This window comes from Borostomias antarcticus, assembly GCF_949987555.1.
Source record: "Borostomias antarcticus genome assembly, chromosome: 20".
NCBI classification, from domain to species: Eukaryota; Metazoa; Chordata; class Actinopteri; order Stomiiformes; family Stomiidae; genus Borostomias; species Borostomias antarcticus.
This window is the reverse complement of record NC_140253.1, coordinates 5084370-5228548: the sequence shown is the minus strand read 5'-3', so window position 1 is coordinate 5228548 and position 144179 is coordinate 5084370. Positions and strand designations below refer to the sequence as shown.

Sequence of the window (144179 nt, the reverse complement as noted above, 5' to 3'; positions counted from 1 at the left end):
GTGTGGGTGGGTGGGTGGGTGGGTGGGTGGGTGGGGGTGGTCTAGCAGTGTCATCAAGGTCAGAAACAGCCAACCATGGGGTCCGGTGTTGCCTGTGTGAAATCACTCCGCGAAACAGAACAAGGGTGTCCCCCTCACACCCTTTCATAGAACCAGATGAAACCCAATACCGTCAGGCCGCATGGAACCACTTAAGACAAAAGACGGCCCGTCTCGTATAATGAGGACTTGGCACCGTGCTGTGAAGGCCTGGATTAATTCCGGAATCCCTTAAGATGACGGCGGTAATATCTGACCGACCTTTCGGCCAAAGAGGATTTATGTCCCCTCTTGTTCAGTGAGATTGAAACCGGCCTCCTTACGGTCAGTGGGTTTGGCTAGGAGCCATGAAAGTACCGTCCCAAACTCCGAAGCAGTCCGTTACTAACTATACAGTACTTGCAGGTATTTACAAAAGCCTGCGTGGACCAGCGGTTAGTTGGGTACCCATCATATTTCAACTTCCAGACGTTCAACTAAATGTCAATGGACACTTTGCCCGCTGGGGGTAGGTGGTCAATTATTAGAATGCTGTAACAGTTGTTATGACGGCCATGTTTTCCCATCTTGTTATGCAACACAACACCTTGTTATGGTGCTTCGTGTCCTAATCAAAGAGGTGCTCTCTCCTCTGTGCTCTCCAACAGGCTACGGCACCAGGCACACAAGGAGCTGTACGCATACAAACAAGTAAGCTGCGCACGCACAACCCCCCCCCCACCCACCCACCCACACACACACGCACATTCAAAACCAATAGATCAAGGGAGTAGTCTAGACAGGGGGGGGGGGGTCGTCAACAGTCTCTTTCCCATGCCACTTGTTTCTGGCTGTTGTCTTACTTAATGTAAGGATGGTGCATGTGTGGCCTCATTTAGCATGGTTAATCCTTGCCCCCTGCCTTATATACTGTATTACAACTCCCAGTTACTGGTCTGTGTGTCCACAGTATTATCTTTCTTTTAGTATGTTCTTTCTTCTAGTAGAATGTTTCCCACTCGTAAGAGCACTTAAGAACTATCCTGCTCTGGATGCAGCCGGATTGTAGTCAACTGTTCCTTTTTGCTTTAGCACGGTGAGCGTTCAGTTCGGGTGTTTAGTCTGGGTGTCGGTTCTAATTCACACTTGTTCCTATTCCTCCGCAGGTCATACAAAAGGAGAAAGTGAAAGAGCTAAACCTGCATGAGGTAAGCCGAGCAGGATCGTTGCTCTCCTTCAGAGTCTCCTGTTGCTGCCGTCACACGATTACCGAGGAGTTTAAAAGTCATCCGTCCGACTGACGAGACTAGTATTGTCTTTAGACGCCCACGAGCTGTTCTGTGTCGCTCCAAGTGTGACCGGCTAGACCTGTCGTATGCCGTGTAATGCGTGACCCAGACGTGTAGAAAACACTACATACAGTAATTTAGAGACACCCCTCAACCACGTTAATACATCCAATGAAAAAAATATAGTCTCCTCATCTTTCAACCAATCCAGGGTGAGCTGGAGCGTAGCCAATCGCGTAAGCTCATCTGAGGAAGAAGGGCGAGGAAGACGAGAGGTGAGGATGGAAGGGAACTAGAATCAGGAAGAGCAGGAACACTCGCGCTATTTGCACACACAAGAGAGCGGTGTGGTCAGGAGAGGGCGTCGGCCGTCACACGCTTGAACCAGATGCGCGGCCGAGTCCCAAAAGGACTGCGACCGGACGGGAATTAGCCGTACAATTAGAATGCAGGGTGAGAGGTGGAGGCACGCATTGCGCTCTCTCTTTCTCTCTCTTTCTCTCGCTTTCGACTGAGGAGGAACTCGTACATCATCTCTCTCCCTCTCCCTCTCTCTCTCTCTCCCTCTCGTACATCCTCTAAGAGGAGCCCGGTTTTACTTGATGCTCAAGTTTCGGACTCTCAGAGACGGGTCACTTTCTCTCTCTCTCTCTCTCTCTCTCTCTCTCTCTCTCTCTCCCTCTCTCTCTCTCTTTCTCTTTCTCTTTCTCTTTCTCTTTCTCTTTCTCTTTCTCTTTCTCTTTCTCTTTCTCTTTCTCTTTCTCTTTCTCTCTCTCTTTCTCTTTCTCTTTCTCTCTCTCTCTCTCTCTCTCTCTTTCTCTCTCTCTCTTCTCTCTCTCTCTCTCTCTCTCTCTCTCTCTCTGCTGCAGAATAGTCCAATTACAAATGCGTGGACTAAGATGCGTTCTCATTGTCTTCAGGCTTTGACTCAGGTGGAGTGATGTAGCCCCCTCAGAAAAGTGTTAAGTAAGCTAGTCGGGGCTAGTAACGTCATACTCGCAGTATATGAAATGTATCTAGCCATAATCCTGAAATGCCACCACACACACACACACACATACACACACGTGCACTTCAGTACCGTCAGTACTCCTTTCTAACGGTACTGTGGTTCCCCCGTGACACTCCTCCTCGGACTGTTGAGTAAGGATGTTGTCGACACACCCCGCCCTTGTGACATGGATCATGGCGCCAGCGTGGTGGTACCGCGTCCATCTGAATGCCAGCTTGCACCCATACGATTGCCAGAGACATGCTGTAAATGCCAAGAGCCTCCCGTTACGCAATGCCCGACTGGAACAGAGTCCGAGAGATGTCCTTGCTCTCGGCCCGGTTAGCCGTCCGGCTGCTGGCGTCACGTCGAGGGTGTCAGGACATGGGCACATTTTTGTGTGTGTGTGTAAGCGTTCTGTTATGAAGCGTTACACTCGACGCTTAATTATTATTATTATTATTATTATTATTATTAACCATCTGATGTGCATCCTTGCGTGGCCTATTATTAGTCTCTTTAGACCTCTTTAATCTAGTTTCCATTGCTGGGACTAGGCCTGGATTAAGAAGCTAGGCACACTGTGTGCTGTGTCACAGGGCCTACGCCATCTTCCCCAGCCTCTTTCCCGTCCCCCACCTCCTCCTCCACCACCACCTTTCTCTTGTTGTTCTACTCGTCCTGCACTCGTTCGTCCCTTTCACGTTCTGTACCATGAAAGCTAACACCTCCAGCTAAAGTTAGCGCCCCCCCCTCCCCTCCCCACCTCGCCCTCGCCGAACCGTCCCGCCGTCAGGGAGCAAGTCGGCACAGTTCAACCCCCCCCCCCCCCCCCGCCTATGTCCCCCTTTAGCGCCACCGTGCTAATGAAAAGTCGCGGCCGCTAGAGCCTGCGTGCTAGGAGGGCCCGACAGGCTAGCGGAGCAGCTCGCCGACGGGGCGAGGAATTTGACGACGCACCTCCGTACCACCACCCCCCCCCCCCCCCCCCCCCCACACGTTGTCAAACATGGGAGGGGCCTGCGGAATGTGCCCTGCGAGCGCGGCGGCGCAGAGAGGCCGAGCGAGCAGCGCGGAGGTGAAAACCAGAGCCCACACTCCTGAATGCTGCCCTCGGGGCATGACCCATTTCTTTGTGTGGGGGGAACTTTGGACCGGTCCAAAAAGAACATCGGTGCTTTAATTATGACTTGAGCCCCACGCGGCCAATTCACACCTCTGTCATTAACCCGGTTCGTCTGTAGGAGGTTCAAATGACAGTCGGCCGCTGAAAATAGATAGTATAATATTTGACATGCAAGAGCATAAAACACAGTGCAATGACATGTCAGATAATTGTATAGAAATGCACTATAAGTACAGTATCATCAGTTTCCTGCTGAAACAATTGCATCTGTGTGCCTTTAATGGTCCTATTGCAATACTCCAGCTGTTGCTTTTTCCCAGCATGTTTGCCGGTCTGTGTCGGTTAAATCTATGTCCCTGTGTGTGTGTGTGTGTGGGTGTGCGCGTGCGTGTGTGGGTGTGTGTGTGCGTGTCTGCGTGTGTGCGTGTGTGTTCCGCTGTGATTCGCTCTGCACCGCTGCCCAGGTGACTTGACAGGTCGTCATCAGCGCACCTCACAAACAGAACAAAGCGCCTCAGCGCCTCCGACCGTCACCACGGCACCCGCTCAAACGGCGGAACCGCAAACGGGTCCTCGAAATGCGCGTGGGCGACTCGGGGCCGCATGGCGAAGGGAGCGCCATGTCACGGAGCACAACGTCTCACTGCGACCCTCTCCAGAGCGCGGTGCCCATCTCGTGTGACCGACCTCCCGCCCCTGTTCCCCTGTGGGACGAGTGGGAGTCAAATGGCCCATGGGCTGTGAGGAACCGGGGGGTTTGGGGGTGCGGGGGGGCTTGACACATTTCAACCAGCCACACGCTCCCAGTCACCGCTGCTGCGCCGCAGGCCTCTCCTCGTAGCCGAGAGGACAACACGGCACTCTTCAAGCCCAGGATTAATATAGCACATCCAGCTGCCAGTCTCTCTCCCTCTCTCTCTATCGCTCTCGCTCTCTCTCTCTATCGCTCTCTCTCTTTCTTTCTCTCTCCCTCCCTCTCTCTTTCTCTCCCTCTCTCTGTCTCCCTCCCTCTCTCTCTCTCTCCCCCTCTCTCTCTCTTTCTCCCTCTCTCTCCCTCTCCCCCCCCCTCTCTCTCTCTCTTCTCTCTTTCTCTCTCTCCCTCTCTCTCTCTCCCTCTGTCTCTCTCTCTCCCTCTATCCCTCTCTCTCTCTCTATCATCTGGTCCTCATCTCTGAGTGAACCGATCATGCAGTGTTATTTAGGGCTCGCTGCTAGTTAAAGTGGTCGAGGGTGTTTCTCATGCGGCCATTGAAGAAAGTCTTTATATAGCTGGAGGACAAAATCAAAACACAGTCCTGCTTTCCAGACCCTGCAGCCTTCAGGAGAGAGAGAGAGAGGAGAGGCAGAAGAGCAATGGAGAGGGAGAGGAGAGAGAGAGAGAGGGAGCCATGCCTGGAATATGTAGGGGTCGTGGGTCGTATGCCCACCTCCCTTGTTCCTCCTCTCTTGCTCTGTAAAGCGCATTGTGTTGCCTCTGTGTATGAAATGTGCTATCCAAATAAAGCTTTGATTGATCGATTGATTGATAAAATAACCGTTAACAGAGAGAATTGAGTGACGTATGAATGAACCTATGACAGGCTCTTCCAATGTCCCTCTGTAGATCTGATATTGTAACACGGTACTTATCACAGCCTTCCAGAGGCACCAGAGCCCCTTGCCTCTCCCACTGCCCTCTAGACACAGTGGTCAGACAGGCGTAGGCGATGGCCTACCTCTCTGCATGTTCTCCCGTATGGAAGGCAGATGTGTCCAGGTCTCTCCCAGGTGGCCTCATGCCTTACTTGAAAAGTTCCGAAGTTCTGGAAAAAGATTAGACTAGGAGCCAATATACTGTAGCCAAGGAGCTCTCTCTCTCTCTCTCTCTCTCTCTCTCTCTCTACTGTAGCCAAGGAGCTCTCTCTCTCTCTCTTCCTCTCTCTCTCTATCTCTCTCTCCTCTCTCTCTCTCCCCCTCCCTCCCTCCCGCCCAGCGAGTATGGGCCAAAGCTTTTGAACAAAGGCATCAATCTCCCTGTGGAGTCAGATCGAGGGCACGGCGGTATCGAAGCGGAGGGCCTCCGGGGAGAAGGGAGGGAGGGACTCCGGGGAGAAGGGAGGGAGGGACTCCGGGGAGAAGCCGCGGTGCCCCGGCAGGCCTCGTTTCACCCCGCCGTCCCCAGCTGCCAGCGCGCGTCTTCAAGGTCGGGGACCGTACAGTTGGTCGCGCGCAAAAAGACAAACAGAAGGGATCCATCTAGAAATGGTAAATGGACTGCACTTTAGCTATAAAATATAGCGCTTTTCCACCTTAGTGGCACTCAAAGCTTTACAATGGCCTCTCATTCACCCATTCACACACACTCACGCACCAATGGCGGCAGCTGCCATGCAAGGTGCTAACCTGCTCATTGGGAGCAATTTGGGGTTAGGTGTCTTGCTCAAGGACACTTCGACATGTGGACAGTGAGCTACAGCCGCCCCTTGCAACGCGTTACGCTGTGTGTAGTTCAGTTATGCCTATAGCAGAAAGCTATGATTGTGTTAAAAGGTCACACACACACTCATACGGGCGCAAACGTGCATTGCCGGTCAGGTGTGTCAGTAAATGAGCCGTGTCCAGTCTGCTGGGCTCCATCTGCCACCGGTGGTCTTGTCACTACCTTCTCCATTGTGTCCGCAGACAGACGGCAGTGATCGCACACACACACACACACACACACACACACACACACTGTCTCCCAGCCCACACAGTGTGCCCTGTTGTGACACAGTGGATTTCCTGCCTCATCACTGTCAAGGACACTCAGTCTCTCTCTCTCTCTCTCTCTCTCTCTCTCTCTCACTCTCGATCTCTCTCTCTCTCTCTCACACACACACACACACACACACACACACACACAGCCTCAGTCTCCACCTCCTGGGCATGGTCAGCATCCAACCACAGTTAGCCAAAGGGCGCTATTCAATCAACGCTTCAGCGGGGCGTTTGCACAGCGGCATTGAAACAGATCTGGCAGGACGTGATGTCATAGGACACTGACCGGAGTCCTTGTCCCCCAGACTCACCGTTGTGCTCTGTCCAGCCCGGCCCTCAGCCTTAGCTTCAAGCGTGTGACGCCCCCCCCCCCAACTCTCCGTATCTCCAGGTAGCGAGAGGACAGAGAGCAAGTAACTGAGCTAGCTCGCTTTCTCTCTCGCTCCACAGAACCGGCGCTACAGGGAGGGAGTCTCTCTCTCTCTCTCTCGACTCAGAAAGAACTCGTACATCATCTCTCTCTCTCTCTCTCTCTCTCTCTCTCTCGACTGAGGAAGAGCTTGTACATCTCTCTCTCTCTCTCTCGACTGAGGAAGAACTTGTACATCTCTCTCTCTCTCTCTCGACTGAGGAAGAACTCGTACATCATATCTCTCTTTCTCTCTTTCGACTGAGGAGGAACTCGTACATCATCTCTCTCTCTCTCTCTCTCGTACATCCTCCAGGAGGAGCCCGGTTTTACTCGATGCTCAAGTTTCGGACTCTCAGAGACGGGTCCCTACGTCTCGTGGAAAAAGCTGGATGCTTGTTGTATTTCAGGGGCTGTGTGTCGTTCCGTGCAGCTACTCTGTAGTACGATGTGACGGTCTAGTAGCCCGGCCACTCCCCCCCCCCCCCCCCCCCCCCACTCACACACACACACACACGAGAGTTTAGCCAATCAGTGAATGATCTACCTGGGAGGGGCTGTTGTTTTCCAGGAGCAGGTCAGGTGACCTTGAGCCAATACAGAACAGCTTTTTTTTTTTTTTTTTTCTGTTTTTTTGGCATCTATCAGGTGGGCGTGGCTAAATCTGTGTCCCCTGTCCGACCAGTCTCTACAGTTATTATTGCAGCGACTAAATCGCTCAACTCTTCTGCTACATTAGGACTTTTGCGTCAACCTGCCACATTAATAACCCCGTTTCCTCTCTCTCTCCCCCTCTCTCTCTCTCTCTCTCTCTCTCTCTCTCTCTCTCTCTCTCAGATATGTGCAGTGTGCTTGGAGGAGTTCAAACAGAAAGATGAGCTGGGGATTTGCCCGTGCAAACACGCCTTTCACAGGAAGTAAGTACTCCCATCAACAACACTGGCTGGGCAGTGGGCACACACACACACACACGCACACAGACCTCCAACACAGTGGCTTTGGGTCACACATATCAGTATGTTTGACTCTCGCCAACACACACACACACACACACACCGGCCCATCAGCACAGTCAAGGTTGGCTGCGCCTCACATTCCTTTCTGTTGATTATTTAGAGCAGAGTTGAGCCTGAATTGCGGACAGCGGGACAGCTGAATCACAACAACAGAATAGTAGTGTCCCTGCCCCTCAGCTGCCTCTCCAGGGGGGAAAGGTTTGCTGTAGAATCGGTTTTTAGAGAAATAAAATGAGAGAGGGAGAGAGAGAGAGAGAGAGAGAGAGAGAGAGAGAGTGAGAGAGTGAGTGAGAGTGTGAGAGGGGGCAGAGAGGGAAATGGTGACTGAGGACAAAAAGAGGGAGGGGGCAGTAGTGTGTGTGTGTGTGTGTGTGTGTGTGTGTGTGTGTGTGTGTGTGTGTGTGTGTGTGAGGACAACATTGGATGACTTGATGGATTGGGGGGCTCTTGTAGTGAGAGGCTAACTTCGCCCTCCTCCTCCTCTATAAGCGTTTCCACTAGGTGCTGTGTGTGTGTGTGAGTGTGTGAGTGTGTGAGTGTGTGAGTGTGTGAGTGAGAGAGAGAGAGAGAGATAGATCCCCGCCCGCCCGGGCCTACTTTCGCCACAGCCCCACATGTCACCGCGTGGGCGGGTCACCGCTTGCCTGGTCACCACACACACACACACACTCATGTTAAACACACTCCTCTTATCGGCTGTGTTTACTGTACCTCTGCTGGTGCACGTACCCCCCCCCCCCCACCCCCCCATCTTGTGTCAGAAATAGCTCGGTACCGGCCGTGAATAATTCACCGCCACTGACGCAGCCAATCGGTCCCGCGCCGCACGCCATCAGCTAACGCAGCGGGGCGCGCGCACACACACACACACACACCTCTCCGTCTGCTATGGGGCCGCCACGCTTGCAGGCCAGTAGCTTTGAGGGATAGGCTTCATCGAACCGTGGAATTGATCATGACAAAAACATGGTGTGTTGTGTTTCTAAACCATCTTTTCATCTCTCCCTCCATTTTTTACTTTCCAATTTACCTCTCTCTGTCACCCTGCCTCTCTCCCTCTCTCTCTCTGTCACCCTGCCTCTCTCTCTCTCTGTCACCTTGTCTCTCTCTCTCTCTCTCTCTCTGTCACCCTGCCTCTCTCTCTCTCTGTCACCTTGTCTCTCTCTCTCTCTCTCTCTCTCTCTCTCTCTCTCTGTCACCCTGCCTCTCTCTCTCTCTCTGTCACCTTCTCTCTCTCTCTCTCTCTCTCTCTCTCTCTCTCTCTCTGTCACCCTGCCTCTCTCTCTCTCTCTGTCACCTTGTCTCTCTCTCTCTCTCTCACCCTGCCTCTCTCTCTCTCTCTGTCACCCTTCCTCTCTCTCTCCCTCCCTCCCTCCGTCCCTCCCTCTCTCTCTCTCTCTCTCTGTCATCCTGCCTTTCTCTCTCACTCTCTCACTGTCACCCTGCCTCTCTCTACCCCCCTCTCTCTCTCCCTCCCAGGTGCCTCATTAAGTGGTTGGAGGTGAGGAAGGTGTGCCCGCTGTGCAACATGCCCGTGCTGCAGCTCGCCCAGCAGGCGGGCGCCTCGGACGCAGCCGTACCCATCCAGCAGCCGCTGCCCGGCGTGGAGAACTTGGTTTAGCGCACACACACACACACACACACTCACTCACTCACTCGCCTGTACAGGTACACATGTATATGAACAAGGACGGCCAGGAGAGCCTGGTCACTGCGTAGAGACGCATGACATTGTGACATCCGCTACCCCGTCTCCTCCATCCTAACCATTGCCTCTGTGGAATCACAGAAAGGATTTCTAATAACCATTCTTACTGATTTTTTTTTGTGGGGTGTTTGGGGTGGGGTGGGTCAATGAAGGAGAGTTATCCCAGTTATCTTCTCAGCCAAGCTGAGGTCACTCTTGACTGTTTCACAACCAAAGCACTTTTCTGGGGACACCAGCGCGAGGCGGAAGAAAGACAAAAACATAACTGCTACACGTTGGAATTGGAAATGGCTGCATTTTTAAAATTTTTGTTTTTACATAACTTTTGTTGTTTTTAACAAGCACTTTACGAGAACTCAACTTTAACTGCTTGTGAGAAGGGTAGTAGCAAGGTCATATTTTATATTTTATTATAACGATTAACTATTATTTCTTTTTTTATGTGTACAGGGCTACATGGGTTTTCATTTTTAGTTGAGTGGACTTTGATTTTCTTAAACGAAGAAATATCTTAAAGGGACAATAGCTTCAAAATGAATGGATGTCAAGAAACACATGGGACACTTAACAAACGGCAACATTTTGAAGCCAGATGCTCTTTCTCACTCTCACACACAAGACGAGTCCAGCGTTTACTGAAGGTTTATGTGTGTGTGTGTGTGTGTGTGTGTGTGTCTGTGTGTGTACGTGCATGTCCTTGGGAAGAGAGCACAGCCACTGCAACCTCAGAACTTGGTGTCCACCTAAATGTGAATCAACAGAGGAGCAGGTCAGAAGTGTTGTGCCCTCGAAAGTGACCAACCCTCTCGTATGAAGGCTGTACAGAACGTTACTCTCCTCGCTCCTCAGTGTGTGCGTCTTTGTTACAATGTGGCCACAATAGTCGTTGCTAAAGAGCCAGCCCGCTCCTTTGGGATGATGTGAATGAATCTGGCAAAACGCAACAGTGCCGAAGTAACCTTCTCAATACAATTGATAAGGTAAATCAACTGTATCTACACAAGTCTTTCTCAATGCTCTGTATAAAGCAGTGAACAGTGATACACTTGTTTGCGGGATATAACTATCACCGGTGTGTGTGTGTGTGTGTGTGCGTTGGACTGAGACACACCCGTCAGTCAACACATTCTGGGAGCGTCCTGGCTCAACTCACTTCCTGTGTTTAAGGAGAACAGGAAGCAGAGAAACCAGACACCCTGGGCCCACGGCGACCCTCAGCCCTACAGCCAATCAGGTGTCTCGCTTCTAGTTACATAATTGTGTGTGTGGGGGGGGGGGGGGGCATGCTACCCCCTTCTCCCAACCACAACATGCCTGAGTTATTAGTCATGATTTTGGCAACCGCTGGATGTCAAAGCCCCCAGTTGGAGGTGGCTTCTAGTTTTTATATGATTTGGAGCACATCCCAAATTCAGTCTTTGTGGATTCAACTTTGGATGCAGTAGAATAGAAATCTTATAGTGAGCAAACTATAAAACATAAATGTATGCAAGTACATTACCAAGGATTAAATCTGATCAGGTGTGAAACCTTTAAAAGTCATATTGATTCTGTTAATTTCTTTCTAACATTTTTGAAGAACAAACACTAGTGTGCTGAGGCATTGTTGCGTTTTGATACACATACATAAACAATGTTCCCCAAATTTGGACATTTTCTTTTCTTTCATCTGATTATTTTATTATTATATTTTTGACACATAATTTTGGTAGTGACACGTTCCAGGAGCCCGGGCGCCAGACTTGCCCGGCTGCGTCATTCTCTCAAGCCCTGACATTATGCACAGCAACAAATTATCTCTCATGTTTGTTTGACTGTAGTATCACATATCTTGCTGGGGGGGGCGGGGGTGGGGGCGGGGGTGTAATGTGACTCGGCACCGTCAAAGGCCAGAACAGACCGGGCTTTCACTTTATATTCAACCCAAGAAAGGTGCTAAAAAATAATCATTGCACAGCTAGGCTTTATCTCAGTGGCACGGTACCATGGCCATGGTCAACAGGTTACAGTGAGGCAGCATTTTTTATTCACTCTTCCCACACAAAGTATCTAGCTGTTTTTGAGCTGCCTTATTCTGGCTCTTTCCCCCAGCCCCCCCCCCCAAACACCCCCCTCTCTCTCTACACACTACTGTGGTTTTGTTCACCACAACACAGACCACTCTGAAACAGGCCCTTTGTGCAAGCGCCCCACTCTCTCTCTCTCTCTCTCTCTCTCTCTCTCTCTCTCTCTCACACACACACAGCATCACATGGTGAAAGTGCTGTGTGATGAGTTTGGATGAGGGAGGTGTGTCACAGGGGTCAGGTGCGGTAACTGTGAGAAAGGTCACACACGACAGGACAGCTGAAAGGTTACGGCAAAGTCCATGGTCATGTTGCACAGTCCTAAAAGACAATCGCAACCGAAAAGCCAAATATCAGAATTTGAATAAAGGTTGAATGCAAAGAAAGCCCGGTCGGCCAAAAAGGGGGGGTTTGTTGGTTCCTCCCACCGTGGGCTGAGTCTTTCACAACCCGGCTCCTACAGTGCTGAGACACCCAGACATGTGGGAGAGGGGGGGGGGGGGGTACAAAAAGGTGTTTTTGGACACCATTGGCCAAACTGATTAGGGTTCCGCATGTGATAGCTCAAACTGCCAGACGTGATTGCAGATCTAACTCATCTCACAAACTTGACAAACTGTTGTTGTTCTGTCCCCACTTGCTTTGATTGGAACAAATTATAACATGGGGACTAGCTAGCGATAAAACATTTCATAAAGCCTTATGTTGCCAATATGAGAACGTGGATTTCTCCGCAGTATCTGTTGCAGTTTGAGGAGTGAAGGGGTAAAGTTTGTGATTTTTTTTTTTCCCACTTGTGCTTTACTTGTGTGTCTGTTACATGTTCATGTCTGTGAAAAGACACTACTGTGGTCGAATGAGGAAAAAAATAATTTGAAGTCGCTCAATGTTTGTACGTGGGAGCTGCTTTTAGGTACCTGTTAGGTAAGTTCTGTATCTCTTGCACAATATCAAAGGAGTTTATCATATGCCTCCTTATTTTTCCACTAGTATATTCACATCTCACCAAACAAAGAGAAAAAATGACTTCAGTTCCAATATTTATTTAAATTCCCTTCCCCACCTGTTTAAAAATGTCTTGGGACTAGCAGCCCTGCCACAACCCCCAACCAGGACACAGCAAATCCTAAAGATTTGTCCTCAACTAGTGGTTTAGTTTTTGAATGTAGGGTTCAAGAGAGACTGATAGAAAGTATGTTGGGAAGAGATTGATAATGTGAACACGTCCAATTTAGATGGCTACAGTTGTGTTTGTAAATAGAAAGTAGTGTTGCTAGTAGAATATTGGTAGAGTGCACATAGAGGGGATGCACCGGACTGTGAATGACTGCTCTTTTGCATAAAATACACTGCATCAGAGCACTTTTAAACAATGAGGTTGGGAGTTAATTATATATTTTTTCAACCTGAAGAATCCAAATCATACTTGTGTACCCCCTTAATCCTTCCTCCCCCAATCGTCTCAGAGCAGACATGGTTCCACATGCCTCCCCAACCCTAAAAAAAGCATGTAGTCACACAATATTAGTTTTAACAGCAACAGATGATTTGTCTGTGAGAGAGTGAGAGAGGTTTGTCATATCCCTCCCTTTAAGACAGCCATGGAGATCAAGATATGAAATCAACTATTTTCTGTGCATAACGCCAGCTGTTATACCTGAACAAGGTACAAAGGCCAAATACATCAGAAAAGACATGGGTGGTGGTGATGAATTCAGTGGTGAGAGAGATCCCCTATTGTGATGACATCACTGTTCTTTCAGTAGGTTGCTGAAAAAAAGCGGCATCTTTGTGAGTCAACGTCTCTGCGTCACATCACAACTAACTGGTCCGCTGGGGACGCGGCTTCCTGGCGGCACCAACCAAATTACCAAATGCTCGCTAATTCTGTCCGCTTTCAATCGGACGCATTTCATGAAGCGTTTTAAGTAGAGTAGATCCTCAGGGGTCCAGAGTTGATGAAAACCACGAGGACAAGAGGGAAACGTATTGTCATTGACCGTCATGTGGCATTGTAAGACTCTGGATTGAGCACGCCACCCAGTGGGGAAAGGGTTGGCTTCTCTCTCCCTCATTTTAAAATGCCAGATTTTCCTCACGTCTGTATCACCGCCTCGCTGAACTGATTTAGTGGGATGTGTTATTCATATTCTGTCTTGCTCCAAGTACCCCACCCTCTGAATTGTCTGTCACTACCATACAGTACCATGTGACCCCAACACACAAACACACCATTTAAACCCACCTCTTAACTAATGTCTACCCCCAACCTCTACCTGCTCCTCTCCTCACTCCTATCTCCCCACACCCTGACACCCATGTTAACACTGATGACGTTTGTGGACACCCACAAACATGTTTGTAAAACTAAGAATTCTGCAGCAGAATATTTTTGGAGACATTGCTGTACAGTATTTGTAAGCTCTATTTTTGTATATTTAATTGCTATTTTGGAGGAAATTTACAAAAAAAAAAGGGGTAAAAAGCATTTTGGGGCAAATTTTGTGTTTATTCATTTTAAAAGAAATTGTTGCATGTGACTGACTTGAACTGTAAATAAAATTACCAAGTTTTGAAAATAATAGTTTGTGTGGACCATTTTGCTTTGATAGGAAATATGATTTTGTAGTATTGTTACAAAAAGTAGTCTTACCAGTGTACTTTGTCCTACCATCAGTATGAGCTGGGTATCATATGATACTGAAATACCTTTGCGATGATAACATTTCTTGGTAGAAACTCAAATTACAGACCATGTGCCTGTCTCATGATTAAAGTTATACAGTATCTCACATGTGGATTGTAGACACACCCACCAGCTCTATTGCATAAGAGACAGACTATTATTAGCTTGTTTTGGCTGAACTGATAGACTTGATGAGGGGGAGGTGTGAACCTAGTATGCCAGTGTGCAGGTGTTGTGTCACTCATAACGAGTGTCGGAACCGGTACCCCGCAGCTTAATGGCACCTTTGCATCAAGTGCAATGTGTCCTAGAACACGGCAACCCGCACAACCTCACACCACAGCTACACTACCAAAAAAAAAGGCATCGTCAACCAATCAGGGCGCCTATAGAGATCCCTCCTCCTCTTGGTGATGGGTGATGTTGAGGACGGTAGGTCTAACCTGACTTTTCACTTTGGGAGAACAGGGCAAGTTGTGCCAGTTTTTACCTGAGGCGTCTTTAAAGTGAGGGCATGACAGTTATGTCTCCAGCTAAAATATGAACATTTATTTCAGGATGTGGCGCATTCCTGGGAATAATAAGCCTGGAAGCCAGACATCCTCGCAAAAACTGTTAACTTCAAATAACCAATTTTCTTCAACAGGGCCTAGCTTACAGTAGCCTATACAGGACTTCTACAGGTGAATATAGTAGAGCTTGACTCAGGGTTAGAACTCCAGGGAATTTCACAAGCATAGCCTATGTCTCCACGTGAGTTCATTTGCAAAAACGTCCATTTTGATAGATTTGGATGAATAATCTTTTCAATCAAATATCAATCCAATTGTAGTTGGGTTGTTTTGATTGAGTCAATTACTTAAAACATCCTAAATGCAATTCGATTGATATTTGATATTGATATTTGATTGAAAAAAATATTTATCAAAACAGACATATCTGTTTTTGCAAATGAGCTCTTCATATGTAGAGTTGTGCACATACTTGATTGGCACGCCCGGTTCTCTCTATTCTCTGTGCATTGCTTTTTTGTCATCTTGCAGAGATCTCCATGTCCCTCACCACCTGACGTATGGACGTGACATTCTGCCCCTCTCCCACTGCTCAAGACCAAGCCCCAGGAACAGCTCTGGGCACTGAAGACATTTGGTAAAGTGGCCAAGCTTGTAGTCAAGACTCAAGATCTGTTTATTGCCATGTATATGGTTCACACATACTAGGAGTTTGACTAGGGTTAAGGCATACGCTGTTGTAGGGGGGGGGGGGGTGTTCCTAAAGTATACAATCATCTCCACTGTCTTGACAGCGTTGAGCTCCAGATTGTTTTGGCCGCACCAGGACAGCAGCTGGTCGATCTCGAACCTGTCAGCGAACTCCTCGCCCTCGGAGATGAGACCAATGAGGGTGGTGTCGCTTGACAGACTGGTGGCAGGAGGCGCAGTTGTTCGTATACAGGGAGTAGAGGTGAGAGTCAAGTGATGCCATGGTGGCCAAGAAGACTTTTTTTCATAGAAATACAGTACATGGGGGAAAAAACGGCACAACTTAACCACCCCCCCCCCCCAGGCATAAATCACCCCGCCATCCCCTACTCCTGGTTTCCCTTTTATTTAAGCCAATTTACCCTTCTTTGTTGAGCTGCAACCAAGGCAAACAAAAAACAACCAATCCCACAATCATAACTTCTGCGCATATTTGTGTGAATGAATTAATGAATATTTATTTTCGTGTCATGTCCGAGGACCCATCCCTTACGGGATTATAAGACACCATAAACAATAAACAATAATTAACTATATCACATACACTTCTCACGGTTTGTAAGCTATGCAATGTATACCAAACAATAACAGAAAATAAATAAATAAAAATAACAGTCTTTCGTCAAAATCCTAAATAAATGCATCACATATAAGTTATCTTTGTTCGTTTGTCCCAAGCTTTCTCTAAATATTCTGCAAGTGCAAATACCCTATGATCAAACATCCATTTTAGTCTCTCTGCATCGCTCAACCACATCAAATCAATATTTTGTGTGTGTGTGTGTGTGTGTGTGTGTGTGTGTGTGTGTGTTCAACACACTTCTCTGTGGCTTCTTACAGAAGCTCTGGTGAAGTGGTCTCAGGGCGTGCCACTCCTGCCAGTGATACATGTGTTTCCGAGCAGGACGGCTAATGAGAAACCCACCGGGTCGCTAGTTTGACAAGGAGATGGCGAGCCATCCGTCCGCCGCGACTGTGGAAAGAGTGCAGCGCTGCGAGTGCACAACGCCAAACAGGTGAGAGAGGGGGGGGGGGGGGGGGGCGGGTGATGTTGACCTCTGTGCACCAGGCTACCTACCCACTGGGCCGTCAGACCTGCAAGCCTCTCTCTCTCTCTCGATCAATCAATCAATCAATCAAAGCTTTATTTGTATAGCGCATTTCATACCCAGAGGCAACACAATGCGCTTTCTCTCTCTCTTACACACACACACACTCCTCTCTTTCATCTCTCTCTCTCTCCACCCACCCACCATCCGGCCAGGGTTGTGTTGTGTCCGTCTCTCCTGCTTGTTGCTGCCTCCTCTGGCCAGCAGGGGGCACAGGGGAGCTATAAAAAGTCCTCAATCTAGGCTTGAGGGGAGGAGAGAGAGACTGAGGGAGAGAGTTCAAAAGGGTCCCCGTGTTAACAGTCTAGTGAGCTACTGTAGACCGTGGTCCTGTCCCTGAGGAGAGATGGGCCCTGAGAGGGTGGGCAGTAGGGGGCGACACAGACTGAACACAGACTGAACACAGACTGAACACAGGACAGGATGAACCTTGTAGGAGCTACAGGGGCCCTTCCAGAGAGCAGAGACCAAGCAGCCAGCCAGCTAACAAGCTCCCACGACCAGGAGGGTGGCAGTCAGAACAGGCTGGAAAGTCTTAACACTGCTTATAGTGCTCAATAAAGAAAGAAATAGATATTTACACTTCAATATTGACACTGCGCCTGACTCTCCTAACATGAGTCGGAAGACTGCTTCAGAGAAACGGGGACTTATCTGAACAACATGTATGATGGCAGATTAGCTTCACAGGAAATAGAAGAGACTTAGAAGATAGGAGTGATGTAGCCGTCAGTGTCCTCAGTCCTCTCACTGCCCAGTCAGAAGGCTAATAGAAGTATCCATAGACCATATAGTACAAGTTCGTTATAAAAAATAACACTTAAAGATTCTGAATAGTCAAAAATAACATCCAGAATACACTACTGGAACAACTCACGTTATGAAATGCATAGGAGCGCATTAGTTATCAGCTCATTCCCGTCCATGTATTTCATATGACTGACTGTTATTTCTGACTATTTCGAATCTTGAAGTGTTATTTTTATAACAAACTTGTACTATTAGACTATGGATACTTCTGCATTCTCCCACCCTGAGCGTGACATAAGAGAGAAATGGCCGCCGTGTGAATAAGGTCAATACTGATATATGAATGAATGAATGAATGAATGAATGAATGAATGAATGAATGAATGAATGAATGCATTTTTTATTTAAGTGTCGTGCCTACTGTCGGCCCATCCCATATGGGATTATAAGACACCTTTACGACTTCTGTACATACGTCATCTATTTACATGCAAAATATGTTTCCAGTGTCGCTGGTCAAGCTCAAATGAACAAAAAAAGAGATGAATAAATAAATTATACGATATATAGATACATAAATACAGACAGTTAACCCTGAATCTCTATTGGTACAATGCTCTCTTCCTTGCGTTCCATGCCTTATCTAGATATTTTGCTAACTTAAATGTTTCATTCTCAAACAGCCAGTTCAGTCTCTTGGAGTCATCCATATTCAGCAGATCAACCTCTGTTTTATGCAACTAAACAACCCATCACGTATCTCCCCATAGAAAGGACAATAAAAAACAAAATGATATTCATTTTCAACCACCTCAAGGTCACACACTGGGCAAGTTCGATCTTCCTCTCCCAGCCCTACATACCTTCCTGTTTCAATGTGGAGTGGCAGTATACCTCCTCTGATCTGGGCACAGAGTGATCTCTTTTTCTTTCTCAGATTGAATAAAACATAATTTTCTGAAAAGTAATCATACTTTATCTCACAATAGGTGCGTAGCTTTGGTTGACTCCATATCTCCGTTGCCCATTTGTGTTTGGCATTTTTTGGATATACAGTATCTGTGTTAGTGCATAATTATACAGTAGGGCTGTTATGCTGATATATAGTGCATATAGGGCTGTTATGTTGATATATACTTGTATTAGTGCATATAGGGCTGTTGTGCTGATATATACCTGTGCTAGTGCATATAGGGCTGTTGTGCTGATATATACCTGTGCTAGTGCATATACAGTAGTGTTGTGTTACACTTATGTCTGTGTTGGTGCACATAGGCCTACTGTAGGGCTCTCTTGTCTTCATTCCACCTCTACATGTATGTTCATCGCCTAAATTAGATCTGAATGTAAAGTACCATGTAGTCACAGGAAACCTCTAAAGCACAGCTGCTTCCACTGATCACCTGCTAACCAGGACATTTGCTGAATCAGTCAGGAGAACAGGTGTAGTCATCAGGTGTGCTTGGCTTTGGTTTGGTTCAAGTGAAAATGGACTTGATGTAAAAGGAACACACTGTATCACCAGCCTGTACTCCAAAGCTTGGCAGGAGAATAGAACTTTATTTCTAGAAAATATTACACAAAACACATGAGCAATCACGATGCACTTTACTTTAAAATAAAAATACAATGTTTATGTTTTTTCTAAAAATGTGTTCAATCATTCACTACAGATGTCAAACAAAACAAGCTCTTGTCAACAATATCTCATAAAATATCAAACATTTGCATTAAAAGAACAATAAACAAAAAAAAAATGAAACAAAAGTTACAAGCAATAGAAATCAGTTAAATCTAAATAGCTAAATCTCTTACAAAAAGATTGATCAACTTCTCAACATCTCAAGTTATATCTGGGCCTTCAGAGATAATCCCAACTATGGTTGACCGTACTTGAATAAAAAAAAAATCTGGTTGCAACAGCATTCAACAGTATTATTAAAATAAATGTGTATTCATACAATCATTCAACAACTTTGTTTCATACGAACATTATTTTTACACACTGTCAACAAGTATAAAATACATCAGTAAAACAAAGTTCATAGATGATCTTGTAAGTACACTATAAAAAGGCAATTAATTCAATCTAAAAAGCTAAAAGAAGAAAAAAGTTAATGATAAAAATTGACTCTGGGTTGAACTTGTCAAAATATCCAGGATCAGACCACCTTCCCCCAATGCTGTCAGTCACCATTGGCAGGCACACCACATGACTGACCTAAGATCAGCCTCTAGGAGCGGCTTGTTCCTGCTCCACCCTCTGGGCTGCTCCCTCCTCTCCTGGCCCCGAGTCTCTGCTGGACAAGAGTCAGGAACAGAGCAGAGACAGAAATGAGCAGCAAGTTCATTATCACAGGCCTCCACGAACAGACCAAAGACCATTAACAAAACTAGAGCAACTTTATTAGCAAGCAGACACGTAGGTAAACTTGATAGTTAAGCAAAGACTTGACCTCTGTGCCACAGCTATCATCACCCTGACTGACTGAGGAAAAAAACAATGTACCTTATAGTACAGGTACTGGGCCGTGTTGGATATCACCAGGGTCAGCAACACCACCACCACTCTGATGAGGAAAGCTATCAGAGGAGAGGCTGGAACACAAACACAGAAGATGAGGAGACTGATAATCATCAGATAAGATTAAGCTGTGAACTGAAATATATCTATATATAACAGACAATATGTAACTTGCACCCATGTCCAGTCAAAAGTGCTGCTAATTTGTGAACTGTGGAGAGAGGCAGCCACCTAATACTGACATACACATGAGAACTATGTGGTCACCTACCGCCAGATCACCACAGGAATCAAATGACTCAGTGACAGTTAGATTTGTTCAAGACCAACCACAAACAGTTTACAAAAGAGTGTCATGGCAACCCTGTTGATTGAGTGTAAAAGGTACAGATTGCGGTTTTAAAACCTCATCCTCACTTACTGTACCTGCAACAGTGAGTCCTGAGAGGAGCCCACTCTCAGAAGTGAAGTGATGAGAGAAAATGTAGACCTCATAAACACAACTGTAGTTTCCTTGGTGGGCGTAGTCTGCAGCAGGAAAGAGGAAGTTGGCAGAGTGATTGACAGCTGGGTGGGTGTGTCTCAGGGTTGTGTTGGAGCCGGTGAAGTTGAGGTGGAAGGAGCCTCCTGGGTACTGTGGCTGGATGGAGCAGGTGATGTCGAAGCTGTGGTCTTTGTACACCAGCCCCTGCTGCTGGCCCTCGGAGACCCCTCCCATGGAGGAAGACAGGGAGATAATATGCTGGAATTGATCTGCAAAGACAGAGAAGAGGGGAGAGAAAACAACCTCTCTGATTCAGCTGTGATGATGAGATCTGCTGTTCTCCTCCCTCACAGGGCAGCATGGGGTACTTTAGTGACTGAGACACCAGGATACAATAGCATCACGTGATCATAATATTATTAACATATCTGAGCAGATCACTGTCAGGACCCCATTAGTACTAGTCTCTTTAAACCCTGGTCTACACTCCCTCAGAACCAGCACATTTAGATTTTAACAACCATGCAGTACGCCGTTCATATAAGCTCTATCAGCGAAATGACAACTGTGTATATGTCTAATAATGTCAAAGAATACAATAATATAAAGAATGTAGCCGTTTCATACAATGAAAATCCCTTCAACAGATAACATCACCATGCAGCAGAAATCTAAAATACAACAGAGAACTGAGATAGAGAAGCCTGTAATATTGTAAGAGTGTAACTGAGTAGTCTATTGTGAAGCTCTCACAGCTACTGTGACAGGTGCAGATTCGGAAATGTGTGACTGTCGTGATCATTAGTGGCATAATGACATGATGTGTGTATTACCTGAGCAGATCACCTCCAGGACAACAGTAGAATTTAACCCCGCAACCACTGTTCCACACTCCCTCAGTGCAGACTCAGACCCAGCACAGCGAGATATAAACAGCCATACAGGACGGGGTTCATCACCACTATCCCATCTTGTTGAATGAGCAGAGCCACAGCCAAGCTGTCTACACACTACAGCTGCAACACCCAGGTTCCAGCCAGACACACTGTCCAGACGTCTCCACTCTCCCTGGTGGTTCAGCTCCACTCTACCAGCACAGCGGCTGCCTCCTCCCACCAACCTCACATCATCATGCCCTGGAGAAAGACAGGAGACAGTCAGGCCCTCTGACTCTATGTATCCTAACAAAACACAGCCATAATCTTTCTCATTACGTCACTCCAGGTGAGAATCAGGTTACGAGACAAAATGATTCTTACAGTACCTGAGCAGGTGAGTCCAACAGCATTGCCAGGTGAGCTGGTGTTTCTAGCTGAGCCTGTGGTGTCACAGTCCAGGAGATGGGACTCGTTGCCTTCACACCGGAACTCTTTAGCCCAGATTGAACCCTTCTCTTCTCCATAGAGCGCCCCCTGGAGGACTGAAGGAGCCCCACAGCCAAGCTCCCGACAGACCACCTCTGCATCCTGCCAATCAAAGTCAACTTCACACACTGAGGCCCACGACTGATCAGACCTCACCTCCACTCTGCCAGAGCACAGACCAGCTCCATTCACAAGCCTCACAGACTCTGAAGGAAGAGAGACAGATGGTCAGTATGAACATTATAGTTATTAATAACAATATATTTCAGCAAATAAAGAACCGTGAAAATATCTAATAATGTTTAAAACAATAGATACCTGATATAAAGAAGTCTTTAATACTGTAACAGTGTCACCGAGTAGTCGTTAAGTGACAGGTGCAGACTAGGAAATGTGTGACTGTCAAGATCATCAGCTTAATATAATGACATGATGTGTGTATTACCTGAGCAGTTCACCTCCACGACATCAGTAGAACTATCCTCCCTATACACTCTTCCACACTCCCTCAGTGCAGACTCAGACCCAGCACAGCGAGATATAAACCACCATACAGGACGGCGTTCATCACCACTATCCTCTCTTGTTGAAAGAGCAGGGCCACAGCCCAGCTGTCTACACACTACAGCTGCATCACCCAGGGTCCAGTCAGACCAACCGTCCAGACGTCTCCACTCTCCCTGGTGGTTCAGCTCCACTCTACCAGCACAGCTGCTGCCTCCTCCCACCAACCTCACAACATCAGGCTCTGGAGAAAGACAGGAGACAGTCAGGCCCTGTCCAGAAACAAACACTAACCTCTGCATGCCAGAAACCCAGTAGTCTTTGTCTAGACTAGATTGATACACACATGCATGCATGCATGCATATGCGCACGCACACACACACACACACACACACACATTTGAATTCTTTACTCAGGTCCGCATTTTCAAAATACATTGCAGGGCCCCAAACATAATTCCATTGCTGTTGTGTTGTTTGGTTGTTTAACCTTTGTTACATTTCAAGCTTCTAGCATGTACACAATACTTACATGCACATACATAACATACATATATGCTGGTGGTATAATATATATATATAATACTTATGTGCAGTAAGCATACAGAAAATATGGAACACATACAATTGTGTCTGACTCACTATCACCAGTGGAGTTATGGGTACAGAAAACATCTCCAAATACAGCAGCAACACACGCGCACGCATGTACGCACACACACACACACACACACAAACACCCACACAGACACACACACACAGCCACACACACACACACTTCACATGCTTTTGTTATTATAAACCGGCAGTAGTGCTTTTAACAGTCTGTTGGATGTTATGGCTGCAGATTCACATTCTACCAACCTGGAGACTGAGAAATGACTTTAGCCTGAAGACCTGAGGAGACGAGACGGACAGGGAAGAAATTAGCATCAACAAGACTCCCTCTCTCTCTCTCTCTCTCTCTCCCAGCCTGCTATAGCCGTGCCCGTCAGGCAGCCCCGTGAGCCCTGTCTGGCAAGTCCCCGCCCCTTTGACGGGACTTTCTCTCAGTGTCGGGGTTTCATCATGCAGTGTGAGTTTATCTTTCTTCACCAACCAAGTCAATATTCCACTCCTGCTGCCCGTGTGGCATTCACGTCAGGGCCTGAGTGAGAGCATAAAAGACGAGCTCGTGAGGGACAAGCCTGGCACCCTTGACGACCTGGTGGCCCTGGCCATCGATGTGGACGAGTGCATCCGGGAGCGCAGGCGAGAGAGAGCGCACACCCAGCCCAACTTGCCTCCTTCTCGCGCCGTCGCATCTGGAACACCCTCACCCGACCCTAACGAGGCCTTCAGCAAAGAGCGGGCCCGGACGCTGCCCCCCCACCGGCCCTATGACTGCGCCATTGAACTCCGCCCTGGCGCCCGACTTCCAGCCAGCCGCCTGTACAATCTCTCCCTCCCAGAGAAGGAGGCCATGGACAGGTACCTCAATAATAGAGTCAACAAATGGTACTCAACAAAGCCATACATGTTTTTCCTCTGTTCATAGGGCGTGCATCTGTGCGGGTGACCGAAGCAACGCGACCATAACTCAGACAGGAGGCAGGGTCACAGCAGGTGAGGTCGAATAATAATGACTTTGATTTATGTTGTGAGATTCAATATTGTTACAAATGTTAGGCTGACGATATGACTATGGTTCATCAATGAGTTTGAAATGAGAGCTTTGAATGAGCGCATGCTGTCTCACTGTTTATATGGCGCGTGCATTGAAAAACGCACCCAAAAAGATTTGCACCGCGCTTTGCGCGCATTCTCAAACCCCGCTGTCTCTGATGTCCCCACCAATGTCAGAAACAAACCTACGGTTTACAGCACATCTCAGAGAACTTTTGTGAGAATAATAAAATTCAAGAGATACAAACACCCGTACACAGTAAGAAAAATATAAAAGCCAAAACATCCCTGGAAACACCCCTAGAAAGTAGGCCCCATCTCTATCATCTAAAACTACTTAATTCGTGGAGTCCAGGGCCCCCAATAGCCTCCTCAGCTAAATTTAAAACATGAACTCCAGGACCCTGAAGCGGGCCAGGAAGATTGCGGCCAAACCCTCCCACCCCGGCCATAATCTCTTTGTGCCACTCCCCTCAGGCAGGAGGTACGGTCCATCAGGACCACGTCTGCACGCCACAGAGGCAGCTTCATCCCCACGGCCATCAGCCTCTTCAGCAGGGCTTGTGTCCCCTTCTGACTTCCCCCCGCCCCCCACAACAGACCCCGCCACCGTTGAGAGACACTGTCCACAGACACTTGCACATAACCTGAATGTGTGTATAGGACGCACCGCACTCACACATCACGCTGCATACACATGTACACATACGCACCCTCACATTACACTATGCATATACTCACTGTATATACACTGACTGCACTACTTTTTGTATATTGTATCTTTTTCTAGCATTTTGTACTCTGTCCTTGCTGTCCTGTCTTTGCACTGTCCTGCCCAATGTTGTCTCAATGTTATGCACCACGACTGAAAGCAAATTCCTAGCACGTTGCAAACCTGCATGGCAATAAACTGATTCTGAAAGTATAGTCGTTTACTAAACATAATACTAACATGTGTCAACTTTTGATTTTCTTGCAATGAAAACAACAAAAACAACTAATAATAAAAACTCACTTAAATCTTAAGCTTGAATGAAGAAAAATGCCGGCCTGACCCAATAAATGAAGTAAACATTTTTTTATGGCCCCTAAATGTTGAATCAACAATCATTTCCCCATATAATCTAATTTTGGTGGTCTTAGCTTCCTGTACATCACAGTAACCCTGAGATAAACAGACACGTCAGATGACATGTCTACAGACAATTTCAATAAAAGTCATATCTGCATCGTCAGACTAGAGGTTTCTCATTCTCAGGTGAGCTTTGAGGAACATTCAAGCTACCTTGATCAAGCTACTGGACCAGGGTTTACTCACAGTAGAGTGCAGCCAGAGCAACACAGAGCCACAGCCGGTCCATCTTGAAGTCTGACGCTGATTGGCAGAGACGCAGGTCTTTGACGCACGTTTCCTTTATGATGGGTGCACACCCTTAAAGGACATGCGTGCAGTGATTGGTTAACTGTGATGGAACATTTTCAGCTCAGGGGCTTTTTGTTGTGTGAACCGAAGAGGTTTGTTCAACATTGAGGTGAACAGCAAAACAAGTATGAAGGGGAAATGTGCTGTGAGGTGATCACCACTGATAGTAACATCCATACGACCATGTTTGAACATCATCCTCAAACCCACCCAATATTCACCAGACAAAACAAGCAACTCACTTCAGGCCACTCTATAAGCAACTCACTCTAGGCCTCCCCAAACTGGGACACACACGTAGCTGCTATTCCCAAACCCAGTGGTTTGTAGTGCTGCATAGTGCGGTGTTGAATACAATACCCACAATGCACTTTGTCCTGTGTCATCTAGCCTTTTGCTGGTCTATTGTATGAATACTTTTTTTTTAAGTAGGATTGAACTTTGGACACACACAGAAGATGTACTTTTGCTATAGTCGTTTATAGGTGACAGTGTAAGAGGGAGATGAGTGAGAATCCCCAGGCCAGAGCTCCCCACCAGCATAGCATCACCAGCATAGCAACAACATACACAGCAACAGGAAGTCACTGTGGGTTTCCTGTTCACTGAGTGAGTTCTGTGTAACTGGTAATAGTTTTGATCACAGTTCCATTCTTGTTTTGAAGCTTTTATAAATGATGGCATCAGACTTTTTAATAAGTTAGTGACAAGCAGAGATTAGCACGTGTGTTTGGATGTGTACACTAATGTACAGTACAAGGATGTGTGTGTGTGTGTGTATGAGGAAATGCATAATATGTAAGTGTGCGTGCCATTGGTTGTGATGTAAGGTGTGTTTGTACCTAGATGCGTGCATGAACAAACCACAAGGTTTTCCGTCAACTCGTCACATGCCTGCTATGATTAGACAACCACCATGTGTGTGTGTGTGTGTGCGTGTGTGTGTGTGTGTGTGTGTGTGTGGGTGTGTGTGTGTGGGAGTGTGTTTGTGTGTGTGTGTGTGTGTGTGTGTGTGTGTGTGTGTAATTTATGAATAAAGAAATAAATAAGTAATAAATTAAGGCATCAGACTGTTTGATATATTCGTGACACAAGCAGAGATTAGCATGTGTCTGGATGTGTGTTTAAAAGGATGTGTGTGTGTGTGTGTGTGTGGGAGTGTGTTTGTGTGTGTGTGTGTGTGTGTGTGTGATTTATGAATAAATAAATAAATAAGTAGTAAATGTACAGCTGTACAGCTTGTACAGCTTTGTGTGTGTACACACACACACACACACACACACACACAGCTGTACAAGCACATGCACACATAAAAATGTTGTCTGTCTGATCATAGCAGACCCGTGATGAGTTGATGGAAACCTTTTGTGCAGACCCCACACCCTCCCTTCCTAGCAGAGCAGTACTGAGCTGAACCACAGAGCTGAGCTCACTCAGGACTACATGTACTCATCTACTAGATAAAAACACACCTACAGTAACATCGTATGCACGCACACACACACACACACACACACACACACACACACACACACACACACACACAGCCACACACACACACACATCCTTTTAAACACACATCCAGACACATGCTAATCTCCGCTTGTGTCACGAATATATCAAACAGTCTTCCTTAATTTACTACTTATTTATTTATTTATTCATAAATGACACACACAAACACCCCCCCCCCCCCCACACACACACACACACACATGGTGGTTGTCTAATCATAGCAGGCATGTGATGAGTTGACGGAAAACCTTGTGGTTTGTTTATGTACGCATCTAGGTACAAACACACGTTACATCACAACCAATGGCACACACACTTACATATATGCATTTCCTCATACACACACACACACACACACACATCCTTGTACTGTACATAGTGTACACATCCAAACACACGTGCTAATCTCTGCTTGTCACTAACTTATTAAAAAGTCTGATGCCATCATTTATAAAAGCTTCAAAACAAGAATGGAACTGTGATCAAAACTATTACCAGTTACACAGAACTCACTCAGTGAACAGGAAACCCACAGTGACTTCCTGTTGCTGTGTATGTTGTTGCTATGCTGGTGATGCTATGCTGGTGGGGAGCTCTGGCCTGGGGATTCTCACTCATCTCCCTCTTACACTGTCACCTATAAACGACTATAGCAAAAGTACATCTTCTGTGTGTGCCCAAAGTTCAGTCCTAATTAGAATGTTTTATTCATACAATAGACCAGCAAAAGGCTAGAAGACACAGGACAAAGTGCATTGTGGGTATTGTATTCAACACAGCACTATGAAGCACTACAAATCCCTTGGTTTGGGAATAGCAGCTACGTGTGTGTCCCAGTTTGGGGAGGCCTAGAGTGAGTTGCTTATAGAGTGGCCTGAAGTGAGTTGCTTGTTTTGTCTGGTGAATATTGGGTGGGTTTGAGGAAGATGTTCAAACATGGTCGTATGGATGTTACTATCAGTGGTGATCACCTCACAGCACATTTCCCCTTCATACTTATTTTGCTGTTCACCTCAATGTTGAACAAACCTCTTCGTGTCACACAAAAAGCCCCCGAGCTGAAAATGTTCCATCACAGTTAACCAATCGCTGCACGCATGTCCTTTAAGGGTGTGCACCCATCATAAAGGAAACGTGCGTCAAAGACCTGCGTCTCTGCCAATCAGCATCAGACTTCAAGATGGACCGGCTGTGGCTCTGTGTTGCTCTGGCTGCACTGTACTGTGAGTAAACCCTGGTCCAGTAGCTTGATCAAGGTAGCTTGAATGTTGCTCAAAGCTCACCTCAGAATGAGAAACCTCTAGTCTGACGATGCAAAATAGGACTTTTATTGAAATTGTCTGTAGACATGTCATCTGACGTGTCTGTTTATCTCAGGGTTACTGTGATGTACAGGAAGCTAAGACCACCAAAATTAGATTATATGGGGAAATGATTGTTGATTCAACATTTAGGGGCCTTAAACAAATGTTTACTTTATTTATTGGGTCAGGCCGGCATTTTTCTTCATTCAAGCTTAAGATTTAAGTGAGTTTTTATTATTAGTTGTTTTTGTTGTTTTCATTGCAAGAAAATAAAAAGTTGACATGTTAGTATTATGTTTAGTAAACGACTATACTTTCAGAATCAGTTTATTGCCATACAGTTTTGCAACGTGCTAGGAATTTGCTTTCAGTCGTGGTGCAAAACATTGAGACAACATTGGGCAGGACAGTGCAAAGACAGGACAGCAAGGACAGAGTACAAAATGCTAGTGCAAAAAAAAGATACGCTACGAAAAATAACAATATACAAAAAGTAGTGCAGTCAGTGTATATACAGTGAGTATATGCATAGTGTAATGTGAGGGTGCGTATGTGTACATGTGTATGCAGCGTGATGTGTGAGTGCGGTGCGTCCTATACACACATTCAGGTTATGTGCAAGTGTCTGTGGACAGTGTCTCTCAACGGTGGCGGGGTCTGTTGTGGGGGGCGGGGGGAAGTCAGAAGGGGACACAAGCCCTGCTGAAGAGGCTGATGGCCGTGGGGAAGAAGCTGCCTCTGTGGCGTGCAGACGTGGTCCTGATGGACCGTACCTCCTGCCTGAGAGGAGTGGCACGAAGAGATTATGGCCGGGGTGGGAGGGTTTGGCCGCAATCTTCCTGGCCCGCTTCAGGGTCCTGGAGTTCATGTTTTAAATTTAGCCGAGGAGGCTATTGGGGGCCCTGGACTCCACGAATTAAGTAGTTTTAGTTTTAGATGATAGAGGTATGGGGCCTACTTTCTAGGGGTGTTTCCAGGGATGTTTTGGCTTTTATCTTTTTCTTACTGTGTACCGGCATCTTCCCGGACATATTTCTTAACAGCTTCATCATAAAAGAAATGAACCTGGAGGGTCAGGCAAGTCCAAAACAGGCCTCAAAGAAATGGGAGGATTTAAAGAAGTACACAGTAGGCTAAAGGTGTTCTTGTAGGCAGCAGAGGAGGGTGATCAGTGGTGGCAGGTGTGCAGCGACCCGGCCGTAAGCTCGTTCACTCATCAGCTCAACTGATTTCACCTGTGCGACGAAGCGCACGTTGTGCGCGAGCAGAGGTGCTGGGTGTGGGCTCATCAGGGACGTGCGCGGCAGGCGGGACGGGGAGAGACCGTGGAGGCGCAGCCGTAACAGAAATGAGCATAAAATCTGGACAAACAAAATCAGGCCTGCTTTGTTTTGATGCAACAAAGAATACACTATTCCAAATAATCGTGCTGAAGCAGCTGCGGTGGAAAAATGTCAATTATAATGATGTATATAACTGACATGAAATGAAAATGACACAAAGAGAGGAGAAAGAGAAGGGAGAGAGACGGAGAGGGGAAAAAGAGGGAGAAAGAGACAGTGTGAGTGAGAGAGTCCGTGTGTGTGTGTGTGTGTGTGTGTGTGTGTGTGTGTGTGTGTGTGTGTGTGTGTGTGTGTGTGTGTGTGTGTGTGTGTGTGTGTGTGTGTGTGTGTGTGTGAGAGAGAGAGAGAGAGCATGTGTGTGTGATCACCTTTCATAAACATCACTTTAGCCAGCTACGCCACTGAAAAGCTGCCGTCTCGAAAACAGGAGTGAATTTCCAATTCAACTCAGTTACATCAGAAATGAAGAGAGAGAGAGAGAGAGACTTGTTGATGTTAATTTCTTCCCTGTCTGTCTCGTCTCCTCAGGTCTTCAGGCTAAAGTCATTTTTCCGCCTCCAGGTTGGTAGAATGTGAATCTGCAGCCATAACATCCAACAGACTGTTAAAAGCACTACTGCCGGTTTATAATAATAAAAGCGTGTGTGTGTGTGTGTGTGTGTCGGTGTGTGTGTGTGTGCGTACATGCGTGCGCGTGTGTTGCTGCTGTATTTGGAGATGTTTTCTGTACCCATAACTCCACTGGTGATAGTGAGTCAGACACAATTGTATGTGTTCCATATTTTCTGTATGCTTACTGCACATAAGTATTATATATATATATATTATACCACCAGCATATATGTATGTTATGTATGTGCATGTAAGTATTGTGTACATGCTAGAAGCTTGAAATGTAACAAAGGTTAAACAACCAAACAACACAACAGCAATGGAATTATGTTTGGGGCCCAGCAATGTATTTTGAAAATGCGGCCCTGAGTAAAGAATTCAAATGTGTGTGTGTGTGTGTGCGTGTGCGTGCGCATATGCATGCATGCATGCATGCATGTGTGTATCAATCTAGTCTAGACAAAGACTACTGGGTTTCTGGCATGCAGAGGTTAGTGTTTGTTTCTGGACAGGGCCTGACTGTCTCCTGTCTTTCTCCAGAGCCTGATGTTGTGAGGTTGGTGGGAGGAGGCAGCCGCTGTGCTGGTAGAGTGGAGCTGAACCACCAGGGAGAGTGGAGACGTCTGGACGGTTGGTCTGACTGGACCCTGGGTGATGCAGCTGTAGTGTGTAGACAGCTGGGCTGTGGCTCTGCTGTTTCAACAAGAGAGGATAGTGGTGGTGAACAGCGTCCTATATGGTGGTTTATATCTCGCTGTGCTGGGAATGAGTCTGCACTGAGGGAGTGTGGAACAGTGGATGGGGGTGTTAGTTCTACTGCTGTCCTGGAGGTGATCTGCTCAGGTAATACACACATCATATCATTATATTCAGCTGATGATCTTGACAGTCACACATTTCCTAATCTGCACCTGTCACAGTAGCTGTGAGAGCTTCACAATAAACTACTCAGTTACACTCTTACAATATTACAGGCTTCTCTGTCTCAGGTATCTGTTGTATTTTAGATTTCTGACGTAATGAGAAAGTATGGCTGTGTTTTGTTAGGACACATAGAGTCAGAGGGCCTGACTGTCTCCTGTCTTTCTCCAGGGCATGATGATGTGAGGTTGGTGGGAGGAGGCAGCCGCTGTGCTGGTAGAGTGGAGCTGAACCACCAGGGAGTGTGGAGACGTCTGGACAGTGTGTCTGGCTGGAACCTGGGTGTTGCAGCTGTAGTGTGTAGACAGCTTGGCTGTGGCTCTGCTGTTTCAACAAGAGAGGATAGTGGTGATGAACCCCGTCCTGTATGGCTGTTTATATCTCGCTGTGCTGGGTCTGAGTCTGCACTGAGGGAGTGTGGAACAGTGTATATGGAGGGTAGTTCTACTGATGTCCTGGAGGTGATCTGCTCAGGTAATACACACATCATGTCATTATTCCACTAATGATCACGACAGTCACACATTTCCTAATCTGCACCTGTCACAGTAGCTGTGAGAGCTTTACAATAGACTTACAATATTACAGGCTTCTCTATCTCAGTTCTCTGTTGTATTTTAGATTTCTGCTGCATGGTGATGTTATCTGTTGAAGGGATTTACATTGTATGAAATGGCTACATTCTTTATATTAGTGTATTATTTGACATTGTTAGATACACACTTGTCATTTCACTGAAAGAGCTTATATGAACGGCGTACTGCATGGTTGTTCAAATCTAAATATGCTGGTTCTGAGGGAGTGTAGACCAGGGTTTAAAGAGACTAGTACTAATGGGGTCCTGACAGTGATCTGCTCAGATATGTTAATAATATTATGATCGCGTGATGCTATTGTATCCTGGTGTCTCAGTCACTAAAGTACCCCATGCTGCCCTGTGAGGGAGGAGAACAGCAGATCTCATCATCACAGCTGAATCAGAGAGGTTGTTTTCTCTCCCCTCTTCTCTGTCTTTGCAGATCAATTCCAGCATATTATCTCCCTGTCTTGCTCCATCCAGCCACAGTACCCAGGAGGCTCCTTCCACCTCAACTTCACCGGCTCCAACACAACCCTGAGACACACCCACCCAGCTGTCAATCACTCTGCCAACTTCCCCTTTCCTGCTGCAGACTACGCCCACCAAGGAAACTACAGTTGTGTTTATGAGGTCTACATTTTCTCTCATCACTTCACTTCTGAGAGTGAGCTCCTCTCTGTCACTGTTGCAGGTACAGTAAGTGAGGATGAGGTTTTAAAACCGCAATCTGTACCTTTTACACTCAATCAACAGGGTTGCCATGACACTCTTTTGTAAACTGTTTGTGGTTGGTCTTGAACAAATCTAACTGTCACTGAGTCATTTGATTCCTGTGGTGATCTGGCGGTAGGTGACCACATAGTTCTCATGTGTATGTCAGTATTAGGTGGCTGCCTCTCTCCACAGTTCACAAATTAGCAGCACTTTTGACTGGACATGGGTGCAAGTTACATATTGTCTGTTATATATAGATATATTTCAGTTCACAGCTTAATCTTATCTGATGATTATCAGTCTCCTCATCTTCTGTGTTTGTGTTCCAGCCTCTCCTCTGATAGCTTTCGTCATCAGAGTGGTGGTGGTGTTGCTGACCCTGGTGATATCCAACACGGCCCAGTACCTGTACTATAAGGTACATTGTTTTTTTCCTCAGTCAGTCAGGGTGATGATAGCTGTGGCACAAAGTCTTTGCTTAACTACCAAGTTTACCTACGTGTCTGCTTGCTAATAAAGTTGCTCTAGTTTTGTTAATGGTCTTTGGTCTGTTCGTGGAGGCCTGTGATAATGAACTTGCTGCTCATTTCTGTCTCTGCTCTGTTCCTGACTCTTGGCCAGCAGAGACTCGGGGCCAGGAGAGGAGGGAGCAGCCCAGAGGGTGGAGCAGGAACAAGCCGCTCCTAGAGGCTGATCTTAGGTCAGTCATGTGGTGTCCCTGCCAATGGTGCCTGACAGCATTGGGGGAAGGTGGTCTGATCCTGGATATTTTGACAAGTTCAACCCAGAGTCAATTTTTATCAATAACTTTTTTCTTCTTTTTTTATTTTAGCTTTTTTAGATTGAATTAATTGCCTTTTTTATACTGTACTTGCAAGATCATCTATGAACTTTGTTTTACTGATGTATTTTAGATTTGTTGACAGTGTGTAAAAATAATTTTCGTATGAAACAAAGTTGTTGAATGATTGTATGAATACACATTTATTTTAATAATACTGTTGAATGCGGTTGCAAACCAGATTTTTTTTATTCAAGGACGGTCAACCATAGTTGGGATTATCTTTGAAGGCCCAGATATAACTTGAGATATTGAGAAGTTGATCAATCTTTTTGTAAGAGATTTAGCTGTTTAGATTTAAGTGATTTCTATTGCTTGTAACTTTTGTTTCATAATTTTTTCTTTATTCCTCTATTGTTTATTCTTTTAATGCAAATGTTTGATATTTTATGAGATATTGTTGACAAGAGCTTGTTTTGTTTGACATCTGTAGTGAATGATTGAACACATTTTTAGAAAAAAACATAAACATTGTATTTTTATTTTAAAGTAAAGTGCATCGTGATTGCTCATGTGTTTTGTGTAATATTTTCTAGAAATAAAGTTCTATTCTCCTGCCAAGCTTTGGAGTACAGGCTGGTGATACAGTGTGTTCCTTTTACATCAAGTCCATTTTCACTTGAACCAAACCAAAGCCAAGCACACCTGATGACTACACCTGTTCTCCTGACTGATTCAGCACATGTCCTGGTTAGCAGGTGATCAGTGGAAGCAGCTGTGCTTTAGAGGTTTCCTGTGACTACATGGTACTTTACATTCAGATCTCATTTAGGCGATGAACATGCATGTAGAGGTGGAATGATGTTATAAAATAATAAACCAACAGTGACGTGTGAGCCCACAGATAGCTACAGTAACAGGGTAAGAGCACTTCTCTGTACTGGGAACAGACATGGCTTCAAATATTGGTTTGTCAGTCAATATTGTGTGACATTGTAACTGTAAAACCCTGGAAAGCAGTTTGAATGTGATGAGTGAGCTTCCTGTCACAGAGCTGTACTAGTAGCTCTCTAGTTAGTACATGTTCCTAATCTGACACATCCCACACTACATACTGTAGGCTTGAACCGTCTCATCATATTCAAACACTACTCCAGATCAGCATACCAGTAGATACAGTATAATGATAAACACTTAACAGGGCCAGGTTGGTACATACTAATCTAGCTAGTTATGATTGTGATGTAAATGGAGCTTGTCAAAGGGCTTGTATTTCATCATTTTTCAAACATCATTCCAGACTATCAACATAGGCATATTGATTAAAATGTATCTGAGATGAAACAGTATTTGAACCCTGTTTGACTGAGCACCAGACCGCTATGCCCTCTGCCAAACAGACACCAAATCTGATTGTCAGTACAGCATGAGACTCTTTTTGTCAGTCTGAGGTTCCAGACCCATGTTGGGTGCAGCTACATGCTCCACTGTGAATGGTGCTGTATCAAATACATACGACATACATTCAAATTTTACAGTGTTTTTGTTTGTATTTTCATACCAAAAAATCTCTGCCGTCTAGATCTGCAAACAAGGATGGGAATCAGCATTAGAACAACCAAAGACCCAGCAGCACAGGTGAGACGCTCTGATCAAAAAATCTACTGTCTTACTTGCAGTAGAAACATGATATAATAAGAGATGTGCCAGACTGAATGGAATTATAATCTGGTATTATCACGCCAGCACAACATGAAAGGGCATTAGATGATCAGGATGGTGGAGTTCCTCTCTGCCTATTTGCCAAATGTAGATTGGTTCTAATGCAACTAGAACCCACAAATCCTCATGTTCTTGAAGGTTTCAGTCTCACACCAGAGACTACTGTACTGTTACAGTAGCACACTTGATTCCCAGTGCCACTGATCCAGCCATTTTACAGTGCCATCCTGGTACTGTAAGATGGCCAGAAGCAGAATCAGAGCTACTTTAGGGTTGGCTGTGACAATGGTTCATGATCATGTTCTATGATGCAAAAATTTTGACTTGGGTTCAAATCTCAATCTGGCCATGTGAATTCTCTCATTCCATATTTGATAGAATGGGATGAAGAAATTTGCCGTGTCCTAAAGTGACCTCATACAGTTTGAAGTGCATCGTTCATTGTCATTGGATATTCAAATCTCCCTCAGCCATATGGTTGCTGTCAGAACAACGGTGTAGAATGATATATTGAACATGACGAACAAGAAGTTGTTGTGAGCCTATTGATAGCTTAAAGGATGACAACACTGTACTCTATACCAGCATGGGTCCAAAATGGTAAAAAGTAAAACATGTATTTGTGCATCTGTCATTTTGTAGCCAAAATAAACAAGTAATTCAATGCCATTAAGACATTTTATTGATGACGAATAATGAGCAAAATTGATTAAGATGACAAGTGAACAGTTTTCTCCTACTGTTGTGATGCATGGTCTTAGGATCCAAACACTATTCTTGAGATGAGACGGTTCTCCTCAACAGACAGCAACATGAAGGAAGTTCAATACAGTTCATGAATGAGCATCAGTGCACTTAGTTGCCCAGGTAAGTGTTGAGGTAATGCGTACAAAATACTGTTCAGACGAATGGGCAGAGAGTACAATCATTCATACGGGCCGTGTTCCGTGAGTGAGAGGTGCATTATGAACACCTTGAGAGAGACAAACAGACAAAGTGCAGAAACTAAAGGCCAGTTGGTACAAAGCTAGTCTCAGGAAAATGCAATACATCGGATACGCTGAAAAGCATCTCACAGTAGAGGAGCACAATTTTACAGACGGAGGAATCGCTCCAGACAGAACCCCGGGCTCCAGCAGTAAAACACTCAAAGACATACAGTAATGGCAAATAAGCTCTTCCAAACAACTGCATTATAAGCAGGCCTGTGTTGAAATGCTTTTCATCTGTGTCGGGTTGATGTGGCTCAATGAAACCAGTGGGCTGTTGTAGTAATTCAACCCAGGTCTCATTATAAGAGATCAAATCAATACAATACATACAAAACAAAGGCTTTTGATTGAAGAAAGACGATATTTGGAGTGACAAGCGCCAAGGACAGCTCACTCTGCCACTGACCAGACACTGAAGCATAACCATCTAAGGAAGGTGGAGTTTACTGCAGAACCATCTAAGGAAGGTGGAGTTTACTGCAGAGTGTTTGTGTCCCACTGATTCCCACTGTGGAGGCTTTGAAAAAACAAACGCGACAGCGCCCAACAGAATGGTGAACCTGAAAAGCACTTGGATGCTGTGGAATCAGGTGGACCCGGTTTCTACCAGAACCGTTCCAACAACCAAACCAGAGGCATGGGAGGGACGGGAGGCAAAGACTGGGCCAATAGAACGCACAAGAGCTCTTCATGGCCAAAGGCCATTGGTCATAAACATGGTTTACATCTCACACCCTCAGTGGCAACCACTGAGAATCACTGGAATTTATATTTTTGTCACATGAGGATGTAAGTGATGGCACATAAGCAACACGAGGCTTGGCATAACTGAGGAAACCATGGAAACCGAGGCATCACATTGACTGACAGGAAAGTGTGATTTATTGTTTTAATAGAACCGATGAGTGTTGACGTCTAAAAGCGCTCTAGAAAAAAGTGCATCGTATCATGTCAAATACTGAGAAAGAGCTGAACATTAAAAACCAGCACTCTAATATCAAACATCTGGATTATCATTTATTTCCCACTAGTGCAACGACAGACTTAATCAAATAAAGAACAGCATAAACCTTTGCGAGCAAATTTAAGCTTTTAAACATCTAATAATTTTCTATAGCCACTCTAGCAGAACAGGTAAGAAGGCAACGTGATGATTGAATGATGCTTGAACACAAACATGCCAATATTATAGACATCTCTTTTTTATAGAAATAAATAGCTCAATTGATAATCTTTATCCTCTTATTAAATAATTTTCCATCTCTATATGACTCTGATGCACATTAAATATAAAGGACCTTTAGTACACAACTGTAAATTCAACACTACTGTAATACATTATATCATATTTTTCTGTGGTGATCTTTCACTCACCTTTGGAGAAAAAAAGGTACAGAATCAACAGCTGTAGCCTCCTTGGTCTTCTTTGTCATTCTGAAGATCCACATACTTATGACCTTAATGTTAAGAACACCAAATACACCCCCCACACACACAATATAAACATCAGTATGTACAGAAGACAAGATTGTCTGGAACTAGAGGGGTGGACAGCTGACCACAGACCCAGAAGCTCATTCCTAACTTGTGTGACTCCAAGCGGTGACTCTTGTCTGGTGGCTCAGTCTGGTCAAGCAGAAGGACAAGGCGTTTCAGTCGGTCAACCAGCCCCTGGTGAAAAACACACGAGGCCTTTATGTCAGACACCTGGTTAGAGTTGGTGTCTGTCTGAGAGAATCCAACTGATGAACATGTACTTATGGTTCATCCACAGCTAGCTGACTGTGTGTTAAGTAGAACGGTGTTGGCAGGAGTTACTAGAGGGAAATCTTGGTGTGACTCTACCCCCCCCCCCCCCTTTGAAATCTCTACAATTGCCACCTCTCTTCCTTCCCTCCTTACCTCTGATCTAACACGATTGGATGGGTGAAAACATGTTTTTCTCGACAGAGCTGTCACCAATCCAGTCTCAGTAAATCAATGATTTCTCTCAGGAAGTGTAGTGTTGTCCTGCTAGTGTGTGTGAGAGTTCTTCATTACCGGACAGGACCACAGAACCCACGCAGACCTGGAGCTGAACGCTGTCAGACAGATAGACTAGATGAGCTCGGAACACTGCACTACAACACATGATGTCCAGAAGACACAGAAACACAAAACTGCACGGTCAACCAGATGACTCCACTCTGCACCCTCAATTCCAGCCATGCAGTTATGAGGCTCGCCCACCAGAGGGCGACAAAGCGAATGAGCTGCTTGATGACCCCAGATAGAGGGCTGCAAAGGGCAGAGAAGAAAAAAGCCCTTCCTTTAGTAGTAGTAGTGCATGTCTGTTGACTGGAAATGATCACATGAGCGTTGGCAACACCATGTCTCTTTACGAGTGTGGTTCGCTCTGAGTTTCAGTTCGTCGTTTGTCGTTTCAGTAGATACGCATCTGTCTGACGTTACATGGCTCCTCACTTCACTTTAATGGCACGTTGGAGGAGAAAAAAAGACGTGCAAAACCACACCAACAGCAAATGGCCCCGGGTTCTGAAACAAAGGCATTGTGAACGAACGTAAAGACACCGGGAATGGAACTGAGGCGCCAAAGTCGTGACCAAATTGGCTGGACATGTAGCAGTCCGCAGACAGAGCTAATCGAGAGCCGAGTTCACGGATACGGGCGCAAGGAGGGTTTTATCGCACTGTTCCCATGACAACCCCACGGCGTGCAGCGAATACAAGGCTGGGAGGACAGAGAGGGTCAGTGTGGTCTGTTGTATCAGAAAGGTTCTCCAAAGGTGAAACGTTGTTCTTACACCGTTGAGTGTTCTCTTCGGTACGGAGGTCTGGAGCTGTTAAGGTTCTGTTCAGGAGAGAGACGGTGCTCTTCTCAAAGTGGCTGAGGACCATGGTGCAGTCCAACCCCCGCAAGACAGGACGATGTTCTGACCTTTGACCTTGGGCGATCTGGCTGAGACCCATGTCAGAAACAGTGTTTAGAGAGAGAGAGAGAAGGAGGGAGGAAGGGAGAGAGGGAGAGAGAAGGAGAGATAGAGGAGCTCCCTAATGATGTCACCCTCCAGCTTACAGCTCTCTCCCTGTGCTGTGATGAAACAAAATGGCCCCCAAGAAGTCCGGCTGCGTTGTGGCCGTTTGTGTCCGTTTGGTCGGCCTAGGGACTAGGGGTCCTCAAATATTTTGACTCAGGCACCCTGGCACGTTTCCTGGCAGCCTTCCATTCTGACGATGGTAGGGTGGAGTTTCTATATGGAGGAGGGGGGACTGTTGTGGTCAGACCCCCAATGAGAATCTCCATTGGTTTCAGCCCCAGGGATTGGCTAGATATTTCTTTGTCGAGTCTCAAGAGTGCGTGTGGACTGATCCTGTTCCGTTTTGCCCGTTAGCCGCGACCAAACCAAACCGTGGTCCAAAATGGCGGCCTACGGGCGCCTGTGTGTCGGTTTGCCACACTGAGGGTTTTGAAATGACTGGACCTTTTTGAGTTACTGGATCCGGAATGGCCGACCTCCTCTGGTGGCCTTGTGTCCAGTGGAGGGGGTTAGCAGAGGCTGTCGGCTTTGACGTGCAGGATTTTGGAGAAGCCAGGTCTTTTCTTCAAGGCCTGGGAGGGAGGGAGGGAGGGAGGGAGGGAGAGAGAGAGAGAGAGAGAAAGAGAGAGAGAGAGAGAGAACGGAAAAAAATAAAAATGAAAGCGCCGGACTCATTCGTCAGAGAAAAGTAAGACTATCCCCCTTTCCGTTAGTGGACCATGGTGAAGTGCACCACAAAAATTAATAATAGCTGTGCCAGGTGGGAACAGGTGTGTTCTTGCAGTGGAGGATGTCTGAGGCTTGCTCACCTGCAGCTTGTTCACCATCTCGTCAAAGAGCTTCCTGGCCTCCGGGCTGCTGGGGTCCTCAAAGTAGTCCTCTATCCCGATCTGCACCACGATGGACTTCAGGTTACGACACACACCTGGAGGAGGAGGCAGGAGGAAGAGGCCTCAGGGAGCAGCTACACAGAAAAACAGCCCTCTCTCCTCCTCCTCCTCTCTCTCTTCTTCTCTCTCTCTCTCTCTCTCTCCCTCCCTCTCTCATACTTTTTTCTCTCTCCTTCTCCCTCTCTCCATCCTTCTCACTCTCTCTCTCTGCACATGGACAAGGCTTGTTGTATGTACTAACATCTTCAGTAGACAGATAGATGGATACAGTAGGTGCTTGGCAGTGCAGTGTGTAGTATGTACAGTATAATGCTTGGGGTAGTATATAGGGGTGTGGTGTAGTATACTTGGGGTAGTATATAGCGGTGTCCTGTAGTATGTACTGTTGTATATAGGGCTGTGGTGTAATACGTAGTATAGTTGGGGTAGTATATAGGGGTGTGGTGTAGTATGTAGTATACTTGGGGAAGTATATAGGTGTGGTGTAGTATGTAGTATACTTGGAGTAGTATACAGGGCTGTGGTGTAGTATGTAGCATACTTGGGGTACAATATTGTGTCGTGGTGTAGTATGTAGTATATTTGGGGTTGTATACAGGGCTGTGGTGTAGTATGTAGTACACTTGAGGTGGTTTATAGTTGTGGTGTAGAATGTAGTATAATTGGGAATAGAGGGCTGTGGTGTAGTATGTAGTTTACTTGGGGTAGTTCATAGTTGTGGTGTAATATGTAGTATACTTGGGGTAGTTTATAGTTGTGGTGTAGTATGTAGTATATTGGGGAATAGAGGGCTGTGGTGTAGTATGTAGTATACTTGTTGTGGTATATAGGGGTGTGGTGTAGTATGTAGTATAATTGGGGTATTATAGAGGGCTGTGGTGTAGTATGTAGTATACTTGGGGTAGTTTATAGTTGTGGTGTAGTATGTAGTCTATTTGGGAATAGAGGGCTGTGGTGTAGTATGTAGTATACTTGGGGTAGTATATAGGTGTGGTGTAGTGTGCGTACTCACTGTTGAAGTGCAGCAGGGCCTTGGGGGTGACGGGGGTGGAGGTGAGCACCAGCATCTCCAGACCCTTCAGGCCCTCCCTGCACACCTCTGCTGCCACCTCCTGGTTGATCTCACTCACGTGATCCAGCTCCAGCACCTGCAGACGCATGCAGTTCCTCGCTGGGACACACACACACACACACACACACACACATACATACATACACACACATACATACACACATACACACACAGATGTCAATCAATACGTCATTTGAGTTTTGCATTCTCTCCCGGTTAGGAATTGTAAAACCGCAGGTTTTCAAGACGCAGTATATTAATACATGGAACCATGGTCACACTCCCACTTATGGAAAATAGCAAATGGACTGCACTAATATTACGCTTTGATCCAAGTGCTTTACAATGGCCTCTCATTCACCCATTCACACACACATTCACACACCAATGCAAGGTACTAGCCTGCTCATTGGGAGCAATTTGAGGTTCAGTGTCTTCCCCGAGGACACTACGACAGGCAAACAGGAGGAGCCGGGATTCGAACCGCAGACCCTACTGTTACTCACCCAACGAGGCCAGCCCCTGTATGCCACACCCGGCCCCGCCCACTCCCAGGGCGCGGAGGTGTGGCCAGCATCGGCCAATGGTCTGCAAGCATCTGTTGCTGAAGCGAGCCGGCTGTTGACTGTAAAAAATAAAAAACGACAGAGAGGGGAGCTGATTGGACGGTAGCTATCGCTTCAGCGGTCATCTGATTGGCTAGTGTCGGAGGGCGTGATGTCTCTCCGCAGCCTCTCAGACAGATCCCATCCGGATGGTCTTTTTTTTAAAGCACGTCCTTCAGGGTTCTGATGGCAGAGTTCGTAGTGACAAGATAAAGTGTAGCAGTGGCGGCCACGACCGCTCTCTCACCATGGATGCAGTGGCGCCACCTGGAGGGAGATGATGTCCCTGCAGCCGGCCCCCAGGGCCCAGATCACCTCCTGACCCACCGGGTCCGTGGCGCTCCTGGGACGATCACGACGAAAACAACGACACTTTCAGACAACACGGAGGACAGTGGCACCTCAAAAATACATCATCCTCGGACGGTGGTTCTTTTGTGAAGTGCGTATTCAGACGGCCGTGGCGTACCTGTAGGTGACGGCCTGCAGGGCGCGGCAGTAGCAGCTGGCCAGCCAGAGGGAGCGGTCGGTCAGCAGGTTGGGACAGTGGGACACCTTGAGGATGAGCAGGTTGCTGCCGGTGGCCTTCAGCAGAGACTCCAGCCCCTCCTCCAGACACCCACTGGCAGAGAGAGAGATGGGGGGGAGTTGTATGTGTGTGTATTTATACCTGTGTGTGTACTGTACATATATTTTTACGTGTGTGTGTGTGTCTCACCGCGTGCTCTTGAGGTACTCCTCCTTGGTCTCCTTCTTGCCTCTCTGTCGTGGTTTGAGGTTCTGCAGGATGAGCGAGTGCGTCTGGACGCACCACTGAGCCAGCGTGCTCAGGAACTGCAACGAGGAAGCACTTCATCTCAGCCATCTCCTCTGATATCAACCTCAGACGACCTTGACCTCGATCGATTCATCGAAATTGGGCTGTAAGTGTGGGATCTGCGTGTGCTTGTGTGTGTGTCTCACCCACCTTGGAGGAGATGCGGGCGTTCTCCAGCAGCACGCGGGTCCAGACGGCCGGGTGGCGGGCCACGAACCTCCAGTCGCGGCAGACCTCGGCCGCCCTCAGCAGGGTCTTGGTGTCCAAGTAGGTGAAGACGCAGAAGAGCGCGGCTCGCATCTTCAGCACCTCCGGGCTGATGACCTCGTTGGAGCGGGACGGGCTCCTCTCGTGGCGGCAGGGCTTGCTGTGGCGTCCCTCAGACCGCCCTGGAGGAACAGCGGGCAAAGCATTCGTATAAAATGTCGGACATTTGGAATCAGTAAAAACACCATTTAACGTTATCTGTGAGCACATGAGATGGATTTCACAGCCGACGCACCCACCCGTTCCTGAAACAGAGGTGAAGAAACATTTGGAACCTTTAAATTCTCACAAAACTTCCTGCAGCTCAATGACACCAAGAGTGAAATCCTTCTGATCGGCAACTCCACCTCGATCAGTCAGATCAGAAAAAATCTAGGACATTTGTCCACCCTTGAAAAATCCCACGACAGAAACCTTGGGGTCATATTTGACACAGACCTCAAGTTTGACAAGCAAGTGAGATCTGTGGTGCAATCCTGTTTTTTCCAACTGCGCACAGTATCCAAAATCAAGTCCTTCCTCTCCTCCAGCAACCTACGGAGGGTCGTACTAATGCTCATCTTCTCCAGACTGGACTATTGTAATGCCCTCTATGCCGGGGTCACCGGCAAGACCATCCACAGCATGCAGCTAGTCCAAAATGCCGCTGCCAGGCTGGTGACAGGCACTAAGATGAGGGAACACATTTCTCCTGTCCTCTCCTCCCTTCACTGGCTCCCAGTGAAGCGCAGAGTGAAATTCAAGATCCTCACGTATGTCTTCAAAGCCCTCAATGGTCTCGACCCAGCTTACATCAAAGATCTCCTGGACCTTCAGGCCTGGTCGCCGGCTCAGATCTGACAACCAGATGACCCTGAAGGTCCCACGGTCAAAACTTGTCACAAAGGGAGACCGTGCATTCTCTGTGATGGCACCTGGGCTATGGAACAAGCTTCCTCTGAACATCAAGTCCGCCACCACCCTGGACTCTTTAGAGCACAGCTTAAAACTCCCCTCTTTGTCGCAGACGATCTATAATTTATGTCCTTGTCTTGTGTCTTAAATGTAGTTTCATTTTGTGTCTCTGCAGTCCTTTGTTTTTGTTTGTCTCTTTTTGTACCCGGGCTGCGCCCCCGGCTGATGTAACAGTTGGTTGGGGGGGCGCATTATAAATAAAAATAACATAACATAACATAACAAATTGATCTGTGAAGAGTTCCCCCCAGGAGAGAACACCAGTACTGGCCCCTGGAGATGCCTGGTCAATGAGAGCAGACCTCGACAGGCAGCTCCGGTTCCCCACCGACATCACCATCACCACACTGAGGCCCGACATCGTCCTGTTGTCGGCGGCTGAGAAACATGTGCTGCTGCTCGGGTTAACAGTTCCATGGGAAAAGGGCTTCCAGGAAGCGTATGAAAGGAAGAAGCTGCGGTGCGCTGACATCGTGGCAGAATGCCAGGAGAAAGGCTGAAGAGCAACAACGTACCCAGTAGAAGTCGGCTGCCGTGGCTTCGTAAGCCTCTCAAACCAAACGCTTCCTGAGGGACGTTGGCTTCACGGCAGGGAAGATCGAGAACATCCTGCAAGATCTCACTGAAGAAGCAGAAAAGGGAAGCTTCTGGCTCTGGTTGCGACGAACGGACAAGAACTGGGGAAACCGAGAAGCCGCCTAGTACAGACCTGACGATCGAGTGCCAGCTGCAGGGAGTGGTAGGGAGACGGCCCTGACCGCTGCCCCACCATCCTGAGATGTTCTGGTGATAAAAGGGGTGAAACCTCAGAGAAGGATGGCTCCCAGCTGAGGATCCTGAAGCTGGTACTCAGGCACTGGCTGAAGAGGGTCCGACAGAAGTGGCGCACAGGCCGACATCTGCCTGAAAACGTCCAGGTTTTAACATCTACCTGGACGTTTGGTATGCGGTCAGGTGAAAGCCTGGCTCAGGGAGAAGGACGCCCCTGCCATGCAGAGTCCACGGCCACTTTCTGGCGAGCAAAGGGGAATGAACACCAGCGGAGGACAACTCCAGCCAAATACCCTGCACTCGGCTCCTAGGCACCGGCGGTTGTGCGACAGGCAGAGATGCCTTGCAGGTAACAACACCAATCCTGTCAAAAACTATGGGAGCTGAGGTTATTACAGCAAAGTTCCAACTTTGTCCACACGATGGCGCCAACGGTCAACTTGTCACAATGAGAAATGGCTAGAGAATTTTAGAGAAATCACTACTGTGGATCCAGGCCGTAATGGAAAATATTGGCTGTTTACTACAGTGCACGTATTGGCCGGTGCCACATGACGGCTCCGACTCCGCCAGCCTGTGGTGAGTCATGTGTGGCGTCTTGGCCTCGGGAGAAAGGCGTTTTGCGCGGCAACAGGCCCCGGGAAGCATCGCCCACGCTCGGGACAGACCACATGCGCTCGCAGCCATGCTGTGAGTCGATGCATTTTCCGTTTCACCTGGCTAGCGCCCCGAGAGTCCGATATGGCGGTAGACGTCAGAGCCTGACGTCACGCGGCGTCCAGGCGACGGCTCTCCACAGGAGGCGAAGGCGTGTTATCTTCGCCGCGTCCTCCATGACTCTCGTTTTTGCCTTCGGTCCACCTTCGTCCACCTGGCTTCACAGACTTCACAGACTAATAAAACAGGCTTGTAGCCGGGCATGCTGGGATGTTGGCGACGACGGGCCTTAAGAGTAGATCGACGCTATCTGGAGTGTGTTCAGTTATGACCTGGCTTTCTAATAAAATCTCTCTGTGACGTATGTGTGGAGGGAGGTTCAAAATATAATACAGTTGGTAGGAGGTACTGTGCTATCGTACACTCCAAGGCACACACACACACACACTGTACAGTAAGTTGAGCAGTCCCTTGCCGACGATGCAGAGTAGCAGAGTGTGTGAGTAGGCCCAACGCGGTCATTACTACTCCCCCTGTGACCGTAACCTCTTGGCTGTTCTGGGCTTTCTGGAGCGGTCTACTACCCATGAATCATCCTGAGGTGACACAGCCCCCCATGGCTGTTCCCTGGTCAGTCTAGCCCCGCCCCTGGAGTAGCCACGACTCACGTGCGTCTGTGTGCTGGGTCTTATGTGCACCTGCATGCGCTTGCATGTGTCAGTGTGTGCGTGAGAGAGAGTGTGAGTGAGAGAGATAGAGAGAGGGGCAGACCAAGAGACACAGAGAGGGAGGGAAGGAGGGAGGCAGAGAGAGATGAGAGGTGCGATCCCCCTACCAGTTCCCAGGCGGTAGCCTCCTCCGGTTCCTGGGTGGGGGGCCCCGGACTGCTGCACCTCGGCCGTGGCCCTCCGTTCCTGCTCCCACACCTCCGCCTCCGACTCGGTGGTCCGGGACCCCACGTCCGACACGTCGCCCTCCTCCCCCTCCTCCGTGCTGTTGCGGTAGGGCCGGCGCTGCCAGTTCTGAATGGCCTGCTTACGGAGACCCCAGCTCCGGGAGCAGCCGCCCCCGCCTCCTCCGCCGCCGCCGGGCGGGGGGCGATCGTAGCCCCCCTCGCCCAGCCGGCACTGCACGTGGTAGTACTGGGCCTCGGGGCAGTCCTCCATGGGGTGCATCTCCACGCTGTCGCTGTCGTACCCCCCGGAACCCTGGGAGATGGACTTGACCCGCCCCGACGCCCTGGAGGCCGGGAAGAGAGAGAAGATGACTTGATGACAATCGTCCAGGAATACCACTTGAACTTGGAAGAATCAATTTGAGATGAGTAAGGATTATTCTTCCTGTATTTTCATGTGATAAGGGACCAATTAGATTTGATGGCGACTTGCACGTCCGCCAATGGGAAAGCTGTGTGTCCACCTGGGAGTTCTCAGTAATGTGTGCAAGATGTGCAAAAACAATCAACGGTATACATTTTTCTAACTGTTGGCGAAGGGAACCGTGGATTCGTTTGGTTTGTTCGACCTGCCAAGAAATGAACTGGAATTGGCTTTGAGAAACCATGGCAACCCACTTTTTGGCTGTTGCATTCGGGGTCTCGGAGAGGAAGCGACAACGAGCCTTGTCCAGCCAGTCCGGCTCAGCTCAGTCCTTTGCTGCTGCCTACTTTACTGACCTTTACCGCTCAGCAGAGAGCCTGGACCCCTGGTTTAAACTTCTGAACATCTTTCTGTGATGTGGTCCGCATTCATTTGATGTACAGTAATCATGTGATTCTGAATATTATTAGTATTTACATACAACCCAATCTGAGTACAGTAGTATCAATACCATACTATAACGTTTCACACTAAACATCATCGTCTACAACTATTTTTTTCTATAAACGTCCCGTTCGCTCTTCACGTAATACAGTATGAAAACAGACTAGTGCCAGCCACACACTAAACAAACAAAACAGTAAAACAGTATTTTAAAATGTACCTTAAACCATCAGTGGACAAACTACACCATCGTAAAAAGGCTTTTGAGGCCTAGCCGTTAAATATGAGTCGGCACTTCAGTTTAGATGGGTGGGGGGAGGAGAACTCTCCAGCCACTGACTCCTGGAGAAGAGCAGAGTTCTGTCCCGTGTAAATGCTTTTAAACCCCCGACCGTAGAGAGAGTTCCATCTAAACTCCGATGAGACGGTCTTCCTGCAAATGGCCGCCACCTGACTACTATCCCCGGGGATGAATGAAGTCTAGGCTAGGCCCTACAGTAGACTAGAAACCCTTTCACTAGAGAAACTCCCATGACAAATCTTTCGGTTGTGATTGGGCGGGGCCGTGCAAAGGTTTGGGCAACACCACACGCTGTCCCTTCCATGCGCGCCCTCCAGCCAATCAGGATGGAGCCTTCGACCTTCGTCATAGCCAGCTACTGATTGCACCCTTTCGCCAAAGTGTCTCCCATTTTGTTTACATCCCTATGCAGCTGGCGTTATGTCACCAGGTCGGCGTGGATTTACATCATGACACGGACGGCGTGACCCCCGGGGTGACCTTCGTGACCTCTGCGGCCGTTCCGTCGATGAGGTCTCGGAGAAGAAGACTTGTTGTGACTGTGGCCACCTGCTCACTTAACCTCAACAGAACCGCTGACAGGTTAGATCAATGCAGCTGGATCAATGGGAGGAGCTAGCTAATTAGGCGGGAGGTCAATATATACGGTAGATGTCGAACCAGGAAGTGGAGGCGGCTTCCTGATGGCCGGCGTGCGGCGTGGCCGACTGAAACACTCCGCTGCCAAACTGAGTCGATCATGGCGTGTAGCAGCATCGAGAAATAAGACACTTGTTTAAACCGTGATGCCCACAGCAGCATATCAATTCGTGAACCGCTCTATGGTATCTGAAGTCGTAGCATTTGGTGAGGAATAAGAAAGTCAATCCTCATCAGCAGATGAATTACAGCATTGCTAGAAATATAAGTATACTAAATAGATTCTAAATGAGCCGTGGGTATTTATATCTGAGGGACAGACGGCTCGGAGGAAGGTGGCATTCTTGGGAGAGTTGGAGCCGGGTCAGTCCGCGTGTGCCATGCTGCTACCCATGATTCACGGGGGGGGGGGGGGTGACATCATCCGCAAAGGAGGGTGACGTCATCGTTCATTCGCCAAAACACCGGCTGAGACGCACAGATGTGTGGCAGAAGGATGGTGATGTCATTCACACACAGACACACACGCCCACACACACACACACACACACACACACACACACACACACACACGTACAGACCAGTAACAGTGAAAGGGTCCTTGATGGTGGCTTCCGTAAGCATGCAAGGCTCCTAAAAACCCTTCCTAGCGCCAGGGTAGTGTATTGTGTGTTGTGATGACAGGTAGGGGCTTGGTCGTGGATGGCTTACCCTGTGCTCGGGGAGGAGCGACGGTCCGACACCTGGTACATCCCCCTTGTGGATCCTGAGATACTGGAGTTCCTCTGGAGAGAGGGAGGAGGAGGATGAGAGGGAGAGAGAAGGGGGGGAGGAGGAGGAGGAGGAGGAGAGGGAGAGAGACAGAGAGAGAGGGGAGGAGGAGAGGGAGGGAGAGGGAGAGAGACAGAGAGAAAGAGGGAAGGGGAGGAGGAGATGGAAGGAGAGAGGGAGAGGGAGGAAGAGTAAGAGAGAGGGGGGGAGGAGTGAGAAAGAGGGAGAGAAAGAGAGGGAGGGGAGGACGAGGAGGGAGAGAGAGAGGGAGGGGAGGAGGAGAGTGAGCATTGAACAAGTACTGTAGGACTGCTCCTTGAGAAAAAAGGAGAGCCTGGCTGGAAATAATTCATGTGTGAATCAATCAGCAGAAAAAAAGGACTGCATGAGACAATGAACTAAAACGATCTCCATTTTTACATGAACAAAGCCAACGGCAAAAAGGATTCTGATTTCAAAGTATTCTGAAAAAGCATTCTGATTTCATGACAAGCATGGACAAAAGACAAAGACAGAAAATAAGATCAGTTTAAAATAGTCGAGTATGACAGACGGTGTTTGGAAAAAGAGACCTCAAAGCTGCTGTATCTCAGCGCTGTCCAGAGTCATGTAGATAATATGTTGTTATTGGCCGATGCTCTGAAAACAAGGTGGCTGATTGGGCGGAGTGGAGGAAGTGTATCCTCCTGGCTGTGAGAGGGAGCAGAAGCTGCTAAATCCCTTCAATACTTTACGCAAGGAAGAATTCAGAGCAGTGTGTGTGTGTCTGTGTGTGTGTGTGTGTGTGTGTGTATCTGTGTGTGTGTCTGTGTCTGTTTGTGTGTGTGTGTGTGTGTTATCTGTCTGTGTGTCTGTTTGTGTGTGTGTGTGTGTGTGTGTCTGGGAGTCTGTGTGCGTGTGTGTGCATGTCTGTGTGTGTGTGTGTGTGTGTGTGTGCGCGTGTGTGTGTGTGTGTCTGTGTGTGTGTGTGTGTGTGTGTGTGTGTGTGTGTGTGTGTGTGTGTGTGTGTGTGTGTGTGTGTGTGTGTGTAGGCGTGGTGGAGCTGCTGCCAGACACATTTCTCCCTCTCTTTCTCTCCATTTCCCTCTGGTTTTGTGAACCGTCTGTCTCTGTCTGTTAGGCCCAACTAATGAACTCTATCTCTCTCTTTCTACTGTAACTTTGCGCTCTCTGTCCATCTCACCCTCCCCTCAAGTCCTGGCCCTATCTCTATCCATCTCTATCTATCTCTATATATCTATATATCCCTATCCACCTCTATCCATCTCTATCAATCTCTATATATCTCTATACATCTCTATCCATCTCTATATATCTCTATCAATATCTATCCATCTCTATCAATCTCTATATATATCTGTCTCTATCTCTATCCATCTCTATATATCTCTATCCATCTCTATCCCTTGCTCCCTCCCTCTCCTCTTTTCCCTTTCAACCCCTTTTCTTTCCTTCAGCTAAATCCATCCAGGCCTTTGTGTGTGTGTGTGAGTGTGTGTGTGTGTCTGGGAGTCTGTGTGTGTGTGTGTGTGTGTGTGTGTGTGTGTGTGTGTGCGTGTGTCTGTGTGTCTGTCTGTGTGTGTGTGTGTGTGTGTGTGTGTGTGTGTGTGTGTGTGTGTGTGTGTGTGTTGGCGTGATGGAGCTGCTGCCAGACTTAGTTCCCCCTCTCTTTCTCTCCATTTCCCTGTCTGTCTCTCTCTGTCTCTGTCTGTTAGGCCCAACTAATGAACTCTATCTCTCTCTTTCTACTGTAACTTTGCGCTCTCTGTCCATCTCACCCTCCATTCAAGTCCTGGCCCTATCTCTATCCATCTCTATCTATCTCTATATATCTATATATCCCTATCCACCTCTATCCATCTCTATATATCTCTGTCTCTATATCTATCCATCTCTATACATTTCTATATATCTCTATATATCTCTATCTATCTCTATATATCTATATCCATCTCTATATATCTCTATCAATCTCTATCCATCTCTATCAATCTCTATATATATCTGTCTCTATCTCTATCCATCTCTATATATCTCTATCCATCTCTATCCCTTGCTCCCTCCCTCTCCTCCTCTCCCTTTCAACCCCTTTTCTTTCCTTCAGCTAAATCCATCCAGGCCTTTGTGTGTGTGTGTGTGTGTGAGTGTGTGTGTGTGTGTGTGTGTGTGTGTTTGCGTGTGTGTGTGTGTACTATACAGTACAGTCTGTGGACTGTGAGCCAAAACTTGGTGCAGGGAGGGAGCATGCACGTGCCCCCCCCCACACACACACACACACACACACACACACACACACACACACATGCCCAGTGGCAGTAGAATCGGACCGCGGAGGGACAAGGCAAACAGCGGCCCGTCTCCCTCTCTCTAGAACAGGAGGCAGGGCGGAGCCCGGCCCGGCAGAAACAGACTGGAACCCGGAGCTTCTTCCGTCCCAGTGATCTGAGACACAGAGGAAACCCAGTCAGTCTGGAGACACACCAGTTCACCTCTCCCTCTGCCCCTTTCTCCCTCTCCCTCTCTCTCTCTCTCCTTCTCTCTCTCGTTGGACCCAGTGCTGTATTGTATGCTGCCACTATCCCTACACAGATCCTGACCGTCAAGCCGAGACGGTGGTTGCGCGCCGTCACGACACACACACACACATACACACACCGTCTGCGCCGGTGACGTCGCAAAAGAAGACGCCCTGTAGCCTCAAACGGGAATCTGGCGCGTTTCAAAATCAGCGCTCTGTAATCAGCGGTGGGATTGGCGGGGCCCGGGAAACACGGGCGCCATAACACGCGGACGGCGCCCAGGCGGAGGTCACGGAGGAGCTGGCGCGGGAGCTTCCGGGTCGGCCGTCAGAGCAGGAACGGACGCGCCGCCCGGACGGTCTCCATGGAAACCGGTCGACTCAGCGCTCCTGTAGTCCAGGAGTGTACAGTTATCAGAGTTGGACAGATTCAGATAAATGGCTTCAGTATGTTTAACGGGCAGTGGCTATACCTCAAACGCATTCATACACGTTCATAACATTTCATCAAGACGACTTAGAGTATTTTAGGGATCTCTTATGCCTGGGGTTGTCTGGTCTCCCAATATTCCAAATACTTAATGACTTCCAGTCACGGTAGCATTTCTTAGTTGTACATCTCAGCAGTGTTTCATTGAAAGCTGTGTTCTTCTGAGCCAATAACCACCAAGTAATGACGAGCTAATTCCCTGGGCAGACTGCAAGACGAGGGAGGGAGATGATTCCAAATGAGAAGAGGTATAGTCCAGGGGATACACACACACACACACACACACACACACACACGCAAACACACACACACACACACACACACATACACACACATACATACATACACACACACACACACGCCTCCTTGCTCATTTTCCAATTGTGACTTTCACAGTCCAGAGGCTGTTGTATAAATATTTCACACAACCCTCTATTAACGCCCAGGCACCAATTAAAACGGCAAATTGCAGCGAGACTCATAACATGCAGTCTTCTAACCCCCAGACACACACAGTCTGCTCCGGTCTCATCATGTAGTCTTCTAACCCCCAGACACACACAGTCTGCTCCAGTCTCATCATGTAGTCTTCTAACCCCCAGACACACACAGTCTGCTCCGGTCTCATCATGTAGTCTTCTAACCCCCAGACACACACAGTCTGCTCCGGTCTCATCATGTAGTCTTCTAACCCCCAGACACACACAGTCTGCTCCAGTCTCATCATGTAGTCTTCTAACCCCCAGACACACACAGTCTGCTCCGGTCTCATCATGCAGTCTTCTAACCCCCAGACAGAGACACATCAAAAAGCATGTCCCTTAAGTGATGTCCTGGGGACTTTAAAGTACATCATGGTTCCATCATGTGATATACTGCTTTGACAGCATTCAATAAAATCCATACCCATACATTATTCAAATGAAAAATCTACTTTGACATCGGCTCCTAGAAGTGGCTCTCCATTGGCTGCCCTGTCATTTTCAAACGAGGTCGAATCCTAACCGCAGCTCTGTTCAAATACTTCAAACTTTTGTACATTCCAGCCTATTATGTCACATCCTCTCGTTTTCAAAAATGAGTCACGAATGAATGTCCGCCGTGCAGCAGTGTCGCATAGCCAGAGCTATCTCCACACTTCGTTTACGCTGGGCCAATGCTGGAGAAAGGTCTGGCTGCAATCATTACCATTCGCAGATATGGGGGGAAAAAAGGCTGTATTTCTTTAAACCAATCAAAATCGTCTTGGGCGGATCGGCTGCTAGGTTATTGTTGTTTCAAATACTCAGGGATTGAATGTGACTGGGCCGGGAAAATCATCTGTCACCACTGATAAGGCAGTAATAAAGCATTTTTGAAAATAACATTGTCCCCTCATCCCACCACCCCCACCCTGGCTCCGCCCCTTCCTGACCTGGCGTCCGTTGCCCTTCGACCCCTGCAGGCTGCAGCGCCCCAGGCTGCCGTTGGGCGTGGTGCCGCAGCTGCTGATGACCTGCAGCTGTTTCTCGGCGCGGTCTGCGCGGTCCAACAGCTCCTCGATGAACTGCTGCAGACGCACCTTGGCGTTGGCCTCGCGCGCCGCCGTCTCCTGCAGGAACTGGTCGATCTGGGCCACCTCCCTGGAAACCGCCGGAGGAGATCGTCAGGTAGATACACACACGCGCGCACACACACACACTAGAAATGGAGATTGTCCATCCCTCACTGGGCTAAGATATTGGGCACACAAAGAAGGCTTGAGAACACGGATAAAAACATACACACACACGTCACACACTCAGACACGCACACACACTCACATACACACTCTCTCTCACACACACACACACACACACACACACACACACACATGTGCGCACGCACACACACACACACAACGTAGACTTAGGAACACATACAAATAGACACACACACACACAGCAGCTGGATGTAGGGATCTGTGCAATGTTAACTATCAGCCAAGGGACATACACGCCCAAGTGTGGAGGAACAGATCACACAGCTGGAACCATCAGAGCCAGACCAAAAACTCAACAGGGCTCTGAATGTGGAGATTAGGAACACGATTAGAGAGAGAGAGAATCTGCACAAGCGATCACTCCTTCAACTATTCGGGCCTCTCTCTTTCTCTCACACATGCAGGCACACAGACTGCACAGACCGCACAATCTGATTCATGCTGCCACACTCTCTCATCCCACTTTTCCAAGGTGCGTTATGGACTCTCTCAGACGGCCAGATATCCCAACTGAAGCTGTTTCATCTCCAGTACTCTTCCCTCCCTCCCTCCCTCTCTTGTCATTCTTGTTTATGTAGGCCCAGTATTCTGTAATTCCCTGATGGACTCGTACTTCCCACAGGCTCCAGGGCGAAGCAGTCTCTCTCTCCCATCGGCGTTCCTGTGTGTAAAGGCGCCGGCGTCCACGTAAACAACAACACCCACCGCCGTCTGAACAAGACACGGGACATAGGACACAAGGCCGCACCTTAACGGCCTGGAGTGGCTTCCTCCGCTCGCCTCCTCTCCTTTCGACCACCTCCGGCCGTAAAGACGTCGGCCAGGGGCTGCATGTCAATAGTCTAAAGAGGCCTTGTCTCCTCTTCATCAGCTCTGGGCACGCAGGCAGGTTGATTTAAACCCGGAGGAGAGGCAGCCATCTTAAACTCTTGAGATCCACCCAGAGACTGGTGAAGAATATTCCTCCAACGGATTCCTCTAAGAAATGCTTTGGCGTCAGCCAAAAATAATGTTTTCCTGTCTCGGGGGCAAACACATGCCAGATGTGACTCCCAGATTAGAACAAGCATTTGATTAAAGAGTAGAAATGAAAGATGCCACGGTATGCAAATGGAATGTAAATAAATAATCAATCATCAGTAACTGGGCTTAAGCAACATTAGCTTGTTCAGTTGTTTTGACACCTGGAAACAGAGAGCACCATCGTCACACGCTGCTAGTTTTTTATTAATTTTTTAGATTAGGGTAGATTTATGTTTTATGTTCAACGAACTGAAGCTAATATCTCAAACAAACTAGACCAGAGTGTTGACTTTCACTGTTGCTAAAATAGCATCATCTTGCTTCTGTTCTCTGACTTTCTCTCTCTCCACTCCCCCTCTCTCCCTTCTCTCCGAGGACAGTTATGACATTTCCAACAACCGCTGAATCGACTGGTAACACCTGCCATTTTGAATTGCAGGCTCAGGGTACTGTAGGGCTGTGTTGAATGTGTGTTTGCGCTGTGTTGAATTTGTGTGTGTATGCGTGCTCGTGTGTTTGGGCTCCGACAGGATGTGCAGCTGAGGATTCACCCACTCTTGTTCCCAGGTGCTCCTTCTGTCCATCTCCTCATGGTGACCATATCCTTAACTCCAAACACACACACACACACACACACACACACACACACACACTGTCTTGCCTCCTCTATTCTACCTGTCACTCCTAAAGACATCAGCCGTCAAGCTTCACCCGAACCGCCACACTCTCCCTTACCTCCAGCATTCACCCCCAAAACAGCAAAGTCCTAATCGACACGTCATAAGAACGTCATAATCGACACACATGGTGACACATGGCCATGGTTCTCAGCAGGAAACCGGTGGTCTGTCCGCTCCGAGTAGGAAATGAGTCCTTACCCCAAGTGAAGGAGTTCAAGTATCTGGGGGTCTTGTTCACGAGTGAGGGAACCATGGAGAGGGAGTTTGGCCGGAGAATCGGAGCAGCTGGTGCGGTTCTGCAGTCGCTTTATTGCACTGTTGTGACGAAAAGAGAGCTGAGCCAAAAGGCAAAGCTCTCGATCTACCAGTCCATCTTCGTCCCCACCCTCACCTATGGTCATGAAGGATGGGTCATGACCGAAAGAACAAGATCACGGATACAAGCAGCCGAAATGAGTTTTCTCCGGAGGGTGGCTGGGGTCTCCCTGAGAGATCGGGTGAGAAGTTCAGTCATCCGGGAGAGACCCGGAGTAGAGCCGCTGCTCCTTTGCGTCGAAATGAGCCAGTTGAGGTGGTTCGGGCATCTAGTGAGGATGCCTCCTGGGCGCCTCCCTAGGGAGGTCTTCCAGGCGTGTCCGGCTGGGAGGCTGGTAGACCCAGGACCAGGTGGCGGGATTACATCTCCGCACTGGCCTGGGAGCGGCTAAAGATTCCCCAGGCAGAGCTGGTTGATGCTGCTAGGGAAAGGGATGTATGGGGCCCCCTGCTGGAACTGCTGCCTCCGCGGCCCGACCCCGGATAAGCGGATGAAGATGGATGGATGGATGGATTATGGGATGTCTTGTTAATGGGAGAAATAGTAGCGTTTGACTGAAGGGTTGCTACTGTAAGTACTGTAAAAGTATGGCGTCTCCTTCGATAATTCCCCTCAACCTATGAGCTCCTATTCATATACTGTAGCATGAATATAGCATGAATAGGAGCGTATAGGTTTTGAGGGGATTTATCGGTTTACTCAAATCCCCTCTCGAAGCTTCTGCAAGGTGGATTGAGGTTCTCAACCTTCCAATCCTCGCACGTTTTAGGACTCACGTCAGTTTGAATGACAGATGAGGTAGCAGTTTGTGAGACCACGGTGTTGAACACCAAAATTGAAAACGCAGAGGTTAAAAAAGACTCAATGGAGGAGCCGGCCGAGGCGACGCCAGACGTGTTGACAGACAGCGGACCGAGCGGAAGACGTGACGAGAGAGCTTCCTGTCGTCGGTCTTCATTAAAACACACACCTCTCCTCCCAGGCGTGACTCACCCCTCGCCCACCTGCCCCCTCCTTGCCAGCCAAAAATGGGGGAACGAGACAACAAAACTAGCCCGAGCGTTCACTCCCGACACCGTGGGAGTTGGAAACTAGGTCCTGGTGCAGTCTGGGAGGACGTGCAGCCAGTAATAAGCTGAACAGAGAGGGAGGCGTCGTTTCAGACGGGGGCGCGTTAATCTTCGTGACTTCGTGAGTGTGTGTGCGGAGGTGTGGGTGTTTTGCAGAGAAGGAGCTGAGGCCGCCTGTTTGTGGAGCTGAGGCGGGCAGGTTGGAGGGAGGGGGTTGGGGAGGGCTTGCCACTCTGGTCAAACCGCCCACCGGTCAAAACCCATCTAGGATACTGCTAACTCTCTAACACTCTCTCTCTCTCTCTCACATACACACACACACACACACACACACACACACACACACACACACACACACACACACACACACACTCTTACCTGAGCAGTACAAGTAAACCCAAGGGTTGCATACATCTGTTTTCCATAGGGAAATGCTAGAAAAAAAAGCTTAATACTAGAGTGACAACCAGATATCTCGGGGAACAGATTTGAATACTGAATTCCATAGGAGACCAGAGCATGGAGTGGTGTGGCAGCACGGAATGTGTCATGCGGAAGAATAACAATTATGTCTCCTGAAAGGGAGCAGAGAGAGAGACAGGCAGAGAGGAAGAGGGAGAGAGAGGAAGGAGAGAGGGATAAAAATAACAAATCTCATTGAAACGTACTGTAGCCGAAGCCGGCCAACAAACACAATCAAAGCCTTTTGTTATTCGCAACCCGGAGATAAACGGACATCGGATTTACACGGTCGTGAGATATGGCCATTTACATGACACTGATGAATGGCTGGGATAGCATCGAACCACTGTCACTTGGGCCAGAACAGAGAGCCTGGCACGCCCACGGGCCCCTGGTCATAACAGACCCTGATGAATAAGTCATGATCTTCCAAAGTGGCCCGTTTAAATGTTAATTATGATCACTGGTCAGCTTCCCTTCGGCGCTGTCACAATGACTCGTCATTAATTCCGTTTTATTCGGCATTAATATGTATTATTCTAAATTATTTATCCAAAGCATCAGGCGTGAAGGACACAAAGCCGTTGTATGAAGTCACACTGTGTGAGAGTTACAGTCCCTCATTTGGGAGTCTACTTTGTCACCTGCAGCCGACCCAGGGGATGACATACACACACACACACACACACACACACCTGCTTTCCTCTGATCTACAATATAAAAAAGCGAGAGAGTGAGTGATGAGATTAGCGTTGGAGGGAGAGAGAGAGAGAAGGAGAGACAGCTCAGGGTCGGCAGCAGATCGGGTTGACGCACAAGGTGAAAAATAGAGACGGAGAGACCCCCCAGCCCCCGTTTTCAAAGGCCTGTGTGACCGGCGTTCCCAGGAACAGCTAATCCGGGTCCTCGGCTCCGACCAATCACCACAGTAAATAATGTTTCAGAGAGAAGCCCTGTGACCCTGACACACAGGCGGCTACTGCACCTCTCCGTCACAGCTCCCTCTCACTCCTCTCTCATCCTTCTCTCATCTTTCATTCCTCTATCACTCTCTTATTCCATTATCACTCTCTAATGTCTCTATCACTCCTCTCACATTCTTCTCTCATCCCTCTCCAGCTTCCTCTCTCTCTCTCTATCTCTGCCCGATGCCATCAGTCAGTTCTTTTGTAAATTGAGTTTTGGTCACCTTGCAAAGTGTGTGTGTGTGTGTGTGTGTGTGTGTGTGTGTGTGTGTGGGCATCACCAGACAGCGGCCTGGACAAAGCAGCAGGTGTTACGGACATTGTTGAAGCAAACCTTTTTTGACGCCCTCGAAGTTCACACTGCAACGTTACAGACCAGGGAGGGGCGTGTCTGGTTAAATACGGCCGCCGCCAATATGCCTCTTCTCCCGGCTCTGTTCAAAAGCACTTCCAGCTTCAAGGACCCACAATTCACCGTTCCTCCGTCCCGGGCATCTCAGGGGGAGACGGACGGCCCTATACCCATAAATCGTGCTCATAAGTGTGGACTGAGGTTCACTGCCCGCCCCCCTCCCTCCCTCCCTCCCTCCCTCCCTGCCCGCCCCCCTCCCTCCCTCCCTCCCTCCCTCCCTCCCTCCCTCCCTGCCCGCCCCCCTCCCTCCCTGGTTCTTTCCTCATATGGAGCTGGCTGTATATAGGATCATTTCTCAGCAGGAGTCACTGCTTGTATATGGGCTGGCTCAGCAGCCGTGGACGGACCAGGCTCAAATACTCTGTCACGTACAGTCAAGATACTGGTGAAATGATAATCGGGTAATCTATTAAAATTATACTTTTAAAGTTGAAAAAGTGTGTGCATCCATATCCTTTGTGCATCAATATCAACATGAAAAAGTCGCACAAGCCACAGTATCGGGCCTGTTCATTTATATTAATATCATGGGATATAAATATGGTTGTCTGAAGCATCTCAATTATGAGCCATAAGAGAGAAATCGTTTTTCTATATCTGTGGCTCCATCTAGTCTAATACTTCCCATGTAATTTATTAAGCTTCTGATTAGAATGTGAAATACACTCTAAAAACATTAATTTGGTTAATCCATTAATTTGTTAGTTCCTTCAAAGCCTGTCTGACAGAGAGCAAATGCACATTGCGGAGACTGTACTGCTGGCACCATGCTGGACTGCTTATCACTGGGGCACATTTGATTGGCTTGTGGGTGTGAGTGTGGTCTGAAAAATACATTATGAATATGAAAAATATATATATAATTATATATATAAACAATTGGAAGGATTCCCACTTGTGACACTGGTGCCTAACTACTGTACAATGCCAGCCTCTAAACCTGAAAGAGAACTCAAAGGGATATGAATGCAGTACACGGTGATTTGGACATAGCCTTGCTTTCCAGTGTGAGACTAGTTGGAACAAAGCTTGACAGCCTGCAATATAGTCTGAAGGTAGAGGCTGAAGGTTCCCACGCTGGAGACACATGTTCGATTCCCCATTGTTCACCTAACTGAAGACAGTATACTGTATGCCTTTAGACAAGCATATGGGTTTGCCTTTATCTATACTCTACAGTCTTCAGATTTAGCTTACCTTGATGATTAACTAAATAATGGTTAGTTTCACTAATATGGATTTGACTAACATGGCAGTGAAGCCTCAAGTGGCTCAATGGCCCAATGCCATAGCTAGCAAGTACTGTATGTCTATCAAACATGTGTTTGAATCCTGCTCTGCCCCTGACAAATTATCATTATAACAATATTAGTGAGCAATGATGTTTGAATAGAATTGAATAGAGCATGCAAAGAGAGCAGCTAGCTCAGAGAGTTTATATAGGTTCAAACAATCTGACTGCATTGTCACATTATGCATGGCTTTGAACCCTGCTTTATGATCATGGCTGTGTTGAACTGGATTAGTAATTGACTATACGTTGTGATCCTAAGCTTGCTTGGCTCAGTGGGAGCACCATGGGTAAGGTTGGTGTCTGCTTAAGCAATGTGTGTGTTGTAACATGGGTTCAATCCCGGTGTGTGGTCCCTGTTATAATTATAACAAATGGTCTAGAATTGGGATAAATATGATGAAAAAAGGATTGCTGCTTGAGTTTACAGATAGCTCAAAGTGCTAACGCTGCTAGTTGACTAGCCTGCTGTATGTGCATTGGAGCGTGGCTTTGAATCCAGCAACACCCATAACAGCAAAATATTATTATAGCTATGTTAGTATGGAATCAGGAGTAAGTATGAAGGATGAGCAGCTATTTCCAGAGCTCTTGGGTAGCTCAATGGGTTAAAGCTGGTGTTGCCACCAGTGCAGTTATTGCAATGTGGGATCAAATCCCACATTAACTGAAAGTTATGTTTCTCTGTCACAGGAAGCTGGTTTATGGCGACAATATTTTTCACCCATTGGGTGAGATTGCCATTAATCAACTAGTCGATTAATCGCGATTGTTTTTTTCTTTAACAATAATTGCGATTAATCGGGGGTTTATTGCGATTATTTTTCCTGCAAAAAAATAATCACGACTAGTCGACTATTTTCAATAAACACATTTCATCAACAAAAAAAGTGGGATTCAAACCCACATTGATGTGGAGAGAGACACCAACGTTAACCCACTGAGCTATCCTAGAGCTCTGATAAGAAGTGCTCATCCATCATATTTACACCTCATTCATCTCTAACAATCATAATAACAATTTGACAAAGGCACTGCTAGATTTGAACCGACAGCTTGGCATATACAGGAGCTTTGGCAAATGGCCGCACTAGCCCATAGAGCTACCTGAGACCTCTGCAAACAATTGCTCATCCATCCTACTTACATCTGATTCCCCACTACCATACTTAAAGTAAGAACTCTGCCACAAAGACACTGACAGATTTGAACCCACATCTCAATGGACACATTGCAGACTTGACAACTGCCAGCATTATCTCAGTGAGCTACCAGAGAGCCAGCTTACAACAGAGACTAAAGAGGTAATTGAAGTGAAAGGCCGGAATTTGGGTTTTTCAAGTTTGGTAAGGTACAGCAGGAGTGTGGAGTTAATTTAGACCCACCTTTATTTTGTTAATCATCTAAGTAGGATGAAAGTTAGTATGTAATTAGCACAAAATGTTCATATCAAGACCGATCTATTGTCTTACTGTCATCAGTGGGAATTGAATCATAATCTTTAGTGTTGGAATCCTCTGCCTCTACCAGTATACTAAAGAGGAACTTGTTGAAGTTGAAGGCCGATATTTGGGTTTTTCAAGTTGCTGGCTGCCAAGCTTTCTTCTAACCAGTCTTACAGTGGAAAGCAAGGCTATGTCCAAATCACCTAGCTATGGCCAAATTACAGTACCTACACTGTTTAGATGGGTTCACAATTATTTACATTCATCTAAACTGACTTCATAAATCAGGTTAGGATGTGATGAGCTGTGATATAAAAAGCCCAAATACTACCTTTGAAAACAATTGTCTTTGTTTTAATGGTATATTTTGGGGTTAGCTAAACCAATTGAAAGGACAGTGGTTTGATTCTCACCTGTGACACTGGCACCTAACTGCAATGCTAGCTTCTAAACCTCAAAGAGCACTCAAAGGGATAGGAATGCAGTGCAAAGTGATTCGGTCTTAGCCTTTCTTTCTACTGTGAGACTGCGTAGAACAAAGCTTGGCAGCCTGCAACTTGAAAAAGCCAAATAGTGGCCTTCGATTTCATCAAATTCTCTTTAGTCTAATGGTAGAGGCTGAAGGTTCCCACGCTGGAGACAAATGTTCGATTCCCCACTGTTCACCTAACTGATGACAGTACACAGTATATTACATTCCTTTGGACAAGCATAAAGGTTTGCCACTTGTTTACTCTATTGTCTTCAGTTTCAGCCTACTTTTATGATGGTTAGTCTACAGTCTTAAGTTGTTTGACTAATTGACTGTGTTGAAGTGAAGCTTCAAGTGGCTCAATGGCCTAATGCCATAGCTAGTTGATACAATATGTGTCTATCAAACGTGAGTTTGAATCCTGCTCTTCCCATGAGAAATTATAATTATAACAATGTTGGTGTGCAATAATATTTTGAATATGATTGAATACAGTGGGCGAAGAGGGCACAGATAGCCCAGAGAGTTAATGCAGGTGCAGACAATCTAACTGCATTTTCACATTATGCATGGCTTTGAAACCTGCTTTATCTGTCATAATGACTTTTTATCTGGATTAATATTTGACTATGTGGTGTGATTAAGAACTTGTGGAGTTCAGTTGTAGCTCAATGGGTAAGGTTGGTGTCTGCTTTAGTGTTATAAGCATTGTAACATGGGTTTGATCCTGGCCTTGTCCCTGTTGTAATAATAACTGGTCTGGAATGATGGATAAATATGATGGAAAACACTTTGCAGCTTGAGTTAATAGATAGCTCAATGGGCTAACGCTGCTAGTTGATAAGACTGCTGTGTGTGCATTGAGTCATGGGTTTGAATCCAGCAACACCCATAACAGCAAAATATTATTATAGCTATGTTAGTATGGAATCAGGAGTAAGTATGAAAGATGAGCAGCTATTTTCAGAGCTCTTGGGTAGCTCAATGGGTTAAAGCTGGTGTTGCCACCAGTGCAGTTATTGCAATGTGGGATCAAATCCCACATTAACTGAAAGTTATGTTTCTCTGTCACAGGAAGCTGGTTTATGGCGACAATATTTTTCACCCATTGGGTGAGATTGCCATTAATCAACTAGTCGATTAATCGCGATTGTTTTTTTCTTTAACAATAATTGCGATTAATCGGGGGTTTATTGCGATTATTTTTCCTGCAAAAAAATAATCACGACTAGTCGACTATTTTCAATAAACACATTTCATCAACAAAAAAAGTGGGATTCAAACCCACATTGATGTGGAGAGAGACACCAACGTTAACCCACTGAGCTATCCTAGAGCTCTGATAAGAAGTGCTCATCCATCATATTTACACCTCATTCATCTCTAACAATCATAATAACAATTTGACAAAGGCACTGCTAGATTTGAACCGACAGCTTGGCATATACAGGAGCTTTGGCAAATGGCCGCACTAGCCCATAGAGCTACCTGAGACCTCTGCAAACAATTGCTCATCCATCCTACTTACATCTGATTCCCCACTACCATACTTAAAGTAAGAACTCTGCCACAAAGACACTGACAGATTTGAACCCACATCTCAATGGACACATTGCAGACTTGACAACTGCCAGCATTATCTCAGTGAGCTACCAGAGAGCCAGCTTACAACAGAGACTAAAGAGGTAATTGAAGTGAAAGGCCGGAATTTGGGTTTTTCAAGTTTGGTAAGGTACAGCAGGAGTGTGGAGTTAATTTAGACCCACCTTTATTTTGTTAATCATCTAAGTAGGATGAAAGTTAGTATGTAATTAGCACAAAATGTTCATATCAAGACCGATCTATTGTCTTACTGTCATCAGTGGGAATTGAATCATAATCTTTAGTGTTGGAATCCTCTGCCTCTACCAGTATACTAAAGAGGAACTTGTTGAAGTTGAAGGCCGATATTTGGGTTTTTCAAGTTGCTGGCTGCCAAGCTTTCTTCTAACCAGTCTTACAGTGGAAAGCAAGGCTATGTCCAAATCACCTAGCTATGGCCAAATTACAGTACCTACACTGTTTAGATGGGTTCACAATTATTTACATTCATCTAAACTGACTTCATAAATCAGGTTAGGATGTGATGAGCTGTGATATAAAAAGCCCAAATACTACCTTTGAAAACAATTGTCTTTGTTTTAATGGTATATTTTGGGGTTAGCTAAACCAATTGAAAGGACAGTGGTTTGATTCTCACCTGTGACACTGGCACCTAACTGCAATGCTAGCTTCTAAACCTCAAAGAGCACTCAAAGGGATAGGAATGCAGTGCAAAGTGATTCGGTCTTAGCCTTTCTTTCTACTGTGAGACTGCGTAGAACAAAGCTTGGCAGCCTGCAACTTGAAAAAGCCAAATAGTGGCCTTCGATTTCATCAAATTCTCTTTAGTCTAATGGTAGAGGCTGAAGGTTCCCACGCTGGAGACAAATGTTCGATTCCCCACTGTTCACCTAACTGATGACAGTACACAGTATATTACATTCCTTTGGACAAGCATAAAGGTTTGCCACTTGTTTACTCTATTGTCTTCAGTTTCAGCCTACTTTTATGATGGTTAGTCTACAGTCTTAAGTTGTTTGACTAATTGACTGTGTTGAAGTGAAGCTTCAAGTGGCTCAATGGCCTAATGCCATAGCTAGTTGATACAATATGTGTCTATCAAACGTGAGTTTGAATCCTGCTCTTCCCATGAGAAATTATAATTATAACAATGTTGGTGTGCAATAATATTTTGAATATGATTGAATACAGTGGGCGAAGAGGGCACAGATAGCCCAGAGAGTTAATGCAGGTGCAGACAATCTAACTGCATTTTCACATTATGCATGGCTTTGAAACCTGCTTTATCTGTCATAATGACTTTTTATCTGGATTAATATTTGACTATGTGGTGTGATTAAGAACTTGTGGAGTTCAGTTGTAGCTCAATGGGTAAGGTTGGTTTCTGCTTTAGTGTTATAAGCATTGTAACATGGGTTTGATCCTGGCCTTGTCCCTGTTGTAATAATAACTGGTCTGGAATGATGGATAAATATGATGGAAAACACTTTGCAGCTTGAGTTAATAGATAGCTCAATGGGCTAACGCTGCTAGTTGATAAGACTGCTGTGTGTGCATTGAGTCATGGGTTTGAATCCAGCAACACCCATAACAGCAAAATATTATTATAGCTATGTTAGTATGGAATCAGGAGTAAGTATGAAAGATGAGCAGCTATTTTCAGAGCTCTTGGGTAGCTCAATGGGTTAAAGCTGGTGTCGCCACCAGTGCAGTTATTGCAATGTGGGATCGAATCCCACATTAACTAGAAGTTGTGTTTCTCTGTCATATTTTTCACTCATTGGGTGAGATTGTCATTAATCGACTAGTCGATTAATCACGATTATTTTTTTCATAAAAAAATAATTGCAATTAATCGGGGGGCTATTGCGATTATTTTTTCACAAAAAATAATCATGATTAATCGACTAGTCGACTATTTTTCAATAAACCCTTTTCATCAACAAAAAAAGTGGGATTTGAACCCACGTTGGAATGCAGACTGCAAGTATTAAACCTGCATTTGCACGGCAACACAAGCTTTAACCCACTGAGCTATCCACAAACTCTGGAAACAAGTGCTCATCCATCATACTTACACCTCATTCCCTACTAACAATCATAATAACAACATTTGGACAAAGGCAATGCTAGATTCAAACCAACATCTTCGCACATACAGGAGCTTTGGCAAATGGCCGCATTAGCCCATAGAGCTACCTGAGACCCCTGCAAACAATTGCTCGTCCATCCTACTTACATCTGATTCCCCACTACCATACTTAAAGTAAGAACTCTGGGACAAAGACACTGCTAGATTTGAACCCACATCTCAATGCACCCGTTGCAGACTTGACAACTGCCAGCATTATCTCAGTGAGCTACCAGAGAGCCAGCTTACAACAGTTCTAATAACCTTTTGACAGTTGGGTCATTAGAGGGAATCAAACTTCAATCTCCGGCATGGGAGCCCCCAGCATTCACCATTAGACGGAGTTGCAGACCCCAGGAAGACTACTGTAGCTGTCATTAAATTGGCAGCTAATGGGGATTCTAATAAAATAATAAAACAAAACAAAAACATTAGACTAAGGAAGAATTAGATGAAGCCAAAGGCCGATATTTGGGTTTTTCAAGTTTGGTAAGGTACTGAAGTTAACTGTTATTTTGTTCATAATCTAAGTAGGATGAAACTGAAGCTATTATGCTACAAAATTTGCACTTTAATGCTTTTACTAAAGGGTGTCTATTGTCTCACTGTCATCAGTGGGAATTGAACCATCATCTCTAGTGCTGGAACCCTCACCCTCTACCATTAGACTGAAGAGGAATTTGTTGAACTTGAAGGCCGATATTTGGGTTTTTCAATTTGCTGGCTAGCTTTGTTCTAACCAGTCTCAGAGTGGAAAGCAAGGCTATGTCCAAATCACCGTGCACTGCATTCATATCCCTTTGAGTTCTCTTGCAGGTTTAGAAGCTGGTATACTGTATCAGTTAAGTGCCAGTGTCACAGGTGAGAATCAAAGCCCTATCCTTTCAATTGGGAACCCAAAAAATCCACCCCTATAACAAACAAAAATATCCAAAGGCAATATTTGGGCTTTTTATTTCACAGGCAGGCCTGTTCATCACATCCTAACCACCTCATCCCCGGCCTCGTTCATTCATGTTAGTCACGTCGTCCTGCAGCTCACTCCTCCCTCACCCCACACTGACGCATGCCTACCAACCATCAAACAGTTCTGGTGGAGCGCTGTGGCCGTAATTTATGTGGCCGCCTGTGTGAATGCAAAAATAGGGTTTCTCATTGCGAGCCGCAAACTAAGACTATTGCGCAACGAGTGGCGGGGCATTATGGGGTGTCCTCGGTGCTCGAACATGCTTGTTTCCATGGCAGCGGTGGTGGTGAGCGTAAAAGGGAGCGAGGCCCCTCCCTCCTCCATCGCTCCAGCGTGTCTTGGGGGAACGGGGGCGTGAGGCACGAGGTGAAATATGGTGTCGAAATTGCACCACATCAAGATTGGCCTTTTCATGTCATCACAAGGGGGTATCTTATTATGCTTGGCCCATTCCCCCTTTATCTCAGCAGGCTGGGGGCATAAATCAAGCCTGGGGATTGAGGCCTACAGTAGCAGCTGGGTGTTGTAAAAGGCCTGATGAGAGAAGGCTTGACAATAGCCTTCACTTCACCTCTCTATCTCTCCTTTGTATAGCCTACACTCTCTCTCTCTCTCTCTCTCTCTCTATTACACTCCTTTTTTACCCTCTGCCTCTCTTACAAGCACAGACCTCCCTCTTCTCTCTCTCTTTCTATCTCTCTGTTACATAAGCGCCATCCTATAGAAACACACGATGCACCTGGATAAACACAACCACACACACCTGCCACATCGACTCCAATAGGTTTATTCTAATGCCCTTTGGCCTCACAGACATGCCACTAAGTGGGAGTTAGTTAGTTAGTTAGTTAGTTAGTTAGTTAGCTCCACCTAACATCTTCTGAAAGTCCTTGCATACCTCCTGCTGCATGAACCCCCAGCACAGTAATCTCACCTGGCAAGGCCCTACGGCTACTTATAAACAAGCAAATAAAAACCTGGCTGCCATTCTAATGTTCAAATGTTACGTAACCGTAGCTGGTTTCTCATTTGGCAGTTTGTAAGTATCTGGGGCCTGGAACAAGCTAACGATCCCTGAATAAATGATCAAATGCATTGTGGTCTTGACTACGGTAGCAAGCTGCTCGTTATGGCTCAAAATATTCCCTGGTTTGTGTTGCTGTGAGTCGACGCGCATCTTGAGTTGAGTTACAGAGACAGGCTGCAAATCGCGTTTTAAATGATGACCTGAGGTAAGAACAGCTGTTGCGTATTACCCTGGAATTCTCCCGTCTTCAATGCCTTAGTTGAAATGTCGCTCGCTCGATGTTGTACAGAAAGAGAGGCACGTTCTCTAACAGACCCAACAATGAATAACGACAGATGTCACCGTAGAGATTCGTGAAAGAAACTGAGCGCTTGTCTTAGCAGGGAAATCCCGCCCTTATGCTGAAAACTAGCCCCCAATTGCCTACTTGAAAACCATGCTGTAGGCTTAAGAAAAAAAATTCAGAAATGGGAAAAAAAAAAGAGATTTTAAAATCTCCTCAAATCGGCCCAGATTTAAAAGGCAGGAAGCAGCACCCAATAGCAGACCACTGTGGCCAGGGTTGAACGGCGGCCATTTTTGGTCCGCCCTGCGGCGGTGCTCCGCTGCTGACTCATCGGGGCCAATTAAAGTTCTGAACATTCACAGTCAGTGATGCACTTTTTTCCGTCCCTCTCAGCCTACGTTTGAAAGAGTTAGAAAGAGCTCACTGTTCCACTGCCAGCCTTCTCCGATGGGGCGCCAACCCCAGAGGCTGTGCTGCTGGCATAGCCGCTAGAGGCCTACCAACAAGCCTGCCCGTGGACGTATGCTCTGCGGACGCCTGAAAGGGAAGTCGTGGGAATGTTCTACGAACGCCTCGCCGGGGAGCGTCATGCGACCGCTCTACCGACGTGTCATCCTGCAGGAGCGCCATGCTGACGCTCGGCGACCTGCTTCGTCGTTGCAGGTTTTTTTAGGCCGTGTGAACTCGTCTTTGCACGCTACCGAAAACACAACAGAGTAGAATATCTAAACATATTCTCCTCGGGACCAGGAGGGGATGTTATAGAGCTATGCCTTGTTGTACGGCGTTCGGAGACTCGGGACCAGTCCGGGTTGTTTTGCCTCTGGGTCCGAACCTCACCACCTCGCTAACCCGGCCGCTCCCGTCTAAGTCGGCCTTTAGTCCCTCAGGCTCCCGGAGAGGTGAAGACAGCAGACTGGCAGCTTAGACATCACATCTGGTACAGTGGTGAATCACACCATCATCAGCAGAGAGGGATGAGAGAGAAAGAGAGAGAGAGAGAGAGAGAGAGAGAGAGACAGACAGACAGACAGAGAAAGGAGTGAGGGTAGGAAAAAAGAGAAGGATGAAGTAAAGAAAAAAGAGGCAGGATGGAGTGTCTGGTGTGTGTGTGTGTGTGTGTGTGTGTGTGTGTGTGTGTGTGTGTGTGTGACCAGCACGTCTGGGTCTCAGCAGTGTTTATACCCATCCAGAGCTCAGCCATGCGTCAGGAACACTGACACAGCTGCAGGGAACACTCTGTGGGACTGGGCCCAACCCACAGGCACTAGCAGCTAACATCAGCTGGGAGCTGTCCACCAAGGTCCAGATATAGATCCACACACACACACACACACACACACACACACTCGCACACAAAGACACATAGACACACGCACACGCGCACACACAAACAGCACGCACACACACACACACGCACACACACACACACACACAGAGGCATACACAGTCAATGATAATCAACAACAGTCACTCAAGGGGGAAGAAAAGAGACACCGTCATCTTAACCAACATAAACAACCCAAAACAAGTTCATTTCAACAACAACCACAACACCACCAGCAACAACAATGACCGCTCACTGTTGTTTGTGCGTGAGCTCCTCCTCCTTGGTGACCAGGTCCTGCTTGAGGCTGGCCAGCATCTCCACGGAGACGTCCACCTGCCGGGACAGCTCCGACGCCTTGTCCTCCAGCTCCTGCTTCTCCTCGCCCAGCCGCTCGCTCTCCAGCTTGGCGCGCTCCAGCTCCGAGCTCTTCCTCTCCAGCTCCGCCTGCAGGCGGCCCACGCGCGCCGCTATCTTCTGCTCCACCTGCAACGCGTACGGAGCGGTTACGGTTCCCCCTCTGTGTGGTTCCGGTGTTCCCGAAGCTTCAGAGGTGGTTTTTGTTTCGTCGCCCGCGCTATGCTAATAAAGTTGCAAACGGTGAGATGTGTGCTGTTGAAAAGGTGATCACCTCTATTTATTAAGTATGAGGGGAAGAAGTCTATGTGAGTATACCCACCAAAGAACATTTCTATTTCTTGTCTTTCACAAATTTTTGGTTTCAGGCAAAAGCAAAAACAGCTTTTCAAAATGACCACAGGGGATGTAGTCGTTTTGAAAACAAACGTCGCCTCAGACACAACTGTCAACATCATAGTTACCAGTACTCAACTCAACTCAAACTTTATTTATAAAGCACGTTTTAAGCGACTAAAAGTACCTCTTCAGAGAGCTTCTCCAGCCTCTCGTCCAGCTCCAGGCGCTCGAAGGCCCGTGCCTTCAGTCTGGCCAGGCCCTCCTCATAGGCCGCCTCCACCGCGCTCGCCGCCACGTTGGCCGCCACCGCCACCGCCGTGCCGGGGCTGCCGTGGGGACCGGGGTCGGCGGACGTCATGGCTTTCTTGACGAAGATCTCCCCCAGGGGGAACTCCACATTGGGGAGGTAGCGCGCCGCTGCGTTGGAGTTGCCGGGGCCCAGGACCAGGTCGTCGGGGCAGGGCAGCTCGCGGCACGGGAAGCGGCGCTCCTGGAAGGCCGGCCGCAGCGGCTGGAAGGGGTCGTTGTTGTTGGCGGGGGCGAGCAGGGCGCCCTCGGCCACCAGGGGGAGGAGAGCGGCGGCGTCGCACACGCTGTTGGACTTGGACAGCACGTAGAGCGTCTCGTAGGTGTGGTTGTACTCCAGGTGGGCGCGCAGCGACGACAGGCTCCGGAAGCGCTTGTGCTCCCCGCAACGAGGACAGCGGTACGGCAGGTCCAGCGAGGCCATCCCACGCCGGTGGAGGGGGGCGGAGGGTTAAAGGAGGTTTGGGGAGGTTGGGGGGGTCAGTGCTCAGACAACACGGAGGGGGAGCCGGTAAGCTGGGACGCTGGCCCACAACCGGAGGGGTCTGCTCATTGCGCAGAAGAGGAGGACAGAGGAGGGGGGGGGGGCTGAGTTAGGCCGGGCGGGGAAATGCCAGGGGGGGCCCTCGTGCACTGGGGGGCCACGGCCCACTCACGCGGCCATGCATAGCGGGATTGGGACACGCACTCTGGTCCGGGTATGAATTCAGAGTCTGCCTATGGTGGCCGGTTACCCGCGTTCACGACTGCCTCTTCTGTGGTTCCCTCTCATTTGGCCCTAAAAACAGAGAAAAGAACAAATAGAACATTGTTTCTAATTCAGATTCAAATAAAGCTTGTTGAAATGAAAAAAAAAAACAAAAAAAAAAAAAAACACGTTGGCTCCAATTTGCCTTATTTGGCTCACAAACATCACGGGCTGCAATGTTTTGAAAACCCCTCATTCCTGCTGCATTAGCAAGTTCCCAAAACTAAAATAGTCTGGTGAAGCAACGTGGCGTGTAGAGAGCGTGTTCCTATTCGTGCGAAGGATGCAGAGACGCTGCTTCGGCTTCAGGAGAGGAGAAGAACAAGCTGAGCTCATTTTTAGAACTGCGTCTGACATGTCTGGGACACAGGGTCCAGAATCTGCTGAGCTCTGCTGCCAACAAAAGAGGAACATGGATTCTTCTGTAAAAAAAAATAAAAATAAAAAGCATCCCCTGCAAACGTTGTTGTTGCATTGCCCTTCTCCTCTGAACTCAGATGGGGGTTGAAACTTGATAGCGATATTATCTTGTCTGTCCTGTTCTATCCTAACTGAATGAGCAGACTTGGTAGAATAAAAAGCTGTTGCACTTTCAACCAATTAAGGGCTAATTCAATTCCTATGGGCATCAACGTCAGTGGGTTTACATCATTACGACAAGCGCTAGCCCCAGAAACACAACAGCCAGATGGAGATGATGCCCATTAAAAATTACACAGAGCTGGAGGTCTCCCATAATTGCCTCTGAATGGACAGACCACTGTACTTCTCTTCCCTCGCTCTACCGCTCCATTCATCCCTCCCTCCCTCCATCTCTCCCTCCCTCGCTCTCCAGCACACGACGAACGAAGGGCTGTCCGAAGAGGCAAACGTCGGACCCGTTAGCGTTTGTGCTTGTGATCGGTCGCCGCGGTGAACCGGGTCTGCAGGAGACGGGGTCGGGCCGGCCCGCCAGGCGGGGTTCGAACCCCAGGTCCTGCTGGGTGTTCTGGGCCGTTCTCCTCCAGTGGTCGACTCTCTCTCCTGATTCCCTACCGCCTGAATAAAGTGGAAGAAGGCCGAAAGAGGACGGACTCCCCACTCTAAACAGCGACATCACAGTGTTGTCTGTAGCTCGGCTGGCCTGTGAGGGTCGCACATCGAGCGCTTGCAAACGCTGCGGGTTTCCGCCTCTCCCTGCGTGTGACTCGGGGCCCCCGGTGACGTCAATTCGCACCGGTGGCCCTGGATGAGAAATCAAACAGCTACCGAACAGGAGTGAAAAGAACAACCACGGGCAAAGTCCGTCCTTCTGCGTACAGTAACTAACTGAGTTCTCAAAAATGCTGTATCACCATCAGTCACTGGGTGTCACAAGACGACGACAGGTCGAACGTATTCAAATTTAATTAGTCAACGCAGCCACTCGCCAATCAAGGCTCAGCCGGTGAGCATGAGCATTCTGGCCGCCGCCATGCGGGGCGATTAGCCTGAAACCGACGCCCCCCCCCCCCCAACGGCCTGACATCTAATGAATCCAATTAATCCCGCTTGGCGGCGCCCGCCTGCCCCTGCATCATCCGTCCTGGCTTGTCAGGGGTGCGTTCGGAGACAGTGTGCGGCTGCTACGCCGAAGGCGCCAGATTAACTCCTCTAATTCCAAACGAGGATCTGAAGAACTTGAGCCGAGTGACGTGAAGTTATTAGGCTACGGATTTCCCTGTATGCGCTGTAGATATCCACGTCCATGCCCCCCCCCAGGGGACGGGGACGAGGACAGGGACGGGGGGGGACAGGGGGTACATTCCAGGTTTTTTTAGGAGCTATTGAACACGGTCTGTCAAGTATGTTTATCTTACGCATGGTTGTAACGTCACGGCAGCTCTGCTATCCCCGGCGTTTTTAAACAGCGGCCAGGGGGCCGGCGGTCTGACCCTCCTGTTTACAGAAACTGGGAAATTCCCACAATCCCCTCTCAGGCCACGCCCGGTTTACAGTTCTAAGTCCTTTCGGAAGCAAATTGTCGCTACCGGTCGCCCTTTAACGTCAACTGTGCTGCTTTGGTGCCGTTAGGATAATGGGGGGGGGGTACAAAAATCACCAAAGAGTCGTGCCGGAGAGTCGCGCCTTCCTGTTGAAAAAGTACATCCCCCAGAGGTTAACGCTTAAGACCCCTTTGCTAATGATCCCAGACAGCTTCTTCGGGGAGCTCCACGCCTGGGGACCAGTCCAGATTATCTAACCTCCACAACTAATGACTCAGGCTTGTTTGGGAATGATGGGCACAACAGAGGCCTGGCACGGTTGCTCTCAATGGCGACCTATGACCTATGTCCTACAGTAGATGCGCCGAAGAGACCGCTGTTATCAGCCTGGTGGGGCGGGCGTTCTGAACTGGAGTGGAGGGGGGGCGTATTATGTAACAGTGCGGTCTCAGGCAGGGGCTACGGAGAAGACCCTGGTCAGACTGCTTTGGGTGGCCGGCTTCCGAGGGAAGGATTTAATTGGCTGGCAGGAAGGAAGGAAGCCAGGCGGCTTGTCAGCAACGTGTCACATCCTGCCAGTGCGGCCGAGGGGTCCTGGTGGACTGCTGCTAATGTCTCGACGCAGGCCAGTGTGTGTGTGTGTCAATCCAACATGAACACAGCCGTACTGTATAGTTTAGTACAGGACTAAACTGTACTGTACTAAACTACACGTATACTAGCCTGTACTGCATTGTTCTAAACTGTACTAAAGTGTACTGCATTTTTCTAGACTGTACTTAAGTGTACTGCATTGTACTCAACAGTACTAAACTGTACTAGTGTACTGTATTCACTGTGTGCCTGTACCTGATTATATAAGATGTAGTTAAGTACCCTTCATAATTAATTCATTGACTTGTTCATTTCCTATTCTGCTAGATGAATGACGAGGAACATGCTGCCTTTCACCACTACGCCGCAAGGAAGGATCGGACAGGAAAGGAAATGGGGTTGAATGTGAATTAAGTTTGTAAGCTGAGGGTACAGCAATAGGAACAATCTATCTCAAAATCTATCTCGTCTGATGTAACATAATAGACATACACAAAATGTCCGCCAACCTGGTGACTGTACACAACCAAGTCAGAGTACCCAGATCTGCAGAACATTTCTCTCATCCTAATCAGACGTTTCTTTTGTTTCCCGTGTGCTACCGGCTCGACTGACCGCTCGAGCGGGCGCCGCGGATGACCGGTCGATACTGCCGCCCTCGTGGCGGCGAGGGCCCGACTCGGCGTTCCCGGGGACGAGTACGTGGGATGCGGCGTGCTGAGAGGAGATGGGAAGCTCTAATGAGGTCCCGGAGGACCCGGAGCGAGCGGAGGGGGAGGGGCGAGGTCTCCGCGGGCCGCGCGGCGCCGCGAAACCCGCTTTGTGAAAAGAGAGGAAGCCGCCTCCCTCCTCGCCGGAGCCCAGCCTTGCCATCGCGCATTCCTGTCCCGCTGGGACACCTCTGGGCGCGGCAGCTAGTCGGTCGGACGGGAAAGACGGACCCGTCGGCGGAAGAGAACGGCTCTGTCACATATTCCCCTAGCCTGCAGGTGCAGAGAGGAGAGAAGAGAGAGACCGAGAGACAGAGAGAGAGAGAGAGAGACATACAGACAGGAGAAAAGAGAGACAGAGAGAGACAGAGAAACAGAGAGAGATAGAGAGACAGAGAGAAACAGAGACACAGAGACACAGAGAGAGACAGAAAGAGACAGAGATAGAGAGACAGAGAGAGAAACAGAGAGAGAGAGAGAGAGAAACAGAGAACAGAGAGAGAGATAGATAGAGAGAGAGAGAGAGAAAGCAGGGTGCGACTTTCGAAAGCCCATCACTCTTCTCCACCGCAGTGCCTCCAGCGGAGTGGGGGGGGGGGGTGGGGTTGGTGCGGCGTTCTTCAGCTCGCCGTCGCGGGCCACCGGGACCACGTGGAGCGCGCGGCCGAGAGACGCAAAGCGCCCAGCCTGGGGTCGTGTTTCGAAGACACTTTGGACAAGGCCAGGGTGACACGGACAAGAGAGGAAACAGCGACATAAGAGATGAGAGAGATACAGGCCAACGCTGTGATATCAACTGGCCAAAAGCAAGCTTTGGATCAGTGTGCGCTCAAAACATCATACTTAACAGTTGTCATGGCGTGTGACGGCATCAACGGCCATTCCTCTACACTCGGCCGCGTTCAAGCTCCACAGGGGCTGCTTTCTTTCGCATCAGCTTCCATTCCGCCTCGACGCGTTGGCGTGTCAGATTGTGTTAGCTCCTGTGAGGGGGGCGCGACGGGCCGGTTGCACTGCCTGGGGCGGCCCACCTGACAGCAGAAGGGGGGGAAAGCCTGGCCACTCTTCCCTCAGGGGATGTATCTACTGTATATACCGTATAACGTATTCTATCCACTGGGAGAAGCAAGCTTTGTCCCAGTAGTCTATCTTTGCGTGGTGTTTACGACGCGCGAACGGTGTTGGCGGTTGAAATCCGTGGGAGAGGTATGGCAGGAATCTGTCTGGTCCGTTCACAAAGCAGTTGTACCGAGCACGCTGGAAAGCGGGCCAGAGTATAATAAAATGTTATGAGTATCGGGGTAATAGTTTGAGGCCAGTAGTGCGGAACCGTACGGCAGCAGCTGTTGGAGGGGAGAGGCTAATACATCGATCCGCTGCCAAGCCACAACCGGGGCGGCGACACAATGCTCGCATTGTACCGAGGCCGCACGCCCCGGGCCGCGGCTCGCCGCGTCGGGCACGTGGTCAGGGAACAGCCGGCGGGGAGAGGGGCGACAGCAGAGGAGGAAGGCAGCCAAGAGACCCCCCACCACCCCGCGCCTCCTACTGCTGAATCCGAAAGGGGCCGTTAACAGAAGCAATTATCCGCCATTAGCCATGGATCATCGTCACATGCCAGGAGGCCCGGTGAAACACTCACAGTCTGGAGTTGCCCCCCCCCCCCCCCCCCTAGCCCAGCCCCCAGCGTAGCCCCCCCCCCCGCTAGCCTAGCCCCCCTCCAGACAATAACCACGCCTGCTCATTTGCACTCGCTGCTGTTTCATAGAGCTGCTTCTGCTCATGTGACAGTCGAGCTGATATATTCTGTGATGCTGCTTTTACAGTGGCGCGGATACATAAAGTATATTCAGAGCGGCTGCGCGGGTGTGTGTGTGTGCGTAGACCTGGTTTTCGTTGTTTTGTGTGTTTGTGTGTGTGTGTGCGTAGACCTGGTTATCGTTGTTTTGTGTGTTTGTGTGTGTGTGTGCGTAGACCTGGTTATCGTTGTTTTGTGTGTTTGTGTGTGTGTGTGCGTAGACCTGGTTATCGTGGTCTGTTGTTTTGTAAGTGAGGCTTGTCGCAGGGAGAGCAGGTAACTAACGTCTAGGAAGCTGGATTCGTTTCGGTCTCTGTCATGTCCGTCCTCCGCCTGAGGCGCAGTGTAGGCCACGTTAACATACGCCCTTGACTGTATCAGACGCTGGGCTCTGAAGCCACTTTCGCTAGTGGTGGTGCACGTTTGTCGTCAAAAGTCCAAGAAAGAGGACTCGACGACGCAACTCTCTGTATCATATTTTCACGTCAGACTTCCCCTAAAAAATGTAATACCACCGACCTACTACTGCCTACCCTGCGCTGTGGAGTTAGCATTAGCATTAGCCTCTAAGGCGCTCTTCACACTTCCGTCTTTCCATACTTCATTCCGTTTCTGCTGACAGCGTAGGCGCTACTCTGACCTCTGGGGGCACACATTAATCCCGGACATCGGGGACTTTTACTACGTCGTCTAACCCGCCGGGGACGGGGGGACTTTTATTGTGAAGCTGTCAGTGTTACTCAGAGAATCAGATCGAGCGGTAAACCATTTTCAGGCGGCCGTCTCCCCCGCCGGCACCCTTATATCCTTGTGTACATGAGGCCTTGTGCGCTAGCCAATAGCAGAGCTCTGAGAACCGGCATGAACCGTTGTATAGGGCATCCCTGGGAAATGGTGCAGAAAATGGCTTCTGTGATTTCTTGTTGCGCCTTCAATGTTTCAGTCAGGCTACCACGCAGCTGTTAATCGCGCGTGTGTGTGTGTGTGTGTGTGTGTGTGTGTGTGTGTGTGTGTGTGTGTGTGTGTGTGATAAACAGGTCCTTATTGAAGAGAGAGAAATCGATGCAGATGATCCATACTTCCTCATTGGGAGCCGGTTATGCTACAGTGCATAACAGGACCGACAGGGACACACACACACTGTACTACAGAGCCTGAACACACACACACACACACACTAGGTCAATCTGGGCAGCCGGGTGTTGGTAAGGGACAAAGGGAGGGAGAGAGAGAGAGAGAGAGAGAGAGAGAGAGAGAGAGAGGGAGAGAGAGAGAGAGAGAGAGAGAGAGAGAGAGAGCGAGAGAGAGAGAGGGAAAGAGAGAGGGAAAGAGAGAGGAAGCGGAGAGGAAAGTCCAAACGGGCGAGAAAAGGGATGTGGGAAGGATCTTTCCCTGGGAGGACCAGAGTACGGATCGATGGGGGGCGCCATGTTGGGAGAAGTGTGAAAACAAATAGAAAAAATATACTGGGCGGTATCGAACCCCTGTCCACAATCAATGGAGGGGGGAGGGGCGGAGACGGTAGACGGCTGAATATAAACAAAACAGTCTCCGGTTTCTGTCCCACCGGTGGGACGGCTGGTGACAAGACAGAGCACAATGGACGACAAGGTCTTCTCCCGGGAGGTCCGCTGCGTCTACAGGACAGGTATGACAGGATGCAAAGCTGACACACTTATCACACACAGACCGGCAAAACCTCACACAGACACATGCACACACACACACACACACCCACTCACCCCATAGGGAATACCAGATACCCAGCTTAATAGACAGCGCAGTCAAATATTCTGCCTATAGTGAAATGTCTCTGAATGTACATTCTTCAGAGGCAGCTTGCTGAAGAGGAGTAGACTAAGTGCTCATGGGAAAACCATCAGTCACAGATGCACTTCGTTGAGAGACTTACACATGGAGACTGCTGCCAACTGACATCTCACGTCGGGCTATTCTATCCATGAAAGAATACTCTTGAAGGTGTATCCGAGTGACAAAGTGTCCTTGTGAGTCCCAGGTACAGTAGTGGTAGCGAGTAGGTGGTTAAACTCCCCCCTGAAAGGAGCGCTAACAGTCCCTCCAAAAGGGACGTCCCTATTGGCTGTTAGCGTGTCCGCCTCACAAGCGGGAGTTTGTGGGTTCGAATCCCGTCCTGGGTAAGCCCTTACCATTGGTTACAAAGACGGTTCTCCTGAACAAAGACCAAGACTAGCCCTGGATTAAAAGTGAAATTAGACTTGGACTAGAGAATTAATCTGAATCTGAGAAACGATCCTATAAGCGATGCACCATCCAAGCCAATTATAAGAGGATAAATACCCTTATAGTCCTAAGATAACGCTGCCACAATGTCACACCCATAAACCGATGTCATCAACCACTGTCACGTGTCAAAATGCCCAATGGGAATCATGATTCCCTATCCTAGGAAATAATCTAATCCCAACATGTTATTTAAACCAGGCTCTGACCACAGGCTACCTGTATAGTCATATCAGACAGCATAATCTTGGCTCTTCGATCCAAGACCTGAACTGAGCACTTGGATTTGGTCCCCGGGCTCCATGATGACTGCTCCTGGAGGAGGACGGCTTGGAATGGGTTAAATGCAGGGGAGAATTTCCACCAGTCGCCCACGAAAGTTGCATGTGTGTGTGTGTGCTGTCTGTCGCCTCATGATGTGTGATCACTGTGTGGAGGAATAAAGACCCCCTGTATTGTATTCTTAAAACAAACTTTAGCTTTTTCACCTCTTTGATTTCCGCTCCTCTTTCGTGTTTGAGTTGGGATCAGGTCTTACTGACCAACGAAGCATGTGTTTCAGCCTGAACACTTGACTTTTGACACATCTGTGACCCAGCAGAGACCCACCCCCCTGGGACCCCCTCCTCGCCTGTCTGTCACTTCAACTAGCGCTGCCTCAAGATGACTGACTGGGAAGTTGTTTTTTCGGGGGACCCAACTAAACGTTTTTCCTTCAAGTTCAAGACTCACACACCACGCTCGAATTCAAGTTAGCCTGTGGGACCAGCTTGCAATAACTGCACTATAAGCGTGTCACTGACGAGGACACTTCATGGAGATGTAGCCTACGGGCCTAATCCTAGTTGCGACAGTAACACGTGCTGACAGAATTGCTTGCATGATTGGTAGGAAATGGATAGGTTTTCAGTACAGAGTAGCCTAAAAAATCGAAATGCATCGAATACAATCAGCAGAATGGTGTAACCGAATGGGATCACATCACAATTAAATCACATCAAGATATCACTGTCCCTGAGCCGAATTAGGCCAGTGGAGATATGCATTGAGTCACCTTTTAAAACCAATGATGTCGATTGACAACTCGAATCGCTAAGGTGTCCGTAATCAATATTTGGCTATGCCGATTGCAACATGCGTACAGAATTAATTCGTCTTTGGGTGTAAGGACGAGCGGCAGAGCAAAACCACCGCATCCGAATATGAATATGAATAGAAAGAGCAGAGAATGATGTTTACGCAAGAGAATGAATGCAACAACAAATATTTCAATCGAATAGTGCACAGATGACAAGGCGTGTTGCACTCTATTGGGAATTAGGCTACTTGAGTGGCCGACCGCCTCGCATTCAGCATGCCCTGGATATTCTTCCATCTTCCACCGCGCACAGGCGGTTAACGGTGTTGCTGCTGGATCCGACTTGATTTATTTGCAGCCATCGCGCATTGTTCTACCGATGCATGCACACACACATAGCCTGCAGATGAATGCCACCCCCCCCCCAAAAAAAAAGACGAATACAGTAACTGAAAAAGAAGCGCCTCACCTCGCAATTTTCTCCCCATTTTCCGCTCGAGTCAAGGAACCGCTCCAGCTTCCATTGACGTCACGCGCGCCTCACTCTGCAGCAGAATACAGTAGGCATGCATGCGGGCAGAGGAGGAGGAGGAGAGAGAGGGGAGAGAGAAGGCTGGCGTTACCTCCTCATTTAGATATTTCTGCCAGGAGAAAACGAAACGCATTGCCCTCTTCTGAAGTGTACATACCTGGATGGTTCGTCACGAGCTGTCAACGCGGTGAAACAGCACTGTGTGGATCACATACGCGCGCGCACGCACGCAAACACACGCGCGCACGCATGCACACTCCCTCAATAGGCACGCACGCTCACACACGCACGCTCACACACGCACGCACGCACACACGCACACACACACACACACACACACACACACACACACACACACACAGCACTAGGCCTACTTCAAATGCATAGAAGAATAGCCTACATCAATCCACCCAGCAGTGATGTTAATCGATCACGTTGGCTCGAGCATTTCACACTGTATGTTTCATCGTCTAATCAATCCACAATCCATGCAGTCAATGAATCAGTCCATCAAGCCTTGGTGTTGTAACCAAATCAGGAATCTAACAATGCTTTGAGTCTTCACTGTGGAGTGAGTGTCTCCAGTGGGTGTAGGCCTACTTAGGTGTGCCTGCATGTCTGTGTGTGTGTGTGTGTGTGTGTGTGTGTGTGTGTGTGTGTGTGTGTGTGTGTGTGTGTGTGTGCGTAACCGTCGTACTCTTCTCTGCATTGTGTTCAACAGTTTGATCGTTCAACAAGCTCTTCTGTTTGTGAGGTGGAGATGCTGACAGTTGCGCCAATAGGGGCGTCCTTCTTGGAGGCATTGTCAGTGCTCCCTTTGGGTGTTTCACCAGCTACTCCGCGTTTATAATAGAATAGAATAGAATGTCTTTATTGTCATTGTACCAAGGTACAACGAAATTAAAATAGGCTCAATTTAGGTGCGCAGGACGTTTCACTTGGTTATGCGTGCGTGTGTTCGACTGTCCAAGCCTGCGTGCGTGGTCCATAATTGCATGAAAAGTGACCTGTGAGACCAGTCAAACCACTACAATATCATGTAGGCCTAGTAAAGGAGGTCCGATATGCTGGTCTAACATGAAGGAATAGGTGAGAGATTGTTTCGAACACGTGTATCGGGTCACTCATTTTAGATCAGCGATCTCTAAAGAAAACCCATGGCACACCCGGCAGGTTCTGGCGGCAGTGTGTCGAATATAGAGTCTATCTTTATTCCTACTGTAGGCAAGGAGATATGCTTTGACCAACGTATCTGAGCAAAACCAAGCTGAGCAAATACATCTAAGTTTGTGGAAGCGCCTTTCCAATAGGCTCAGTCAGTTCTTAGAGGAGGAAGGAAGGATTTTGTGAGTGTTCGAATGGGACCCTCGTGAACCATTGTATTTTCATGATGCAGTTGTCCACTGAGAGTTTGCGATTCAGAAATCTTTGTTTCCTCAACATTAGAGTAATTTCTTTCAACAGCATTATGGATGCATTGTAGGCTACTGTCTCCATCCTGTCCTGTGAGACACAGGTATAGGTCTGTGTGCGTGCATGTAAATGGACATTGGAGATTTTAGTTGTCAGTGTGACTTTTCATAAGGGTATAAAACCGCCACCTTGTGGCCAAATAAGGAAACTGCTGTGACCCTCTCTGCTATCCTCTTATGAGTAAAGTGGCTCCGCCCACTCCTCAGGTGTGTACAGTAGGCTACATAGGCCCTACTGTATGTACATTAGTGCAAGTGAATACCATATAGAGCAATTACATTATATCAAATTGATCATGTGACAGATGTATGGTCCAATAAAAGCATCTCACGTGACATGTCGTTTCTGATGTACAGATGTAATGTACGTTGGTGTACAGTCCTCTTCCTTGAACAAATTGTAGGCTATATTTAACCTTGATAACCTGCAATATAAACATGCTGAATGCTTTCAAATGATGTATGAAGCCCCATCACTTGATATTAAGAAGAAGAAGAAGAATAAACCCTGATATTGGCATAGCCTACTGAATCTTAATGGTTTGAACTACTTTCATGAAGAGGATGTCCTACATACAGTATTCCCCCAGAGATGTCGACGACAGACAGATTTAGGTCCCCCACCTTCCATCCATGCTACTCATTCATGTTTGACAGACACGTCCATTGTGGGTAATTACAAAGAAGTGAACCCTCATTGTCTTGTGATTGGTTGAGACGGAGACATGCTGCGCTCTGGTTTTGTCGCCACCACACAGATAGGCTAGCCCCCCACCACCACCATCATCGTTGGCTTAGCAACCATAACACGTCTGACATTTCTGCACAATGAAGTCATTTTAGCAGTTTTTTTTTTTTTTACGTTGGCCTTGTGGTTGTGAAAGAGGGATGAGAAAGGGAGGGAGAGGGAGTTAGAGAGGGATGACAAGATTGAGAGACGAGTTCTGTTGTCTCGCCGTTTCTTTGACCCTCGACACTGGCGTGTGTCATACGAGGAGCCTTTTGTGCCGAGGACAACTAAGTGATGTCAGTTAGTGACATGGGATTCGGAGGCAAGCAACCGGCAGTAGTCATGGCGATTGAGCAGAAAAAATGATCTGAAGGAAAAGAAAGCAGAGAATGTATTTTTTTACATATTTTTCATAATCATTTCTCCCCAGTGTACAGTAGTTGCTATGTCATAGAAGCCAGATAACTTAGCCTATTGGTCTGGGTCAAGCTAATTAACATGAGGTCAAAAGGTCAAGTCACAAAGTTCACCATGGTTCAATTTATGATTGTAGGCTATGGGTAATCTATATAGATCTCGGGGGATGTCAACTTGTTATTGTGAAATCCCAAAATCAGAGGATAAAAGTTCCTACCGTTGGTTGATGCTTATGACCACCAGGGGGTGCCATCTATCAATACACGCATGAGGATTCAAGGCTCTTTATCTAACACATAAAAGAGCAAGTCTCTGTCCTCTCTGTCCATCTATCTGCATTTTCCTCGGACACCATCGGCCTCACAGTGTTCATATTCGGCACGGGTATCCACAGGGGTACCAGGCAGACAGTGACATGGCCGGATTTTTAATTAACTTACGTTTTGTCTAATTTTAACCCAAAAAAAGCTGCTCCGGAGGCAAAGTGCTTGAGCCATGCCTGGGGACCAATCCAAGTGCTCCTCTCCGTCTTCGCCAGGGACGGACAGCGTTAGCAATCTGTTCTTCTGCATCTGCATATTTTACGTATTGGGTTCTTTATGGGGGAAACCCTTGCAAACACAGGGAGAACACGCAAACCCCACACAGAAAGGCCTGGGAGGTACCCCACTGGGTACTTGACAACCCTAAGGAGAACACACCAGTGCACCAGCGCCCCAAGCAGGATTCTAACCCAGGACCTTCTTGCTGTGAGGCGGCAGTGCTACACACCGTGCAGATCAATCATCCCCATAACCCAGATTTCATATGCAGTCTTAGAGGATTGTTAGATCGTATGTAGCCTATAGCACTATGAGTGTAGCAGGAGTGGTCTGGAAGTGTTTCAGCCTCATACGGAACATGGGAATAGTGAAAGATGTTTGGGTTCCCTCCATCTATCTACCTACGGTAGAGGCCATTGTAAAATGCTTTGAGTGCCGCTAAGGTGGAAAAGTGCTATATAAGTGCAGTCCATTTACCATTTACCATCTATGCCAAAAGTTGCCGATTTAAATCCCATCGCTGACACAAGCGGTGAAGTCTAATGTTTGTGATTTGCGAGTATAGACAAAATTATTTGCACCCTCTATGAAATACCACAAATCTAAATAAACAATTATATCAGGCTTGGCCTGAGCTAAATTGGTATGCACAGAACCCGTGTCTATCATTACGAAGCCTTTCATCTGTAATTTATCCAATTTCACCCACTTAATGTGAATAATTGGTACTTGAGGTAATAAGGCTGTGTTCAGGTTGACTTTGTTGTTTTGATGTTCTGCCCCCATCGGTGCCAATATCAAAGAGAGAGCAGCAAAAACAGACACTACCGAACACTTATTTTTAAAACATTTTGTTGCATATGTGTCAAACCGCCCCAACAGTTACAGTATGGCTTTTCCTTTGTGGCACCTTGAATGTTTTGGCCCTGTATTGAGCTGAGCTGTGAAGGTTCCTTTCTAGTAATCCCAGCTTCTGTCTGCTGTTACAAAAGGCTTACATGTCTGTAAAAATACCTCTAAATACCTAATCCAATATTTCTACTATTATACTCTCTACATCACATCACATGCCATCAATGCCTCAGTCTATCAATCTGTATCAATAGAACTGGTGTGTCAATGTAGACAAAGCTCACTAATTGCTACCGGCTCAAAACAAATTAGTCTATATGGCTACACTCCCCGTGTAGAAAAACATATGGGTCTGATAAGCTATAAGCACCCTCCATCATGTATCACAATGACAGCTATTATACAGACCTCTCTCCGTTCTTCGCTTGAGCCATAGACGTTGCCATAGTAACAGGAGTATGTCTTATCAAGTATCCCTCTTATGATTTATTTATTTATTTATTTTCATTTCCAGTGGAACTTATTTGGGCTGTTTCAGTGTAGGTATGACAACAGGGTGTTGAGCCTTCGCATTCATTTGCATGTTAATAGTTTCAACAGCCATTGTGTTAGTTTAACCCAGAGCAGGGGCTTCGTCAAGCTGATGTCACATTACCTTGAATTAAGCTATATATAGAGGCTTTTATGTAAATGGTGTAAAGCTCTCAAAATCTATTAATAGGAGTCATTCAGATGAAAGCAGGTACTGATGGCCACACATTTGTTTTCTTTATCATTCTACTTCTATAGTGATAGAAATGGTGTTGCGACCATGTAGCCCTAGTTAATAACAGTCCCTAATCTACTAATTGCTCTTGAGTGAATCTGCACTTACACTTACAACGAGAAAAACAAACTGGAAAAGGTGCAGGCTCTAACATACCCGACCTGAAATTCCAGTGTAGTGCACTGGAAGCAGTGATAAAATGTTGTCATTTTGTGGCGCAGATATTACTAGGTAGCATATTTCTTCACACAAGCCCGATGTGTCCACCACACATAGGCTATTCTGTAACTACTGTAGCACTATACTGCATACTAGGCGGTGGCCTAGTAGATAGTTGCCAGTAATGCAGCTAGGCCTACATTGGATTACAAAAGGAGAACCAGAATGTTTTTACATGTGTGTATTTGTGAGGTACAGGTACATTGCACACAATCTCACAGTTTGATACTAGATCCACGGCAGTAGAAGCAATACGGTCAGATAAACTAGCTGCCGCGTGCGTATTCCGTAGCCACGACGAGCCTTTGTTCTCCGCAGACGGCTTCGGTGTCCGTCTGCCTGTGGCTCGCCAGGCGGCCGAACGCGAGGCGCGGAGACACGACCACGAGGTTCCGCCGGTGTTTGAACTCTTTAGTCGCTCTGTAGCCCCGCTCCCCGCTGCAAACCCGCGCTTCCCCCCTCGTTGAATATAATGAGCGGCGTTTGATGTGGCGCCACTGAAGCCGGTAATGACAGGAGCGCGCCGCTTAGGCGACGACATGAAAGCTCTTCAGTCCGTCCGCGTGGGGGAAGCGGCGGCCATTACGGATCAGGACGGAGCCGACGTGGAGGCCGGCGGACTCTGTAATGAGGGAGGGGTGAATAGGGGTGGAGGAAAACGTTGAGAACGTGACCCTTTTAACCTTCTCGGAGGCTGGGGAGGGGTGGAGCCCCTGCACCCCAGTGACGTAATAGAACAGAGCCACGGAATGGAGTGTGTGGTCAAGGGGATATAGGATATTGGGACTACAACTGTGTGCACTGCACATATTGGAGTGGTTTATTGAGCCTGTCTGTTGTTTTTCGAGATATGCTATGTAGAACACAGGCTTGGTGTGAACATGGTGATTTAATACAGGTTCCAAATATAATCCTCCCATCAAACGTCACACGCATGAAAGAAAATTTCTGAACAACTACACACCACACATAAAACTGCACAGCCACAAACATGACAGACTCTGACATGACTCGGAGTGACAACATTGTCTTTAATTGTTTCACTATTGTCTTTCTTCAGCTTATTCTTCTCGCTTCGACAACATTCACACCCCTCCCACCGCCTCCGAACGGCGTGATAGAATGACAAGTCCGTAAGCGATCTCGCCTCGCGAAGGAACAGGAAACAAACGCGTCCATCTGTTGTCATATCGATCTTCCAGCTCCCGTTCTCATCCCTTGCACGCACGAGACGTGGCGCTTCTCGCCTCGAAGCGAAACGGAGGCAAGTGAATGGAGCCGGGGGAGGGGGGGGAATTAAGGCGCCGGCGGTGATGGGGTTAATGGTTAGCCAGCCCTAGTTCTTGGGGGGGAGGGGTGATCCATCACCCAGGTAGCAGGCCGGGCAGCCAGCCCCGGTGTGCTGCGCCAAGTTAATGGTTACACACAGCCTCCTGCAGCCGGCGGCCATTTTGCTTCCGTAACAATGTAGGCCACGCCTCAGCCCAGGCGCTGTCCGTCTCCCTTCACCGGGCAGAGGCGGGTTTATTAACGGTTTACGGCGCCAAGGACGGATCAATCAGGGATTGTTGGTGGGGGCCACGGATGCCCAAATACCCACACAGGAGGGGGGCTATGAGGGAGCTCCATGACACCGCCTGGACACCCCACCGATAGCTTAATGTCAACAGGAAGTAGGGCCGGTGGCAGCCGACAGCTGATTGACGGCGAGACGAGCGACGTCCCTCCTGCGGTTTCCGCCCTCGCTTAGGCGGCGGCGGCGCTGCGGATCCCTCCGACGCCGTGAAAATGGGAAAATCTTTCAAGAGCGTCCTTTCCTTGGAGCGCGGACCTTGCTCCTTGCACGGCCGCGGAGACAAAGAAACTCCAACAACTCTCGGTCAATCTTTACTCGTTGGACAACGGTCCTATTCACTTTGGAACACAATGATCTCTATAGGACAACGGTCCTATTCACTTTGGAACACAATGATCTCTATAGCACGCGCAAACCTCAATCCAAGACCCACGTTCAGCCCTATTCAGCTGTTCCAGAAGGTCGCCTCCGTTTCTTTCCGCGCGGATATTTGTTTTCATGAAAAAGAAAGGGCCTCATGCGACACAGACAGAGACCCCCCCCCCACCGCCACACACACACACACACACACACACACGCACAGCTAACAGATTCCATCCCCGGCCTGCCTGTGTCTCTGCCCCGATTCACCTTTTCTCGTTCTGCGCCTGACTCGCATCCATAAACTCCTGAGCCGCTGAAGCAATTACCAGCGGCTGGCGTGTTCGCTGGCTTTGTCACGCCGTCCCTGGCAGCGCTGCTGAGGGGGGAGTTGACGTGGGGGGGGGGGCTACACAAGAGATCGTTTTGATTTACAAATCAGCACTGGTCCCAGGAATACCTATGAAAAGCCCGTTTAGAGACAAAAGCGTCAGAGGGGGCTGGATACAGTGTCTTTAGGCCTCAGACACTCCTGGGGGGAGGGGGTGGGGGGGGGGGTTGTGATCGCAGACAGCTTCAGAAGCCGGAAGGGGGGGAGTGGCGGTCACACGAGCCGAGGTGTGATAACATAGGGTTTGTCCCAATTCAAGGGTTGCATCCTATCTAGGCCGGATTTGAAGGCTGAATTGGGAAGTGCTGTCCCAATTCATTCAGCCTACGAAGAGTCCTCTGAATGCAGCCCACAAATGCGGCCTACTTTTGACGAATTTGAAGGATACAACTGATGGATCCTTCGCGGCCTCCCTCCCAGAATGCGTTTCGGTCCGGTACAGTCATTCCTGTACCAGCCGCCATTGCTCGGATTTTAAAACGTGTTTAAACCTCTTTGATGTTAATATTATTAGGTTTTAATAAAATGTCATGCCTGATAGTACCACCATAGAATCCCAATATGTGGAAACTTTATCCAAATTACGCCTGTATCTACGAGTTTAGATAGACGATTTAGATAGGCATTTTCTGTGGTGTTTCCATAACAACAGGACAGGTCACGCTAAGTTACCTCAGGACAGGTCGCGCTACCGGCACGCGTTGCGCTTGGCACGCGCTTGGGGCTGCCTAGGCAACAAAATGACGAGTTGGGAATCCTCCGTAGGCTAGACCGTCCCATTTCACAAATCGTTTACATCCGGCCTCCCTGGCCTGAAGGACGTGACCTACGTAGACCGCGTAGGCTGCGACCTAGGTACTGTAGGATGCAACCCTTGAATTGGGACAGACCCATTGTCACTCTCTCCTGACCCCCCCCAACACCCCCCAACACCCACACACACCAGTCCCCTTGCACCCCCACCCCTTGTGAAAGTGACAATCCATCACCAGCCAAAGGCCAAGACAGATGGAGGGAGGGTTGGATGGATGGAGGTTTGGGGGGAGGGATGTAGGGAGGGAGGGCTGGATGGATGGAGGTTTGGGGGAGGGAGGGAGGGAGGGAGGGCTGGATGGATGGAGGTTTGGGGGGAGGGATGGAGGGAGGGAGGGCTGGATGGATGGAGGTTTGGGGGGAGGGATGGAGGGAGGGATGGCTGAATGGAGGGAGGCTCTACCGTAGTCAGCCAAGCACCTAGAGGCAAGGACAGGTGGTTGGGGTGGGGGGTTAGGGTGACATAATGTTGCGCACGTCCTCGCTGTAAAAAGGCTGTGAATTACTAATTAAAATATGACAGATATTAGAACATTACAGATATCGATACAGAACGCGAGACACGTACAAATAAATTCGGCTAAACCCTAAATTCCCTTGAGAACGGTCACAAATCACTGATTACCGGCGTGCGTATCGCCGTCACGGATTAGACCGGCACGAAGCAGGGGCCTGACACGACTGCTAAGTAAGCAACTCTGCTGGGCCACATCTGCAGTAGCAACAGCCGTAGAGAGTGGTAGTTACGCTTTGCACACTGTACATGTCGAGCGGCTCAGATATAATGCGCAGCCGACTGATCTTGACGGTTCACAAGGAAAGCGAGGAGCGGAGGGGGCCGCGCATGCGCGAGGGTGCATACGGTGGGCGCCCGAGCGGGCTCTCGCTCTGCCCACTCGCTTTGCCCTCGTCTTTACGTCGCGTGAAGGCTCTTCTCAGAGGCTCCCTCTGCATCTCGCCTGTGACAGAGGGGGAAGCGTACAGTACGTGTGTTTTGCACATGCGGGGCGCACGGGAGTGTGCAATCTCACGCACGCGGGTTCTTGAATGCCAAAAAAGTAGAAACTCACATGCAAATAAACACACAATCACACGTGTGCGCGCACACACACACACACACATACACACACACAGCAGTACGACAAGCAGACGTGTGTGAGGGGGGGACATCTCTGAATTCGAGCACCGGTATTTTCAATGGATGCAGACGCACGCACATACAAACACACCCACCCCCACACACGCACGCACGCACACACACATACACTCATGCACACACACGCACATACAAACACACCCACCCCCGCACGCACGCACGCACACACACACACACACATTCTCTCTCGCCGTCTCTCTCTGCCTCTCCCTCTCAAACTCACACAAGCCGACACGCCGAACCTTCGCCCCTTAGTGGATGTCTTTTTTTCCCCCTTCTCTCTCCTCCTGGGCGCCGCCTCGCCGTGGGTGAGGCATCGTTAGTGGAAAGTGCCAGAGCTTGGCCACAGTACGTCTCCCGTTCCCGAGACGCGGCCTGCTCTCCCCTCCGACACAGCCGTCAAAGACACGGCTCATTACTAGCGGCTGCAAATGTCAAAACTCTAAAGGGAGTCACTCACAGCCCTGCTGGACGCATGGTGACACTACGGACTTAGGGGGTGGGGGGGGGGGTTGTATTTTTAATTTTTAATCATGAAGTCTGAACATTTCCAATCGGTTTTTCAGTAAATGCAGTGTTGTTCTGTGCGAGGGGACACTGCGATCCGTGTGCATCCGTGTTTGACTGCAATTGTTTTCACGTGTTGCGGGACATGCCAAGTCAGGGGATGTCATGTCATGACTGAACCACATGCGGATGTAGGGGAGACCGGGGGCAATTGTAACAAGGGGCAATTGTAACATCTCAAATTACACCAATCAGAAATGAGATAGAACCAGGGAACTCAGTATGCACATGCTCTGTGATGATCCCTCTCTGCCTGCCAAAGAACAGATTGATATCTCATACTTAGCAAAGTTTTTCTGTCAAGATTCATTTTTGAGGTATGAAAGTAAATATTTTCAACTACAGTATTTTCCTCATAGTGTCTTAACCTTTAATAGCTATGAATTTAAATCTGTTTAGTTTTGATGACTGTTATGTTGTCTGTTGACATATGATATTTTTGTTAGCTCTGTTGTTTCTACTGTAGCTACCAGGGTAGCTTGTGTCATGGGTGGTACAGTTGGGGGCAATTGTAACGCTGTTAGCTAGCTTATGTCATGTGTGGCATCAAAATTCTAAATAGTCAGAAAAGTGTTGTGTTCAGTTTAAATGTTTATATACAAATTCTGGTAACACCTCACATTAAGTGTGCATTAACTACTATGTAACTACATAATAGTAAATGCATGTATTACATAGTAGTTACTAGTAATTATGTAAATACTATATATACCATGTAAATACTATATATACCATGTAAATACTATAGTGTAACTACACTATAAGTCAGCAAGCAAGACTTGTAGTGTAATTACACTATAGTATTTACATGGTATACATAGTATTTACATAGTAATACTAGTAACTACTATGTAATAAATGCATTTACTACTATGACAGCAGGAAGAGAGAGGGAGTGGCACGTCTCGACGGCGTACGTGTCTTCGCCGCCCTTTGGTATTTTCTCATTCTTTTGGTGGGGTTTGCAATCTAAGATGGTGAGAAAATGAAACCGAAGGAGAGGTAGAACCGCAATGAAGAGGTAGAACCGCCATGAAAATAGAACCGCGGCCTGTTCTCTGTCGAGACTCCGCCCCGGAACGGCGGACAAGTTGGACGCGTCGGATATCCGAGAAGGCTGGTGAGTTCCAACCACCAGGACCGACCGTCTGACTGGGAGACCGTGTTCACGCCTGGAACATTCTAGAAATCAGCGCCGCGTTCTTTTCTCGCAGGACCGCGCGCGCGCCGTCGAGGCTCTAGGAGCGAAGACTTCGCGGTAGCGAGGTCGAAGGACGGGCCAGAGACGCCGCCTTCCCCCGCCACAGCCGCGCCGTGAACGCCGCCCCGCCGGCTGATTGAATTGCCTTGAAGTGACTCGCCGTCCCGATGCGACGTTCACCTCTCCCGCTCGTCTCGCCCGCGCCCGCACCACTCCGTTTGACTTAGTTACCATAAAGATGCCCGGAGCGCGCCGGAACGAAACGGCGAACGGGGCCTCCTTGACCCCCTGAGGTCTGACCGGCAATATGCAAAAGGCGGCGGAGGGAGAAAGGCACGGCGAAGTTCTCCAATCTGCTCGCCGCCGCGTCCCCTCGCCTGATCAGCCATATTAATGAAGAAATTTCGGCATCAAGAACAATGGTAAGATTTGAGGCCACTTTAAGGTGTTTGCATAACGAGCTCCTTCTCGCCCGGGCTGCCGTTCTCCTTCTTAATCACCTGCCGCTCTCCAGAACACCTACACCCTTCTTCAGCGATCCGACGCGAGCGCCGCCGGGCCGCCGGGCGATCCGCTGAATTAAATCCGACCGGTGCTGATTGCCATTACCGCCGTGTGATTATGCACCCCGTGATTACAGATCGGCGCCTGGGAGCACCGACGCCGCGCGCTCTTTTTAAGACGTCGAATGAAATTACGCGGTGATTACCCCCCCCCCGTCCCCCATGACGGATCAATCCAGATGCGGACGTGGTCCGCGTGGTCATATAGACCTGTCTGAAGTACAACAGTGATTATTAATAGGTACTCGAGGCGCCCTGATGCCATGCGCTTGGAGCGCAGAGCTGAGGGCCCGGAGCCCGCTAATATAAGCAAATACATTCATGCAGCAGTTTGGAGAGTGATTATTGGATTATTGTTGTGGAGACCGACATGTTTGCAGTTCAAGCATGGACAAGAGGGATGAGGGATGATCTTGAGAGTCTGGAGAGGCCACACAAAGGCCCTCTTACGATGGGCGACGGACAGACGTCCCTTTAACTCGTTCAACGCCACAGAGGTGGATACCCTGGCCGGCACAGAGGCTGAGGTACAGGCGATTACTGGTCGATCGACCTGTAGAGTTTTTTTTGCTTGAAGAACAATCCGTCAAACACGTGGAAATGTGGGTTGTGGTAGATCCAAACATAGCCTTGCGTCGCCATCCTGATCATGTGAGCTCACATTCTGCTCTCCACGGACAAGTCTGGACTTCTCCCCATCAACATTGATTTCCAGAAATGACTAAATAAACGGGCCAATCAGGGACTCCATTCTGACTGCGGTTCTGACCCCCCCCATGGGGAAGCAGCCACTGATTGGTTCCCGTAGTTGATGTGTGAAAATTAAATGCAGGCCGCTGGCAAAATAGTCTCCCGAAGCAACGGGCGGTAACTTAAATTAAATTAAGTAGAATAAACACAGCCCTAAGTGCTATTACAGAAACACTCAACAACAATTACACAAGAACAAGAGTATGCTCTACTGGAGTTTCTCAGAGGAAAATACATTTTTGCCGTTCTTCCGACTGGATTTGGCAAATATTTGGTTACAAGTCAAGGCAAGTAACGTTAGCCTTACTCCCACCCACTGAAATCGTTCTGGGCAGCTCGAAGTCCAGACTGTATCGCGGATGTCTGGCTTCCAGGCTAGACCAAACATCCAATAGCGCAGTGCTGTCACAAGATATTAAAGAACTCTCCCGTTCCACACTGACACTGAGAAACACTCAGGCCTGTCTAATCCTTCTCTCATTCGGGGCGTCACAACAGCATTTCTATTTAACCTACAGCCAAAACACTCGTTCGGATCATGCAGACACAAAGTCCCAGTTGATTTATTGATCTAGTCGGAATCGTGCATCAACCGATTGACTGGGTGAGACAACAGGAGGAACCGTGCAAAGTGTGAAACTGTGTTTACAAGCCTCGCTGTGCTTCTCACCACCAACAACCTGGCATGCGTCAGTCGCTAGCAACGGCCCATGCGTGCGTGCACACACACACACACGCGCGCGCGCAACGGCGGGGAGTGCTCCTGATGGGCCCTGTTCTCGTTTGACCTCCGCGTTAACTCTGCATTTCGCAGAACAGACAGGCGGGGTGTGATTGACTCGATTAGTTGTCATTTACGGCCGCCGGAGCCCACTCTGAGAAAACACAGGTCCTATCAGAGGGTCAGGAGCCCCTCCGACACAAGCTCTTAACGGCCTCGGTAATTATTAACAGGCGCGGTGAGTCAAAGCTCCATAAATGTCAGTCAAAGGAGGAGAAGTTTGTTGAATCGTCGTCTTTACTCAAAAGGTGTGTGTATGTGTGTGTGTGCCTTATTTTAATGCGTCTATCTGATCGAGAGGCATGTGACGTGCCAAGTGCAGTCCCTGTCAAGACAACACCGCCGGTAAAAAAGTTGAAGCTGCAGAGCAGTCACAGGGAGCGGGAGCCATTTTCCAGTATGCAAATTTTCCTTCTGAGCTCCTCAATGCCAGATTCCATCAATGGCAACAGTTCAACGGCTCTTCAGACGTCAAGAGTCTGGATAATGGTCACTGTTACTGCGCAGCTCTGCAATTCAAATCTCAACCACCCTTGTTCAACCGGACAACGTTGGCCGCTAACTGAACGTGTGGGGGGGGGGCTGAATGTTCCACGAGCGTGTTTCTGCGGCGGTGTTGTTGTTGGGGGTGATGATGGAGGAGCATATCATTGGTATAGTGTGTAAAGTCATGGACAGGACGGGGACGGTACTGGTACAGAAATGCGCCACCCAGCGTGCTACCATGTGGGTGTTGGCGTGTTGTGTCGCTTCATGCGCTGGTGCTGTATTTTGTCAGCCTGTGGTAACTCAACCGCTTACTCACTGGCGTGGGTTGCGAAAGGTGGGGGGAGGGGTGGGGGGAGGGGGGGGCGGTGATGTTCCGCCAACCGGCTGCGTCACGTGCGCCCGGGTGTCCCGCCTTAGCCCGGAGTCCCTGGCGCCGCCCGCCTGCGTGACCGCCTGTGCGCCGTGCCGACAGATTGCAAAAGGGGCGCCGCCGCGGACGAGTAAGATCTCCTGGTGATCGGTGACTGGCGGGGGGGGACCTCTCCTCCTCCCCGCCGTGCATGGGAGGTGCGTGGGAGGGGGCGCAGGTAGGTACCCGAACGCAGGATGTGGGAGGCGGACGGTGGGGATGTCATCCAAATCAAGAGCATGGAAAATCCAACCGGGAAAAATAACCAGGGACTCTAAGAGCACACAAGACGAACCGTGAGCCGACAGAGGACAAAGGAACCGGGGCCGTGTGTGAAGGGGCTAGGCAGTGTAGGAGGTACGGGTGGGGCAAAAGCATAACCAGACACAGGTGCAGGCAATCACAGACACTAACACAGACACACAAGGGCCGGGAGTGAAGGGTTAACGGAATCAACAAGAACACAAACACAGAGACACTGGGGAGAGGGGGGGGTTCTGAAGGGAGCTAGAGGGGAGATATTTCAAGGGGACTAGACAGGGACTAGATGGGGACTAGAGAGGGACTAGAGGGGAACTAGAGAGGGACTAGAGGGGGACTGGAGAGGGACTAGAGGGGAACTAGACAGGGACTAGAGGGGGACTCTGAGAAGGACTAGAGGGGAACTAGACAGGGACTAGAGAGGGACTAGAGGGGGACTCTGAGAGGGACTAGAGAGGGACTAGAGGGGAACTAGACAGGGACTAGAGGGGGACTAGAGAGGGACTAGAGGGGAACTAGAGAGGGACTAGAGGGGAACTAGACAGGGACTAGAGGGGGACTAGAGAGGGACTAGAGGGGAACTAGAGAGGGACTAGAGGGGGACTAGAGAGGGACTCTGAGAGGGACTAGAGGGGAACTAGACAGGGACTAGAGGGGGACTAGAGAGGGACTAGAGGGGAACTAGACAGGGACTAGAGGGGGACTAGAGAGGGACTAGAGGGGAACTAGACAGGGACTAGAGAGGGACTAGAGGGGGACTCTGAGAGGGACTAGAGGGGGACTAGAGAGGGACTAGAGGGGGACTAGAGAGGGACTAGAGGGGGACTCTGAGAGGGACTAGAGGGGAACTAGAGAGGGACTAGAGGGGGACTAGAGAGGGACTAGAGGGGGACTAGAGAGGGACTAGAGGGGGACTAGACAGGGACTAGAGGGGGACTAGAGAGGGACTAGAGGGGGACTAGACAGGGACTAGAGGGGGACTAGACAGGGACTAGAGAGGGACTAGAGAGGGACTAGAGGGGGACTAGAGAGGGACTAGAGGGGGACTAGAGAGGGACTAGAGAGGGACTAGAGGGGAACTAGAGAGGGACTAGAGGGGAACTAGACAGGGACTAGAGAGGGACTAGAGGGGGACTAGAGAGGAACTAGAGAGGGACCAGGGCGCAGGAGAGTGACAGGCGCCCGTTGCTCGGCAAGACCGCGGGTGGGGACACAGACGGCAGTCACAAAAAGTCACAGAGAGCAGGGCGGGACGTGGCGCTCGTCTCTCTCCTCGCAAGACTCAAGCTACTGTACCTGGCGCCCGACACTGACAGCATGGCACTCGATATCGTGCACTGTGTGCCACGCGCACACTCCAAGCAGCTGCACCGTGCAATCCTGTTCAATCGTCGTTTGAAACGAGCATTGAAAAGTGAGAGAGAGAGACATACTTTGGAAAAACACATTCGCTCCCATGGCGTCATCAGGTTGTCCCTCTGAAAGTGACTCACTGATGAGCGTCAGGCTTGTGAACGCATGACAGACGTACGTCTGATGTCTGACAGAAAGTGTGTTTCCAAAGGGATTTCTGTTTATCAGAGACAAAAGACAACTGGATTGAAAGACTTTCCTCACTGGAAGATAACAGTCGTACAGCAAATGTAGCCGTACAGATGATATCCATGTCCAGATGATATCCATGTCCAGATGATATCCATGTGTGGCTCAATTGAAGAATTAAGGAAGGAAGCAGTGAACCAGATGTTTCCACGGTGATGATTAATGAAATAATCATGTGTCGTTAACAGTAATAACACAAGGGAGTTTTGACAACAGGTGACAGCAGAAGGAAGAGAGGAATGCAAAATCGCAATACTACCTGATCATAAAGAGAATAGAAGGAAGAGAAAAAAACAACAACATTCACCAACACAATTGAGACAATGAATCGATGGCTAAAGAATGAACTGCATGGCAAAAGGAACATTTCAGAGCCGTCTATAAGCTGGGCTGAGGAACATAGGCAGCTATTGTTGAATGCATGTCATGAAGGTTAAGGGTGTTCATCGGGAGGTGCTATTGTGGGATAAATACGGTCTGTTGATTGGGATGTGCACTCCACATTGCACGACCCATGGAGAGTGATCTTCTGTGTCAGGGGAATCCAGAGCCTCAGCACTGAGTAATAGGGTTCTCACTTTAATGCATTGCAGTGAAAAGACGTGTGAGTCATCTTGTGGAACCATCTAATGTTAGGACTACACTATCTGGCCAAACAGGTGCCCTGGTTTATTTCAGGAATATACTCACTACTAGTCACCGACATGACTGCCTTGAGGAAGGATATATATAAGATTTTAAGTAAAGCTTTCGTTTAGAAAGCTATTGCACAGAAGACTCACTGCAATGTTTCCAGAAATCCAAACATTTTATTCATAAACATTTTTCATAAAAATAACAACATCAATATTCATTGAAAGTACTTTGTATAAACCTTTCGTGTATGTATATACAAAATTCATACCCAGGCAGTTAATATAACTTAAGGCGAGTTCAAACAATTTTCTTATATTTTTTTATTTTATTTTTTTGCAATTCACTGACTCCTAAGCATTGTTTTTGCTTAAGTGAAGACCAGCAGTGCCTCAAATCTGGGACTGGATCATCTCCCAAGGTAAAAATGACAGAAACTCGCAGCAATGTGTGCTACCTGATTACTCAACAGCAATTTGTGTGTGGTGCCAGTGGATTCTAGCGTGATCACACATCATACACACAAGTCATGTGTAAGTGACATACTACAACAGGTGTAATATTACAGTCATTATCAGAATCAGACCACATTACATGATATTTTTCGCCTTCATACCATCAGGTGGCCTATTCCTACTCACTGCCAGCCCTCAAATACCCCTCTAGAAACATTGTGAGAAGGTTTAAGAATGTGTTTCCACTGTAACAACTGAACGTTAACAGTGCTATGTATAGTTATAAAAATACAAAGTTACAGTCATACAAATATATTTATTTTCCATGTATGGTATAGCTTTCACAATGCAATAATTCTACCATTTTTCTTACAACACAGGGACCAATCAAGATAATACATACAGCAAAACAAAACAAAATCAAACCCTGGCACGAATAGACAAGTTTAGGTGCCAAGAATAGGAGATACAATCATGTCATAAAATGTGGCTCGTCTCAGTCGTTGTGGCCTATGATAAATTCACACTAGCATGCATTTTAAGAACCATAGTCTGACTGGTTGCCGTTTAATGATATATAAAAGCCTCTGAAGCATAAAATATAAGACCTTTGAGTGGAAAGAAGATGTCTTTAAGTGCAATACAGCCCAGCTTTCCAGTGCAGTTGGTTGTCGAGGTTGGAGCTGTTCAGTTGAAAAGGTGCTGAGCTGCATTCACGCCACGCTGCCGTATAAAGGTTTGGTTTCAAAGTACCAAATCTGTTGATTGTTTCAGTGGAACTATCACCTCGCTAGGGTTTTACAATCAATGTATGCATTTTGCATAGAAAGTCAGTATAGCCGTATGCCAGGGTCGAAACAGCAAACCCTTTTCAAATCGGCCCCCTTTTCAGCATTCTGTGCCTCTTAAGTTCCATCCACCCGGCCGAAAGACAACAAGTCACACCTCAAACGTTGAGACATCAACTCGTCTCCGGCAATTCACTGGTTCACAAAAAGCTTGAATCTTCCAAGACGGAAAGATTTGAATGTGGCGTACGCCCCCCCCCACACACACGTGCGCCCGACGGAACGCCGCCGCCGCCGCCGCCTCACACCCCCTCGGGCAGCGCGAACGGCCACGCGCCCGCCGCCGGCGGCCTCGGCTCCGCCTTCTCCCGCTGCTTCAGGTGCACGCGGCCGTGCCGCTTCCTCTCGTCGCTGCGGGCGAAGCGCTTGCCGCACACGTCGCAGGAGAAGGGCTTCTCGCCCGTGTGGGTGCGCGTGTGCGTGGTCAGGTGGTCGCTGCGGCTGAAGCTGCGCAGGCAGATGCGGCACTGGAAGGGCTTGTGGCCCGTGTGGATGCGGATGTGCCGGTTGAGCTCGTCGGAGCGCGAGAAGCGCCGGTCGCAGTTCTCCATGGGGCAGGTGAACGGCTTCTCCTTGGCCGGGTGGCCGGAGGAGGCGGGGGGCTTCCGGGCGCGGGGCGGCTTCTGAGCGCGCCCGTGACCCTGGGGGGGGAAGGAGTCCGGCAACAAGGACGAATAAAGCAAGGAGTCTATGGTGCTGGGAAGGGCGGACGAGGCGTACGGCGAGTCGCACTGGTTTGACAACGGCTGAAGGTCGATGTTGGGGAATATGGCGGGCTTCAGCAGGTTGCTGGACGAGAGGTCCATGGCTGGGCCGGGGTAGTTGGTGTAGAGGGGACTGGAGTAACTCTGGGAGCACGTGTCCGAGAAACACTGCTCCTGTTTAATCCCCCCCTCGAGTTTGAACTCCATCTCCGGATTGGGACACATGGGGGAGAACGAGTCCAGCAGCTGCTTTACGTCCACCTGCTGATCCGGGGGGAAGTCGCTGGACATGGGGAAAGTCTCCGACTGGAAGCCCGTTTCCATGTACGAGTCGGACTTGCCGAACGCGCCCCACTCGTAGCAGCTGCTCTCGAACTCGTTCTTGACCACCACGGGGAAGGACGCGGCCTCCGGCTGCGGCTCCGCCACCTTGTGGCTCGCCGCGCGCCGGGGGGAGGCGAAGCTCGCCCGGGGGGGGGAGGAGGAGGAGGAGGCCGGGTCACGCGTCTGCCCCGCCGCCGCTGCCTGGGCATCGGGGTAGCCGGGGCAGGTCCGCTCGGGGGAGTACAGGGGCGGGGTGGCGCCGCCTACCGAGCAGGCAGACGACTGCCTCGGGGGCCCCGCGTCGCCGAAACCCCCGCGGACGCCGCCGCCGCTCTCCACCAGCGCGGGAGGCGCATAGGAGGAGGTGGCCCTGGCGCTCTGCTGGACCCCGGAGGTGGGCAGCGTGGAGATGCCCACGATCTCCGTGATCATGTTGAGCAGGGTCTCCGTGCTGCACGTGCCCCCCTGCGACGCCTCGACGTAGAAGCTGCCGGAATATGCGAGGGTGGAAGGGGCGTGGGAGTCTTTGGGGCCCTCGCACGGGTTGAAGGCAAAATCCGAGTTGGCGTCTTCTGTTTTGAGGTTAACAGGTGCTCCGTCTGACAGAGTGGAAGAGGGGAAAACAGAATTAGCACTTGCGTACCATCAGTGCACACGAAGTCAAAGAGTTACATAAGCATGCATGCGATGTGCATTCTGCACGCAGACGGATATTATAGGCCTATCTGCTAAAACAACAGTGTGTTTCGATATATGAAGAGCAACTTCTTTTAATTTGCTAACGGTGAATAACGGTGCATGCATAGGCTCAACGATATATATACTGCGTTGCAGCAGTAGCGCAACTCACCGTGGGTAAACTGGGAAGGTGCTCCTCTCTCGGCGTCCGCAAACATCTCCGAGTTATTTTTCCGTGCGCTGTTCTCCATCCCCAAGGAAGAACTGGGACAATTCTCAAACTGAGGATAGTACGACTCTTTGGAATTCAAATCCATGTTGTTCAGCATGATGGCGACCTTAGAGTCCGTCAATCCAGGAAAGTGAAGGTTAAAAAAAACAAACGCCAAATTGCAAATGATGTGTCCTTTCTCCTCAGATGAACGGTCTCGTTAATTATCCGCGAAAAGAAGGTCGTTTGAGGGGGGGGGGAAGGTGTCAATAATTCAGGATTCCTTTTTGTCCAGATAATTGCGTCTCGGTTCGCAGTTCTCCTGCTATCTGTTGCTGTAGATTTCACACCAGCGGTTTCCCCTCTCTCTCCTTATATACACTTTGCTGGCTCGCTCGGCCCTCCTCCCCATTCATCACCTCCAGTGAGAGGATTCCCCGCTGCGTGTAAACTTAATGCCCATACATGGTAAGAGGATGTGACGGGCTTCCCCAAAAAAGGCGAGTTGCGATTCTGACGTTGCAACAAGTCGCTTCGATCCTTGAGGAAGAGACACAACCACCAATACATCTATTTGGGAATTAACGATCGACTTAAATTACAAAACATGTTTCTATGTCTGGGGAGTGCAGTTACACATTAGTATACGATCATACTATTAATAGATGCCATTCGAGAACATGGTCATACTCACTGATAACAAAACGACGATAAAACGTCCCAAAAAGTCAAAGAAAACGCCTCAATCTTGAACTTATTTTCTTCTCGACGATTTCTATCAGCATGCATAACTTGAAATAATTGTGTAGTAGTCCATAAATATGTTGCTGCACAACAGGGTTATAGACGTGTTTATTGAAGACAGAGGCTCTGTGCATGGTGCCGACCATTCCGGTTATGTAAAAACTAGCCTACTACATGTAGGCTATTCAGCGAGCTTCATGGGTGGGCCTGTTCAGCAGAATAAACTTCCCCGCTTTACAAAGATTCTGTTCTCCGACACAATCATCGTCTATGAATCCACTCCATGCCTTTTCTAGTAGGCTAGAGCTCCTATAGTCTAGGCTACTTCAAACTCGATCAATTTGATACCGTGTCACACTGTGTGGGCGACAGGCAGAGATAGCCCCTGCTTTCAGAGTAGAAATGTGACTTTCGGAAGGCTCCTTCCTGCTGGCAATTGCATAAAGCTTCCCCGCGCTCGACACTCAGCTGTTTTCAGTCAATCACTTCCTTTCCTGGACAAACCTGCCCGCCGACTGATCAGTGGATAACTAGAAACCCTTACCTCTGATGAACGCCCTGGCCTTTCAGGTGTGCTGAGTCAATACGGCCCCCGCGGTGTTCAGTGGTCGAACCCAGCTGTTCACGTTCTGACATTTCAAACCAAACGGAATTTTATTTTCGGCTTGCACATCTGTTGCTGCCTGGGGTCAAACTGTAGCTCGTAGTCACATAGAACTGCGTGGGTCATTCGGTAGTTAAAGTTGTCGAATAAAACATTAAAGGTAGTCTACCTACCTATTGATTATTAGGGACAGGCTAGGCTATAGTGACTGAAGTGACAAGAAGCCCCCTTTCTTTACACTCGATTCGCTGGATAAGCTAGATACGCAGAGGAATGGGCCTAGTGCGTATAACCAGGTCTCAGGCGCTCAAATCCTCTCCCGCGCTGTCCATGGTGCTGAACCTCCCGGACAAGCGCGCTCCGCGGCACAATCGCGGATTGCAGAGCCTATCGACTTTTTTTTGTTGCCCTCGAATTTCAGTGTGCTCTCCACTGCATTGTAAGCCGGCCATTCGCCTATCATCTGACAGCCCAGTCTGCTTTATAAAAAAAAAAAATTTTCGTCTAAGAAAATGTCCAAATACCCCTTTCCTAGGACTGCGTATGGAGCCAGTCAACATGCAAATGGTCTCACTTCAGAATTGCATATTATCTAAAATGTTAGGCACCACGTTGTTCCCCCAGCACACAGATGACAACGATTAGAGAATATTCCAGGAAATCGTTGCCATAACTGCATAAGCAGAAGCACTCCCCATCCTCTTTTTAAGTTATGATAATAGCTCGTCAACCAGAGCGGCTTTGACATTCTCCGGAACAAATCGTTTTCACCTCAGTGATATACGCTCTAATTCTAGACCCCGAAATGTTTCGTCTCGGGGAGATGCCTTCCAAGTAATCCTGAGTCTATTAAAACGGATCTGATCACACAGGGTTCAGATCGACGAGACGCTGTTATGATAACTGCAGAGTGCCGGTAACCTCTCTCCTCCGCAAAATACCACGGGGCTAAGTAATGGCTTTATATAATGTTAGCACTCACTGACATTATTGCACAGGGGTGACGCGGTACCCGAGAAACTTAATGAAAGCATGGGTGTATTTTATTGTATTAAAAGTGCTCTGAGTAAAAAAAAAAAACTCTCTGATTCCCCCTCATAGAAAGTCATAATGTAGTTTGTAACAAGACGTGGCGGCATGTGCATTTTAACAAGGATGTTGACTCCAAAGAGGTTCAAAGCCTTAGCTACGTCTCGAGAATGAAACGGTGCCATCATGAAAGGATACGTTCCCGGGCCCATGGCCTGAATGAGTCCACCTTTAAGATGAAGATGAACTGAATCTTACTTGGAAGTGCCCATGTTTTCATAATATGATGTGATTACTTCATTATTTATTCCTTGTGGAGATACGGAGAATAACGATCTCATGCAATACTGTGGAGCTGTGGGCCTTTAAAACAGCATTCCATTAAATTATAAAGATGTTGGTTTGAAATCACCATCATCACTACAGCAATGCTGGCGAAAATAACATTTGGAAACTTTTATATACTATTACTTAAGAAAGGTGACAGGCAGGAAGCTTAGTGAAAGCTGTATTCGAGATCTCTTGCGAGTTTCAATCGCAAGTCAGTCTGGATACTCTCCATAAAGATCCGTTTGTGTCGGATCGGAAAACGATCTAGCCAATCACCGTTTGAGAGGAAATACAAACAGTTAAGCTGGGCAGGTTTAGGTGACAATAGCGAGGAGTGGTTTTAAGTTAGCGCGTGATAGACGGTGATAGACAGATGGTTCATCCAATCACCTGCCAAGTATTTATGAAAGTGGCTGCCCTTTTCCAAACATTTTCCAACAGTTAGTTCCCAGGTTACATGAAACCTACATATATGAGGTCATAACACTCTTAGAAAATGTGGGGGGGATCTAAGATTCAGATTGAGATTATTCAGATCCCTGTGGGAGAATCCTCTGGAAAACAATTTTTTTGGGCCAGAATCTTTTCTCGGCGTACTGCTTCCAATTACAACCTTGAACGTTGATGAAATCGCTCCAACTGGAACCCAAAGGGATTCTCCAAAGGTTCTCCAGAAGGATCTCCCATGGTGACGGGGAGAACCACGGACCCTTTACGGTTCCATACGGTACCGTTATTAATGGTAATCTAATGTGGGCAGACTGCAGGGAATACTAGCTGGCTCTCCTATCTCCCTCCGTATGCATAATGACATGCAGATCTATCACACTGTATATGAATTCAGCTTTGAGAGCCTCTGCTGTTTCCACACATGCAACTGAATTCCCCCGGATACAGCATGGGTTGGAGAGAGCCCATGAATGCCAGGGTGGTACAACAGCTGGGAGCGATCCAGAATGCCCCCCTACCCCAATCACATTTCTGACAACATGGTCCCACATTCCCCCCCCCCCCCCAGGCAGCAGAGAGGGAACATCTTCTAAGCCTGGGATACAATAGGGCTTCTGAAGAGAGCGCAAAAACGGATTGGAAGTGCTAACACTGGAGGAACCTCTGCCGGAAACACGACTCGCTATAAATACAAGATGCTCGCCTCAGCTGCCAAGTTTTTTTTCTTCTTCTTCCATCTCCTTCTCTTTCCCTCCCTCTCTCCTTCTCTCTCTCCCTCTCTCTCCTTCTTTCTTCCTCCCTCTCTCCTTCTCTCTCTCGTCGGGCCACGCATGGCTACATACACCATAATTCAAACAGCGGGGCAGCGGAGAGGGAGAGAGTGGAGAGAGAGAGAGGTAGAGAGGGAGAGGGAGAGAGAGGGAGAGAGAGAGGTAGAGAGAGGGAGAGGTGGAGAGAGAGGTAGAGGGAGAGAGAGAGAGAGAGAGAGAGAGGGAGAGAGAGGGAGAGAGAGAGAGAGAGAGAGAGAGGGAGAGAGAGGGAGAGAGAGAGGGAGGGAGAGCGGAAGCGTGGTGGTTCTGCTCCTGAAGTGATCCTCTGTCTCTGAGCTGCGTGTGGGAGTGCGTTAGGGAAGCCCGGTACCGGGCCCCACTGCCACCGCTGCGGCTGCTGGTGGTGGTGATGGTGGTGATGGTGGTGGTGTTGGTGGTGATGGTGGTGGTGGTGATGGTGGTGGTGGTGATGGTGGTGATGGTGATGGTGATGGTGATGGTGGTGGTGGTGATGGTGGTGGTGGTGATGGTGGTGGTGGTGATGGTGGTGGTGGTGGTGGTGGTGGTGGTGGTGGTGGTGGTGGTGGTGGTGATGGTGGTGGTGGTGATGGTGGTGGTGGTGATGGTGGTGGTGGTGATGGTGGTGATGGTGGTGATGGTGATGGTGGTGGTGATGGTGGTGATGGTGGTGATGGTGATGGTGGTGGTGATGGTGGTGATGGTGGTGGTGGTGATGGTGGTGGTGGTGGTGATGGTGGTGGTGGTGATGGTGATGGTGATGGTGATGGTGGTGGTGGTGGTGATGGTGGTGATGGTGATGGTGGTGGTGGTGATGGTGGTGATGGTGGTGGTGGTGATGGTGGTGGTGGTGATGGTGGTGATGGTGGTGATGGTGGTGGTGGTGATGGTGGTGGTGGTGTTGGTGGTGGTGGTGATGGTGGTGGTGGTGATGGTGGTGGTGGTGGTGGTGGTGGTGGTGATGGTGGTGTTGGTGGTGGTGGTGTTGGTGGTGGTGATGGTGGTGTTGGTGGTGTTGGTGATGGTGGTGTTGGTGGTGGTGGTGATGGTGCTGGTGGTGTTGGTGATGGTGGTGTTGGCGCCAAGGTTTCCCTTCAGCTCCCCCGGCCTGCCCTCCTCCTCCCTCGCCCATCGTGACTGTGGAGAGAGGGCCTCGGCAGGTGGGCCCTCCGACCCCCCCACCCCCCCCCACGCATGAGGAAATCTCTGCCGCGGGGGCAGTGTGCGCTGGGTTTTCCTCCGGAGATACGGACTGCTCTCAAGCCCAGCGCCGGACACGGGCGGCAGCGGCTGACCGCAACTCCCGGAGGAGTACGTGGGTTTCTCGGAGATGCGACAGCTGTAGCGACCGTATAAGTGCGCCCCTCCCCGGAGCCTTGACGTGAAATAGCCTATCGGTTGAAGGAAGTGGTGTTAACAGGTATTAGTATTAGAACAATCTCAATTGTCAATGCTCTTCGGCCCCGTGTGATTTTAAATTGCCAGTTTGACTCTTAATTCGATGAACGCACATCGCTCGTCTGAGGGAAAAAATGTGCTGTGAAGGTTGGCCCCTGGAAGGTATGGAGCAAAAACATCCACTGACTCCCGTCACCTTGCTGGGTGCCGGGTGACTGTCAGAGAAAATACGAGCCGGTTCAAACAAATAACCGGCAGTCCTCTGGACGCCTCGGAGAAAACAGGCGAAGAATGCGAAGAGCTCGCAGCTAACAAAAGTAACTATGGAAACGAGCGGCTCTGCATGGCTACTGGCTTTACATGTCTCTCTCTCTCTCTCTCTCTCTCTCTCTCCAGAAATAAAACTGTTGGGCTGGGAGAGGAGGTAAAGACAAAAGATCCTGGGTGAACCTATTTATATAGCAACCACTAGGCTTACATAACACACACACACATACACATACACACACACACACATATATATGCAGAGAGCAAGAGAGAGAGGCTAATTGTAGCAGTCTGGGTGCTGGAACGTTGGGTGACAGGGCTCTGGGGCCACACGGGGCGCACTGCCCTGAGATGAAAGGCCTGCCAGCGAGGCACGGCGGGCAGAGATGGCGGAGGGTCGGCGCCGGCGTGACCTGGAGGGAGGCGGGGGGGGAACGGATGTGGTTTCGCCGTCGCCAACGTAGGGACACGCTTGGCGCTCGTGCCTCCGTCAAACTAGACGGACGGGCTCCCCTGGGAGAGGGGTGATGTCATCCACGGAGCGCCACCGCCGGGAAGCCGGCCCCGCGGCGCCAGCGCGGCTCGGTTGACATCACGGCGCGGCGAGCTAACGAGCTTCCGCCAAGGGGAGATATGTGATGATGCATAGTGAGCACATGCTTAGCCGCAAGGCTCGAGGAATATACACACACACACACACACACACAAACAAAAACCCAACGTCATAGCATGAGTTCATAGAGGGGTTTCTGACGGCCTCTGCAATTAAAGTGTACAACACTATGTCAGCAGAGCGTTATAGGAGATTCCCCCAACATTATCACATCGCCCCAAGACAAAGCGTCTGACAACCTTCTGGAAACCTGGAGAATATGTTACGTCTGCAGCCAGTATTTGCAGGAGGCAATGAACAAGCCATAATATGCACAATGATTACTTAAGTAATACTCCTTTCCCTGGCACATCTCACTGAAATTGATCCATTAATGTAATTATCCACTTATGCCGCTTTTTACTGTTCAGCACTTCAACCATTGAGAGTTGAGTTGTATTCAAAAAGGCTTTCTCCAACTTCAGATGCGTTATTAATTAGCTCCCTCTAGCACAGTTTGCCAGTAATTGCGACTCTGAGGACGGAGAGCAGACTGTGTTGAAAGGAGACTATATCCAGCCACCATTATAGGCTACTTCACTGACACTCTTCAAGATGTCCCTTCTATCTTACTGTTAAAAGTCCATTATTATAATACTTTTCAACAAGTTAATATAGGTCTCTGGGGTCCCCAAAACCGTTTTTGAATATTTTTGTTGAAAATACTACTCAGGTTAAACATTCTAGCGTGTATGTATGCCCCTCTATTTCAGTCCTATTCTGGATGGGCCTTAAATGCAAATGAGCTGCTGCTCTCCACCCCCACTCTGGCCCTCCAGGGGTGAGTTCAGCCCCGGAAAAAACGTGAGAAAACGTTTGTTGAAACGGAAACAGTGGTGCGCTGGAACACCATGCTGTTTGGATAACAGAGAAAATGTGTCGTTCATCCCGGAAACCGTAGCAAAACAGTGCACACCCAAAAGTTCAAATCATGCAAATGCAGTAGGACGTTTCTGAATGGCTAGTTGACTTTTTTTTCTCCAGCTTTTAAAAGAAAAAAGCTTGTTGAATCACATTTCCAGAATTTGCCTGGCCAAATTGATCTTATACACTTATTTTGACAGTTTGTGTGCTAGTAGGCCCATCAGAGACCCAAATGTGCACAAGCATTGGAAAAAGTGAGTTTTTCTATAATAGGGGACCTTTAATTGACTCTTTGGGCCAGTTTTCTAGACACAGTCCGAGCTCAGGCCTCGACTAAGATATTTATAAAATCTAAGATGATATTTTGTGTTGTTTTTTGGTTTATTTGGCAGGGCCAGTGTACATGAATTCAGTGTACATGTTCATGGAGACTCCATTGAAAGGGCTTCTTAGTTGTAGACTAGGCCAAAAAGCCGACCCATCGTTTACATACGCTGGACCCAGACTCAGTCCCTACCACGCTGCCCGTTGTGAGTCGCAACGCCTCATTGGCTCTTTCCGTGGCCGCCGACTGGCCAGTCGCAAATATTCAGCGTTTCATTCGGATCGTAGGGAGCCGACTCGAACGAGAAACGATGCAACTGCAATGAGGGCCGCCATCTGACTCATCTGCTTATGCAGTCGCATTAGTTAGCGCCGATGCTGTCTGGCTATTATCCCATTCACCATGGAAAAGGGGTCTTGGGCGAGGGGGGGGGGGGGGGGGGATGCATTGCGCGGCGAGTGCTTTAGTCACACAGATCGGACGTGCTCTTCAAAGGAATAAATGCATTTTTGCGACTGCGGTCGCTTTGAGAGGGCGACGCGGATTACATTTCCTGTGAGAGAGAGAGAGAGGAAGAGAGAGGGAAAGGGAGGGAGGAAGAGGCTTGTATAATATATCTCTCTCACTCTAGTCCCGTCCTGTAATGGTGGGCTGTAACAGGTCAGACGGTCAAACGCAGGCCCTGTAGTCCCCCCGAGGGCGGCCCCTGAGCGGAGACCTGTGCCTGCTCCTGCCCCCTGTGGCTCTGACACGTCTCCCTCGGATGAGACGGAGAGACACGCCAGACTCGCCGCACAAACATCTCGACTAGTCTCTGGACTGAAACTTCAGACCAGCGGCCATGCTCTCCATTGACAAAACTACAAGACGCAAACACGGTTCTGAAATCAACAGCTTCCATCAGCACTAATCAACGACAACACATTTATTAGCATTGAACACGTTCTAAGGTCATAGATGGCAAAGGGAGCGATGCGGAGAACTCCTGCTTCTCGCCATTCTGCAATCTCTGCTCTTAACAGCCAGACTGCAGCAGCTCTGCTTCCTGGCTCAGCTCAGCCCCTATTTATAGTTCAGCAACCTTACGGTGCCAAGAACAGCCTTGAACTACAAGTCTATTCAAACAAGACTCACACAAGAAGATAGAGGTTGGCGCCAAGGGTCAAGAAAGCCGGAAAACCAGCATCGGCGCATTGAGATGGCATGTCGACTGGGTTGCTGGAGTATAAATAAAAATTGAAACACTATGACCCTGTATCTGTGTGCATGTTCATACAGTACGTATCAGAGTGTGAAAAGAAGTTGACATCCGCGCTCCCCCGAGCCACTCTCCATCTCATCCAATTTAGAACGGGGGCCCTCGCGACGACGCTTCGCCATGGTAACCGGGCAGCGCAGAAACAATGACAGACGGCGGATTGACGTCAGCCACTGTCCTTCGTGCGAGCGGCCGGACAAAAGGAGCAGGGCTCGGCGAAGGACCGCGAGGGCACGTAGAGACGCTGCTACGTTCCGGACAAAAGGACAGACGCCACAGCTGAGGGGCAGGAACATAACAAATGGCTCAACCAGCATTGATAATCACTCTGGAAGGTAGAAATGATCTTTAAAGATGGTTTACACATAAACAAATATATCTTTTTTTCAATGCACCTACAGATTAAAGGTGGGATAGGTAGTTTGCTTTTGGCTTTATTCGGTAAAATTAGCATAATATCCTTTCAGCTAGCAGTAACAGAAGTGCTCTGAGAATAAACTTGGATCTCCGTGTTTACCGCTGCCTCTGTATTTTAGATTCAAAGAATGCACCGCGCCCGAATGTATTGACCAATCAGGGGGTCTATCTCGCCACACCTACTGTACCAGTCATGTTTGGAGGGTGGGACTACATCATTATTGACAGGAGGGAGGGGCAGGTTCTTTTGAAAAAGATGACCAATCGGAGGCCTTGTTGACATCAAACTATCTACCCCACCTTTAATTATTTATAAAGATCAAAGGATCCTAACAATACCATGATGAAGGGTATAGAGGAAATATATTAGAAAGCAATTTCCCCATGGGGATCAATTAAGAACTACTACAATCACAAAAAAACACATCCGAAGCATTTTTATTGTTTGTTCATTTTTCTCACCCATCATATCACAAACCAATACTACAACGTGAATCACGTTAACTCCTATCACCTGCTGCTAATGGAGGTGCCCTGGATCTGTGCCTCGTCCATCAAAGAAATCGGCAGGAGAAAATACAGCATGTGTCTTCGTTTGAAAGTAGAAGCTTTGGGGGCAAAAATAAAGTTGAGGTCGACCTCAAGTGCGTCAAGGTTTTCCCTGGAAAATTTCAGCTCTAAAAACAATTTCTTCGGAGAAAACTTCTGTAAAAGTCCAAAAATGCAACCTTGCTAGTAAGTTATACGCACTGAATAATATTGCTCTCTGTCGGCTCTCAGGTGGCACTTGGGAACATCATTGAGAAAAAGGTGGCCTATTCAAACAACAGTCTTGCCTAAGCTGTTGACAATAACATTTGTACAAAGCTCTACAAAAGTTGAATAACATTAATTGATTGTTTTTTTTTTTTTTTACATTGAATTTCCTCGCGGTATTCTAAACTGTCAATTGCGAAGAAAATAATAGTGATGAGACTTGAGGGCAGATGAGTGAAGAAAACAATGGCACCGAACTTGACACACAAAAAACACAACAGTGAGATGAGAACTTCATTATCAGTACTGTTCCGCCATCATTAAGACGGTCAGCGCTGACCAACCGGTGAAGGGATGGCTTCCTTGGCCCCTCCCTGTACTGTCATTGTACTGTTCCCAGATATAGCCCGTCTCCGCGTACTGTCTGTAAACATTATTGATTATGTTAGTCCTGAGTTCCTGATAGAGGGCGGCCGCCTGGTCTTGGTATGGCCCCTCCGTATTGCCGTAGTGGTGCAGGGCCCTGACGGCCAGATAGTTGATGTTGATCCATACGGCTCCTCTCCAGTAGGGGGCGTCGTGCTCCGTGTTCCTCTTCATGTAGAGGGGGTCGCTCCTGGCGAGCGAGCGCAGGCCGTAGGGCGTCCACAGCCTGTCGGCGTCCCTCATGTCGCGCAGGATGTGCTCCAGCCGCGGCGAGTCGGGCGCCAGGATGTGCAGCAGGAAGGGGAAGATGCTGACGTAGCCCAGGGCGTTGACGTAGCGCAGCTTGGGCGCGCGGCCGGGGTTGACGTAGCGTACCAGGCGCGCGGCGGGGAACTGGCGCCGAGGCTGCCCCGGCGGCACGTACACCTTCTCCTGCTGCAGCGACACCGCCGCCGTGTGGTTGCCGTAGTCGCAGAAGGCGCGCAGCTGCTCCGACCAGTGGCGCTCGTCCAGCAGTTGGCCGTCGCTGAGCGCCCGGCGCGTGCTCTCGTACTCGTCGGCGTGCGGCTCGCCCAGGAGGCGCGCCACGCGCGCCATGACGCCCGAGGCCAGCGCCATCCAGCAGTGCAGGTCCACGTGGCGCTCGTCGGCAGACGGGTGCGAGGCGCGCGGGTAGTCGTCCAGCCCCGACGTCAGCGTCTTGGGGTTGAGGAACAGGTTGGTGTCCTTGTCGCGGCCGCGCCAGCGGTAGGAGTTGGGCAGTGGCCCCGCCTGCGTGGTGTTGTACCACTCGAACCACGTCCGGAGCCTGGGGTAGATGCGGCGTAGGAAAGGCAGGGTCGGCCGCGCCGACGGCGCCTCGGGGTCGGCCGCCAGCCGCTCCGCCAGCTCCTGCACGGCGAGGAACAGCGTGGGCGGGTTGGCGTTCTCGTTGCGCTGCACCACGAACTCGGCGGGCACCTTGCTGCGCGCCTCGTCGCCCAGGATCTGCTCGCGCGGGATCCAGCCCTCGGCGTTCATCAGGTCCAGCCAATGGGCCGTGGCTTCCCGGGTCACCTGGGGGTCCCACTTGCTCAGCAGCAGCTGGTGGAAGCCCTCGTCCCACAGGAAGCCCCGCGGGAAGAAGGAGCGCGACGGCACGGCGGTGAACAGGGCGCCCTCGGGGTACAGGAGCGGGTACTCGTTGTAGACGGACTGGACCACCGACTGACCGTAGAAGTGGCCCATGCCGCCCAGCATGTTGCTGAGCGCCGCCTTGCTGAACTTGACCTGGGCCTGGCCGAAGCCCTTGCCCCCGAGGACGAACGTCTCCTCGAACTTGGCGTCGAACGCCGCCTTCCGCCTCTCCAGCTCGTCCGACAGGGCGGCGCCCGCCAGCTGGCCGGGCCGGTCGCGGACGCTCCCGGACTCGAACAGGACCTCGACCTGGAAGGGGGCCTGCGCGGTGACCTGGTGGAGGACGAAGTCGCTCTCCTTCCGCGGGTCCTGCTGCTGCTGCTGCTGGTGGTGCGGGGGGGGTTTGGACGTGTCGACCGCGACGTAGTGCCTCTTCTCGCCGGAGGGGGGGCTGTAGACGAACCTGCGGCTCAGGCTGTTCCTCGCGATGTCCGTCAGCCTCTCCAAGCCCGGCGTGACGGTCTGGAGGTAGTTGTAGCTGAGGAGAAGGTAGAGGCCGTTGGGTCATACATACCTCAAGGAAGAAATCCTGCCTCCCTCGCCCTTGTCCTCGCCTGTCTCTGGCGCGGCCGCCTCTTCCAACGCTACTTCTCACAACTAGAGCACGTGATGGAGGTGGTTGGGTGAGCCACACTCCACCGAGTTATCCTCGTTGTTTTTAAAAGAAAACTTGCTAGCTAGGCTAGGGCTATATCTTTAGCTGTGCTGGTTAAGATAAGTCTTGTGGTGCGAAGAAGAAAATTGGTCATGGAAGGCGTCAATAACTACCAATATGTTCTCTATGTGACTCGAGCACAGCTTGGTACGGAACATTTTCACCCAGAACACTTTTCTCTTTTCATATGACATCATTTCTCCTCAATAGCCTCTCCGTCATGCCCGGGGTAGAACAAGCCTGAGATGTTGGTGTGTCCTTCCTCACTTCCTCCTCCTTCCTGCGTCCTAACCCATGTAACGTTCAGCCTACTGGAGAAAGGAGGCAACTTAACACTAGTTTAGATGTGCCTCTAGTTTGGGGCCCTATCTCAGTACCAGTCATGGATCAAATAGTATTCCTGTGTCCTGAGTGTCAGTGGGCGGATGTTTGGGTTTGGGAAGTCGACTGAGATTCTTTAAGTTGAGCAGTTGTTTTTTTGCTCCACTGTCGAGATGCGCTGGTGCGCTAAGACGACTCACCTGCCTTGTGATCTATATAGGACAGGCCAATCATTCCTTTTAGACCTAGGCTATTACCATGGCTATTTGTTGCATATAGCCTAGCCTACTATGTGCCAGCAATCACGTGCATTTCCCAAAAGGAATGTCACAACACAAAACTTCTTTCCTAGATCAATCTTCTTGTATTTACTAAGATATCCGCTGGAAAAAATAATTTCCCCATAGACAGATTGAGCTCTAACATCAGTGAAAATGCTTTATTGACAGCCAAAACATTTCTCTGTTGATTGCTGCCCAACACATGAGCCTATTCGCGCACACTTTCAAATGCGCAGTTGAGGAGACTATCGTCAAGTCGCCCAACCATAATGTAGGCTATGAAAATTGGGAAGCGCTGCATAAAAACATGGGGGCATCTGAAGTAGATGGACAATGTGGGCTAGATGATTCATGTTTAGCAAGAAGAACAGCCGTATTTTATTGTGCTGCCTGTGAGTTTGAGTTTAACAGCTGTCTCGACTCCCGCGGTCTCCCCTCAGCCTAGACATATGGGGGGGGGGGGGGGGGCTTGTTAGGTACATGCCCAACAGACCACTCAGATCCTCAGGTACTGAACTTTTAACAGTTCGAAAAGCCAGGACCAAGAAACACAGAGGCAGCTTTTAGTTTCTATGCCCCCAACCTCTGGAACACCCTGCCTAAGAAGGGCCGAAACAACGGAGGTCTTCAAGCGAGATCTCAAGACGTACCTTTTCGACCTAGCCTACAATCACTAGCCAGGACCTTGAGACACAGAAAGGCAGCCTCAAACCTACCTGTGAATCCTCTGTATACATTGGTGTATTTTCTGCTATGCACTGTATGTATATCAAGTAGTGTACAGAAGCTGGTTATCCTGAAACAGGCTTGTTCTGTTCTGACATCTGTGTTGCTTCAATGGCTCAGCGTGCTACTAACCGTTTTCTGCCTCTCCTAGTGCCTCTCTCTCTCGCTCCCTCCTATCTTCTAACCAGGTCCAGTGGATGCCCCACTGTTGCCCGCAGACCACCCTGAGTTCAATTGATACCCCCGTGTCAGCTGTGGATGTTGTAATATTTAGTTAACACACACACACACGTACACACAGACACACATCAGTCCACATCCGACTTAGGCCTGGACCTGATGCTCTTAGCCTTTCTTGCCCTGAAAATGTAATTTAATGTAATTTATTGCTCTATAAATGTTCTTAGCCGTTAGACAAATATATTCCAGGAGCTTGCTCCAGGTTGCCTGTTTTAATATCCGTGTTGCTTTTATGGCACTGTGTGCTACTAACCCTGTTCTGCCTCCCCTCTCCCTAGTGCCTCTCTCTTTCCCTCCTATCTTCTAACCAGGTCCAGTGGATGCCCCACTGTCACCAGCAGACCTCCCTGAGTCCGATAGATACCCCTGTGTCTGCTGTGGATGTCGTAGCATTTAGTTAACACACACACAGACACAGACATACACCAGCCCATTTACGGCTTTAGGCCTGGGCCATAGCAAACACACACCAGTATTTGCCATGTCTCTCCTATGTTGTTTTTAGCTTCTCTTACTCTGAAAATTTAATTTAATGTAATTTATTGCTTTATAAATGTTCTTAGCCGGTAGACAAACATACTCCAGGAGCTTGCTCGATCACCTCGTTGAGAGGGGTCAGGGAAGAATTTTTACAGCTCACTTATCTGGCCCCCGGGTGATTACTGTTTTTTTGCTTCCCTCTGGAATATGTAGGGGTGGGTCGTATACCCACCTCCCTTGTTCTCTGTAAAGCGCATTGTGTTGCCTCTGGGTATGAAATGTGCTATACAAATAAAGCTTTGATTGATTGATTGATCATCGAATCTCTGGTTTGAACAGGCAAATCTGATTCCACTTAAATCAAAATTCAGAGTTATGTACAGCCCTAGTGTGTGTACACACACACCCCAATACTTCTTTCCTATCTAACCCAAATGCACAACCTCACCTATACCACCACACCACATAAGTATATACCTTGTATCTAGATACAGAATACATTCTCTTTATATATATATGTATATATATAGTACCTGGCCTGATCAATCAAGCACACAGCCATCCGACAAGATTTGAACCGTGTAATCTGAGAGCCAGGTCTGTTTGGCTACCTGGCGTATTTGGCGCTGGCGGACTCCCCGGCCACCGGCTTGCGGAAGGTGATCTTGAAGTTCCCCAGCTCCTCTGAGAACCCAGTGATGGAGCCCAGGCGGTTCCTCTCTTCCACGTGGGCCTCCAGAGAACCCTGCGTGTCGGCGGCAGCGTAGAACATGAGCGAGATGACAGGCGCGTGAGGAGCAGAACTCTGATAGGGGCAGACACAGGGGAAAGGAGGTGAAAAGAATAGGCTGGTTAAACAGAGCAAAAGCATTATTTCAAGTTATCTACAACCAGGTCAATATGTCATTTCACAATAGCTGAAAGTCCCAATATTGTTCACTAGACATGACTGATTTGAAATGTGTTATTTTTTTATTTTTTTTTATACTTTTTTTTATTCATGCATGTATATTCAGTATCTGCGAGGAAGCTTAGAATCAATCCAATCTGAAATTTAATCTTATAAAAGCGTAAAGACATCTTTAGTTGCTATGACCCTGGTCATACAATGGATGTGGGTGGGCACCTTGAAAAATCATTCAAAAAACATGTTAAACTCTCAATTTCAAAGACAAGAAACTCACCGAGGTGTTAGTTGGCGTTCTGACATATAATTCGCCATAAAGTAAGATTCTAGTTCATCTGGAAAGGCTTTTTAAAATATTTAGGATAGAACTATTTAGTCGCAGCACATACGTGTGTAAACCTCCGCAAATTAGGTAGCCTAGCAACATAAACAATAACAATAGCTACCGTAAGTAGTTCCGCTTCCTGAATCCCCTCTGCGGATTGATCTACACATCTACAACGGTCGCTTCAATACAAGTCAATGGATTTCATAATATGATCAATAAAACCCTACAGGATTCATACTTTGTGGCGAATTTGATGTCAGAACACCAACGGACACCAATTACCTCCTCGGTGAGCTTCTTGTCTTTGAAATCGAGAGTTTAACATGTTTTTGAATTATTTTTCAAGGTGCCCACCCACATCCATTGTATGACCTAAACGGTGGTAGAACAATTATCAGACTTTCTCAAAAGTGCTAGTTTTGTCAACGTTTTGATCTGAACCATTGTATATGATCATAAGTAACCTTAAAACTGGGCTAAACATGCATTTTCCCTTTACTACTCCTTTAACTCATATTTTGAATGTCTCTATTTCCACTGGTGTAATTCCCAGAGTGTGAAAACTGCTCACGCCCTCCCCTTGCTCCCCTTGCTTAAGGGTGGTGACAAGAGCAACCCCAAAAACCCAAATCACTATAGACCAATCTACAGGCTGTCTGGTTTGGGGAAAATTCTGGATTCCTTTGTAAACTGTCAACTTAAGGATTTTCTTTCATATCATTCCATATTATCCCTGCACCAATCTGGATTTAGGGTGAATCACAGCACTATCTAAGCCATTACTTTAATCACAAATGATATAGTTTCTGCTATAGTTAAGAAAAAACAATGTGCTGCTATTTTTATAGATCTGTCTCAAGCATTCGAGACTGTTCATAATTCTCTACTGCTGAATAAATTATGCAATATTGGTCTTGATGAAAATGCCTGTAGCTGGTTCCAATTATCTATCCAAGAGATTTCAGAAGTCAGGGGGTATCCAATGAGTTTTTATACAAATCTAAAGGTGTTCCGCAATACTGTGTATTGTGTTGCTGATTCTGTGCAACTTGCCATGGAGAATCTGCGACTCTCTTTCAATGCTGTACAATATGCTTTTATTAAGCTCAAATAGGTACTTAATGGAAACAAAACAAAATTGTTTTGTTTAGTAGAGCCAGGGATATTGACCATAGTAATCTCCATATAACTGCTGTAAATGGTTCTAATATCGAGAGAGTAGCAGAATATAAATACCTGGTTATCTGGCTTGATGAAAATGTCACGTTTAAGTACCACATTGCTAATCTTGTGAGTAAAGTACGACAGAAAATTGGCTTCCTGTACGGAAATAGAGCCAGCTTTTCAATGTTTAGTAGGAAGAGGATTGTTGAAGCAATTTTCTTATCAGTTTTAGATGATGGTGATGTAATTTATAGACATGCTACTGCCTCCACTCTGAAACCTTTAGACACAGTCTATCAATGTGCTCCGATTCATCACTGGTGATAGCCATGACACACATCAATGCCTCTTGTCCTCTAAGGTTGGTTGGCCTTCTCTTGAAGAGAGGCGTAATAAGAACTGGTTTTTATTATCATTTTCAAAGCACTTATTGGCCTTATTATCTCACAAGGATGTTGGATTGGAGCTCTTTTCCATGTTGTACACGATCAAATGACTTACTGATGCTCAAAGTCTCCAGAGTTTGCGCCACTCTTGGAAAGACTGCCTTCTGTTCCAGTGCCCCTAGCTCTTTGAAAGGCCTGCCACGCACTTTAAAAATTGATGTTCTTTGCTGTTTAAAACCATGGCCACTATCCACAGCACTTTAATGTAACTAAAGTACTGTTATTGTTTTAGCAGACTCTCTTGTTTTATGTTTTATCTTTCATCTAAACGTTATCTTTTACCTTTGTCTATCTTGTTCTATTATTATGTGTACAGTATGTGATCCATGTTTTATCTCACTATTACATTTACTTCAATCGTGGTCACTGCACATGAGGGAAACCTCAGTGTACTCGAGTATAAATAAAGGTTGAAATGAAATGTATTCATCTTATTTCTTTATTTCAACATGGAGTTACAATTCTGACTGGGGGGTGCTGCTGATCAGACCCAATTTACACCTGGCATTAAAATGTGTCTCGTATCCAGATTGTATCTAGATATGATTTAACCTGATTACATTTACACCTGGTATAATTCAATGTCTCGGCCTTGATTGGTAACATAACAAACTCACATGGCTGAGGCTGGTTGTCTAGGCAGCCCAAAGCCCATCCAGGTCTCGATTGAATTCTCTAAACTACATCCTTCTTTTCTCCCATCCTTAAGGCTCCAGCTCAGTGGCCTTGTGGTTAAAGTGTCTGCCCTGAGATTGGTAGGTTGGGGGTTCAATCCCTGGCCGAGTCATACCAAAGACTATAAAAAATGGTACCCAGTGCCTCCCACTCAGCATCAAGGGTTGGATTGGGGGTAAGTCCCTGCGACACACTAGTCCAGCGGGTGTACTTGTACATCCAGCTGCCTCACGCTAAGGAATCAGGAGATAGGCTCCTCCCCTATGGGCCACAAGGCTCCAGACAGGTGAAAGCATTTCCCGACACAGCTTTTAGTGAGGTAACGAAAGAAGGCTGCATTTTATTTGAGAACCCAAACGATGGTAGCCGGCCTCCGTCCCTCCCTACTAGCATCGATAAAGCCCTCCCCCCTGGGCGTCGCGTCGCTCACGTGCTGCTTGGCCGTGACCCTCCAGGTCCTGTCCCCGCCGTGCTCGCACGCTAAGGAATCAGGAGATAGGCTCCTCCCCTATGGGCCACAAGGCTCCAGACAGGTGAAAGCATTTCCCCACACAGCTTTTAGTGAGGTAACGAAAGAAGGCTGCATTTTATTTGAGAACCCAAATGATGGTAGCCGGCTTCCGTCCCTCCCTACTAGCGTCGATAAAGCCCTCCCCCCAGGGCGTCGCGTCGCTCACGTGCTGCTTGGCCGTGACCCTCCAGGTCCAGTCCCCGCCGTGCTCGCCGCCGGGCCTCTTGACGAACTCGGTGGTGAGGGTGAAGTCGCCGTCCCTGATCTCCTGCACGCCGAAGGTCAGACCGTCGTGCATCAGCCAGCCGTAGCCCTGCAGCCGGTCGCTCTGCTCGCACGTGTGCCTCAGGTTGGCGTCCATGTCGGCGAACTGCCGCATCCACATCAGGCCTGGACCGACACGGGGGGGACACAAGAGGGACAGTGCACGCACAGTGAGGCCACAAGGAAGGCTCGCGTACAGGGTAGCCGTTTTAAAAATTATCCGTCGTTAAAAAAAAAACATGAACAGCAAAACTCTACTTCCTTAATAGTCTCTGGTACTGGCGAATCAAAAGATGTGGCTGTGGTTGTGAAATGGGAAAAAAAAAAGGATGAACTCTGAGCATACCCGTAACCACCGAGTTGGGGCTCCTGGTTTTCATCCCGAAGTAGACCTGGGGCCTGTAGGATCCCCAGAACCTCTCGGGGGACACCTGGGCGCTGGTGCTGTTGGCGTCGAGGACGGGCGGCGAGGGGTGCAGTGTCACCACCCGCTTGGCCAGCGAGGAGCGCATGTACAGGGCGTAGAAGAACCAGGCCAGACTGAAAATGCAGAGGCCGATGGAGATGTTGATGAAGATCTTGCCGAGGTCGAGCTTCTTCTTCTTCTCCTTGCGGTGGAGGGCGGCGGGCTTACTGTCCTCTTTCCCCGGGAGGGGGGCTTCGCCGGTCACCACCCTCTTCCTCTGCCTGCCCATCCTACCCTACTTCAGCTGAGAGAAAGAGGACGGCGTTATCGTGCAGTGGAAGGATAGGTGCGTTAGGGATCTTGTTTCGTCAAGATCACTTGCTTTCTAACCTTACAAGGAAAGGCTGTGCACTTGGTGTGACTGGCCTCCTCCAGTTAGAGGAAAGAGAAGCTCAATCACAAGTAGACCTGTCCTCTCGTAGTTCGAAAAGAGCCCAGGTATCCCTCTGCCAGCATTGAAGCACCTGCCCCATATAGAAGGTTGGCTAGTAGTAACGTTAGCTTGCTGGCTGGTCGATAGGTTTCCCAATTAGCCAGTTAAGTTAGCTAGCAAGCCTACTTCCTTTAAGCATAACGTTAGTATGTGCACCGACACTAAGCTATTCGCTGATGATAGCCCAGCTAATCATTGTGTGCTTCGTGTTTTAGTTTCCCTTCACGGTAAAGCAAGTTCGTTGCTAGCTATAGCCTCTGAGAACAGGTGCCATAGAGCTAGCTAGCTGTCATGCTAACAGACCTAGCTAGCTGTCATGCTAACAGACCTAGCTAGCTAAATGAATGGGCGGCACACCGGCAAGCTAGCTAATGTTTAGCTACCCATCAAGTTAGCTAGCCCAGCAAAGCAGTCAAGGTGCTAGCTGACACCTCACGCGAACATGCTTTATAGGCAGGGAAATAACATTTTTACAGATATGGCTTTTGTATTGTGGTTGTAATGAATGAGGATACTCACCTTAGCTAGCTACAGATATCACAACACGCTCAACTGCACATTATCGTTGACTCGCAGTACTTCCTGGTCACCTCGTTCTCCTGACGTGTACAACCAGACTGTCATCATCAATGATTATGGTGCGTTCGTTTGTGGTCGGAGGTGGCAAGTCGCAACTGGGAAAATACCTACCTCCGACCTGTGTGCATTCGAGCTATATACCATTATATCACAGTTACCTAGTTATATCTATATACCATTATATCACAGTTACCTAGTTATATCTATATACCATTATATCAGTTACCTAGTTATATCTATATACCATTATATCACAGTTACCTAGTTATATCTATATACCATTATATCACAGTCACCTAGTTATATCTATATACCATTATATCACAGTCACCTAGTTATATCTATATACCATTATATCACAGTTACCTAGTTATATCTATATACCATTATATCACAGTTACCTAGTTATATCTAGTGCATTCGAGCAACTGGGGGCTGAGAAACATATCCGAATTTGCGACGAGGAAGTGCGAGTTCATGCGGTGTTTTATTTAATCATTCCTAGTAGCAAGTCGCAATTTGCCACCTCCCAGTTATAAACGAACGCACCATAAGCTAGTTTGCATGCGTCCCCATTCAAGTTCATAGTAGCCTTACTGTCAAACGTGTGATGAAATCCAGTGAGTATGTATCTAGAACTGTTAGATCCAATCAACGATTCAACAACTGAGAGCAGCAGTGTTTTATTGAAGTAATTTGCACAAGGCCAATAATTTGTCGACATTGATTGCGGATGAATGGCTGGGAGCTGGTAATTTGCTGATCAAAAATAAAGTGTTTCATCATCACAGTAATACAAAGATGACTCTGTTGGGCTTATGTACAAAAAAAAATAAACAGCTTTGATTTATATTTCTGAAGTATTCACATTATAGAAGTGGACACAGCTCAAATATGGTTTTGTGTTCATACTTCCAATGTTACAAAACGACAGATTTATAAGGGTTGCTCCAAATGAATCAGATATTTACAATGTAGACATATTTGTGTTATGTCACCACAATGAAATGCTCTATTGATTTACTTAAGTATCAGGTTTGCTAAATAAATTCCAGGTTTGTGCATAATTTCGGCCAATAGTTGCTTTAAATCAATACTGATCCCAGGCTGGTACTGTATGTGCACTATGAAGCACTAGCAGGCAAAGCCAGTGATGCATCTATACACCCACTCCCACACAATAGTAAAAGGACAGGGAGACGTGAATGACGACATGGGAGAGGTTGAGACGATAATGCCATTAAACAGTGATTGCTGTAATTAAAAACAACAAATAATGAAAAATGATATTTGAAAAACGAAGAATGACCATCACGACGACGTGCCTCCGAGCGGACGGTCATGACTGACAGGCAGCCGCTGACGTCAGTCGCCTCCGCTCCTCCTCCTCCTCTGCCCATCATCCTCCTCTCCTCTCAGGGGAGCACGGCTAACCGCACTCCCTCCCCGCCCGCCCGCCCCTGACCCATGACTACGCCGTAAACAAAAACTATGGCGGAAACACTGACTGGAGTTTTGTTGCCATCTTTTGAATCAATTAACAGACCCCCTCCATTCATTTTTTGCTGTGATCCTGTTATTGTGTATGGGCCAGACGGAGACCAATAAAGGCCTGACTCTGACCCCGTCTGAAACCTTTCCTCTCTTCCCCTCCAAGATTTCCCCAATCTGATAGGAACGGATGGGTAACAGCCGAGTAGAGAAAGCACATGCTTTCCCCTATCCAGCCATGATAGATCAGACGTGACCGAAAAGGAATGGAGGGAAGCAAGTGATGTCACACAGGGTGACACTGAAGTGAGGTCACACATGGCAACACACTGAAGTGCTCCCTCTCCTATGAGAGACACTAGATAAGTGTTGGGACATGTGACAAGTTTCACCAGACCCAGACTAAGCCCAATACCAGACTAGAGACCACATTGAATAGAAAACCTCCACTTAAAAAGTGTACTCTAGTCCAGCATATGGTTCAGCCTGGGTCCAAAGAATAAATGCACAGGTTTCAGGGGGTAGAAATGGGAGCGGGCAAATGAAAAAAAATCACAAAACACAACAAAAGCCTGAAAAGTATTCCAGTTCATCTTTTAATTCCTTCAGCAAAAGGCTCTGTAATTCCTGAGCATTGCTTTGATAAGAGACACCCAATTACTTCCAATACTCAGATTTAAAGTGTAGGAAGGAGAGGCCTTCCGCAACAAGCAAGCCCTGAACCATGTTTCATTCACATGACCAACCAGTACCCAGAAGGCTTTTGCTTTGACCACACCTGTGCTTTGAACAGTGAACAAACATCCTGCCTGAGATACAGACGTAAGAACATGGAGTGGACTGAAAATAATCATAGCAACACAACACAGGACCAACACGAACCAGTGAACTGTGTCAAACTGTCATTACAAATAAAGCTTTGATCAACAAAAAACACATTGCGAAAGAAAACGCTGAGGTCCATATTCCAAAAGAGCGTTTGGTTACTAGTGCTTGCTGGCAACGCAGTATGCTGTCGTTTTTTCCCCATTTTTTTTGTGACATTTTAATTGTTTTTCTCTTTTTTTTCTTTTGTATTGTTTTTCTTAAGCGTTATACATGCAAAGCAGAAAAAAATAGAAATGTAATTACAGAGCTGACTGGTCTAGCAAAGCAACAGAAGCAAAATTAACCCTCATGCCCAGCAGCAGACATCAACCATATCAGACTCAGACGCCATCTTAAATCTTAAGTGACCCTCCCTATTTTCTTCAGAGGCCTTGACTCCAGGAATCAACCCAGACTTTAACAGAGCAAACTGAAGGAGTCAAGGAGAAGGCACACCAAGCCCAGAAAAAAAAAAAAAAAAAAAAAGGAGAAAAACAAAAAAAAGAAAGACGAGAATAGCTGAACGCCTGGGCCTGCCTTTTCGGTCCTTCTCCACCTGATGTAAATGGTGTGTGTGTGTGTGTGTGTGTGTGTGTGAGTGGGTGGGTGGTGATGGCGGAGGGTCACGGGGTAGAGCAGGGGATTCGGACCGCCTGCCCAGCCTCAGGCGTGCTTTGTGGAGGCAGAGAGGAGAAGGGTGTGTGTGTGTGGGGGGGGGGGGGGAGTGGGTGATAGACACACCGTCAGCCTCCCCCTCCTCCACACTAGTGCTTGATCAATCCCCCGTCCCCCTCGCTCACAAAGCGCTTGCGCCCCCTGGTGGACAGAAACAAAGTTGGCAGATTAGGTTACAGCATTCGGTTTAGACAACGCTCGTCAGAGCCGGTGACACAGTCTGTGAATTGTGTGAAGTGAAAAAAAGGTGTAATTTGATCAACAACCTCAGGAAAAAATCTCTGATCTGACATGACTGGACGGGTAACAGCGATGGGGAGAATCCACGCGCCGCCACCCGTCCAGTCACGCCCAGATCTGAGGTTTAGGAGGCGGGAACGAAAAGGGACTGCTGACCTGGAGGGACAGGCGTCTCTCAGCTGCTTGGTGATGACTGACTCCTGGTAGCACAGGTCCACTAGGCCCTCCATGATGGAGGGGGCGTGGGGCACATCCAGGGTGACCTCTGGGAGCTCGTCGTACACGCGCTGGAAACCCTGCCGGGGGGGGGGGGGCACATGGAGGTAGATGAGGATGATGATGATGGCGGTAGCCGGAGTGACTCGGCGACAGGGCTGCATTTCATTGGTCGGCCTACCGAAACACCCGCACAAGTTGTAGGCTGCGTTTATTTTGAACGTTTTCACGACTGGGCGTCTCAGAAACACCATTTCACTCTTTGAGGAGGGGGGCGGGGGGGTGACTGACCCTGTTCATCTGGTCCAGAGTAATGAGGCAGGACTTCCAGAAGGCCTGGAGCAGCTTGACCATCATCTGGATGGCCTTGTCCCCTTCTTTAGACTCCAGCACCATGATCACCGCCTGGACACCGGAGACAGCAGCAGAAAGGGGGTATTTTATTAGCCTCAAATGTGCTAACAGATTAGCGCCAACACTAGAGCTCTATCCACATGCAATAGGAAAACAAAACGCTGAAGCAACTCACAGTTAACTCACAAAATGTATAGAAAGAGAGTACATGATTGCCTAGTTAAAACCCAGTGACGTTTACCAGAGTTCAGTTTCCTATCAAACCACCGGGGGGCAGTACTGGTTTGATGATCAATGGCATCAACATTACAATACTGCTCTTACTGAACAGGTGAATTTGCATTTAGTATCTAGGATACAACTACTGAATTAATGTATGATGTAATACACCATCTCCATGCATTACAGTACTATCGTGTTAGATTTGTGGCCTTGTGCAAAAGAACAATCTCATATCACAGGTGTATTTTTAGATATCACCTGACATACGGCTCTATTGCTCAATTTCGCGTTCATAAAAAAAACTTTTATTATTAAGGTTATGTTGGAATATTTCCAAAGGGTTAAGGTCCAGCTGCTGGCAGCAGTCTTGCGCAGGTCCAGGCAGGGTGTCAGGTCCAGGCAGGGTGTAGCTACCTCATAGACCAGCTCGTGGTGGAAGTGAGGTACTTCCAGGTCCCTCAGACAATGTTCTGCCTCGGCCACATCTCCTGACACCAGGTACTCCTTCAGCAGTAGGTTCATCTGGAATACAACAACGACAACAACAACAATGAGCAAGGGAGAAAAACAATAATACAGAAAACGTAAAAAAAGAAAACCCTTCAAAATAAAAGTCTCTACCCCCTTGTTTAACGATGCACAGGTGTTCTATATCAACTGAAGGCACAGCCTGCCCCCTCAGTGACTCCATATTCTGCCTTTAGGCTTTCTTCTTATTGTAATGCTTTGACTGAAAGCTTAGTCTCCCCCCCCCCCCCATTCCAAGACATCCTCAGCACATTCCTCAATCAAGGTCACAGGAACCATCCAAGATGGACTCCCGCTACGGACGACCACTTGTGTCTACCGGCGCATACGTCGGCGGTCGCTCCCCGAAGACCCTCCCCTCTGCTCCGCTGCGGCGCGTTCAGTTCCCGATGGCCGGGAAGTCGTAAATCAGAACGAGGCCTCGGGAAGCCCGACGCCTGGCGGGACAAACGGATCCAATCTGGATTTGATTTCCCAAACAATGTCAGTTCTGTGTGCGGCCCTTCTTGGGTTTCTGTCCGGCTAACCTTTTGGTGTGTGAGAAATGCAAAACGCCAGACCGCTGAGTTTGGGGGCTGGACCGACTCGGAGACAATTTCCTTTTGTCACAGGGGGGATTTCTGGATCATTTTCAGATGTAGCGGAAAACCAGCGTGGTTCTCACCGTGGTTCCTGTAAGAGAGTCGGTAGCAATCTCCATTGGAATGTAGTGGGTGAAGGATCCAAAGACGTTGGTCATAACGCTCAAGATACAGTTACTGTGTACGGTGAAATGCTCACCTGAGACCTTCTCACAGACAATAAACACACGCACGCACACGTGTGTGTGTGTGTGTGTGTGTGTACTCTCATGTGCTTCACGCCCACCGGGGCGGCGGCCGACTCTAAAACACAGGCCTGAGTGACCGAGTCCCCGGAAGGCACTTGCTGCCTCTGTCCCCTGACGGGACGGGAGAGGATCGAGAAAGAGAGAGAAGGGGGGGGGGGCGCTTGCGAAAAGCTCTGATCAGATCAGCCGGGAGGAGGAGGGCTCTTCGATCGCCCCGGCTTCAGTCCGGGACTCTTGCGTCGACCCCCCCCCCCCCCCCCGCTGTAGACTGGCCGGGACGAGACGATCCGCGAAGGGATGGATTTCTTTCTGCACGTTGCCTCGTCTCCTCGGCACCGTGGAACACCGGAGAGGTAACCCGGGGACGTCTGGAAGGGTCATGTGACGAACGCTCGTCGCTCCGAGACAGAAACGCAAGACCTGTTTTTAAGCGCCCAAGAGGATGTTGGCTCTGGGTGTCTCGGCACGTGAGCCGACTCCCAACTTAGAGCACAGTCAGAGCTAGAGGATGAGAGCCAGGGAGGGGGAGAGAGAGAGAGAGAGGGAGAGAGAGAGAGAGAGAGAGAGAGAGAGAGAGAGAGAGAGAGAGAGAGAGAGAGAGAGGGAGAGACAGTGTAACACCAAGTAGAGACTAAAGGCTGCACAGAAGGACAACTCTTGGTTTACAGAGACGGAGGACGGGATGCGATATTGCTGTCTCATTCCAGACCCCCCTCCAACACACACACACACACACACACACTTAAGTGGACGACTGCTCATCCATTTACTTCAGGCATCATTCCATGACCTTTAAAATCCGCGCAAACACACCTGTACCCTGCTGCCCACCTGTGTGTGTGTGTCAGTCTGAGGCCAGGGTGTGTCTGCCTCTTTGTTCCAGGTTGGAGTGCTGCTGACGAGCTGTTAGCGCGGGGCCGGCCCGTGGCTCTGCTCCCAGCCTGCACTCCTGCCTTCTGTTGCCATGTTATGCAAGAGCAGAGAGGAGGAGGAGGAGGGGGGGGAGGGGGGCACCCGATCCTGCCTCCGCAGCCAAGTCAGCGGCGTTCGGGTGTGACCCCTTACCGTAAACACTGTGGTCAGGCAGGGGAGCGCCTTCGGTAGCGTAGCGATCCTGCCGCCGTGCTCTCCTGACGTCCTCGGCCAACAGACTCTAGAACGCCTTCCCCCGACCCCCGTCGACCTGAGCCAGCTGGGCGTGTGATGGCTTAATGACTTAGTTGAAGTTTATGTTTTAACTGCCCTTTTACTGTGTTTACTGACGTCTTTTACTGTGGGTTAGGGGTTAGATGGATAGTTGGATAATGTTTTTGGTGTTTTACTGTTATTATTGTTTGTACTGGTACCGTCTTGTTGTGTTTTAGTGTTTTTCTGTCGTTGTTTGTGTCTTGTTTTAGCTGCAACAGATGACTTTCCCCACGGGGGATTAATAAAGCACCCATCCGTTTATCATAAGCTCCTGAAGATTATCATCGGTTGTTTACTGCAAACAAGGCGTTGGCGTCCTCTTGGTATCTTTTGAGGCGACGGCCTTCGCGATCACGACCCCTGACCCTTGCGAGAGACGCCTAGCAAAGTCTCCTGCGCTGTTGTTCCGTTCGCGAGCTGACGCAACACTGTCCTGTCTTGTCTGACTGGCTACCCGCCCGCTGGGTGGGTGACTGGCAGGCGAGCCCCGCCCCCTTTTTGCCCAGGGCCTTACCTCTCTCACGAGGTGTTTGACGGGCCGGAGGCCGCCGCCCACTCCCCAGACGTTGTCGAGGCGCACCATCTCCCTCTTCATGGAGAGAAGCACGGCCGCGCGGTCCAGCGCCGCCCTGGAGGGGGGGGGGAGAGCGACAGCACGCCGCCGTTAGGACGACCAACAACCAACCAACCAGCCAGCCACGTCCGCCAACAACCAACCAACCACAGAAAGTTATAGTCTAACACGTCCGCCAGTGGTGACGGGAGACCTGGGAGGGATGATGAATAAGATTAAGGTTTCTCTGGATGACAGTCAATTCGGTCACATGATATTTGCATTCTCAGTTGGGAGTGACACGTCCCGGGAAACGAGAGACAATAGAGAGAGAGAGGGAGGGGGGGGGGAAGAGAGAGAGAGAGAGAGAGAGAGAGAGAGAGAGAGAGAGAGACAGAGACAAAGCAAACAACAAAACACAGCATGTGTCTGTAACCACGTGTGAACTGTGATCTTTCAGTTGCCATGGAGGGGGAGGGGGTGGGGGGGGGGGTTGACAGTTGTCTGGCCCGGGGACATGACAGGATAAACATCGACTCCGCATCCTTATCGGGGCGGTCCTCCGACCATTCATCCGGCAGTGAAACGGCAACCGAGAGGCAGAGAGAACTGAACCGCTTCGGGCTGCATTGCCTCGGTTGTTTGTTTGTTTTTCTCCACTAGATATCCATGGGGGGATCTGCAGGTGAGCTTAGCGCGACACTCGGGTCTCACCGCACGCTGGTGGAGGGAAGCTGTAAAACTGAGGGGCGGGGGCTAGCGCGGCGGGGGCTAGCGTGGCGGGGGCTAGCGCGGCGGGGGCTAGCGTGTCCTCCACCATGCTGGCACGTCTTGGTCGGTGCCGGGAGTGCCCATGGAAAGCGCACACATTTCTGACGTCCCGACCTCCCTTGAACTTGGGCCCCCTAGACCCCCCCCCCCCACAGACCCCCCCCCTCTTTACCTGGCGTGGTCGCAGGCCACCTTGCCCTTGTAGCGACCCAGGAAGGCCATGGGGAGGGCGTGGTCCGCTATGGCTCTGGCGATAAACTGGCCCAGCATCTGGACAGATAGATAGAGAGAGAGAGAGAAGTGGGTCAGTACATCTTTATTTAGCACATGCACCTTCCCACACTTTTTTTTTGGCACATCACTATCGAGTAACGGCTAACAATGAGAGAACCCAGTTCTCCTTTACTGGTCTGCATCTAGAAAAGTAAACGAGGGTGGACTTGACGTGAACCGTTCTTGTTGAGCCAAGAATGAACAGCTCAAGTAGGGACTGAACTCCCTGACTCCCTCCCCCAGAGCCCCCCCCCAAAAAGCTCTGCCTATATGGTTTTACATCGCGTGCGCGCCTACCTGCGGCGCCTCGGGCGTGTCCAGGATGAGGTCGGGCAGCTCGCGGAGGGTCTTGTCGAAGGCGCGCGCCATGTCGCCCTGGGACAGGACCTTGCCGGACAGGTCGGACAGCAGCCGGGAGGTCAGCTCGCGGTGGCTGGCCTTCCCCTCCAGGGACAGGGACACGGCCAGGGACGAGAACTCGAACTTGTGGTGGCCCAGGTTCAGGCCCTGCAGCAGCATCTGAGGGAGGAACGCCCGACAACATCGTACATGGTGGGTTATATAGTGTGTGTGTTATATACTGTGTGAGTATACACGAATTAAGATTGTACATGGTGGGTTATATACTGTGTGTATACACGAATTAAGATTGTAGATTGTACATGGTGGGTTGTATACTGTGTGTGTTATATACTGTGTGAGTATACACGAATTAAGATTGTACATGGTGGGTTATATACTGTGTGTGTTATAAACTGTGTGAGTATACACGAATTAAGATTGTACATGGTGGGTTGTATACTGTGTGTGTTATATACTGTGTGAGTATACACAAATTAAGATTGTACATGGTGGGTTATATACTGTGTGTGTTATAAACTGTGTGAGTATACACGAATTAAGATTGTACATGGTGGGTTGTATACTGTGTGTGTATACACGAATTAAGATTGTACATGGTGGGTTATATACTGTGTGTGTATACACGAATTAAGATTGTAGATTGTACATCGTGGGTTATTTACATCGTGGGTTATATACTGTGTGCATACACACAAGCTATGATGGTCCATCGTGGGTTATATACTGTCTATATATACACAAACTAAGATTGTTCATCGTGGGGTATATACTGTATATTCACACAAAATAAGATTGTAGATCATAGGGTGTGTGTACACACACACACACACACACACACACACACACACCAAATAAGTGGTGAAGAGGTGGCCCGTGCGGACAGGCTGCTTACCTGGACCTCTTTTGTGTCTCCATGTTCAAAGTACTCCTTCACGATGGGGTTGACGGTCTTCTCAAGCTCCCGCTCGTCCACCTCTGGTACAACTGTAGCGTACACCGTGTCTCCCTTTTAACACACACACACACACACACACACACATTATGCATTTCCATACAAATAAGCCACTTACATGTGGTGCTTATTAATCATTTAACTATTAGTCATCACTTAGGAATGGTGACAGTGATGTTTATTTCAAGATTGTCTCTTTATGAGACATTGTGTTCTTTATGACATCTGTCATATCTTGACGTGTCGCGTGATCAAGTTCCAGATGACAAACGCTACACGCAAAAAAAAAAAAAACGCCCGCGCACACACACACCCTTGTATATATACAATAGACCGTGTCACACGAGCGTCGCTGAAAGCATATTCCGCACACCGATACACGGCCCCCGCCAGCCTCGCTGAAAGGTCTCGGGTGAACAATGCAAGCGGGGCCAGGGGAGCCCGCCGCTCGGTTTTCGGAGAGAGACGAGAGGGACCCGGCTTCCTGGAGCGCGGCAGTGCCTGGAGGAAACCAGAGGGCACCGCGTTTCAAAGCACCATTGTTTTGACCCGAGCTGGGAGGGAAAAAAGAAAGAAAGAAAGAGAGAGAGAGAGCCCCCGTTCTCGTGCGAGAATATCACTGGGGAGGCGAGGGGAGACCGGGCAAGGGGGTTCGGCAAGCGCCCAAAACACGCCGACTCACTTTCCTGTTTTCGCCTCCCCGTGGCGAGGAGAGCTCCTTGATAGGAGGGGCGGGGAGGGGGGGAAGGCGTCAGGGAGGGACGAAAAACGAGAGCTCGATCGACCCCCGGGGCTTCCTGTGGCCACGCAGGTCAGACGACGAGCCCCTCCTCCATGGCTCCCTTCCTCAATTCCTCCCTTCCTTCCTTCTAGTGGGCAGGTATGAGGGGGGGAAGGACGCAGGGAGGGAGGTAGGAAAGGATCCAGGGAAGGACCATAATGGTCATCGTCAGCATCAAGCCCCTGGGCAGTGCCTGGACGGCTTGCATCGGTTCCATACCCAAACCCCCTGAGTCAGCACGCTCCTCAGTACTGCCCCCCCCCCCCCGCCCTGTTGCGCGCCATTGCGTGTCCGCCCTGCTGTGGTCGCCACCTGGCCACATCCTGGCACTCTTCCACCAGTCTGGGGAACGGTGGCGCTCAAGGCCAAACGGCGCAGTGGGCCCATGTCTGACTCGTAGCCCTTATCTTTTATCTGCCGGACGCTCGGCCTCCACAGACGCTCGTTTCCCACCCCGCGGTCAGGGTGACCTCACGAGTAGACAAACAAGCGCGGCCTTCCGAGTCGGGTCGATGGCGTTGGTAAAAGGTTGAAAGCGCTTCTAGATTGTGACGGGAGCGAGCCATCTGGGAGCGGGAACTGCCAGACTGTGGCCTTGCCCCCGTTCTGAGGGGAGCTTCAGCCTGGTATTACTGTGGCTCGATGATGATGATGATGATGATGGCTGAATGACTCCTGAACCCATCGGTACGGACGAGACTCGAACAATACAGTTCCTGCCTGTCAATATCCACAGAAAAACCAGCTGAAAATTAGCACATTCATAGCAATAAAAAAAACGACAAATAAATACAATACAACGAGACATCGTAGCATAATCTACTCATTTGGAGGTACTCCAGTGCCAGCATAAACAAACTAGTCTGCCAAACCCCCCAAACACTTCCATTGATGGCGAGACAAAGAGACAGTTCATAGCTGTGCGGTTCACTACAGGCCGGAGTAAACGGCCGTTCAACGCGTTTGTTTGTCAACCGGGCACAATATGCGTCGGACCGGAGCGTGTGCTGCCCAGCTGGGGGGGGGGGGGGTGCTGGCGCTATTCACTCACGGGCCCTCGTCTGACCCCGCCCCCGCGAACCGCATCAGCAGCTTTATTTCTGGGGCGTCCCGTGGATCCAGCGCCACCGAGTGCATTGTGATGACTGGGCCGCTTCAGAACAAAAGCCACTCAAAACAGCCGGGCCGGGACCAGAGACGGGCGAGAGGGGGTGAGAGGGTTAGGGCCCGCTCAGTCGCTCGCGGCGGGGATGAAAACAAGTGCTGCTGTTGCCGTGGTGACGGCGTAGAGGCTGAAACAGGTGGCGAGGGCACGGCCTGGTTTGTGTTTTGCGTCCTCTGGGTCTAACGGGGGACAGCGGAGGGGGGCGGGGCCTATTTAGATGGAACGCCGTGGCCTCGCTGTTATTCGGATGCACTACAGGCACACAACCACACACACACATGCATGCAAACGCACACACCGGCTGTAATAACAACATACAATCTCGCGCGCACACTAGGGATGCAACAATAACCTGTATAATGATAGACTGTGATTAAATTTGATAACATTTATCGTGATAATTTTATGATTAAAAGCGTGCTTGATTGCCCCGCTTTTGAAAAACTCACTGTAAATACTGTCCAGCATCAACCAAAGCTAGCAACAGTCTCAAAGACTAGGGCTGCCCCCCAATAGTCGACTTAACGTTAGTCGACGAGAAGAGTCCTAGTCGAGCAAGTTTTCATTAGTCGCTTAGTCGCAGAAAGAAAAAAAACCCTTGGGATAACAATGTCCAGGGCCGGCCCGTATGTATAGACGGACTAGGCAATTGCCTAGAGCGGCACTTTGGCAAGGGCGGCAACATGTGAGCCAACCAAGGGCCAATTTTTAATAAAAAATAAATAAAAATCTAGGCGCGTCAATGGTTGAGCTGCATAATTGACTGCACCTGCCGCCGCTTCCCGCCCCCAGCTCTCACGAGCCTTGACTGAGGGAAAATGGAAGCATGTTGTCCAAATGAGCAAAATTATCTGGCAGCGACTACAAAAAAAGATACTATTGAAGGACCAAGCACTCCAAAAACAGAGGGGTTCGTTGTTTAAATATATTGATCCCACCGGGAGTAGCAAGGATGACGCACCTTCTTCAAATCCACCACCGAACCAAGAGACTGCTAGCACTAACATTAGCACAACTACCTCCGTTGCTCCAGAAGAAGCAGCAGGTGCTAGCTTGAGCATCGGAGCAGACAGGCCGCCTTCAAATCTACCGTCAAGCCCACAATGTCAGGAGATTGAGGAGCCAAACTACCAACTACAGGCATTTGTCCACAAGAAGAAACAGCATGCTAGCTGTAGCACTAGCAGCACCATGACGAGAGCAGATGCTAACGTTAGCCTGCCTCCAGGACCAGATCTACCGTCAAGTTCACAAGCAACTTTTTGCGGAGTTTACTCCGGCTTCTGGAGAACGCAGTTTCTCAAAGTTGAAACTAATAAAAAACGACCTTCGTAGTACAATGACAAAGGACTGACTGAAATGGACTTGCAACGCTCTCCATAGAACAAGAACTGGCACAGAGAACCGAAGTCGAGCGTGGAATTGACCTTCACTGCGATGAAGGCACGTCGTGCCGCTTCTGAAAGGTAGGCTAATCATAAATATGAGGCTAATCATAAATATGAAACTAATCTTCATTTGCTCTCTCGTCGTTTAAACTGCTTGCGCACATGCGCACATTCATGCGTGTGTGTGTTTTACGTACATGATAAAGTGGTATAGGACTGAGATTTACACTGGTATTATTTAGTTGGAGAATCTGCTGATATAATGTGCTTGCGCAAATGCGCACATGTGTATGTGTTTGTTTTACGCACATAGGAGAGGTGCACTGGTATTTAGCTTGAGGAGCTGAAATTGGATTATTTGGAAAATAGCTGTGCTGTAAATAATTTGTAACCAGGTTATATTTATTATGCAGACATTGGTGTTATTTCTATGGATCCCGCATATTGCGTCATGCATACTGAAGCTAATATTGTTGACACAGAGCACCTATAAGGCATATGTATGGCATATTGGTGTTTGTGTATTGTTGCTGGTTTTTCGCTTTATATTGACCTTTGTGTTGTTGCCGGTATGGTAGGCCTACGTTGCTAATATAGAGAGCGGCATAACTGCTTTTCGCCTAGAGCGGCATAAATGCACAGGCCGGGCCTGGCGAGAAGCCAACCTGGCCTAATTCTTTTCATCGTTCTCATTCGTTCGGCCTCTTATAAGAAATGTGCGTATAGCCTATAATAAGCCAGCTACATTTTCGTTTGCATTCTGACCTCAGAAAATTGAGTTCTCATGTAGCTCCCCTTTATTTTTTGTTTCTTCACTGATCGCTCGGCTGTTGTGAAAAATGAAATGTGTGTGGGCTACTTTTGTTTTCTGTGTTAGTTTGTTGTGCTATATGACTGTGTTTAAATGAATGAGTAATAAAATGTTGTTCAGTCTCCTTGCTGTGTTGCCGAATGCCGACACATTGAGACTTAATCTACCGCTCGCTCCGTGTGTATGGTAAGGTTATATGTATAATAATAATAAAGGAACGACTAGTCGACTAGTAGCTTGAAATGAGGACTTCTAGTCGAGCAGGCAAATCTTTAGGCCTATCAAAGACACATTATTTTAATGTTAATGCAAAAAAGTGCATAGTGCTGCTAATTTTATTTGTGGTTTTCAATATAAAACTTGGTGAAATTATTTCAGTATGTGTATTGGTAATTTTAGAAAATTTTCAGCACATTTTACAATACCGCGATAATACTGATAACCATGATCATTTTGGTCACTATAATCATGATATGAAATTTTCACTCCGTCTCTAGCGCACACAAACACACACCTGTTTAGACTCGTCGTAGTTGGGGTCCCTGGCGTCGGGCTCCTCGTCCTCGTAGACCATCCCCGCTGCTCCCCACACGCCTTTGCCGCCGGCGCCGCCTGCGGGGCGAGAGATGCCAGAGGTCAGCCCGCTGCGAGCCGCAGGCCGTGCTGACAGATTCTGACGCGGCGAGGACAATCTCACGCCTTAATACGCTTATTTCCTGTGGCTGCCATATTGGTCGAGTCTGACTCAACATTACTGAACTCGATTGTTTTTAACTGCCGTTGTTTTCGCATTTGGAAATACATGGAAGTGAATGCAGCTGACGGCTCACTATGGCTCATTCACTTCCATGTATTTCCAAACGCGAAAACTATGGCAGGGAAAACAATCAGAGTCTGGTAATGATGAGTTTGCAATTCCGTTAGTGTATTCAGCCTGGTATTTTGACTATTTTGGTTCTTGAAGTGGTGTTTTTATAATGAACTTTTAACATTGGAGTCAACGGGCACTTCCGCATTCTCCCACCTGATTACGTCAGACTCAACCCATATGGCAGCCACGGGAAATAAGCGTATAAAGGCAAGTTATTGTATATCCCTACTGTACTGTTTCTCTGTAATTTCCCATCGGGGATCAATAAAATACTACCTCCCCTATCTTTTCTATCCTGTTCACATGGCGTCTTTTGTAAAACTGACCTAGGTCTCAAAAGACCAACCCCGTTTTAAATAAAGGTCATAAAGCTCAACAAGGGTAGCGTCCTGCTTAAGAGTCGTTAAGAGTCCCCCTAACGTGTCTCACGTACACAAAACAATCACCACCACCCATACTAGCACTGACAACATAGCATAGCCTATTCATTGCTATAGCATATAACCTGGTGTTAACAATGGGGGAGCAATGGGCCTTCAAATCAGGGTTAGCGTAGCGTGCGTGCGGCCTACCTTTCTTGGGCAGGCCTCGGCCCTTGCCCGCCCGGGACTTGCGGTCGTTGGGGCCCGCCTTGGTGCCCTTGGGGCTGTGCGGGTCGGCTGCGCCCAGCGCCCCAGGCATGAACTCGGAGAACGAGTCGCTGGTGGAGTTGCGGGACGAGGACTTGCGCAGGCGCCGCTTGGCCTTGGCCTTCAGCCGCGCCTCGTGCAGCGCCTTCTCCTGGGGCGTCCAGTTACCGTTCACCTCAGCCTCGATCAGGCCGTCGTCCTCGTCGACGTACGAGCGGTCCCTCTCTGCCAGGTCGCCCTCGAAGGAGAACACCCCTGCGTGGCGGACAGGGAGGGAGGAGAGGGACAGGGAGGAGAGGGACAGGGAGGGAGGAGAGGGACAGGCAGGAGAGGAGAGGGACAGGGAGGAGAGGAGAGGGACAGAGAGGAGAGGGACAGGGAGGAGAGGGACAGGCAGGGAGGAGAGGGACAGAGAGGAGAGGGACAGGGAGGAGAGGGACAGGCAGGGAGGAGAGGGACAGAGAGGAGAGGGACAGGGAGGGAGGAGAGGGACAGGGAGGAGAGGGACAGGCAGGGAGGAGAGGGACAGGCAGGGAGGAGAGGGACAGGCAGGGAGTAGAGGGACAGGGAGGGAGGAGAGGGACAGGCAGGGAGGAGAGGGACAGGGAGGGAGGAGAGGGACAGGGAGGAGAGGGACAGGCAGGGAGGAGAGGGACAGGGAGGAGAGGGACAGGGAGGGAGGAGAGGGACAGGCAGGGATGAGAGGGACAGGGAGGAGAGGAGAGGGACAGGGAGGAGAGGAGAGGGACAGGGAGGAGAGGGACAGAGAGGAGAGGGACAGGGGTGTCCGTTGATATCGATGTACCAATATGAACAGTTCACACGCAGGAGTCACTGACTAGGCTGTGTGAATCCTGTGCCAGGCTGGTAAAAGGGCAGCATTGTCAACTCCAGTAATCTTCCCAGCACGTCTACCTCCCCATGAGAGCGGCGAGGAAACATTCTTCAAAGTCATCGCGAGGAACGCGCCCGGTCATGGCCACGAGATTAAGGGTAACCACGGGGATTACGGCGCTGAGTCAGAAAGTCAAGAGAAAATATTTGAAACTTTCCAAGTCCTTGGGAAATGTTCATAGAGAGACCCCCCCGCCACAAAAAAAGACAAAAACATTACTGTAAGTGCCGTGACATTCAGGTATGAGACAGCCGTTTGTTGAGGTTGAGCTCGAGCATAGCAAGCTTGTTGTTGAGAAGTGAAACTTGTGGTTTACCCGCGAAAGCTACAAAAACAACAACGAGCAGGGTGGGGAAAAAAAGAGACATCCTACAGTTGTTATGACTGAAGAACGTAGTCTAATCTTTACACTGAACACATAAATAAGTGTTTATATTGCTCAGTGAATAGCAGACTCGTAAGGGTTTTTAAGCAACTCTCTTTCGCTTCCGGCTATTTGCGTTGAAAGGAATTCGGGTTGGTTAGGAGCGTCTCCCATCTTGGTGGCTACACACCAACAGCCTCAAAAGTAGGGCTGGGTTAAAAAAATCGATAAATGAATGAATGAATACATGAAGGAATGAATAGTTCATTCATTCATTCAATGATTCATTCATTCATTTTTGGAATCACTATCGATACCCAGCCATAGTAGGCCTGTTGATGTGTTGCATAACTTGGCAGTCATGTAATTAAGGTTACAGCAAAAAAAAATAAAAAAAAATAACATTAACCGAATCGACATTGAATCGTGATAATCGATCCTGAACCTTGTGAATCGGAATCGAATCTTGAAATTCAAATCGATACCCAGCCCTACTCAAAAAGCGTTTCACACATGGCTCTGTCCTGGCCAGAAAGCTGGCGTGTCTGCACAACGCCCGCACAATCGCCAGCGCGCTCCGGTGGCTTTCACCGTTTATGACGCTGGCCTGCCGCTGCCATGTACGCCCAGAAACCGCCGGCCATAAATAAGCGTCTTTACGGGGTGAAGTGGGACTCTACCTTCTGCTCGTCAGCCCGCGCCGTTTTGCTGCGCCCAAGGGAGCGCCGTTTTATCAGGTGGGGTCAAGAGTCGCGCCGGCGGAGATTATGGTACCGACTGCGGCCGCCTATCTGCTCTTGACGGGTTGCGTTCAGCTGATATGACCCATTCCCCCCGCCCTGTCCTGCCAGAGTGATTAAGACGTTGTTGGGCTGTTAGCGGGGGACAGCAGGGTTCCTCCTGCTCTTCAGGTGGAGGGAGGGAGAGAGTAGTGAGAGAGTAGAGTGAGAGAGTAGAGGAGAGTAGAGTGAGAGAGTAGAGTAGAGTAGAGTAGAGTAGAGTAGAGTAGAGTAGAGTAGAGTAGAGTAGAGTGAGAGAGAAGAGTAGAGTAGAGTGAGAGAGAAGAGTAGAGTGAGAGAGTAGAGTGAGAGAGTAGAGTAGAGTGAGAGAGTAGAGTGAGAGAGTAGAGTAGAGTGAGAGAGTAGAGTGAGTGAGAGAGTAGAGTAGAGTGAGAAAAGAGTGAGAGTAGAGTGAGAGAGTAGAGTGAGAGAGTAGAGTAGAGTGAGAGAGTAGAGTGAGAGAGTAGAGTGAGAGAGTAGAGTAGAGTGAGAGAGTAGAGTGAGAGAGTAGAGTGAGAGAGTAGAGTAGAGTGAGAGAGTAGAGTGAGAGAGTAGAGTAGAGTGAGAGAGTCGAGTAGAGTGAGAGAGAGAGAGAAAGAGAGAGGAAACGTAAATCTGGAACGATCCTGCAGCCTCGCGCAGGGGCGGAGACGTTCAAAAACACAAAACGACGAACGCTGGAATGGGGTGTAACAGGAGGTAGGGGGGGGGGGGGGAGACAAACCCAGCACCTCCTCCTCTCGTGCCCTCTGTACCACTGAGAGGGAGTCTGACTACATATGGCAGTGTTGGACCCACCACCGGGGTGTGGGGGGGGTTTGTAATGAATACCCAGATCCCTCCCGCGAAGCCCCAACAGCAGCCTGAAGAGGGCTTACAGCCCTATAGATTACAGGGTGTGTTGGCAGCAGGAGGAGGAGGAGGAGGAGGAAGACACCCTAGCCACAGATCCAGCACCAGGGACTAGACTTCAGGGGGCAGGGGGGGGCAACTGAGCAACTGTCCATCGCAGTGGCTTCTCTCTGCTTGACCACCGTTGACGGTCGGCGTCCTGGAAGGGCTCTAGGGCAGCAGTCCCCAACCTTTATGTTATTTTATTTTTTACACTACAGACCGGTCTCCTATTGACAATCCGCCCGTCCGGGTGCGAGGGGGTGGGGGAGGGCGTTATCGAAATAAATTGCTCAGGTCACGCGCTCTGCTCCGCAGAGTTTGCGAGAACGCAGTTTATCCTTTCCGTGCTTCCGGGTAGCGAACGGGTCCGGGCGGGCGGAGGCTCTGGAGGATCCGTGTGGGGGGGGTTCAGGAAACAGTTCCAGGGACAGGAAACAGTTCCAGCCCACAGATCCCTACTTATGCGTTTCAATCAGAGTCGGCGTTCCGCGTCGGAAAAGTGGTCCAACAGTTGTGAGGCAGGTCGTAAAAAGACGAGTTTGACGAGGGGGGGGGGGACACACACACACTTCTGTGCCACGGGCCTAAAGAGGAGTCTTCTCTCTCTTCTCTGGTTTAATCTGTGCAAGCTTCAGCTTGCAGCCTGCTATACCCAACACTTCCTGCCTAGCCCTGCAAACACCAAACAACTGACCATGTCTCTCTCCCACACACACACACACGCGCGCATGCCTCGCCAGAGCCGTAAATTAGGGACTGACCAATGACACGCTGCCAAAAAACAAGCCGAGCCAGTTGGAAACAGGAAAAAAAGAGAGGAGTGAAGGAAGGAGAGAGAGAGAGAGAGAGAGAGAGAGAGAGTGAGAGAGAGAGACTGACTCAATTTGGGCACCGGCCAAGCCAGGCGTTGCAAAGCAGCAAAACCAGATGTACCTAGCAAACAAGCAAAAGGTAACTTTATACCTGTGTGTGTGTGTTGTGGTCACATGTCTTTAAAGCTTCAGTAATGCAAGGCACACTGCAGCCCTGGTGAGTGTTATGGTCTGTAAGGGGAACTGAAACTGGAGCACTGTTTAGGTTTAAGAGGTTTGTGCGTCTGAGCGTGAGTGTGTATCAACTTCCCCTCAGCCACTGAATCACAGACACATCCCCCTTTCCTCTAGGTCTCTAAACCAGACTGACCCACCAGCGCTCAGACAAAGCAGATTAACCAAACCTCTAAGTGTTCCCTGTCCTTCTAGCTAGGCTAACCATAGCCCTGACCCACCCACACGCCAAACACCAGACAACAAGATCCTCCTAACAGCTTTGTCTTGATCGGGGTCAATCGGGGACTTAGGTTGTACGAAAACAGCCAGTGGGGGGGGGGGGGGGGGTGGGCTGCCCTGTAGTGGTCTACTATGACACAGGATCCAGGACGACCCCCACCCCCTCCGGCCTGCGCAGGACGTCTGCTCGCCAGGGGGCTGCAGACGAGGTCAGTGGGGGCAAGGTTTCCACCGACCTCCGGAAGGACCGACCCGGCTTCCCGCGCAGAGTGACGGCGGCTTGGTCGGAGGTGACGGGCCACCGGGCAGGTCACCCGGCCCGGCTTTGGGGTCGAGGGGGCGAAGCAACACTGCCGCGATGCGCTCAGAGACGTGCGAGAAGAGTGTGTGTGTGTGTGTTCGTCCTGAGGCGTTCCCAACTGTCAGACAGACGAACATCTGGGATCAGCGGGTCAGTGGGAGGGCCCGGCCGGTGATCCGTCCGTGCGTTTCGTTTTCTATTCCGATTTTGGCCGATGTTGTCAATTTGCAAACGTACTCTACCCATCGTTAACGATAAAATAAAAAATATTGATATCGCTTGGAGGACCCCTTCGCCCCCGCGTAACGCTTGTTTTAGTCATCATTTCAAATTGGAGGCAGGTGGGGGTCGGTTTGGGGGGGGGGGTCACTGCAGTAAACGAAAAAAGAGTGAGTGAGACCTTAACATACATTATGTGTACTCAGCAGGCCGTGAGCAAATCAGGCTTGACATTTTGCTTGTGTGTGCGCTGTGTGTGTGTTCCATGGTACTCGCCTATATTTCACCCAGGAGTTAGCGGCGACATACTGCCTGGCTCTAATCACTTTCTGGAGGAGACCATCAATCAAACTGATAATTGTGAAAATAACCGTGTCAAACTAGGCTCCGTGGTGAAACAGTGCTTCTCACAAGTGTCGACTAATCACTCCGCAATTCCATTGTCAGTTGTACCTGTTTCTGTAAGCTAGCTGTTTCTCAGGTTGTATTGTGGTGGAGTGGAGCTCCATCACCGACATCTACACCTGATACACTTGTGTGCTTTCCTTTCTGTTTCCTTCCCCTCCCTGCAGCCAACACAAAGACGTCTTTGACAGGGAGGGTGTGCAGCCACCAGGCCAGGGTGGCCCAGTCAAGTGTGACAGACATTTCTTGAGAATGGGGCCAAGTGAGTTCACAAAGAGGAGCGGAGCACCCCCTCTGGACACAAAAACAGTCAGCCGGCAGAGCGACATTATTCACATTCCAGAGATGGGGAGGGAGAGAGAGAGAGGCTGCAAATATACCGCGTGACCTCGCTCACTCTAGCAGCATCATTTGAACATTCTATGGATATGATATTAGTGAATTGACCTTTGGGGGCGGTGACCTGCACACACAAGAAAACCCTTGTTTTGATCAACACCCATGACCTTTGAATGTACAGCTAGTCATGATACACTGAGCGACCGACCCCGTAATTCATGGTTACTATAAATACTGCACCTAAGGCATCTTTGTCACTTATGTAACGTTTAAGTACACGGGGAACACTGAATTACGCAATGCATTGTTATTGGCCCATATAGGCAGATACAGACGTCACTCATTATCCCACGGAAAGGCTGGTGTAAAAGCGCAGTTGCTCTACTAGTTCACGCACTCGCTGCACATGGAAGATCCCGTTATGGTATGCATACACGGTGAATAATGTACTAGTCAAATGAAAGCTGAATGATTAGAAGAAAAAAAAAAAATACTACATAAAAGAATATTCCATATCGATTGTACGTCTGGGCAATACGCATTCATTAATCAACTGTGCAGAATCTAAACGCCGTGTTTTACATGTGATGTTTGCATAAGCAAAGCGCTCACGAGCCTGTGAATCGGCTGTAAGGACGTTGCACAGATCCGAGGGGGCGTGGCGTTGCACAGATCCGAGGGGGCGTGGCGTTGGAAAACAACAACATTCAGTTCCTCTTTCGACACATGCAGCAGACAGCAGCATTTCCAAGGCCCTTGCCGTGATATTGTTACTGCTGTCAATAATATAGGATTATATACAGCTAGTGATACCAGAGCGACAAATTCAAATTTAACAATGTTAAAACTACAAGGTCGAAGAACCAGTTGAAAACGCCGATATCTCATTTTAAAATGTAATAAAACCAACACGTTTACATTCTATTATTCACTTCACATTGCGGTTAGCAACAATACTCGTTTTCTTAAGTGCATCACACTGAACTAGTAAGCAAGCTAACAAGCTAACGTAACTAGGTCGGACAGACGAGAGGAGCCAGGCTTCAACGATAGCTACCGTTAGCGAGCTAGCACTTCAAATGCATCGCCAACCACGGGTCATGAAAGGGTTAAGACGTGGTGCGTCCTCACACGTGTACAGCGAGACAAAGGACGCATGAAAACTGGAGAAAACAATGCACTCTGAAAATAACCTCCATTATCAGACATTTTCAGAGATAGATGCGTCGAATTAACTTGTTTTTTTTCCCTTAAACACAGCCTCGAGAGCACACAAGTGTCTGAGCACATGGTGGAGTATGTTAGAACTGCAGCCCAGCCCTTCACAAACAAAAGGTGGAATTGCACGAAAAAAAACGCTTTTACCGTTCATTCAAAAGACTTAAATGAAATAATATGGATGCATCCAAAAATCCTACCCTGGATTTCCCACTCACCGTCGTTCTGTTGAGCGGTGGTCCATGTCTCCACTTCGGTCGCCATGGCGCTCTTTAAATGCCTGTTTACCGTCTCAATCCTCGCAGTGTGGTCTGTGCAGAAAACAGATCGCAATTGAGACGTGCAAATACACAAACCGTGCATTTAAATGACACATATTTAGCTTTGAGGGCTGAGACCTTTGGACGAGCGCTCACCCTCTTGTCTGCTCTCTTGCGCGTGCTAGACAGCCAACGTCAATCTCCAATGGAAATGTAAAGTGAATAGCTAGCAGCTGCAAATGCAGAACAAAACAAGAATTTCTCCGATAAGCTTTTGCAGCTAGTACTTCACTCCTCCCAGAATAAATCTGAAAAGAGCATGCGAAAAACCAAAACAATGAGCGAAAAGAAATCTAGTCCGAGAGCATTTCAGCAGCACCCAAGATAAACAAAGTCTGTTTTTAACTTCGGAAGGTCTGGGTAAAATCACGTGGAGAAAAACGCGGCCAGGGAGTGGATAATACAGGGGGCAGGAACTGGTCTGTTCTGTCCAATCACATCGCCGGGATAATACACAGACCAACCAAGGCAATAGTGTTCCACACCAAGTAAAACCAGAGTTTGCACACAATCCAGACAATTTATTGCAATTCAGCGTTTTACTCTCACCATGAGGCAGCGTTTTATCTGTTTAAAAGACACCGCATTCAAAACAGCTCCCTGCATCCACATCCTGTGTGTTGTTATTACAGTGTATAACAGCTACTCAAGTGCGTACATTGCATTTTGAGTTAAGAAAAATAACATGATTCAGATCATAACTGCATGGGGATCCATGTAAACAGCTTTTCTGACTGATGTGATGATTGCTGTCTATGCTGGACAGGTCCAGTTTGTGCTAAAGAGGAAAATTAGCACCTGAATGTGAAAAGGTAGCATAATGGTGTGTGTGTATGTGTGTGTGTGTGTGTGTGTGTGTGTGTGTGTGCATGAGAGAGAGAGAGGATTCCAAATGTTATGTCCCTGACCCATGCAGTCTCATCACCTTTGACCTATTCACATGGACCATGTTCGTCATTCAAAACCCTATGAAACTACTGTACAGACAGCTGTTCCCTCTTATGCATCAATTGTATTTTAGATTGCTATTCTTGCCCTCTGCCTTCAGCACTAGATTATGCTCTTAGTCAATTGTTTTAGAAAGGAGATGCACTTGTGAGTTCTGGCAAGTTGTAGGTCATTGACTTTTCCTACGCTAAATGCAATCATTGTTAGTAGCTTTGGATAAAAGCGTCTGCTAAATGACTGTAATGTAATGTCCCAGATACGCCGTACTTTCCAATTTACCATCCAGCTAATAATCTCAACAATAATTGAGAACACGGTCTCAGTTCCATGCAAGTGTTAACTTGAATTCACAAAAGAGAAGGCAAACCCTGTTCAAGGGAATGGACCTCAAACCCACAAAGAAAGTCCCTGACCTTTTACACAGTCAAGAGAATGTATTCTGGGTTGGCATTAGTCAGGAAACGGTGATGTGGCTACGCACCATAACGAAGACACGAATTGAATATGTTTGGGAAATATGGTAAGCTGTGTGTCATATCCCCGGCCCACCACCTCCATGCTGTAAACTGTGGCTTCACTCATAATAGAGAAACGTGGGCTTGTGATTATTTATCCGCGGGTTACTTGTTCTGAAGAGAGAATGATTACTTACATATGTCCTTCGAGAGGGCGTGTAACAGGCATTCACTGAGGTCTATATAAGATCTTTGTTTTAGTAGGCCTAGTCTGTTGATTCGTTTTGTTGTCTTGTCTAGTTCAGTCCCAATTTCAACCACAAGGTGGCGATAAAAACTGTGCTTGCTTGTGGTTGTAAAAACACCATTAGAAGCATAATCATGGCTCTGCAGAGAAGCAGAAAAATTGGCAGGAATCTCAAGGTTAGGCTGTGTGAAGTCACTACTACTACAGGATTATATCAAGGTGAGTCAGTCTACAGACGGCCAGATAGCATCTTGCAGAATGTATATTTATATCATGATAATTTGTGAAGAAAACCCATCTGATTTCATGCAGTGTTAATATTGATCATATTTCCATATTCTTCTCTTCTTCGTGTGGGTCTCGATGTTTCTCCCCCCCCGCTCGGGGCTATTCTTATATATATATATATATATATATATATATATATATATATATATATATATATATATATATATATATCCCCTTTATATATCCTTTATATATTTCCATATCATATGTTAATACTACAGTAATACTACAGTATTGGTTAGGTGGGTTTTTCATATTCAAGACATTTCCTGTGGTTGCTACTATACATGTCTCTCTCTCATGATACTGAGGCCCCCATGACTCATTCTGAGTCATAACATCTTCACTAGCCAGTGAGTAGGTGTCACTTGCTATCTCACGCTCTGTTTCACATACTTGTTGATATCCAACTTCAGAGTTTGACTGTAAAGTCCTACCCCTAGCAACAACTCGTTTTGAAAAATTATACACAGCAATATTATAACACTGCGTAAGGATGGAGATGATGAAGACTGAAGACTATGAAGAATAACAAATGTGATCTTTATCTAAAATAACTACCTTTTTCTTATTCAGTGCAAGCAATGAAACAAATTGTAGGCCTCTATTTGTGTAGTACTTGGCAACATTTATTTCGTCACAAAATTCTCAATTTTAGTTTTACAAGCGTTGTTGTGTATGGAATTAACCAATAGCAATGACACACTCTGACTGACATGAACAATAGCAATATGGAGCCAAATGACGAGAGCATCTGGAAAAGCACATTATAAGAGAACAAAAGGAGAACTGAACAATATGGGTATTTTATCATAGCATGTTGTCACATCCGAATAGCAGTGAGAAATTTGTCATGTCATCTACAGGAATAAAATAATGCAATGTTAATCATGGCAAGTTCATGAAAATGACCAGTAGATGAAATATCATCATATTCACATGATCAACCGACCTTGGCTTCAGTCAATAAGCTTGGGTGACAAAACATCATTGGGGTACTGGCGACCATTTTGTCACCACTCTCTCACACATGTACACAAGAGAAGTAGCTGCAGTTAACTGAAGAGTACCATACCCTTCAGGAGTACTATGTTTGTTTGTTTTTTTAAGTAATGACTTGAACCGCTCCACTACCAGTCACATCGTCACAGCCCAGAATATGTCAATGGCAGGGGAGGAAGAACCCCCCCCCCCCCCCCCCCCGGGGAGAAGTAAAAAAACAACAGTCTTGAGACATTCGGACAGGACGAGTTTTATTTTTATTTATATT

The 144179-nt window shown here is 48.4% G+C and overlaps 5 protein-coding genes across 5 annotated transcripts in view; 1 reads left to right on the top strand and 4 right to left on the bottom strand.

Moving 5' to 3' along the window:
- rnf24 (ring finger protein 24) overlaps positions 1-13923 on the top strand; it is a 36966-nt gene extending 23043 nt beyond the window's left edge. The window contains exons 3-6 of the mRNA XM_084454527.1: positions 687-729; positions 1185-1226; positions 7407-7486; positions 9065-13923. Coding sequence (XP_084310653.1) covers positions 687-729; positions 1185-1226; positions 7407-7486; positions 9065-9206 — 307 coding nt within the window. The 3' untranslated portion in view covers positions 9207-13923. The remainder of the gene's footprint in view (positions 1-686; positions 730-1184; positions 1227-7406; positions 7487-9064) is intronic.
- Positions 13924-39161: 25238 nt separating this feature from the next.
- fbxo41 (F-box protein 41) lies at positions 39162-69810 on the bottom strand (the record flags this gene model as incomplete). The annotated part of the gene is made up of 13 exons (XM_084454525.1): positions 39162-39224; positions 39462-39577; positions 40555-40713; positions 41121-41239; positions 41467-41562; positions 41689-41841; positions 41938-42053; positions 42187-42425; positions 45521-45924; positions 48100-48173; positions 52582-52789; positions 68641-68870; positions 69265-69810. 13 exons carry the CDS (start codon positions 69808-69810, stop codon positions 39162-39164), a joined length of 2523 nt encoding a protein of 840 aa, XP_084310651.1.
- A 27357-nt stretch (positions 69811-97167) lies between these two features.
- On the bottom strand, positions 97168-98960 carry LOC311322418 (uncharacterized protein; the record flags this gene model as incomplete). Its single annotated transcript, XM_084454483.1, has 2 exons — positions 97168-98552; positions 98804-98960. 2 exons carry the CDS (start codon positions 98958-98960, stop codon positions 97168-97170), a joined length of 1542 nt encoding a protein of 513 aa, XP_084310609.1.
- A 9530-nt stretch (positions 98961-108490) lies between these two features.
- Positions 108491-118791, bottom strand: mogs (mannosyl-oligosaccharide glucosidase). The gene is made up of 5 exons (XM_084454524.1): positions 118743-118791; positions 117671-118034; positions 117227-117450; positions 113641-113834; positions 108491-110804 (listed from the first exon to the last, which is right to left on the bottom strand). Exons 2-5 carry the CDS (start codon positions 118017-118019, stop codon positions 109025-109027), a joined length of 2547 nt encoding a protein of 848 aa, XP_084310650.1. The 5' UTR covers positions 118020-118034; positions 118743-118791; the 3' UTR covers positions 108491-109024.
- Positions 118792-120269: 1478 nt separating this feature from the next.
- On the bottom strand, positions 120270-141289 carry pdcd4a (programmed cell death 4a). Its single transcript, XM_084454526.1, has 12 exons — positions 141068-141289; positions 140870-140962; positions 133913-134224; positions 132984-133081; positions 128265-128378; positions 127307-127528; positions 126909-127006; positions 125927-126041; positions 123282-123389; positions 122583-122696; positions 122232-122371; positions 120270-121976 (listed from the first exon to the last, which is right to left on the bottom strand). Exons 2-12 carry the CDS (start codon positions 140913-140915, stop codon positions 121925-121927), a joined length of 1419 nt encoding a protein of 472 aa, XP_084310652.1. The 5' UTR covers positions 140916-140962; positions 141068-141289; the 3' UTR covers positions 120270-121924.
- Positions 141290-144179: the final 2890 nt, after the last annotated feature.

What these genes read in the sequence shown, in the direction of transcription:
- mogs (XM_084454524.1), bottom strand. Translation starts at nt 118,019, where the DNA reads ATGGGCAGGCAGAGGAAGAGGGTGGTGACCGGCGAAGCCCCCCTCCCG. An exon ending in CCCCAACTCGGTGGTTACGG is followed by an intron (nt 117,451 to 117,670) that starts GTATGCTCAGAG and finishes GTGTCGGTCCAG; the next exon opens with GCCTGATGTGGATGCGGCAG. An exon ending in GGGTCACGGCCAAGCAGCAC is followed by an intron (nt 113,835 to 117,226) that starts GTGAGCGACGCG and finishes TGCCCCTATCAG; the next exon opens with AGTTCTGCTCCTCACGCGCC.
- pdcd4a (XM_084454526.1), bottom strand. Translation starts at nt 140,915, where the DNA reads ATGGCGACCGAAGTGGAGACATGGACCACCGCTCAACAGAACGACG. An exon ending in ACCACGAGCTGGTCTATGAG is followed by an intron (nt 122,697 to 123,281) that starts GTAGCTACACCC and finishes TCCGGTGTCCAG; the next exon opens with GCGGTGATCATGGTGCTGGA. An exon ending in AGAGACGCCTGTCCCTCCAG is followed by an intron (nt 121,977 to 122,231) that starts GTCAGCAGTCCC and finishes TCTGTCCACCAG; the next exon opens with GGGGCGCAAGCGCTTTGTGA.